A 124291-nucleotide genomic window follows, 5' to 3' on the forward strand; every position below is an offset into this window, starting at 1 on the left:
AGAGGATGCAGAAGCAGCTTCCTTCGAGCTGGATTCACAGCTGGATATGTAACAGGGCTGCACACGAGTAATACGTGCTCTCCAGTCAGGGAAGTCCAGGCATCCCGTGTTGAGAGACAGCTGCTTGTTCGAAATACAAATAAAAGGAAGTGCAATGAGGTCACTTCTTATGTATAAATAGTTTATGTTGCCGTACGTTTGAATCCCGGCATCCAAAACATAAACACCACTATACCGCCTAGTGTTTCACAGTAGATAATTTGTGTTTCCTCCAGGTTTTCCCGCTCTTTGTCATCACATTTGATACACTTTAGTTTATTTTTCTTTCTTCTTTTCAATTTGTTTTAGACTTTTAAAAAAAATTTGTTTTAAAGAAGATCTGGTTGCTGTTCTGTGCGGTTGTTTTGCTATTTGTACACACACACAATATAGGTTATTTGCACATGAAAGGAGCCCCACATGCACCATTTCTACAGTTTCAATATGAAAACGTCCCGGATGATTATGTGAGCATAAAGACACAACAAACTCCATATTGTGCAATATACGCGTGTCCTGCATTACAGCTCAGCTTCATTCCCCTGCAGCAGGCCGGACCAACAGGGGCCTCGTAAAGATGAGCTGTTTATTGCTTGCATCATTATTGATGGCGGATGGCTCCATAGCTCAGCCTTCCTCTTGGTTAATCGCCTGCGTTCCTGTAAACGTTGCTTTGTTCAGTTACATTCCCAATCACGAGCTGTTTCCGGATGCTGATCCTCAGCCACTTCCTGGAAACATCACGTTATCTGCCCTCAGAATGAAGTTCACTCCAACACAACCTGTTTTGGAGACTTCCTCCGGCGTGATCAGAAGTGTGATCTAATGACTGCTTTGTTCTTTGTGTGAGAACTCACTTAAAAATAAAACTCCAGCGTTACTCTTCTCATCCAGTTCTCAGAATCAGAGACTTATGTCACATATCGGCTTTATATGTGGAAACCTTTATGTATGGAAGTACCCGTGACCCCAACGTTTCACTCGTCACCTCGGTGTAGAATGTGCTTCAATCAGCCCATTTTCATCAGGCAGGTTATTACATCCATACGTCTGAATCATCTGGGATACGACAGTTGAAAAGTTGAAATGTAAGTGTTCAGACATAAATTGTTTCTAAATAAATAAAACACTCAATAGCCAGACAATAATAGCACCAAACAGATTACTTGACTGCTTGTTTTTATTGCCAAATAAAGAATAGTTACAGCATATTTTACAGAAACCCTCTCATGTGGCCTGATGGTGAAACACTTCCTGACCTCTCTGAAGCATCGGCGCTTATGTCTTCTCTGAAAAGGAAAACGTTACATCTCTTTGTCGTGTCAGGCGAATTCATGCACAACAAAAAAAGTATTAAAAACTGCTCATTTCAAAAGACGAGTGCATATGACATAATGAATGACAGTATTGATAAGTGATGAAGTCACTTTAAAAGGTTTTTTACCTCACTATAAAAAGGGGAATAAAGAAATCATACGGGGAAAATAATGTGTCATAAATTCCTTGTCTTTTCCGCTCTCTAGTTTGTTTAACACCCCAAATAGCTCTAAGAAATATATAAGAAACAATCCCTTCTGACCGCTATTATGAAACAGAAACCATTTAAAATGACACAGAGGTATTGTGGGACACAGAGGAAAAACATTTTGGCGGGGTGAGGGGGGGGGGGCTAGAAATTATGAAAATAGTACAATTACCAAGCGCCATAGCTTATACAACAATTATTCTTGTTACATTTCTTATTCAAAGAAAAAACACGTGAAGTCATAAACATTTTTTAAAAAGTCAATACAATGTTCTCAAAAATATAATTCCAGATAATTAAAAAGGTACTCGAGACATATATGCAGACGCGGAAGTGCTGAATTGGAGCAGGATGCTGCCTTAAAATACACGAGGTAATCATCACTCAACCGCCCCACGGCGAGAGGACCGCGGGACCCCGAACCGGGACGAGCGCTCTTCTTAAAGGACGTCCAATCATTCAGCGACAAAGGGAGTCTTTTTTTTTTTTTTTACACAGGAACTGTACAGGCAGATTATGTGAACAGAGGGTGAGAAATAGAATCATCATAACGTCCTCCATCACCGATCACGATATCGAATCAAAGAAAATAAAGAAACTGGACAGATCTCTTCAGTTCGGTGATGCTACGTCCATGTCCAACGTGACCAGGGACTCTGTGGAAGAACAACGATTAATATTAGTCATCCATTAGGTATGTCGATGTATCACGAATAAGATATTAAAAATGGAATATAATGGTCCATACAATAAAATGTTTTAAAAAATGCAACAATTTTGAATAAAGTCTGATCGATCATATCCAATTGAGATTGACCAAAAGGGGACCGACGCATCATCGATTGAGCACTTTTAACTGGTGTCCTTCTTGGTGTGTGTGTGTGTGTGTGTGTGTGTAACTGACTGACCCAAATGTGCTGAGTTAGCCTCCACTTCGTTGTGCATCAGCGAGTCGAGGGTGCGCGGCGACATGGGGAACAAGTCGCTGGTGTTTCCAGAGTTTGTGCTGTGGGAAAAAGCAAAAATAAAACAAGAGGAAGAATTGTGTGTTACACACCGAAATGCCCAATGATGGACGCACACGCACACACACACACACACACACACACACACACACACACACACAGAGAGAGAGTCCTGCTATACTGTTTGTGTTAGTCAAAAATACGTTCAATGTCGAGAACATCTCGCCCAGCTGACGGCTGATGTCCTCATCTCACTGACGAGTACATGGGCTCCGGTTCATCTGCATTGTTTCACAGGAACTCTACACTGAACATGGCTTGTAAAGATAAATATAACAAATAAATACAAGATATGCATCGACTCAATTGTTGTCGGCTATCGAAATAATGAATCGTACACTTGCGACTTGATGAACATCTTCAACGTGAAGGAATCCCAATTCAAGTGTGAACCTTTTAAGTGCAGCAACAAATTGTCTAAATTCCAGTTTATAATGCACATAGTATATAAACATTGACTTGAATAGATTGTCACCGACATCCCATCCAGCTATGTGAGTCAGTACTGGTGCAGCCCCAGTTCAACACGGAGGTTAATGAGCGAAAGGATCTCCAACTGGCTCATTATCGACCAATCATGTCCACACGGACACGATAATAACAGCTACAGGTATCACAGTTATTGGTTAGCTCATACAGGCCTTTACTCAGGCTCAACACATCACATTTCACATGCATTTATTTCATTGACGTGATCATTCATTTCTCTCAATATATGGGATTTCTGATGAATGGACTGTTGAATTCATACAAATGGATTTGGTTGAAATGGAGTGAGACCCGGACGGAGTGAGAAGCTGATGGACGGCGGGGGGATGCTCTGGTATTAGGACGCAGGACAAGTGGGCGGTGAGTTGGAAACAATAAAGAGGAGTTATGTGGGGACACCGCACTGAAAGCCCGCCCGACAAACACACAAACAAAAGTGGCGAGATGCACACACACAAAGCCCTCCCTACATGCCACTCCCCCCCCCCCCCCGAACGCCTACCCTGGGAATCCGTTCCCAAGCAGCTCACTGTCCATCAAGTCCATGAACACGGAGGGACACCTACGGAGACAGGTCAGGATCTCACTGAGCAGCCCTCACAACCCAGCAGCACAGCCCTCACGCTACCACACCCAGCTGCAGCTGAGCCTCGTCTCCCCCTCCTCCTTCACGGTTTGACTCATCTCAATAAATCCCAATGAAAAACACGTTTTGCATCTTAGGAAACGCCGTGATGGCGGGTGTGTGGACTGCAGTCTAACGTGAATCTACTCGGCCCGACAGTGATGACTCACAGAGTGAAAACAGTTTAGAAAAAGAAGTTCTGATTATGATCAGGAACATCGGTGACGAACATAAGTGGAGGTCACCAGGTGGCACGAGATCTTTCCATAAATAATAATGATTTTAAAAAAAAGAAAAGGGAAGTGACAAATACTTACGGCGTAACGCAGATGAACTTTGTCTTCAAGTACGGCTGAGTAGCTGCCAGGTAGAAGAAGACGCACGCATTACAACTAATAGTACTGAGCACAATACTAAATAAATAGCATACACACTAAGTAATATGTGTTGCTTCTCTTAAAGGAACCATGTGTATGTAAACTACTTATTAGTGAAACTTTCTCAAAACATCCGTTCACAAACTATTAAATAATCTGTGCAGTATAATAACAATCTCAATAATCCAGTCGTATGCTCAGGACTTCACAAACACATGCATCTGCACTGAAACTACACAATTCAAAACACTTATAGAAGTGAATAAAACAATTAAATAAGGGTTTAGTTGGAGTTGATTTCAGTAAAGTTTAAGGCTCGGATTGTGCTGCACCAGTTGTGTAAACAACGAAGCGAAGAGAAGGAGGCAGCGACTTACTATTCGAAGGGTCTCCTCCCGTCTCCGGCTCAGGGGCTGCTTCCGGCCTGCAGTATTTCCCAAAAGCTTCGTCTTTGGGGATATCGGGGTAGAGGTACACGAGAGGTGAAACCAGGATGTTGGTGGCGTCCATGATCTTGTAGCCCATGATGATGTCGGCGAAAGACATGCTGTTGAGCTGCTGCTTGGTGTAGGGCTCCACTGACTGCATCTGGGTCTTTCCTAGAAACAATACGAGGACGCTCAGGGCCAACGCAGAACATATAGTGTCGCCCGAGGACAATTATAGACATTCAAATAAACTCACCGCTGATGTCTTTCTCGACCCATGTGAATGTGATGCCGCCCTCCTTGCTGCTCTCACTGAAGCGCAGCAGAAAGGTTCCGGGGGGTTTTGGACTGAGAATGGCCCTCTCCCTCTCTTTACTGATGAAGCCCGTGATGTACCTGCAAGAAAAGCCACAGGAGGTCATAGAATTAGAGTTTAGAGTATATTTTGAAAATGTTGAAAACACTTTCTGCAATACGGAACGGGCAATCCCAGGGACTCGTAAATAACGGACGACCTCTCACCCTTCATTCCACAGGGCCAGGATGTACTTCTTCACCAGGTCAATGATGTTGTCCAGCCACACCCAAAAGGAGAAGCCTTTGCCAGCCATGTTTTCCTGTCGAGGAAGAAGAAGAAAAATAACTCACGCTGAAGCAATGCCGATGGCCGATTGAACCCGCGAGGTTGCTTTTTTAAAAAAGGTCAGTACCTTACAGAACTTGGCCCAGGTGATCTGACAGCCGGAGTAGTTGACACACGGCCCTGGAAGGACAATCACAGAATAGCATCACACGTTCATAAATGACACAGGTGTGAGGTTGAATGCTTTTTGGACTCCTCACCTAGTAATTTCTCAGCCAGTGTGGTGAGCTGCTCAATGGTCAGGCCTCGCTTGGTGGTGGAGGAGAACTGCCAGCTTAGCACCTCGGCCACCTGGTCCCACGTCCCCACTGGAGGCTTGGTGAAGAAGTTCACATTCTGTACGGAGACACCCGGGCCGTAAGCGTGTGTTGACGCCACGAACAGACATACAAGCGTGACGCGTAAACGTTCTCCTGCAGCGGAGTCCATCTTCTCTCCACCAGAGGGCGCTGGCTCACCTTTTGGTGGTTAGTGAGCATGTTGTACCACAGGATGGAGGCCCAGGCGTTCGGCATCTGGCAGATGTTGGAAATGACGACCACAGGCAGGGAATGAGTCTGCACAAATGGAGGAAACATGACCACATATGTTACACACTACTCTACAAGACACAGTTATTGAGGTTATTCCTTGCTGACATTTACGACTGCACAATGACGCGAAAATATGCCCCCGCTTTGATCGACCCGAGATCCGGGTCACGCTTGTGGGTATGATGCAATGATAATATGCCGAGGCGTCAGAAGACACATGTTCTAGTGCGCCAGCTAATCAGGCCCAGGGTTTAAGTCCCCGCTTAGTTTCTGACTCATACGAAACGAGAATAAAATCTAAATGAATAATCCCTCGCGGGTTCACATGACGTGTCTTCACGCGATATGCCAGACGGAGACAACGACTAAAAGGCCACAGATGCGGTCGCTCTGAGGCTCACGCCACTCGTTGTGTTTTTGTTTTAGCGCGGAAGCTGCGTGGCGCGGTGATGACGGTCTTGCCTTTCTCCCCCGGTCACTACATGTGGCTCGATGGAGGAGGTTTGACTTTGAGTAACAGCTCCTATAAAAGCAGAGCTGGTGACAGTCTCTGGAGGCGGACGACTTTGTGAATGACTCGTTTGCCAGGGGTACATCAAAGAACAACGCTGCCGTCAACGTACGGTACGCTTTAGAGTTTTGCCGACTTCTGGTGTGTGTGTGTGTGTGTGTGTACGTAAATGTCTCCAAGTTCACAGAGATGCTGACTGATACTGACCTCCAGATCGATCTTCAGGCCTTGATGATAGACTTCAGTCTCAAATGTGATGAGATGGAGCTCCTCTGTGACAATCAGAGAGGCCTGGAGAAGACAGATTGTTCAAACCTCTAGTGTAGAGCACACACAGTGTAGTGCATGGGCTGTTCATGTGTACCCAAGGTCACGAGCACAATGGCAACCTCAAAGAAATGCATTCAAATGTACAGTGGGTACGGAAAGTATTCAGACCCCTTTACATTTTTCACTCTTTGTTTCATTGCAGCCGTTTGCTAAAATCAAAAAAGTTCATTTTATTTCTCATTAATGTCGACTCATCACCCCATCTTGACAGAAAAAACCCGAAATGTAGACATTTTTGCAAATTTATTAAAAAAGAAAAACTGAAATATCACATGGTCATAAGTATTCAGAGTCTGACTACTTATGACCATGTGATATTTTCACAAAGAGTGAACATTTTAAAGGGGTCTGAATACTTTGCGTATCCACTGTATGTCCGATGCATCACTATCTATCTATGAGGTGAGTAACCTTTGCTCCCGAGAGATGGAACAAGAAGCAGCCTCAGGGAGCGGTGACATGAAGAGGGCTACAAGCTGCACACCTTCAGCTCCTCAGAGAGGTAACCAACTACTTTCACTTTGCCGTGTGCGGCCTAAAAATACGTCCTCACAGAAAGAAGAAAGAAGGGTATATTATTGCCAGAATTCATTATTAACCCTCCTGTTACCTTTAGGGTCAATTTGACCCCATTCGATGTTTAACGTCGGTGTTCTTTGGGGTCAATTTGACCCCAGGCTGTTTTTCACTGTGTCAAACATATAAGAAATATCAACTTTGTTATATATTTAAAGGGCTATTTAGGTAGTCAACAAACAAACATAAAGTACCTCACACTTAAACTTGGGAAACAATATGAATTCTAATAATTCTCTGGAGGTTTTAATTGCTGGGGTCAAATTGACCCCGAGGGTAAAATATGTTAGTAAATGTAAAGGTAACAGGAGGGTTAAAGCAACAATAATTAGTTTTGCTGCCTCTAGACTAGTGGGACCTGAAGTATTAGTAAATAGGGCGTCGCCAAATCAACCGGACTGAAATCTTAAAGATTGCCTCGCTATCTCACCCAGTGTCAAACAGTACTTACGTCGCTGTTGGTCCGGCCGCCGTTACCACACCTCTGTTCTCTCAGGGTCTGTAACAAACAGGAAGTTAGTGCTCCACAGCGGGCGTCTATCAGATAACTGTCAAGCAGTGAGCTCTGTGAGCTCGGTAACTCACCAAGTGTTTAAACTCTGCTGACAGACTGCCGTTGTTGGATTCTTCCATGTTCATAACTTTTGTGTTGGTGCCAAGGATGTTGAACTTCCGCGACCTAGAAAGAAAATCAAGGAACGGCATGAAGTGAGACTCTTTTTAAACACCCTAAGGTAAATGCTCAGGCTTTGAAAATAAAAGTGCTCTTAAAGTCGTACCCGCGAATCGCAGCCACATCCCCAGATTCCCTAAGAAAGAAACAGTTGGAATCAGTAAAGCAGTTTCTCATAAAGTCTTCCGTCACATCCGTGTTTTAGTGACTTCATGTAAACGTTCGAAGCTCCAGATACATTTTTAAAAACTCACTTGTCAATGCAAACTTTAATTTTCAGCTGGTAATTGAGTTCAGGAAACTTTACAAGTAACCTGGGGAAAGGAGAGAAAAAGGGATGAGGATATAAAATGTTGCCCCTTCAGACACATGGGACACATGCAATGCATACAAATGTGAATGTTGCTTCTGCAAGCCTTCATCTTACCTCACTTTATTCGTGAACTGCACTCCTGTTTTTATGACCAGAGGTCTGTCTGGATGCATGGGCATACAGGGCTGTCTTTCAACCACAAAGGAACTAGAGGACAGAGTGGATCATGTGTTAGCCAAGAAAGCTCCAGCACACAGCAACACATGGTGAAGTGAACCCAGGGTCTAAGGTTCCTTTCCTAATGATTTGCAGCTCCTAAGTGCATCTCACAGTCTTCCTGACTCCTGAGAATGGAGATGGCTCGCATGTCATCCCATTTGTTGAGCGACTGAAAGCTCTGCGTGGTTAGTTAGCGGGAGCTCAAACGCTCTCCACCACAGAGAGCTACTTTAGGTCAACAACCAATATTCATGCAATTATAATAACCGTGTAAAGAAAATAGCCCGGGCAGTCGTACGGTAAATATTTGTCCCATGCAGTACCTCTTCATCAGGTTTCTGAACAAGTCCACGATCTTCTCCTCCAGGGCGGGCCGGTGCTGGATGATGGGGTCTCCTTTGTAGGACACCTTCTGCTGAAGCTCCTCCAGCTTCTTGATCTGCTGGCGGATCTGGAGCTGGGACTCCGCCAGGGATGTGATCCTGGTGAGGACATCAGACGCGGTTCAAGAGAGACGACTGGATGGAACATGTCTCTAGTCCATCAAAATACATGTTCATTTGAGTCAAGGATTCAAATGTAGCCTGTAGGTCGTTCATTTAAACAAATGTAAACTAGAACGGGCACTCGGTAGAGCTCATACCTTCGCATATCACAAGATTGGGCATTAAATTATGAACATGTTGGCATTAGTTGCATGCCAATTGGATACAAATTGGCCGCGCTATGGAAAAAAGAAGATTTTGACCTTTTCATGACCTTGACCTTTGACCCGATCGATCCCAAAATGTAATCAAATGGTCCCCGGATAATAACCAATCATCCCACTAAATTTCATGCGATTCGGTTTAATACTTTTTGAGTTATGCGAGAAACACGCATACAAATAAATAAATAAATAAATACACGGCGATCAAAACATAACCTTCCGCATTTTCAATGCGAAGGTAGCAATGCAGGAAAGATGCTGGACAGGCAGCAATGTGGATGGAAGTTTGTTTATTCAATTGGATTAAAATGAATATATATTTTATTTAATGTACGATTCCAATACCTAACTTACCAGAGTTCTTCAATAATTACCACACGTTTAATTTGTATTACATTTTAAATATGAATTGATCATTAATGTGACTGACGCTATGTTTAAAATGTGCATCCGTGGTTACCAGGTCTCGAGGCGGTCCAGGCAGATGTTCGGTGGACCTCCGATACACGCAATTTGTTGCCTTCTCTTCCAGTCGGCGAGTTCCTCGTCAGTCAGGTTCTTCTGTACATAATCCATGGCGGTCAACAAGCCTCCCATCTCTGTCACAATTTGCTAAAAACAACAACAACAAGTACAGTGTTAATTAAGGATGATAAGTTATTATCAAATACCACAGTTCAATGTCACTGGTAGCTTGTCTCAAGCTGGGTGTGACCCTGAAGTCACACCCGATGCTTAAACTCACCTGTCAAACAAAACTGTTCTTTATGTTATTTTTTCTTTAAACCAAATTCATAATATGGTCAATTATTGACACCCACCCGCCTCAGCTGGTCCAGGGCGCTCAGCATCTGCTCGAGCTGAGCCATCTTCTGTCTGGTAGCAGCTGCTTGGCTATTCCCATTTAGGTCCTGGGACAACTCTGCACACAGGGTGATGTCATAGGTCAGCAAAACAATCTAATTCATTGAATCTATGTCAAAAAAGTTAGATTTGTTTAATAAATCATTTGAAACAGATTTAAAATGTGTCCAACTAATCAATATCACTGCTAAAGCTGAGAAAATACATATCCATTAGAATACCTCCTTGGCTTTTCAATGTCTTGTAATTGAAGTCAAAGTCATCCTGCAAGTTCTCGAGCATTTTCATCTTCTGTTCCATATCCTAAAAAAAAAGAAAAGAAAAGGAGGTTTTATATATTTACGAGAAGACACCGACTCATGTTGTCAAGTTAAACAGTGTTGAGGAATATTTGATTGTCTTAAAATACTTAATCAGCGAGTCCTCGGTGGGAAACCGACCTGCACTCGCTTCCTGATGTCTTGGAGGTTGTGCTCCAGAATCTGCTGCTTCTCCGTGACGACCGTCCCCGTGGGATGCGCTGCCTGGCCGTCCTGCGAGAGAATAAAAACAAACACCGCTGTACCGCCTGGAATCCACCAACTGAAGCTCTGCGATGTCGTGTGAATGCCAGGTTAGTGCCACTGGTCTCTACCTGCACGGCACTGGTGGCGGTCTGCAACAGCCTCTGCTCCTCCCACAGACAGCGGGCCACAATGCGAGCGATGTCCATGGGCTTCTCCAAGTACTTGCTCTGCAGATACTGCTTGATCCTGCGCAGGTTGTGCTGGTAGAGTACATTGTTCTCCTGCAGGAAACGGCTATACTGCTGGTCGATTTCTCCCAGGAGGTTGTGGAACACCAGTGTGGCATGTGACTCCTTATTGGCAGCGTAGGCCCTGATAAAAGGAGATTATAGGACATTGAGAACGCAGAGTTCCTTCTGAGAGCCGGTAAAAGGTCAAAGCACAGCTCACGTCACGAATGCTTTTTAAATGTCATCAAAATATCCTGTACCCCACATGAGGGAGACTACGAAGGGAAAATATTAGTGCTGTGAAAAATAACGCGTTAACTCAGTTAATTAAATTACAGGATTAATTAGTTTTTTTTTAACGCATTTAACGCATGCGCAGAATGAGCTTCCAATCCGTCTGTTGTTGGTCGTCTCTCCAGCAGCATGTCATTCTGTCTCTACGTGTCGCATTAACACGACTCCGATCTCCGTCTCGCGCGCCGCAGAGCTCGGATGCCGGCGTGTGCGCGCACATCGGGACGAAAACAAGTCACATTCCCCCCCCCCCCCGTCAACAACTCTTCTCGGAGCTCTTGCCTGTCTTGAGAGCCCTGTAAATGTATATATGTGATAAATCATGATTAATCCACAGAAACCTGTGATTAACCTGATTAAAAATTGTAATCGTTTCACAGCCCTAGAAAATATGCAATATTTCTTTTGTTATGATAGTTTAAAAATACAAATTGGACAGAAGAAAAAGAAAACGTTTGCAGGTGCTACTATTTGATTCGGGCTAAAAAAAGAGAAAGATCTGAAGAGAAAAGCTAAATCACTCTGAGATGCTCAGGTTTACCTTTGTGATGAGTAACAGCGTAGGAATGAAGGCTAAAACACAAAAGCTTTCTGTGGAAAGCTATCCAGGTGAATGGCCGACTGCCAACTGAAGAGTGAATTAATGCCACCTTTTGTTCGCAGACATAAGAAACAAAACGTGTTTTTCAAACAAGAGCCCAGGAATGCCAGTTACGTCTCACCAGTCCTGACTCTCGATCCAGGGGGCGAGGAACTGCCGCAGCTCCATGGGGAAGCTGTCGCTGTACAGGTGGTAGAGCTGCTCCAGATACCTGGGATCCAGCTGCTGCAACTGGTTCCACTGGGCCATCCTGACACACGCCTCCAAAAACCTACACACACACACACATATGGCGTCAACGACACAAATGAAACAAAGTGTCTGCGTTCGTTGTTATTGAAGCGTCGCACGTCGGACAGAGACGTGGCGAAACGTCTGGTTTCCTCTGAACATGTCACGAGGCCTCCTATTCGCAACCGTCACTTCCTGTTCAGTTGAAGGCTCCGCCTCCACCGAGACATATTGTCCGACATGAACATCTGTCGACTCCATAAGCAGACAGGAATACATTCCAGAGGAAGCCTCTCTTCCTGTTCTTAGCTACTGAAGAGCTACCGTATGGATTTGAAACTGGAGAGACATATTCTCTTGACACACAGCTGCTTGCAGACCGCGATTATCTATCAGATCCAAGCGGTCGGCCCGGCCAGCCTTCACATCTCAGCAGCAGCCGGCTACCCTTTCCCCCGGAGGGCTCTAGGCGGTGCACTCACAATAAGCAGACACAATCCAACAGGCGGTCGGCTCCTCTCGCCTCCATTTTAAATGGCCAACTGAGGCCTTTGTTTGAGCCTCACAGTCGCATTCGGCCTCCATCCAATGTCTGCCGAAGCTGTGGCGAGCAAACAGGACGACAGTCGAGAGACAAAAAACAGAAGTTCACCTTTGCCGTCGTTGGATGATGACTAAGATATGTTCTCACGGAGAAAATAGATTATGCTTTCGGTTTCCAGGAGCTAAGATATTGCTCTCGCTGACAGAAATAAAGATAGTGTTTGAAGTTTAAACAAGCATTCAACATCTGAGCATGTTTCTGTGCCTCCTGTACTTGATGGAGCCCGATGGTTACCAGTCTGGAGGCTTCATGTGTTTCCCACCCCCATACGTGAGGGGAAAGAGTTGTAGTCTTGTACAACCCAGTATAAATCCACTAACTACAGCCTCAACAACTAATATTCTACAGGTGTGTCTAATGAACTGGTAAGAGTGAGGTTCAATTGTCCAGTGTTTTTCTTTTTCTTTTTTAATTAGGGCAACGCAAAAAACAACAACATAGATGCTACATTTCATTTAAATGCCCAAAAGGGATCACAATAATTCATTTATGACGACAGCATATGGGTAAGGACTTTTTTAAAAATAGCATATTAGAGACAGAACCAAAATTGTCTATGAATGTGTTTCTCTGACATGTGAAACCCTGAAGAGAATCACATCAGAGCCGAGTCAACTCGAAACTAAGAATTAGTTTCATTTTTCATCACCTGGATTAGAGTTTCCTGCTTTTTTTGTTTGTTGGTGAATTTGGGTTGCAATTAGAAACGGTATCTCAGTCTACAGAGTTTACATAAACTCTCCACCTCTCTCCCTCAGTGAGGAATAGAGGTGATGCTTCATCCTCACTGGCTACTAGCTAACAACCAGTTTATAATGAATAATGAGAAGAGAAAGTCATGGGCAGTATGATATTAATAGATCCATATTGGTCTAATTATTTCAACATTTTGTCTGGGTCACACACACATTATAAATGATAAACTTGGGGTCCCTTTGTGAAAATGTGTTTTCCCCAAATATTGATACTTTTGCCTTCACACCATATCTTTTATATCTTTGTCTGAAGTTTTTATTCCAGTTTCACGCGTATGCAAGTATACTTTGCCAGAAATGTGCCAGGCCAGCCAGATGTGTGGTGTCCCTTCTCCAGTGCTCAGTAAACACGTGGCCCCAACTTTTAAAGCCCTGGGAGATGTGATTATGTATTTATCATGTCATCGTGATTCCAGGAAATACTTCCTTGAACAAATAAAAGAATCAGTGACCAGGGCAGTAGCCATGATATGGACCCTAAAAACACAGGTGAGAACAACAACACTATTGTGCAACGCCATGTGACTAGGTCAATAACTATTTCATGACAGATGTGGTTTGATTCTAGTAATATTGATTACACAATAGTGTAGTAGCCTCTGTGACACAATGCATCACTATGAACAAAATATTGTTTTTTTTATTAAAAATTAAACTCTTCACATGCATCTGAAAAATCAAGACTATGTGAAGATTTGGACAGATTACCTTCAAAAACAGAAACGGAATAATATAATAATTGACTGGCAGATGTGATGGCCTGCAGACAGATGGGCGTGCCAATGGAGGCTCACACAACAATGACCTGCATCTGACTGGGTCTGAATGCGAGGAAACAACTGACGTGTCGATGACCACGACCAGAACACACGAGCAGAACATTAACACAACTTATGACAACCAGCCCGGACTCGGTGTCTGCACTAGAGAGCCCCAAGGCGAGGAGCGAGACGCGATGGGAGCAGATACCGCGCACGAGCCACTTTAATAACTTATGTAACACCGTAGCGTCATCATGGCTTCTCCCGCATGAATAACGTTAGCGCATAACATAGACGCAACGTGTTGTGTCAAATAGACCGACCAGTGCATGAATGTGGTAACTGTAACAACACGTTGATTAATAGTTACTCAGTTATAAGAAACATGCCAAAAGCAGAAGTCGCTTACTTAGCTCGTTGTTACTCCTTTGTAAAGTTTCTCCGTAAAAAAAAAAAGTGTCCGACTTTCGATTTAAAAACACTGACGACGACAGTCAGTGACGACTTTCGTAAGACTTGAGCACACAAAAGCGAGAAACAACACGCAGAAAAAGATCGAAACTGTCTGGGTTTTCTTGCCAACACGGGAAACACTCCTCCAACATACGTAGAGAGCTTTTCGCCGAACCCACCTCCTGCTGCAGTGCTCCCAGCCAAACAAACCCTGCTCGCTGCTTGATTGACAGGCCTAACGGACAATAGGAGGCGGTTATTCTGTCGTAGCCAATCAGAACGTCGGAGAGGCGGGACTTCATGGCGCGGTAGGTTGAGAACGTCGTGTTTACTGCTGTCGCAACTGCGCTGTTCCTGCCTGCCGGCCCTCCCGCCGGGTGGACCATAGAGGAGGGCAGCGCGCGCGTTCGCTGGCGGAGGGAGGACGTGCAGTTCGACAGAGCAGCCGGCCTGGAAGTCATCTGAGTTACTGGCAGTGTTGACGTCATCTAGAGTTTAATATCGCCAGTAGTGTTGTGTTTTGGTATTGACCTCTCCTGATTCAGTGTCTGATTTAGCGTCCTAAAGTGGACTTATAGAATAAAACACACACAGAAACACAGAAACAGTGCATTCAGGTTCATAAGATGTTTATAAAATTCGAGAAAAATAAAATAAAAGGCAATATATATATAAATATTATCAGTAAGCTTTTATTAATATTGAAGTGGCAAAAGAGGCCTCAAACACACAATAAAAGGCAAGCTTCATCAATTGAGTATGCATCAATAACACCAAGAGCAATTCTTTCAATTCTTTCTTTTTAAATGACAACGTCTCTGTATAAACTAGACTCTGCTTATAGCTGTCGGTCAAGACAAAGGCAAAATACACATGGTGGCAAAAAAACTTATTTCTTTTTTCAAAGGGACTAATATCTTTCAAGTGTTATGATGTTCGATGTGCAAAACGATGCACGTGTTTTTATCAAAACAAATACCAAAAGGATATAATGGATGTACTGCATACTATTACAATACTTTTGGGATGTCACATGCCTGTAATTGTTTTATTTACCACTTGAAAGTGTGCATGGGACGCTGGTATAAACATGGAGATATAAGTGTGGTTATATGATATACACATACTTACTCTTCACGACGACACACACGCCTTTTCTCTGTTCTTCTTCCTGTTCTCTATCCCGCCCAGTGCTCTGAGGCAGCACTCTCCTTAATTGCATTCCCCCGCCCATTGATTATTTTAATGCTTCTCCATGCTCCACTATGGGCGTGCCTGCACCACATCAAGCACGCACACAGTCTCTGAGGACCAAAATGAAAGCCACATCCTTCTTCTGGAACCCTTTGTGCTTTCCTGATCAAAGGTGGCACTTATTGCCACTTTACTTCACTTTACTATCCAATTGTTGTAGCTTCCTCCAACTCTCAACACTCACCTTGTTGGTTTGCTTACAATCATGGTCAGACAGCTCTTTGCACCAGTATGGACATTCCTTCAACACATCAGAGGACGTACACAAGATTGCATCTCTGCAAATTCCCAATACTTGACTGTGTGTCGTCTCACAAAGAAGACATTCAGGATGACGCTGGCGTCTCCTCGTGTTACGTAGTCGGCCATTAAACTGTCCTCTTGCTCTTCAAACCACCTCTGGTCTGTGTGCCGGGGGCGTGCACGTGCACGTGCACCGTGATGAGCTGTGACCATGGCGACAGGGTGCAAGTTGGCGAGTACAGGACGTCCGGATGCAACACATGAAATCACGGCGAGTACACACCAACACATTCCAGTGAATGATGATGATCATGTTTGTGATGCATGCGTTGTAAAAAGATAGAAACGTCTCATTGATATCAGCTTTTAGTATTTCATTATAATATATAGCTGATATGTTAATGAGTGATCCAGAATCGGGCAGAGGTATCATAATCCACCATCTTTTAACCAAAGCCCAAAACATGTCGATAAAGGATCTGACTTTCAGCCGCGTCATGAAGAAGGTCAAACACGACGTCTTGAAGGGATCGTTCACAACAGTAACGTTTGCTGGTTATTGCTATGCTATCTGTGCATGTTTATAATTTGTCAGTGTTTTGATGTTCCCAATATAGTTTTTCAGACAGCACGTGTCTATTTTCAGTCATTTACATTATATTGATACATTTGGCACAGTGACTGAGTGATTGACAGTAAATAACCTTTATGCCATAGATATGTATTTCTTCAATAGGCCTCCCACTTTACCACTTACTTTTTCATTTTCTTTGTTTCACCCGAACATATTATATTACTAAAACCATCCAGCCAACAATTTGCCGTCACCATACCTATTAATGTGCATATCATACATGGCAAATATTAGATTATACATTACATCCTCAATAGCAAAGACTATTTATAACCTTTTTTAAATTTTATAGCCTCTCAATTGATCAAACCAACAACAAACGGACAATCGCCTTAACATAACCAGCGTGCAGCATGTTTCAAAAAGCTAGCTTTGTTTATGTTTTTCTTATTTGTGTGCTGAAGAGAAGAAAATATGAAAGTCATCCCGTGTTGGGTACAGTAAAAAGAGAAGAGAAAACAAATGTGATGTCATGGATTGTGATCACGTCTAGAAAGTTCCCGACGGCTCATAGTGTGTCCTTCTGATCCGACTCCGTTGCCCCCGCATCTCTGCCTCCACAGCCCCGTGGAGCTGACCCCTACTCGCTCTGGGCCTTCTTTAGATGGTCTGCCTCCACCCTGACCAGCTGACAGTCCTCGGTCACCTCCAACAGATCCTCCATCTCCGGGTCGTCTACGCTCACCAGCTCTCCTTCTTCCACCTCCACGTGCAGCCCCAGCCCGTTCTCCTCTCCGCCCGGCTGGCCCTCGTCCTCGGTCACCACCTCCACCTCCTCCATCTCCGTGCTCTGCAGCACCTCCACCTCCCCTTCTCGGATCTTCTTCACGTGGAAGGTGAAGGGGGGCACGCGGTACACGGTGGACTTGGAGCGAGCGTAGACGGTGTGGTCGGGAGAGAGGGACTTTGTGGCCTTCTCTTTGGAGCTCTTCATCTTCGCCCTGCGCTCAATGTTGGGGGTCATGCGGGTCCCCAGCTTGCCCATCTTCTTCCCCAGGCTGATCTTGGTTTTCTCCAGGTTGTCGCGGGTCCTTTGTCGTGTCTTCTCCAGATTGTCGCGGGTTTTCTGCCTGGTCTTCTCCAAATTCTCCTTTGTCTTCAATTTGGTCTTCTCCAAATTCTCCTTTGTCTTCAATTTGGTCTGCTCCATTTTCTCTTTGGAGAAGGCTTTCTTTATGTTGTCCACCTGCTGCTTGGTGGTGCGCTGGATCCGCTTAGTACGAGACTCTTCGATAATCTCCTCAATCTCCACCTCCGCATCTGAATTGAGATTGTCTGGGACTCCCTCTGGTCCCTCGGGTATCTGCTCAAGGCCCTCCACGGCTTGGCCTTCCACCACTGGCTCTGCTTCTTTGGTCTTCGGTGGCTTCGTTTTGTCCTGAGGGAGAAAAATAGTAGAAAAACAAAATACTATTAAGCCACAGAAGCATTGTGTTAAGGAAATGCAATGTGTGAATTCAATTGAATTATCTGACTGAAATGTAGATGGTTAGAATCGTTTACAAATTTATATTTACTTATTTATATATTTATATTTAAATTGATTAATATATTTATATTTAAATTGGTTCATATATTTATATTTAAATTGGTTTATATATTTATATTTACTCGTTTATATATTTATATTTAAATTGGTTTCCATATTTATATTTACTCGTTCATACATTTCTATTTAAATTAGTTTATATATTTATATTTAAATTGGTTTATATATTTATATTTACTCGTTTATAGATTTATATTTACTCGTTTATAGATTTATATTTAAATTGGTTTATAGATTTATATATTTGGTTATATATTTATATTTAAATTGGCAAAATATATATTTGAAAATACTCTGATTGCTCATAAGCACTTGAGAAAGTGAAGTTAATGGCCTTTGTATGAGAAATGAAATTGTAAATATGAGAACGATGCTTCACAGATTCATGATCTTCACATTGACTGCACACATTGTACTCCTTCTGGCTTGTGTAGAGTGCCATCTAGTGGTGCCCAACATATGTCAACAATCAAATGCCAACATGGCTGCATCCAGTGATTATATACTTCAAGTATTAATTTAATAACATTGTTTCGTTATTAAACCTTTATTTAAGCAGGTGAATCCCATTGAGATTAAACATCTCTTTTTCGAGGGCGACCTGGACAAGACAGGCAGCAACATATGAAACATATAGTAACAAACAAAACACACAGAACACAACAAAACACACAATAAAAAAATTGTCTGGTGTGGTCACACTATGAGGATTTAAATAAATAATCTGCATCTCCACAGTGATATTGAAACTTAAGCTACCAGGCTGCTGCATCTATAACCACAGGAGGGTTTCCTGCCACTTTAATATCATTTCTCTACAAATACTAAACTCACACACTTTCAATGTTGGGACTTCACAGCTTAATTTTCAATCAAATCTAACAGCAAACATATTTTATATATATAATATATTTAAAAAAAGGTTATGTATCATCCAATACATTATAGATGTCCTGGGTTCTATAATTTATGACGCTGCTTCTGCTTCACTGGACCGACTCGGTGGTTTGCAGCTTCAGTTTAGCTGTAGGATGTACGCAGCACAGCAGTGTATAGAGACCCACAATGCACTGGTGTCCCCTCGCACTTCAGCTGCCAATCATCAGCGCTGCAGAAACTGTATGTCCATGTTGTGTGTCGGCCTGGGAGCAGATATCCACACAAGGAGAAGCAGTATAGGCTCACAATGTTAACCCCTTGCAGAGGGATTAAAGATCCCCCCCTCAACAAACATGTACTCGTAGACGTGCTCGCGCTGAATTTGAGAAAATTAACAATATTTTCTCCTGCTCAGTTTTTTAGTCCTGACCTGGTGGTGAGATGAGGTCAAGAAATGTGTTTTTGGTCCGCCTGTTGCCACATTTAGACTGAATCTCCCACGGAAACAGCGGGGAGCAACACATGAGGAGGTGGCATTTGAGGGGTACTGGGGAGTGTGCAGAGGTATATTGGGACGCGTCTTGATTCGTCACTGTCGGTATCAGTGTGTTTTCAAGTAGACTAAAGGTTTGAAACGTCACACCTGAACCAGCAAATTGATACGCTGGGCTTCATAGAGGTATGTCACCGGTAACTTGAAATGTCTATATAATTGATATTTATATCAATGCACAACCTCTGAAAGACAAACACCTGTCAGGTCATGTGATCGGCACATCTCCCGGGGCATATTGCCATACGATCCCATCATAAAATGGCCATTGCCTGCTTATCTTGTGCCGTGTATGGTGTGGGCTCGGTCGACCTGCTCTGTATGGGGTTATTTTTGGCTGGCCTTTGCCTCCCTCTGGATTCAATCTATCGTTCTCTGGCTGCCGGCCAGCACAGCGTCCTACCGACACACACACACACACACACGCACACATAGATTCACACACAACAACGGCCTCTCCTGCATGGCAACAGATAAACACGGCGCTCTGTGGCCATGGCGACCACCTGCTCATGTGGTCTCTAGTGGGTGGTGAAGTTTAGCTCAATAAACAGCTGACATCTCGACCACAGTATACCAATACGAGTGTACGACAATTAAACTAACATATAAACTGCACCTGCTTGAAGACGCGCACAAAGAGCAGAGTGAGGCCGAGAAGCAATAAAACATTAGTGAGAGGCATTTCTCAATGAGCACATAACTCCCCCAAATATTTTTCCGGAAGGGGTAATTTGATAAGCAAAACTGGATTGGACAACCATTTGCTGAAATGTGAACAGAACTTCTTGAAATTTTAAAGATAAACCCACACAGTTAAAAGGTGTACTAGGAAAACAAAATCATTGAATAACTGTTTTAGAAGATGTTCAGGTGACCTCGCACAGCCCTGGGAAAAGTTGTTGACTGTGGAACGTTTGGTTGGCGGGTTCAAACTGAAAGCCAGAGTGTTGAGTTTACATATATATATTAGGGCTGTGAAACGATTAAAAATTTTAATCGGATTAATCACAGGTTTTTGTGGATTAATCATGATTAATCACATATTACCGATATTCTCGGTATATTTTGTGAGAACATAGAGATTTATGACAAAAGACGGATATATACATTTATACATTCTTCTATACAATGGTGCTGCAACTCAGCAGTTATTTAGCAGTTTCCTTCCATATGGAACATTAATACATCTTCATCCTAAACAGAATGTTTAACCCTCCTGTTACCTTTAGGGTCAATTTGACCCCATTCAATGTTTAATGTCGGTGTTCTTTTTCACTGTGTCAAACATATAAGAAATATCAACTTTTTTATATATTTAAAGGGCTATTTAGGTAGTCAACAAACAAACATAAAGTACCTCACACTTAAACTTGGGAAGCAATATTAATTCTAATAATTTTCTGGAGGTTTTAATTGCTGGGGTCAAATTGACCCCGAGGGTAAAATATGTTCGTAAATGTAAAGGTAACAGGAGGGTTAAACAGAACATTTTTCTCTTGTTCGTCAACCATTAACTCCACCATGATACAATCTAAAGGCCTCTAGTCTTCCTCTAGCAGCTGCTGAGGCAAACTGACTGTGTGGGTTTTCTTCATGAACTGGGCCGTGATGAAAGGGACGGCGGGGACACCGTTGCAAAGCTGAAACCTCACCGACACGGACACGGGGACAGGTTGACAAGTGACTTTGGCGCCAGACGGAGATCGATAAGTGTTAATGAAACGCGAAGAGACAGAAATGACATGCTGCTGTGGAGATACGATCAACAACAGACGTTTAGTTTAATAAAAGAACAAAGACGTGCTCTAGAGAACATGTCAGGGGGCGGGCCAATCTTTTTAATGTCATGCGATCTACCGACACTACGCCGCGATCGACTGGCAGGTCGCGATCGACGTGTTGAGACCCTGATCTAAAGTCGAAACAAGGTTTCCGGAGGTGAACCTGCAGAAGGATCATTACGATGAACAGACCGTCTGCATGAGAGCGGACAGAGTTCAGATTGAAGTGGTGTATTGGAAGCTCATTTTGCAAGTGACTTTTTTTTCGTCCCGACGACCAACAACAGACGGATTGGAAGCTCATTCTGCGCATGCGTTAAATGCGTAAAAAAAAAAATAACTAGTTAAACCTGTAATTGGATTAACTGAGTTAACGCGTTATTTTTCACAGCACTAATATATATATATATATATTTAATGTAGATTAAATAATATATATATATATATATCTTCTTTGTTCCTGCACTTATGTAAGACAACCTCTGTGTATAAATACACATACGAATACATATGCTCGAGTGTAAGTATTCATGCTGACACGTGTTCACCCACCCTCACACACAGATAGGCAGACACACTTTATTTTTTCCCGTGAAGTCAAACTGTGGACACTTTATTGTAAGAAGTTCTGACGCCTGAACACCAGATACACAGCAGTGCAAGGCATCGCAGGCCTGGGTCCAGACCCTTGGATCCAGGACCACCAAAAGGCCTCCTCCATTACTAAACCAAAGTAAAACAACTAAAACAAAGCATAATGTGACGGGTCGTCATTGATGAACCTGTCAAGATGTAATCTCGTGATCCGTGGATATTTCTTGCTATTACACACCGTTCCAGATGTATGGGCAATACGCTGATATCAGAATAGTTATTGGTCTAGCTCTACCGGTTGTATTTTAGTCAAATTATTTGAATGTCTAAATATATTTTATTAGACTTCTAAGGCTTGTGTGAACCCAAATGAATAAACAGAGGTTGCATGTTGGAGCAAACTGGACATTGTGATAACATCAGCAAACGCTGTTTGGGTTTCCCTGCCTGATTACAAAGAAGGGGCTTGAGGAAGAGGGAGGTCCATTAGTGCCTCTGCGTTACCTATCACTCTCCTCTCTCTTAGCAGCAATGGAAAAGTCGGCGCTGCGTGTGTGTATGTGTGTGTGTGTGTGTGTGTGTGTTTACTGACAGGTGCCAGGGGAATGGTAAGACCGAGTGTACGTGTGCTCTCCTCAACAAGAAGGAGGTCTGTTGCTAATGTGTAATTCCTCTTAAGAGTGGCTTGAATCATACCTCATGGAAAAGTTGGCGAGAAACGGGCCTCTCTCTCTCTCTCTCTCTCTCTCTTTCTCTGTGTGTGTGTGTGAGTGTTGAAAAGCCATCTGAGCCGTCTTTCAGAAAGAGACACAACAAGGGAAATGCAATTAAAACATCCCACTGTAGACTGAAGCTCTGCGGTGGTGAGCGGTGCCTCCTGCTTCGGTGAAAAGCAAATGTCTCATCCGGTTAGGGAAACATTTTTTTAATTCAAGGTGTTAACTTAACAACTGCAAAGCTTTTTCATTGTTTAAATATCATCATCAAAATGTTCTCTGTCTGACTCATACCGGGGCTCAGGGATAATTTAACTCCGGGCTGTTACCATGACGACAGAGCAAACAGTGCTTCAATCAGCACGCCACACAGACCACAGCAGCTGAAGCTGCATCGCCCTCTCTTGTCTCTCCAGCTGCTGTTAAAGACAAAAAATAATCCACCTGGTTCAATATTCCTGTTTAGTAATTTGAATATGTTGTCACCCTATATATAAATAAGACATATTGCCAGTTTAAAAAAAGAAAATCAATCAAACATCCACGCTATGAATTGCAAATTGGCTGCGTGGGTTCAGTTGAGATCAAAATGCATGTTATACATTAATGTAATCATGCATTATATTTCAAAACATAACTTCATAATCTAAAATCAATATTAAATCTAAAATAAATGTTCTGTATATTAGTATATTAATACAATAGGGATCCTAATCGTGACATGACTAGCATTTATCCAAAGAAATCCAAACAAGGAAAATACTCTATGACAAACATGATGACTTCCTTTTTAAAAATCAAGAGTATATATATATATTTAGATATATTTCCTTCTGAGTTGTTCGGTGGGCAGCACGATTGACTTTTGTTCACATTCACAATCCTGATCCACTTACATGCAACGCAGACTCCTAGCAACTTGCTCTCTTCTAGATAAACACACACACGCCATTCCTTGTGCGGGAGTGTGATGAAAGGCCGGTGAGTCACAGGAGCAGCTGTCACATCGTGTCCAATCGCTGCAGCTGTGCACTCAGCTTTCACAATGAGTGATACCACTGACCCGTTTGCCCCTGCATGATGGGGGGGGGCAAACTGAGAGATTGACATGAAACAGAGGTGCTGGTCGGTGTGTGAGAGAGCCCTGCAGAAAGAGGCCTGAATCGCAATGCGTTGATCCCTAAAGAGCGCTCTGCGGCTAAAATAAGGACGCTAATGTACTCCGGTCATTAATATTGATGCCTCCCACACTCTCCCAAATGAGGCGCACACAATTCACAGAGGACTGGTCCAGCAGCCTGCTACCCCAAGGCATTCTGGGAGTGACTCATAGGACTGAGGGCACAATGCAAATTCTGTTTCACAAGGCGCTCTTATACCTCTTAGAAAAACCCAGTGTCTTGTGGGTAATGGAAATATGAACAACCGATCCCACTCCGTCTTTTAGAGAAGAGAGGGGGCTCTGGAGACCACGGAGCCAACATGGCGATGTCATGCTCCAGTGCAGACCACAGGAAGGGAGTTCCTTGGTCTTTCTGCCATTTCACACACGGGGGGAAGCCCTTCTGCAGAGCTCGGCTCCCCACTGGAACAACAGGGTTAGGCCCATGCTACGATGGAAATGTATTCATCGTCTCTCTGCAAACTAGCCGCTACAGTGTTGGAATATATTCTATAACGATCCCTTTATATGTAATAGTGCCATCCACATCAAAAATAAAGCCTTAGTCAGCCAAATGTATCATCTCTTTAATTCTCACGTGTCATGCTTTGGAGGTTAAAGCCAGTTTAGGACTTTTTTTTAAATATATATATTTTTTCTCAGAATTTGGTGTTGTTTTGAGTTTGTACTGATGGATTGATGCACTTATTGTTAGTCGCTTTGGATACAATCGTCAGCTAAGTGACATGTAATGCAATATTTAGCACCTTTAATAGAAAGAAGGTGTTGCAATGATCCATTATTCACGTTTCCACTATTTTAGGATCATGTGACGTGTGAATCAAGCGAGGGCACGAATAAGCTGCCAGCATCAAGTCAGCGCTGGGCCCAGCTACAGGAAGCTATAACTGCTGAATTACATGAGGCCAAAATGACGAATAATGACAAATCCCTTTCTGGAAAATAAAACCTGGGGGTACGAGAGGGAAGGCAACCAGCCAATTACCCACAATGCTCTGGTTTGTCCTGTTGAGCTTTTGGTAGTGATACTGAATAATGCCACCGGGACATTGGACATAATCTAACATGAGCCACTGAGCTGTCTGAGCCCCTGCTTCACTACATGTCTTGTGGAATTTATCAAATATTAGCAGATATCCAAAACTCTGTGTGACTACTTTCCTACAAAATAGGGTATTTGCAGGAAAATAGGAAATATAATAGAATACTGCGGTGCACTGTTTCCCCTTCGTAGTTTGCCTTACAAGCTAATATCGTATTATGATTCCATTATTTAAACATAAATCCATGTTCATGCAACAACCTAATCCCAAGGGCAACCTGCACACGCTCGGTGACGATAACTCCCAGACTAGTGACAAGAACAGCGAGCTGCCACAGCAGCAGTGGGAAATACACCACCCGAGTGACCCGCCTGCTGCGCTGCATAGAGGAGGTCAGAGCACGCCAGCCTTCACACGCAACCTCTTATGTTACAGCAATAGCGGCTATATTAATAGTGAATTTATGGATGCTGCTTCAACAGCAACTTTTTATATTACGGCCACAATTCGCAGGTAAAGTTACATTTTTATTTGCAGAGGTTTTGATGTATCCGCCGCAAGTGCTGGTATTTATTATGGGACATATATTCAATAAATGGTGAGAAAGGAATAAGAAAAATACGCAAATTATTATTTTAAAGTAGCATTTAACGTGCAGTATGAAGTCATATTAAACACACATGCAAATTAATCCAAAATTATGCCCAACCATACACACATAAATATGTTCTAACTGATAATCAATCAGCCGGTGCTGCTGATTGATAACTTCAGACCACCTCGATGAAACAAGAGACCCGACACCTTTCCACTGCACTGCTGCCGGTTCAGCTATAATAAACAGCAACATACTGGAGCACTTTCCTTTAATAAACCAACTCAGACCATCTGGCCAATGCTTTATTTTGTCTTTGGCCTTGTAGGTGAAGGGTGTGTCTACACATCTTGGAATAAACAAGCTTCCACCGAGTTGTGATGAGGAGGTATGAGGACACATTTCTGTGAGGCGGCCGAGACCTGCTGCCTAGACCCCGGCCAAGACCCCTCGACTACAACAGTGGAGGGGTCTTGGTGTAACATGTCTGCTACCAAGGGACAGGGGATGTTGTGTGAGACAGTGAGGTAGCCGGGGCTACACACACACACACACACACACACATCTGGACTGCATTAAAGTGTAATGTTTGCCCGGATATGGATTTAAAAATATGTTTGGGGTTGTATTAAAACAGAAAGAAATGTGTCCGTAAATAACTCAACCACTACGTGTAGACATGGGTTGGAATAGCAGGGATCGTCTTTCTGCTGCACCAACTGTGCGGTATATCCTAATGACGAGGCCAGAGGAAACACTAGCAGCAAATACACCTCCTATAGGAGAGACACTCGCACACAGCGCAGTGTGATACCATCTGAGAGCACATGTATATTGTGTGAGTATATCAAGTTAAACGTCCACCCTAAGGCCTCACTGAGAGTGTGAGTAACACGGTCCACCTCTTCAACAAGCTTTACATTCTCTAAAGTACCAAATCAGCTTGAAAATACGTCTTTACGTAAATGAAGAAAACAACAAATAAGGTGACCGACAGCAGAGGATGCCGGCCGGTACACTCCTGTTTTCAACTTATGACATCAAAGACCAAATTTAAATGTTCTTGAACTTCACAGAGTATAAAAGAATTACGAGCCAAATGGAAAAGTATTGTTTCTGCTTATGGTCGAACTCTTTTCCCTGTGGCGCAGTTAATGTGTGTGTGTGAGAGAGAGAGAGAGAGAGTTACAACATTTGGCCAAACATGCCAAGAGAAACAGAGCCCTGGCTTTGAGACGTTTTTTGTCACTGCTAAAGCAAAGCGGTTGAGAGGAAGAGATAAACAGGATTATTAAAAGCTGGACTTTAGAGACATATTTGAACATTTGGGTAAATGTGCTAACCGCTATCTGCGCTTAGCTTAACACCGCGTATACCTCATTGGTTTATTCTGAACAAAAGAAAGTGTAAAAACGGGGGGGTCATCGGGTGCATCGACTTCCTTACGTGATGAATTCTGACAAATAAATAGCCTGTCAACGACAAACAGGACATGGCGTGTTGATTAGAGGTAATGAGGTTCACTGAGAGATGCTCCCGGGCAGACGTTGCTCCTTTTGGGCTCGCTGTTTCCAGAGTTTGTATATTGTATTGTATAGAGATATTTATCGTACAGACATGAGAGTAGTTTCAATAAAAACATCAAAGTATCAGAACGACATCTCGAAGGCTCCTGTTGATGAGATCTTCGGGGTGTCGTCAGGGTCTAAGTCACGCCGAGACAATACTGTATCTCATTAGTGTTCAACCTGAACCTCGTGCACTGGAGCTGCAAACCGGCTCGACTCGGCAGCTGACATGCAGCAGTGAAATGTGGAGCCCGCCAGATATCTTTCCACTCGAGGAGGGCAGCGGCACAAAGGGAACGAGAGAGGAGAGAGACCCGAAGAGAGCACAACAATTACTGAATGAGCTCGGCGCTGTATTAGACGTCTGAGTTGGAGTAGAAGATGATAGCGGGAGAGGAACTGAGGAAGAGGTAAGGGAACACGTGGGAATGTTGGCAGGAGAGGCTCAGAGATGCCAGCGGGATGAATCACAAGCCAACTTAAGAGCTGCTGGTCAAGTGCTCTCTGGTTGAGTTGTTGCTCTTGCCTCCAAGTGGTTGCCAAGCGCTTCAAAACTACTCTCTCTCTGTCATGAGATCCAATTTATGCCTGGAAACAAATATTCAGAAATCTGAAGTGGCCCAAAAAAAAAACCTTGGCTGGAAACACTTAGTCTGAAGTAAGTGGAATAGAGATATTACACAGCGGGGGGCAGGGCTGTGTCTGGGGGCATGTTGGCCGCGAGCTGAGCTGTGGAATGAGCCGACTGTAACTGAGAGGTGGTCCGTGATAGAGTCGACCACATGGCCATCGCAGCCAGACACACCCTGAGTCCAGACGCACTACTGTACCGTCTCACACTGACGGACGTATCGCATTGCACACGCTGGTATTAATCCACATCAGCATAATGATGTGCATTATGAAGCACACGCCATCTGATAGGCCAAGTTTGAAGTGTCTAATAAAAGCACGACATTCGCCCTCATCAAACGATCTATAAAGAGCAGTCGCATCAGGACTCGCATCACATGGAAACCATGTTGGTGTCCTTAGAATCGTGACATTTAAAGGCGAACTCTGTCAATTGTACACATCAAAGTCTGCTTCCAGGGTTTGGAAAGTAAATCTGCAAATGTGTGATACGTCGTGAGGGAGCCGCCTGAAACCTGACAGACGGACTTGAGTGGGCGTCGGTTGGGGCTGAAGACTACAAATCTTAAAATAAAATAAAAGGTCGAGGGGCGGAGCTCCACATCTCTGCTTAAGGCTAACGGCTCGAAGTTCCACTAGCTGCTACTCGCGTAACACACATGTTTCTCACCTAACCGTCGGTGGGCGAGTTGCATTGTGGGACATGTTTTAAGAAGGAAGAAGATTTTTTGTGCATGTTTTTTGATAATTTTTCTTCAACTGTACATCGCGAGTCAGAAGATATCGTCGGCTACATTGGTAAATCGTGAAAGTAATCTCTTAAATGTCATGACAAATAAAATATTGATTCAAATGCAATGCTTAAACAATAACAATGACGTTTCTGTTTTGCTACACAACTTTTATAGTATTTATTTTTCTTTTAAAATAATTTGCTGACTCCACTGATGGCAGAGCACTGACTGGTTTCCAGGGAATAGTTGCGTCATCTCTTATGAACTGGTTCACTTTGAGTCAAAAGAGAGCTAATGTTCAACAGGCACACGTTTGCTCCGTCCTCAATGAAGAGAATCAGCATGCAGCCTGTCCCATCATCCAAGGGATGGCTCTTTATCCATAGAGAGTGGGGTGGGACTACTGTCCCACAGCAGGAGGACACCCTCCTCCATATCAGTCTCCAACCGGGACACATGGGGGGCTCAGCTGAGATGAAGCTCGGGTCGTGTGAGGTTTTTAACCAGCAACAGCTCCAGTTGGCTGAAGCCAAGGCAGTTTCTGGACATATTTTAATCTGTCTGAGGATGAGCAGGAGGCTTAACGATTGGTCCAGGGCTTTACCTCTAGGGCAGCTGTCTGGTTTCTCCCATCAGGCAGCTGAGAAAATGGAAAATTCCGACTACAACTACACCTTTTTCCATAATTCACTCCATCTTTTGGTCATTTTTCAAAAAGTGTGTAACACAGGCGAACAGCTTTTGGACAAGCACAACTTTATGATTGGTGGAAAAACTATTTAATACAATATTTCTACAGAAACACAGTATAATCTCTCAACAGCTTGTTTCTTGCTTCATTTTCTGACAGATATTGCTGAAAGGAAATTGCTGAAGCACAACAGGATCTTAGACTCAAAGGCTTTGAAGTAACAAAGTTAAAAAGCCAGGCGATATGAGTGGAACAAGAAATCCACTTGGGATCGTTGAGAAATGGAAAGACAATTGTTCTATAAAGGACAGCATTATTATAAGCAAAAATCAGAGCAATGAAACATAGGGTTGGTGAAGGCAGGCCCCATTACATCACTGACCAGCTGTGACCCACAGAGCTCTGATGACAGAATGCTTATGCCGTGTGCAGTGGAGAGACCCTTAGCTGCTGCAAGGTCACTTTCTATGAGGGTTTGATATTTTAAAATGCCACAAAGATGTGGCCTAATGGGGAAGGAAATGTGCCCCTCACTTTTACATTAAAAATTATAAAGCCCCAACATGAAGGATCACAATTGTGTTTATTCTAAATATATTTTAATACCGAAATGGGCCAATCTGCACAATGAGTACTTTTACTTTTGTCATTTTAAGTATATTTTGATGCTAATATTTCTTTACTTTTACTTAAAGCTACTACAAGAAACTTTCATTTTGTGTTGATTTTGGCGGTCCCTGTGGACAAAAGTGCAAGACATTAACCAATCTTCTTGCTCATGCTCTTGTTTACTTATCTAGTATGTATCTTGTTTACTTATCTAGTAGCTGGTATCTGATTTTTGAAATTTCCCCACTGTGAGACGAATAAAGGAATATCATATCATCATCATCATCAGCATAGGTCATATAAGGTCATCGGTATTAAAATGAGACCGTTCAAAACTAGTTAAAAGTTCCTCAAATTAACTTAAAGCAAAATTCTGATGTATACATTTTAATTGTAAAATAGTGTTTTTACACTGTAGTACCTTTACTTAAGTAAACGATCAGAATACTCCTGCTGATATGCAATGTACTGTACATGTGGAAGAAATGTAATCCTGACCACACCCTGCCGTGGCCAGGGGAGCCTGCGTGCCATCACCATTGCAGGTTTAATTATAAAGCATCAGTGTCAAAGTATTTCCAGGCTAAACATCCCGAAGCATGCGGCTATTCGCAGACTGCAGAGAATAATGCTAAATGGACTGCACTCGCTTTCCTAATCTTCTGACTGCTCAAAGCGCCTCGACGCTACATGTCATCATTCATCCATTCACACCCATGAATGCTACGGGAGCAAGTCGGGGTTAAGTGCCTTGCCCAAGGACACATTAGCATGGACTAGCGGAGCCGGGGGTCGAGCCACTGATCCTCTGATGGAAGGAAGTTGCTGCTCTGCCACTGAGCCGCAGACGCCCTGTAATAACACTGCAGGTACAGTTAAGGCTGGTATCTGTTTCACAAAGCAGGTGACGGTAACGCTGCGGACGTGATACACTTGTCTCACTCAAATCCTGGCCTCACTCGACATTGACACTGCGGAATGGGCCCCACACACCTTGGTTTTACAATACGTGTGAGGACACTGCGCTTGCTTCCCATTCTTACACATTAACACACAAACGGTGGAAAGTGGTGAAATTGTTGTTGATTTGCAATGCTGCCAATATTATCTGACAAGCACATGTCATGTTAGACACACTGGACACGGTGCAGCCGTCGTTTGGCCAAAAATAGATCGCTGCAGCTTGGAACGTGGTCACAGATCCTGCAGCAGCTTTGAAACATGACTGTGACCAGTTTAGACAACGAGAAGAGCGTCGAGGTTTGGATAACGGCAACAGGAAATGACTTCAGAATGAAAAACAGTCAAAGCCTGAGCTTTGCAAAAATAGTGCCGGCTCCACGAATTCCACATCGGCTGACCTTTTATGCACAGTGTCCTGCACCGACAATCGCACACAGGCAGTGAAAGGGGTTCACAGTAGCCAACGCAGTGTCACTCACGGCAGGAGGCACCTGCTTTGCAGAGTAATTTATCAAGGACTAGTGTCTATGATTGGATTTCTGCAACATGCCACGAGTGTAACCCGCTCCCATAGTGTGCATCCCGGGAGGGGCAGGTGAAAAAGGTTGGCCTGCCACTACGGATCATGAAGTGAACTCTATTCACGGGAGGTTTGCAGCTCTCAGATCCGCTGCTGCGGATGTTTTTAGAGAACACATTCTCCCTTTTCCCGTGTGCACATTGTCTGAACTTCCTCCAGATGGAAGGCAAGATGAGATGCTCACCTTGTCTCAGATGCATAGCGTGGCATCCTTCATTCATATTGTTTTGTACTTAATGATTTCGAGATATCCATGGTCCCAAGCTCCGATATTAGAGTGAAGGTTTTTGCACCGTAGATGCCCGCATGTCAGAGCGTCCCACTTTTGAGAAATCGTAATCATAAAAACTAAATCCTCGTCTTCCATGCGAGCGCTCTGCCAACTATCTGTCCTCCGAGCACTCCGATGTGGGGCGTTCCCTCTTAAGTAGGCCTCCATGCCGTAGTTCATAGGCCTTTTCATTTACACCCGCTTGTCTTTATATAGTTTATTTGGGGAATCATGAAGTCCCGGAGAAGGAGAGCTCGCAATCGGCCTTCGTTTTTTTCTCCCATGGAAGCTACTCGTATTCCCTGACAGGAGCGAGAAGGAATCCGCCTCTCACCGAGCGTAAATACAAACTACACGACGGCTTCCAGATAGTGTCTGATTCTCCGTAAACATTACAGCTCATTTGTGTTTGAGGGAAAAAGTGATTCAGACGTTTACGTCACGGAAACCAGAGCCAGAGTGTTGGCCAGCATCCTCCAACCTGAGAAACTACAGAACACTCATTCCACTGCGCGAGGTCCACTGAAGCCACAGTGTGACTCTACCTCTCTCTCTACCTCTCTCTCTCTCTGGTGAGATGGTGTCAAATGATTGGTTTGATAGATTTTCAGTTGCATTTTCACACTGCGTCCCCTCACGACTTTCCTTTGCGGTGTGGGGAATGCGACACACCCCCTGTTAACTTGCACTCTGAGTGTGATCGTAACATCCACATGTCACGCAATGCCGCCACATTCTCAAACAAAGATGGTTTGCTATGACTTAGTCCACCATGGGATGAAAATTGCAAAAGAACAAGCTCTCTCACACACACACACACACCATGCCGCTGTCAGTGTTCACCTGGAAGATGAGGACTTTGATGTTGCGTCTCTTGAGCAGCTCGTTCTCGTTGCTCTCCAGCTTCTTGATCTGGCCCGCCTGCTTCTCCAGGCTGCTGCGCACCGTCTTCACGTTGACGCTGATCTTGCGTATCTTGTCCAGCATTTTGTTGACAGTGTTGGCCGTGCCCAGGTGGTTCTTGGACAACTTAGCCAGCTCCCCGTGGATGATTGACACGGACTTCTCCATGGACTCCTGCCGGGCCTCGAGCCCATTCTGGGTCTGTTGGATCTGGTCGACCACCCCGATGATCTTGTCCAGCAGAGACAGGACCATGACCCCGTTCATCTGCGCTTCACTCTTGCCTCCGGGGCCGGTGGCCAGCACCGGGTCCACCTCCTCAGCGGGCTCGTCGTCATCTACTGCCGGCTCCGTGGCAGCACCCACCAGAGCTACCTCGTCATCATCATAGGGCACTTCTTCTAAAGCTATGTGCTCCTTCTTGACACCTGTGCTCGCCATGGCTGTCGGCTCCAAATACAAACTGGCTGCACACCCACGACAGTTAAAAATACACGACTGAAGAACAACTCGCAGGAGCCACGCTGCACAGCACCCAGTCCCCGATTCTCTTTCTTTTTGTCTCTCCCGGAAAAATGTCTCGCCACCTTCTTTTCCTCTGCCTAGTCTACTTTACGTTCACACTTTCACTTCACCCTCAGTCTCACGCTCTCAGCCTTCTCAGTCTCTCTCTGCCTCTGCTCTGGGATGCCAGCCAGCCAAGGGGAGTAGGGCCTCTCACAGCTGAGGCACGTGTGCCTTGACTCAAATGCCTCTGCTCCCTGTAAAACCACCCAGTCAAAGGTTTTCCCTTCTTCCACCCGGTCCCCGCCCCCAGCTTCCCCTGCAGACGGGGCTCCGCCCAATTTTTCCCCAAGCTAAGGGGAGCATATCTCAACCAGACTCCACCTCGTGTAGGCTTTGTTTATAGCCGCGCGAGACTCTAAATGCGACCCACACACACAATATGTCACCATAAAAGCTGAGACTCCACAGCAACGACATACGTCTCATCACGTGAGAGCCAAAACGCACTGAACTAGCAGCCGGAGATGAGAAGGAAAAAAACCTGGTGATCAAAACTTGTGTTCATGGCATATCAACAGTGCTCATCCCTACGACATTGTATATGGATCATGCCTGAGTTGATTCTAGTCGTATGTTTTCATCTGCATCGGATGAACACCTCCAACTTCCACTAGCATCGAACTTCTGCTTTATATATACACGATCTATGTCTCCATCTGGTGGATGAATCAGGTCCCTGCACTCATTATGAAGGCATTGAGCTTGCACCTGCACATGAGCTTTCTTGAAATGGGAACATGTCTAAACGTCTGACTGATGGATTTTTTAAAACAATGCCACTAAGAGGGAATTGATACCAATAGCGAATTGCTTCACTTCTCTAAGTGACATAATGGTCAATTCTGCTGTTCTACTGGTCTAATTAACATATAAAGAGTTTAAATGAACGATGTACTGGAGCTTAGCCTGGCACCTTAAACACACAGCTTAATCTAAACATGTTTAAATACAATGAGCAGCAAGAGGGGCTGTACAACAGCTTCACCTTCTATTTAAAATGCACCCTTTTTTATGAGAGTTTTGAACTTGAGCTTTAGGACAAAGTCCAAAATAAATGTGGCTGTGACTGTTCCAGCACCGATATCCTTCTCCGACAGCAATGTAATGCAGCTGTCCACTGCAACCCAACAGGGAACATCTCCAGAATGTGTGTGGGCAATCAGGCTCTTGTGAGGAAGAGGAGCAGAGGGGTGACCAACACTCTACATACCATTTCACAAACCAACACCCATCTTTAATGCACGTTACCGCACAGGCTGTACTGTAAAGTGGCAAAGAACACACGAGAACACAATGCTGGGTATCTACTTCATCAGACTGCCAAATCAAATCAAAAGATATCATGATCATTTGTTAGATAATGAGAAGGTATCCCAAAATTAAATTAAATAATAATTGAAGGCTCAATACAAGGATGGGAAGGCCTTATCCAGAAAAGTGTTGAACCAAAACTTTTTATTGATAACATTAGGTTGTCAAGTTTATGAAAATATGTTGTGTTAAATAACAAATTATCGTCAGTTTAAACATTGCGATTGAAATTGACCCCCTGTGACGACGTGTGGCTACTGCATTCATCTAATACGTTAGCAACGGGCAACATTCACCTCGTGAGGCGTGGTTTATTATTCCAAATAAGTCTGAAAAGGAAAACCTGAAGAATGCTTCTTAATGTTGCCACCTTTTTCCTACTACCTATCAAAAGCTGATAATTGAAAGGGGGGGGGGGGGGTTCCTCATGGTTTCTATACTCTGCTTGCGCACCACTGCTAAGTTTGCTCAATGGCTGTGCCAGCGCCCCCTCCTGTCCATTAGTTTCCCCTGCGCCCTTGCCGTAGCCAAATAGCAAATATAAATTGCCAAATATCAAATGCAGAAAGTGCAATGCAGGAAATATGAGTACATGTTTAATTATATAATAATCATAATTATTATTATGATTATTAATAATAATAATACGAAGTACTTCTACTTAAGCATTGCCATTAGTTTCATATTTGTTCCTTTTCATAGTTATATTCCCATCAACAATTTCATCTTCACAGTTTTAAATGATAATTTTTCTTTTTCTTTTCAGGTTTAATGATGGTCTGATAATTATAGTATTGTAGTGAAATTATAATCGCTACCTCCACTAGGGGGCAGTAGCGAAGCGTTGAGGACGGCTGTGAACCCGCAAAGATGAAGCAGAAGAAGAAGAGGAGGAGGAGCTGTCAGCTGTGAAGAAGCGAACCAGTCCACAACACACAGCCTAGGGAACCAGGAAGGAAACCAGGAAGGAAACCAGGGAGCAGAGAGACTGAAGCTCCACTTTAACAGTAAGGACGCTGTTGTTTCTTCATATACGTATTATATAAATGACTTTTGTCATTATTGCGGGCTCAGTCCAATACTGAGCAACAGGTGCGCTAAATTAGCGCTAGCTCCCTTCGCCACTCACACACTTGACGCTGGGCGGTGACTGTAACGTAATGGAGGTAATGTTACCTAACGTGATATCAGAATAAACACATATTAACCCCGCTGCTGTTCGTTCTCTATTGGACAATGTCGGAGTATCCTGACCAATAAAGCGTCCTCTTTTAACCACCGCTCGCTAATCTGACTCGAGCCCCGTCAACTTGTTGCTGCTCCGGTTCATGACGTCCCCGCTCGCGCTAAGTAACGTAACTAACGCGAGTGTGTGGCTACGTTACGTTATTGCGTAATGCGGTGTTTATAGTTGTTGGATCGATGTCCTGCTCGCCCTGACAGCGTCGCGTTCATTCGGTTTATCCATTAACTGTGATACCTGTCGTCGGCGTTGACAGAGATGCAGAGACGCTGGTCGGGGAACTATACGAAGATACTTTATTAAAAGGTCAGATACGTAATTGTTCTCGGATGAGACGGATACGAATAGTCTGATCGTTTTAATCGATGTTTGCTGGTGTTAAACCCGTTAGTATGCTGCGCGTTGAGGCGAGGCTTAGTACCAGAGCTTCTGGTCACATGCTGCCTTGTAATCCACAGATAAAATCCGTGTGGTCTCTGTACAGGATGAAGTTCAATCAGTCACCTGTTTTAGGTGCTTAATGACAAATGTGACAGAAACTACATTCCAACTGGATCGAGTGTTAATCTTCAATCTGCATTCACAGTGGGAATTGTATATATATATATATATATCCAATGATATGTCACGTCAAAGTCCTCCTTAATTGCAACGGTGCAGGAACATTCCTTCACCTCAAGCTGATGTCTTTTATTTTATTTTTATATTCTCTTTTTGTCACATGTCTGCTTTTTGCACTTGTGCTAAACTAACACATCCTCGACCCCGGCGTGCCACGGCGGATGGACGTGTTGAATGCAGAACTCCTCCTGTGTCTTTTGCGCGTGACTAACTGTCCCAATGTCGACGTTCAGTTTTCCAAAGGTTCTGAGGCTGCGGATCGCTCCCGTCCTATAGCAACATGGGGGAACTCTTCAGAAGTGAAGAGATGACGCTGGCCCAGCTCTTCCTCCAGTCTGAAGCCGCCTACTGCTGCGTCAGTGAGCTGGGAGAGATTGGGATGGTGCAGTTTCGTGATGTAAGTCAACTGTTGGGCCGCCGTCCTCTGAACCGCGATTGGCTCGTCGCCCGTCTGCCATTTTCTTGCTCAATTCGTCCGCGGCATCGCCGTGCAAGTGCATGCCTTCAGCGTCTCGCTCATCATGTGCTCGCGGCTGACCCCGTTATTCCACGCATGAGCGAGCCCATTGCTGACGAGGACGGGCTGGAACAGAGGAGGTCTGTGCACCAACAGCGGCATCTTCACTATTTAGTCAGATTATGCCTCCTGCACCAGTTATAAAAACAATAACCTTTTCAAATGATGTCAAAAAAGGAGTTTAAACTTTATAAAAGATTATTTTATTGATAGGGTAGTCGAAGAATAACTACACAGAATATGAGCACATCATTTAACTAGAACGGGCACTCGGTAGAGCGCATACCTTCGCATATCACACGATTGGGCATTGAATTATGAACATTTTGGCATTAGTTACATGCCAATTGGATACAAATTGACCGTGCTATGGTAAAAAGAAGATTTTGAGCTTTTCATGAGCTTGACCTTTGACCCGATCAATCCCAAAATCTAATCAAATGGTCCCCGGATAATAACCAATCATCCCACCTAATTTCATGCGATTCGGTTTAATACTTTTTGAGTTATGCAAGTAACACGCATACAAATAAATAAATAAATACACGGCGATCAAAACATTACCTTCTGCATTTTCAATGCGAAGGTAAATATTGATATTGGAGCAGCTTAAGTTGCTGATGTAAGTGTGTGTTCTCGTTTTGCATCTATTCTTTTTTTTCCCGTGTCTCTGTAAGCATCGATGTGCTGGTGCTTGACCCTCACGTATACTTTTATTTGTCGGGGTGGTTTTTCAGCTCAATCCTGACGTGAATGTGTTCCAACGGAAGTTTGTCAATGAAGTACGTCGATGTGAGGAGATGGATCGCAAACTGAGTGAGTGAGCTCACAAATATTAAGCCAAAGCCGCCACTGCCGGTCCAGGAAATGAAAGCTTCACCACATTTAATTTCCACCCTGTACCCTTCCTTTTTATCCTTGTTACTTCCTTCTCGCAGGATTTGTGGACAAAGAAGTTCGGAAGGCCAAGATCCCAATCGTCGACACGGGAGAGAACCCTGAAGTCCCTTTCCCCAGGGACATGATCGACCTGGAGGTGACCGCTCTCTCCTCAAGGTAAACGGGGGCTCCCTGTGCGTCCTCCTGCTGACCCCTCTGCATGTCTCAACACAGGCCACATTTGAGAAGCTTGAGAACGAGATGAAGGAAATAAACACCAACCAAGAAGCCCTGAAGAAGAACTTCCTGGAGCTGACGGAGCTCAAGCACATCCTGCGTCGCACGCAGCAGTTTTTTGACGAGGTCAGCTTAACTTTGACATTCATTTCACTCACATTGTGGTGGCCGTGAAGAGAAGTTGGACTTTTATTTTTAGAGTTGTTACTCGCTTGGGTTATAACTTCACCTCCAAGCACGTCTTTGGGTGCAAAATGTGCTATTTAATATGTATTAAAGTATTTTAGTTGGTCTAAAGGCAGCCATTTCTGCTGAAAAGCTGTCTGCTCTAATCTCCACACACACACACACACCTACAAATACACACACACACACACACACACACACTCACACACTCTGGAGCGTTTATTGCTGCTTTATCTGTTCTAAGCTGCTTCACTCGTGATTGTTTATAGTGGCTCACATGGTCCCTGCTAATGACACTAGTCAGTCACGCGCTCTAACTACACAGGTGTATAATACTTGACACAGATTTAATGATATTAATTGGCCGTGGTAAAGCCACGCCGGTCCACCTTTGCCTAGCATCAGTTCCACTTCGTTTGCCCTTTCATGCAAAGCAGGAAGTCGTCTTTGACGAGTCAAAGTGGGCTTTAATGGAGGAGAATCATTGAGCCGGTACATAGCGACATGTTTATTCATTAACTGGAGGAAGTCTCTGTCGATGCTGGAAACAAACACTCAACGTTCATGTCAGAAGACTGAGATGTTTTCTCCCTGCAGTATGTGTTGATGGGAATGCAGTTCTAGCACTGATGTGAGCTAACAATGACGTGACTCGTGTGCAGATGGAGGATCCCAGTTTACTGGACGAGTCCAACATCCTCTTGGACCCCAACGAGCCCCAAAGAATGGCTCTCCGACTCGGGTGAGTCTGTTGGTGGTCTTCCGTCATTCAAAAGGGTTCCGCTCCACTGGGAGCGTTCTCGTCCGTGTTGTCACTGATCAGCTGTTCCTCCGTGACGCTGCTCTCGACGGTCTTCTCTCACTGAACGGCATTTGTGGCGGAGGTTTTGAATCCATTTTACATTGTCGAGCAAGTGCTTGATGTTCGTCATGATTCACATTCCAGATGTTTAACCCTCCTGTTACCTTTAGGGTCAATTTGACCCCATTCAATGTTTAATGTCGGTGTTCTTTGGGGTCAATTTGACCCCAGGCTGTTTTTCACTGTGTCAAACATATAAGATATATCAACTTTTAAATATATTTAAAGGGCTATTTAGGTAGTCAACAAACAAACATAAAGTACCTCACACTTAAACTTGGGAAACAATATTAATTCAAATAATTTTCTGAAGGTTTTAATTGCTGGGGTCAAATTGACCCCGAGGGTAAAATATGTTAGTAAATGTGAAGGTAACAGGAGGGTTAAGCAAAAGCAATGACTCGGGCTTTAAACAATCTGAAATGATCTATGTACGGACATAGCAGTTAGCATTTGAGCGTTATAACTTTTCTTTAATTCACTTTAAGCTTCTGTAGCTCATTACGTTTTATCCATAACAACAACAGCAGTGACAGAAGATTTCTATCTATTACAGATTTGTGGCCGGAGTCATTGGCAGGGAACGTATTCCCACATTTGAGCGGATGCTGTGGAGAGTTTGCAGAGGGAATGTGTTCCTGAGGCAGGCGGAGATCGAAGATCCTCTGGAGGACCCGGCCACGGTCAGTGCGGCCTGAGCACCGATCGCTCGTGCAGCTGGTCGGACGTTAATGCCGCTTTCAGTGTTTCATTGAGTCCTAACGGCATGATGTTTCCACAGAGCGACAAGGTCCACAAGTCGGTCTTCATCATCTTCTTCCAGGGAGACCAGCTCAAGAATCGAGTCAAGAAGATCTGTGAGGGGTACGTGCCTCCCCAACATTCAGGACAATATTTAGGAAGTGTTGTTCAACCGCAGATTCTTCTTCTTCTTCTTCTTTCCTTTTTTCCTTCTTCTTCTTTCCTCCTTTTTTCCTTCTTCTTCTTCTTTTTTCCTTTATTCCGTCTTCAGGTTCAGAGCGACCTTGTACCCGTGTCCAGAAACACCCCAGGAGAGGAAAGAGATGCTGGCGGGGGTGAACGCACGTATCGAGGACTTGCAAATGGTAAAAAACCCCGGTAACAGTGCACTTGAATCGGTTACTTCATTTTTAAATGTTTGCTTCACCAGCAAAAGATTTCATCAGAAACTCTCAGTAAAGTGTCAGTTGAGGAAATGTCACAAGGCGTCTAACACATTGACGCCGCAGGTTATTCTCAGCTTCCCGTCTCCAGGCCAGTTCAGAGGACGTATATTCTCATTAGGGTTGACGACTCACAGAATTCACACACACGATAAGATGTGGGCCGACTCTTTTAACCGTTGCTATGTCTTGTAAATTCGCGTTGCTAAAACTGCATTATTTTTTTAACACCGGCATGGCTTTAGAAAATCATCACATCCTCACAACAAAACGTGTTTTCATTTCATTGTTTATATGCTGGTGAAACTTCTGCTTCAGCACAGAGAAATGTCCTCCAGCAGGCACGTTGTTGTTGTTGTCGTTGTTGTGCCTCCGTCGTTGATTAGAATCCTCAGCGACTTGTTATCGAGCGCGAGGTAAAGCCCCGTGGACTCCCCACTCCCTTCAGCTTTGCAAATTAAATCCTCTTGTATGATTGTCACGCAATGATGATGAAATGATGATATGTCTGCCCGTATGGGTGTTGTACTACACACACAAACACACACACACACACCTGCCCTCATATCCCGTAGATCACATTTGTTATTCTCGCTGCAGTCTGAGAAGTGGATCTCTCGCATGTTACAGACCTTCAGGTACTTTGCTTCTAGAGAATCATTGACACACACACACACACACACACACACACACACACACTGCTCTCTCAGTGAGAGCGATACTTGAGGTTTGTCACGCGTCCCGTTTATCAAATCCTTTGATATCCTCTCACGGACCCTTTGCACATGCAGTGTTGTGCTGGTCGCTACGGGGGGGGGGGGGGGGGGCTGAATTACAAGCTGGCATGGATGATGAGGCATGTCGAGCTATTCGGACATCACCCGGCGGTGTGTGGGCGGGCAGTAGGCCCGCCGGCAGCAGGCGACACCGCCTCGATGCAGGCGGGGCACAGCTTAGATATCCGGCTGTCTGCTGATCACGGGCCTCTGTTTTAAATGTGAGTCATACAGCCGCATACTTTGGAATATCCTATATCTCTTTTGGGAAAACCTAATGTACTAGACAGCCTGTTGCTCTTTTAACACATGAGGTACCGCTCACTGATCCCACCCGTAAATGTAAACCGTGTATTGCAATTCAACGCTGCTAAATTTAGCAGCCTTTTTTTCCGACTGGCATTTTAATTCACACAGCTGTGACTTCGTATGGATGGATTTATGGATGACGGTGGCATTTCAGTGACAGACTTATTCGGTCGTGTCCCAATCATCTTTTTTTTGGTCATTTCTGATGAAGAGAATAATGGCAAATGCTTGCAGTTCATAGAAAAAGCTCAGGCTTCACCAACATGGCAGGAAAAGGTGTTTCTGGTTCATCAAGAAGACTTTTTTCTGGATATTTTTTGCCACCGACTGAACTTTCTTTTTTGTTCTTCACTATAAAATTCTCAATGAGACTCAAAATATATGTTTACATAGCAAGGAGAGGCAGACAAATGACAAATTACAGACCAATCATTTCATTTCCCACCAACTCCACTCCTGTCTCCCTCCGAAGGTGCTGAACCAGACCGATGACCACCGGCAGAGGGTCCTGCAGGCTGCCGCCAAGACGGTCAGGGTGTGGTTCATCAAGGTGAGGAAGATGAAGGCCATCTACCACACCCTCAACCTCTGCAACATCGACGTGACTCAGAAGTGTCTGATCGCCGAGGTGTGGTGTCCCGTCTCCGACATGGACTCCATCCAGTTTGCCCTGCGCAGGGGGACGGTGAGTAACCCGGGAACAGAGTCCCCGTGTCGGAGGTCACGCGAGGCCTCCCTCGCGGTCCGAGGAAGCGGTTCAGCCCTATGTGGAAAGTAGCAGAACCGGTTTGAAACGCAAAGCTATAAACTGCGTCAGACGCTTGAGTACACACCGGCTTTTTGTGTGTGTACTCAAATGCAATATGTTGACTGACAATGGTGTAAACCGAACTGGTCACGCACGCTCCACAAAACAAGTAAACGCTTCTCAAAACTATTCTCAGGTGAACCCCGTTGCAGCCAACAAAATCACGGTGGCGAGTTGCGATGAAGAGTTGAGCGAGTCGCCGGGCAAAACGGTTCCAATCACAAAACCCATGAACCGACGCTGCTCAACGCTGCTCTCGTGTCCTTTCCTCTGCTCGGCCGTCACGCTCAAAGTGATGCAAATCTGTAGCGCGCTCCTCTGGCCACACCCAGCATGACGCCTGGGGGATGCAGCCGCCGGCTTTTGAGAAGGATCGAGTGCTTGTGACTTGAAGAAAAGACGCTCGTTTTTCTTTTTAGTGCACGTGACGGGCCCGGCTGTCTCTATTCTGCTCGTCTTGAAACGCGAGGCCGTGGTGTCCTGTGTCGAGGCAGCTTCCAGCACTCTCTGCACGTCATCCTTTCTTTAAAAAAAAACAGATCAACGGGGATTTGTTTTCAACATCTCCAGGATGCGCCGGGATGGCTTCAATGTTCGTGACGTTCGGGTCGTGACGCTGTGGTCTGCGCTTTTCTAGGAGAAGAGCGGCTCCACCGTGCCGTCCATCCTCAACCGGATGCAGTGCAAGCAGACCCCGCCCACCTACAACAAGACCAACAAGTTCACCTCGGGCTTCCAGAACATCGTGGACGCCTATGGAATCGGCAGCTACCGCGAGATCAACCCAGGTAAGGAGCGCGCGTCCCTCAGCCTCGGGCCCTGTCGTCACATGTCGGTGTCGTCGTGCTCATCCGTTGAACGACTTGGAGAAGCCGCCCTGAGGTATCGAACGTAACGCAGAGGCACGCTGCCCCGTTGAGTGTGGTTCACCTGCCCCCCCCCCCACCCCCCATGTGACGCCTGCCTCCCTACCTCCTTGTCTCCAGCGCCATACACCATCATCACCTTCCCCTTCCTATTTGCCGTCATGTTCGGTGACATGGGCCACGGGGTGCTCATGACCTGTGCCGCCCTGTACCTCGTGTTGAGAGAGAGCAGGCTGATGGCCCAGAAGATCGACAATGAGGTATGGGACCCCCCCCCCCCCCACAGCATGGTCATCCCATCAGCCCCCCACCATCCTTACTCCATGTTCATAATTGGTAGGCGTGCAGCTCTTTTCACTTCTTTGTTTCCCGTTGATGGTTCCCGTGGCAGATGTTCAGCATGGTGTTTGCGGGGCGCTACATCATCCTGCTGATGGGCATCTTCTCCGTCTACACGGGGATCATCTACAACGACTGCTTCTCCAAGTCCCTCAACGTGTTCGGCTCCGGCTGGAGCGTGAGGCCCATGTTCGACGCTCGGCAGGGGGGCAACTGGACGTAAGTGGCGGCGGGCGAAATCTCCGACTCGAGCCGTAACCCCGCGGCTGCCGAAGCCGCGCGGTCAACCGGGGACTCCGAAGTGACCGGTGCTCTCTCGTCCCGGTCAGGTTTGACACGTTGCGAGACAACAAGGTGTTGCAGTTGGACCCGGTAGTGGACGGCGTCTTCAGAGGGCCGTACCCCATCGGCATCGACCCGGTGAACGTCTTTCTTTTGTAATCCGTCGGTTGTTGTTTTATGCTTTCAAGTTATTTTGGCAAATGAGTATATCAGTTATTTGAGTTTTTTTTTCTTTCTTTTTTTCGATCAGCTAAATATACAACCGCCAGTAAGGGTTTAGGCTGAAGCTATCTAGCTTATAAGTGCCCTAACCTATGATTGCTTAAAAAACTTGTTCCAGAGAACCTATATATATATATATGTATGTATATATATGTACTGTTTATATATGTGTGTATATGTATACATCTACAACAAATAATGGTACTAACATTGAATTGTTTAAGTTGTTTGTTTAAAGGAGAAAGTAAGTAAAGTGTATTTATATGACAAAGTGCTGGACAGGAGTGGAGAAAATAGCAAAAAAAGCCACTCCCAATGACAATATTGATTATTGACCATTTTGTCCATCAGATCTGGAACATTGCCACCAACAAGCTGACGTTCCTGAACTCGTTTAAGATGAAGATGTCTGTGATCCTGGGAGTCATCCACATGCTGTTTGGGATCTCTCTCGGTCTCTTCAACCACCTGTGAGACTTTTCCTCCCAACGTTTCCGCTTTTACAATTCTCGTCTTTCTTTTGTTATGCAAACCGCTCGTTCCTTTTGTGGTTCTCCAGGTATTTCAAGAAGCCGCTGAATATCTACTGGGGATTCATCCCGGAGATCGTCTTCATGGCCAGTCTGTTTGGCTACCTCGCCGTTCTGATCTTCTACAAGTGGCTCCGGTACGACGCGAGCATGTCCAAGGACGCTCCCAGTCTCCTCATTTCCTTCATCAACATGTTCCTCTTCAAATACAACGACCCCACCACCCCGCCGCTCTACCAAGGACAGGTCAGACACGCGTGATGGTCACATCCTTCCCTTTTTGTCCTGAAAATGACCCACAGCAAGTCACCTGTCCCCATGTCCTGCCCTCTCTCTCTCTCTCTCTCTCTCTCTCTCTCTCTCTCTCTCCCGTGTAGATGGTCATACAGTCCCTGTTGGTGGTGATCGCCTTGGCGTGCGTTCCCTGCATGTTAATAGTGAAAACTCTGGTCCTGCGGCGACAGTATTTGCGGCGGAAAAACCTGGTACGGGGATCAGTGGCGCGACCTGAAATAACACGCTGCTCCTCCAATAAGAATCACCGGTTTTAACGGCGTTTTCTCGCCCCGTCTTCTGTGTCAGGGTACGAATAACTTCGGAGGGATCCGGGTGGGCAACGGGCCCACCGACGACCAGGCTGAGATCATCCAGCACGACCAGCTCTCGCAGCACTCCGACGAGGAGCCGGAGGTAACGCGCTCTTCCAGCCCACGGCTTTCTCTCTCGCCCTCCATCTCCTCACACACCTGTTGCATAATTCAGCCGGGAACGGAAACCGACGCCTCGCGTTTCCACTCGTTAAATTATGGATGAAGCAATGCTATTGAGAGAGATTACAAGTTTATTTCTGCCACTTTTATTACGTTTAATATACAGACTAATTCCACTTTTTGTGAAAGTCCGACCAGTTGGGCTGTAAATCCTAAAGGGTCCCAACGCCACCAGCGTGTGGGTCTGAGTTGTTTCTGTGCACCTCTCCGGTTTAAAAGCTCTGGCTGCACATGTGTTGTCATCCTGAAAAGTTCACCCTCATTGTTTTTTCTCTCCTTCTCGTTTCTGAAGTGAGTAACCGAATTCTCCTGTCACTTTTTGTTTCTGTGGCACTGCCGTGCGTCTGTCTGCCCATCTGTGTGCGCGCTGTCGATAACCAAGCGTTGCCTTTTGTCACCTGCTGTCAAGGCCTGCGAGGAGGAAGAGGTAGGACAGGAGCTCATCTACCCCCCCCCCCCCCCCCGTCTAAGTGCATGTCTCGTGCTCGCGTCTCTTTCCGCCGCTCGCTTCGCCGCCCGCTGCTCTTAGCTGCGTCCGTGTTTGCAGGTGTTAGTCGTTAGTCGGTGTGTTCCACGAGTCACTTGTGGGCTGCAGGGCTTCCCCAAAGTGTTTCCTCCCGGTCTTGGTGATCTGCATGTGGTCCGTTGTGGCAGCTGATACTTTGGGTCCACAGGCTCCTGAGGCGACGGTGTTTCTCTCCTTCATTTAAGAGGCTTCGCTCCTCGCCGGTGGCACGTGGCTTTCCTCTCATTTCCCCCCGAACGGTCGCACAGCGAAGCGGACTCCTCCCGTCGTGGCGACGTTGCTCTCCAGATTGGGTTTGACGTTTCGTTTCCATCCCACAGTTTAACTTTGGGGATGTGGCGGTGCATCAGGCGATCCACACCATCGAGTACTGCCTGGGCTGCATCTCCAACACGGCCTCCTACCTGAGGCTCTGGGCCCTCAGTCTGGCTCACGCGCGTAAGGCAAAGCCCTCGAGGTTTACACACACACACACACACACACACACACACACACGCGTGTTAGAGGTCACCGCCGTGCTGATATTGGTGCCGTCTGTCCCACAGAGTTGTCGGAGGTGCTGTGGACCATGGTGATGCACATTGGCTTCTCCACCGCCGGCTTCGCAGGGCTCTTCATGGTGACCGTCGTCTTCCTCTTCTTCGCTGTCCTCACAGTGGCCATTCTCCTCGTCATGGAGGGCTTGTCGGCCTTCCTGCATGCGCTGCGGCTGCACTGGTGAGTTTGAGTTCTTGTATTCTTTTGTTCTCTATTCATTTTTGGTCAAATGAGCATTCATCTGAAGCCGAGTCCCCGAGTTCTGGACTTGGCGTTTTTAAAAAGAGGACTTTACTAAAGCCGATGAAGTACAGCTCGAGAGCGCCGCCTGCAGGTGGACAGAAGAACCTTCTTGTTCTTATTGTTCTTGATCTTTTTGTTCTTGTTCTTCTTCTTCTTCACCACAATTGAAACACGACATTATCAGACAGGCTAGATGGAAAATATAAAGGTCATCATCACTCAACTAAACACCAGATTCAGAGGATCCATACAGCGGCCAGCTTTACTTTAGACAGTTACACGGTTGAGACCAGCTCGGCGTTTTCACCTCTAGTGCCCGCCGCGTGTCATTACCCAAGCGGACCGCCAGCCCGCCATGTGCCCGTGTTATCGCGCGAGAGGCTTCCTGGTCTTTCTGTTAACCCTGTTCTTCTTTTCTTTACAGGGTGGAGTTCCAAAACAAGTTTTACGTGGGCCAGGGCTTCAAGTTCCTCCCCTTCACCTTCGGAAGTATCCTGGACGGGAGTCTCGAGGAATGAGATGGGACCACTCCTCTTCTTCAGTTGTCACTCATCTCTTGAGAATCTGCGTGCTGTTGAATAGATGTGTGTGTGTGTGTGAGATGCAGTTTCCATGAGTGACACCACAAATTTCAGTTAGTTCATGCATTCCTCAGAGAACTAGTGTTATGCGTTGTGTGTCTCGTCTTAGTGAAGTCATGTTGTTTTCACCTGTTATGTTATATTAATATTATTTATGCAAATCTTTCCTTTATGGAATCTGTATTTTCTTTCTGTCTTTGTGGCGGTGTCGTAGTTCCATCATAAATGAGGTGTTTGTGCAAGTGTCTTGACTGATTATGTTGATTAACACTTTTTCAGAGTAAAGTAACAGAAGTGTCACTGTAGTGGTTACCTCTCTCTCTCTCTTTTTTTTTTTTTTTTCACCTCACACACTGAGCTGTAAAGGTCCAAAGGGAATACCATTACACTTCCTTCAGGTGGAGAAGTTCTGATGTGTAATCCTGCGCTAACATTGCCCTGAAGGCCCTTTCTGTTCACTGATGTGTTCTCTGTAAATCTGTCGTGGAGAGAATGAAGAAACACTGCTGACTTTCACTTGTACGTCAACGTTTTATCGGTGCACTTAGATTGGAGTGAAAACATTAGGAACGTTCAAATAAAATACAATCCTTTCCCACATTCATTGTGCATCTCTGTGTTAATAAAATGGAAAGAGCTTGAATCGGTTGTGGTTTGATTTGTTCCCCTTTATGTCCTCTGATCAATATGTGGTAATACTACACAAGTTAAAGTACACACTCACAAGAAGTGCAGATACATGTGGAAGTACCTCACTGTTGTCCGTGGTCCAGTGACATGTCTTCGGCTTCAGTCCACATGGCTGCTTCAGGGACAGTGGGATTTCCCTGCGTCGGCCCTCCTCTTGGTGGTGCTGTTGAACAGGCTGTGTCGCATGAGAACCGAGTTGTGTTTTCCTCCCTGCACGTTAGAAGTTGTAATAGCAGCACCGACAATAGTCTGGAGGATGAATGTCTTTGGATTACCTGCTGAACTTTGTGCCTGAAATACGACCCCGGCCATTTATTTGGCAGGGGAAAAGGAAATGACCCATAAGGGCACTCGTAAGTAGATTTACAGTTATGTACTTTGTGCACAATGGGCCTTTTCTTTAACATGTCGCTTATCATTGTTTTATGGATTTGTTCAGTCTGGCCGTCGGCAGCCAATCATGTCCTAAAGAGTCTAAACACAAGAACCCCCCCCCCCCCCCCGCGGGGAGAGTGTAGAGTTTCTGAGGTTGGTCACAAAGCAGGAAACCTCACAACTTTCTGCTTGAAACCATTTTACATGTTCATATTCAGTAGTGGGGAAAGAAGTACTCAGGTATCAGTAAAAGTTGTAATACCACAGTGCAGAAATATTAAAATACAAGCAAGAGTACAAATAACTGGCATTAAAATAAACACCCAAAGTACCAAAAGTAACATATGTTTTATCATTATTAGTAGTAGTAGTAATGGTCACTTTAGTGTTGCGGCTTATAAAGGTGGAGCTTCTTGTCTCTGCTTTATATTCTGTACTCAAAAAAAAATTTAACTAATTAAAATAACAATTTAACTGTGGGCAGGTTTTCCATCAAATAATTAAATGTAATTCCAACTCAATTGTAGCACATCAGTGCAATGAAATGTAATTAAGATAGTCCAACTCATTATCAAATACAGCTCAAATAAAGTAACAATATTCATTAAATTTAATTTATTTGCGTTTGTCCAACTCAAAATATAAATTGGAAATTAATATATAATTAATTATTATATCATTTTAAAATGTAAACACACATTAAGATACATGAGACAACACACAGTTAAGGGTTTTATTGCAAATAATGAAATATGTTTGACATGGTCAAAACTGACGAGCGAAATCACGACTGCATTTAAAAACTATATATTTAACAAATAGAAAATAATAAACGGACTGATCAGGAAATCAGTGACAATGCATCTCAATTTAACTTCAATGCACAGAAGAAAGGTCTTGACATTTTTATTGTTTAAGAACATTTTCCTCATCAAATACCTGTAAACGGTTCTCCTGTAATAGTTCATGAGCTGGTGAAAAATAAACACCCAGCGAAGTCAAAGAAAGTAGAAACATGGCGGTGCACTTAGTCGCTGAGTTTTCACCTCACGCTAACAACGTGGTCTTCAGCTGCTGTGACTTAGATTTCATCTTGTGCCCATCTGAATGCAAAATGACCTTCTGGAGGAACTCAACGGTGGACTTGAAGGTGTCTGAAGTTTAGATCAAGGCCATAAATGAGCCCCAGCAGCCTGATGAACGCCACGATGACACCGTCAACGTCGGTCAGGACTTTAATGCCTCCATCACAACTCCACGTCCTCTGGTCCCAATCCCTTCGGATGATGTTAATCCCCATGACGTGTTTGCAATGTCCCTCTCTGCATCCTCAGGATCAGAGGCCTGAACAACAAAGACACCCAACACTTTGTGTTCAGGAAAACCATAAACTAAACCATAAACAAACATACAAAGTACAAAAGTAATAAAAAAGTACTAAAGTAATTAAAATACAAAAGTAATAACAAATACAAAAAGTACAAAAGTAATAAAAAAGTACAAAAGTAATAAAAAATACAAGAGTAATGAAAAGTACAAAAGTAATTAAAATACTAAAGTAATAAAAAGTACAAAAGTAATTAAAATACAAAAGTAATAAAAAAATACAAAAGTAATTAAAATACAAAAGTAATGAAAAAATACAAAAGTAATTAAAATACAAAAGTAATAAAAAGTACAAAAGTAATTAAAATACAAAAGTAATAAAAAAAGTAATGAAAAGTACAAATGTAATAAAAAGTACAAAAGTAATTAAAAGTACAAAAGTAATGAAAGTACAAAAGTAATGAAAACTACAAAAGTAATAAAAAATACAAAAGTAATAAAAAAGTACAAATCTAATAAAAAGTACAAAAGTAATGAAAAAGTACAAATGTAATAAAAAGTAGAAAAGTAATAAAGTACAAATGTAATGAAAAAAGTGCAAAAGTAATTAAAAGTAGAAAAGTAATAAAAAGTAGAAGAGTAATAAAAAAGTAAAAAGAGTAATAAAAAGTACAAAAGTAATACAAAGTACAAAAGTAAAAAAAAGTAATTACAAGTTAAAAAAAAGTAATAAAAAAGTAAAAAAGTAATATAAAGTAAAAAGTAATGAAAAGGTAAAAAAGTAATAAAAAAGTAATAAAAAAATACAAAAGTAATAAAAAGCACGAAAGTAATAATAAAGTTAAAAAGTAATTTAAAAAAAGGAAAAAATAATAAAAAGTAAAAAAGTCATAAATTCATATAAAGTCATAAAATCATAAAAAGAAGGAAAAAAAGTCATACAGTAGTATATATATATATATATATTAGTTTCATATTTAAGTAAAGTAAAGGGAAATGATCTTTCACCACTGGGATTCTGCATATGAGAAAATGTTTTCCTTGAGGTCTAAATCAGCGTCTTAATGACCCGTTGGGCGACCTCAACATTAAAACCTTGAGTCACTCTGGGATGAGGAACATCATGTTTTCTATCTGTCATATGTTCGAGGGGGTCGGAGGCTATTAGCTAACAACAGCCCAAAGTAATAACAAAACTCTTTATTTATCTAACAGTTTTTTTTGGGAGAAGCTCATTTCATTTGATATTTCCCAGCGTGTCACGTAGGACCAGCGGTGAGAGCGAGCTTTCATAACAGCCCACCAAATCCTGTCGTGTTTACACTTCCCGGGACTTTTACTCTGCAGTTTCAAAGCGCGGACCCCAACGAGACTCAGCGTATTATCTTGCTCCTTTATCGGAGGCAAACACTAAGTGCACTTTAGTTTAGCAGAAAACTCTCCCGAGGAATGTTGTGTTTCTCATAATGTTAAAGTAGACTTCTTTTCTTTGGGTAAACCGATGCTTTTGCAGCTGCTCTGGTGCCGTTGGCCTCAGTGTCCTCTTGAACAACATGGGTTTGGGTTGTTACCACGTTAGAAACAGCTAATTATCTAGAAATATCTTTATGCTGTGCCTTCTGCCTCTGTGGAATAATATTGATGTTCTTTTCCACCCACACACATATTTCATGAGAGGTGTTCGACTTCCAGACAAATGATTTTGAGCCGCTCACATCTCGTGCTACGGTAGCCTACTCCTGTTATGGAAGAAATCATTAATATTGTGTCACATAAAGTATTTTTTCAAGTGTTAATAATCACTAAATATGATATATCACCTTAAAGCATTCACAGGAATATGGAAAAGTTAATCAAATAAAGGTCAACCATGCTAATCCAGTTTTAAATGACTTTCCACAGTTAACCCAGTTTTTTATACACACACATCCCCCCCCCCTCACACACACACACACACAGGCATATGTGGATTATGAAAGCTATGTGACATTTTTTTAGTGGCTTACACGGACCTACTTAAAAGTAATGTCAACAATATTTTGATCTTCAAGAGACACATTTGACCTCAAAAACATAATTTCACTTTCAGAACACACATTAAATGTGTGACACACACAGAAGAGACTGTAAAGCTTCTCACAGCATTGAGCTACATGCTAACACTAGCATGCTAACATCCTCACAATAACAGCGCCACCGGTGTTCAAAAGCCAAACTGTTCTCCTGCTTTGAGCTCGTTCTTAGCACGCTAACATTTGCTTATTAGCACTGAACATGAAGTACGACCCAGGAAAATGAAATCAACTTTATTGGTTGTTTTTTTACACAATTAAATGTTGTTCTGATGATGGTGCGCAAGGAAAAGTCAAGTGATTGCTACTTTAAAAAAAGAAAGAACTTTATAACTCATTAAAGAAACCCATTCAGTGCAACGCCTCATTGTACCGCCATGTTGTTTGGTGGAAAGTTCCAGAAATAACTGTTTACATAAAACGCCAAGAGGCAAGTAAGGAGAGTTGTTGTTCTCGTACGCTAATCTGGGATCACGCGGACACCTGAGAGACGACAGACGTGCCAACTTTAAACCGATTGGAAGACGACTCGGCCGGCGAGCAAACGAAGCTCGGCTCGACGCTTGTGGGACGCTTGCATCACAACTTATTCAATACTTCATTAAATACGCTTCATTATAACCCTTTGGAAGATTTCTGAACACGACATGGTCCTCATTGTCAGCACCCGTTATCCTCCGGGGACCGTGCATGTCTGTGGGCATGCTCTGGGTCTTGAGCCCTCTTGGAAATAAAGAGGAATAAAGAGGAATTATTGTATCGACGTGACTGACAAGCAGGTCCAATCGGCTGCTAGGCGGCCCAGGTGAGTCCGGGCGAGCGGAAGCAAAGGGACCGTTCTACACTCCTGGGATGATATTAACAAATCTCCAGATTAACCTATTGTTCAGTTCAGTTTTCCACGACCTGTTTGACCTCTGGCTGTTGTTTCCAGGCGTCTTTTTTTGTCACACTTCGATTTGGCCGATTACGTCAGGAAGCGTCAGACAATATGAACATTTTACAGCCATGACAATGTTATACACACACACACACACACACACACACACACACACAGCTCCATAACACTCTGAATAGAGAGTTGCATAACACAAAATGAGAAGGAGAGAGGAAAAACAAGGAATATGTGACAGCTGAACTTTTCACTAATTAATTTGTTCCTGGCACCAAGAAACCGAGAAATATTCCTGGAGGCAAATTTGACTGAAAACTCCATGTTTACTTTCCTCTTTGTCCCAAAATCTTTCACCACTCTGACAGAATCAACACGCGGCGGCAGCTGGTACCGCCAAAATAAACCCAATAAAAGAATCCTTAAAAACACAGGTGCCTTTCAGACGGATACAATGAGACTCAAATATTTCAACAGCTGCTGGATTAGAAGCTACACAGATGTTCATGGTCCCCAGAGGATTAATCCTACTGACTTTGGTGACCCTTTCCTCTCGCGCCACCTTGAGGATCTTTGTGATATATTTAATGGATTGACTTGATGTGTATGAGTTGTTATGTAACCACCTCCACATATCGGTTTTATTCGACCTTATCTTTTCTTTATTCTCTCGTCCCGCCTGATTGAAATAACATTTCATCTCGCGCTCCTCCTCATCACTCCTGTTATGTTCGTTTCTTACATACAACCGTGATGTTCCCGGGTCAATAGGACCGGTTAATGTTGAATCACTCAAAAGTGGTCAGAAAGTTTAGTACCTCATCACCAATGTCCTTACTAACATTTCAATCAGTTTATAGTGGAATTGAGTTATTCCCCCCTTCAAATATCAGAGCTCAATCAGGAGAACTCACTCGTTTTAATGAAAAATACATGTTCAAACTATTTTTTAGGTACATTGAAACAAATCTAAATCAAAATTAGATTAGTATACAATAACATGTATTTTATTCTCAATTTTATTTGCATTTTGTAAGTTTTTCTTTTCATGGGGTGATGTCGATAAATAGAGATGAGACACCTGTGTGGTGTTCAGGGTCATATTGACCCACTCACTCAAAATCAAGCCAAATGAGTTATAAGGATTTGTATTGAAAGTAAACTTAAGTTTATGTTTATTTATTGTGTTCAGTCAACATTTCAATCAGTCCAATTGGCCTACTTTGGTTTATGATGTGTAACACATCAGTTTCAGGTCTACGTTGTGATTAGTGTGAACTGGCAGTTGTTTGTTTTGCTTACATGCAACATGTTTGACATGGAAAATATTTTGACACCTGCTAAACACATTTTTGGATGTTGTTGCCATCTTAAATTCAATTTATTCTGCTTTAATCAACTAATCTAAACCAACTGTGTTAAGCTAATATTATAGTTCATGGCGTCATATCACGTCCACCCACGTACATACATAACTGTTTGTAATAAAATAAAAATGTATTTAATTGGTTTTACGTTTAGGGCCAATGTCATTGAGCCTTTTGCAGTAAGTCACCACTTCCATCTTAACTTTTAAAACCAGATCATGTCCAAACATTTGCTGAAAAACAAGAGATTTCCACTAAAAAACACCTTCAATAAAGCGGCCCTTTGTCATGGGTGGAGGAGCTGAGTCATGGCAGCAGGCTCCATCACACAGATACAGAAACAGAAGCTGCACAGACATTCATGCTTGATAAAAAAAGAGTCTGTTCTTCATCAAGAAATAGTTTAGCTGACATGTAATTAAGTCTAAAACCACACATGTTTTTCCATTTCTGTTGTCAGAGCTCTGGAGGTGCTTGAGCCCGGGTTCATGAATCTGTCATGTACCTCCGTCATGTGCTCACGCTTAAAGTCAACTGTGGGCGTGTTTGTGCTCGATCTCTTGCCCTCTGTCACTGCCGGGTCAGCGCTTTTTGAAAACAACAAGGTTGTGCACACAGTTGCTGAACCTTTGCACACGGCACGCTATACTTATACTGTGAGACACAATCAAAGAACTCAGGGTCGAGTTCACCTGCCATATGGCAAAGTAGAACAACACATCAAATACAAATATTTAATGATGTAATGAAACGAAAGTAATCAAATTGTGTAACATATCTGGACTAGACTATTGTACCTCATATATACTATATATATATATATGTATATACATATATATACTGTATATATATATTTATATATATATATATATAAATGTATGGCTATTTTCTTCTTCTTAAGCACACACTTTGAGCATGCATTAATAATACCACTGTTGTATGCACGCTTTATCTCTCATACACGTCTGCTGGGAGTGTGTGTGTGTTCGCAACCTTCAGCCAGTTGGTCGCCGTGGTTTTCACAAGATGAGGAACAGATCAAACATTTGATGCAGGTGGCAGGCGGACATGTTGAAGGACGCAGCGACATGATGATTCATGCAGACGTCACAATGGCTCTGACCTTATAAATGATGTCCAGGGACGGCCTGTCAGAGGCACAGGCGCTGCCGCCTATTTCTATCTCTGTCGTGGAGAATGTTCTGGCGGAGTAAAATCTCCACCAACTCACAAGTTCCCATCAAGATGGGGACCGTGCACCGGCCTGCAGAGGCACCTATGTCGCTCGAGACTTCTTTCCTTTCCCAAAACGACAACCGCAGTCCTCTTGTTGGCAAAATACTGTCCATCAACTCTTCAACTCACCCGAGGCACCAGCACACGGCGGTGTGGTCCACGCTGCAGGACTTTCCCCCGGGCCTGAGGTCCACTTTATTCAGGGAGAACAAGGTCACTCTTGGCGGGTTGGGTGTAGTGGCCGCTGCCCTGAGGGAAGGACTCAGACTCAGGGATTCTATTGTCTGTTTATCTCACCACTGAAGCTACTTCACCTGGTCCAAGATCAACTTCCTGTCTTTGGGCAAATGGCAAGAGCACACGTTTTAGATGAAGGAGTCAGAGGGACACTTCACCTCTACAGTTGAGATGTTCGGCCCAAATCCGGGGTTCCCCTGGTTGAATCCAGAACATTTTGGAACAGCACCAGCTGATTTGATAGTGAAGCTCAACTGTGACCCAGTCGCCGCAGTGCAGCGTTCTGGAAACCGGACCCGAGAAGCTCTTGACAGCTGCAGGTCCAACCGTGACGATGAGCCGAAGACGAGCGGCTCCGTCGGAGGGATGTCGCGTGTCCTCGTGCTCGCCACCGGAGAAAACCATTTTACACAGAGAAGATTTTGATCTACAGTCTTGACCATCTCTTCTGTGGACAGGGAAAACGTGACGGACGTCATGAGTCGGCAACAATTTTTTGGTTTTTGCTAAACACCAAATGCAACTTAATACAACAACAACAACAACAACAACAACAAATATTGAAAGAGAAAGCATTAAGGAAGTGGAACTGGCATGAGTGATGGAGTATCATCTAAACGTATCCCAAAAGCATGTGTCTGAATCCTGGATGGAGGTCTTGTGTGTGTGTGTGTGTGTGTGTGTGTGTGTGTGTGTGCTCCAAACAACTCCTTAATCCAGTCCCATAGTAAACAAGCAGGGCGCTGTGGGTCCAAAATCAAGCAGTCGAAAACATCCAGACCGCCAGAATCTGTTCCCTGTCAGTCTGAAACAAAAACCCGGACTCCCTCCCGAGCTGGTCGCCAGTCAGCGGACAGAGTTCAGCGTGGGTGCTCTGGCGAGTGTGTGTGTGTGTGTGTGTGTGTGAACGTCAATCTAAGTGCACATTCGTGTGTGCACCGCGTCCTGCGAACCCAAACAGAACTGGCAGTGTGTTTTTGTTTCTTTCCATGATCGTATACTCACCGCATTGAAATGAAACCTCTTTTTTTTTGAAGGATGAACTTAGCAACGTCCCCTTTGCTTCTGGCCTCCTTCACGCGGCGTTGGAGTTGAGAAGTTCCCTCCGAGCTGAGCGGGCCTATTGTGCGGCGCGTTGAGTGCGATGTGTGTGCCGGCGGGCGCCCCGAAGTTGAGGGAAGATGCAGAGCCGCCGCAGACGGAGGAAAACAGGCCGCGGCATCAGGTCGCGCTGCTCTTTGTTGAGAACGCTTTTGTTGTTTTCTTCGTCCGTTTCCAGGGACAGAATAAATAGCTGCGCTTAACCAAAGGCATTCGCCTCCCTCGCCGTATGAACGCACCACCATGAGAAACACATTACCGGCGGTTTCCAGTGTTTGTGGAAATGCTCTCCCCCTCCCTTTCTGTTTTTTTTTCTTCCAAGCATTGCTTGGACACGTGAAAGAAGATAAATCTCCATTGTTTGTCCCGGTCAACATGTAGTTGACTTTTGGCCACGGCCTCGGGTCCGTCACGGTTAGTCGTACCATCGCCGTAGCAACGTGGGGCTCGGAGACAGAATCCCAGCTGTGAGGATCCATTTCCACCAGCCGCCGATATCCATCGGCACCGAGAGGCCGAAGCTCTTTGCGCTTATTGCTCGGCTCCATGTGGATCTCAAAGGTCTTCAAGGTCAACGCTGGAATGGAGCAGGAGTGAACTGATGTGGAGCGAGGGACGGAGAGGAAATGCCAACTGAGCAGGAACCCCAAAAAGATGAAATAAAAATGGTTTTATTGGCGGTGCGTAGTGCCATCGAGATCTGGCTGCAATGAAAAAGCGAGCCATTACACAAATGTGTAATGGGTTGGACTGAAGTGAGACTAAAGGTGTGAATGATAAATACTGTGTGCTGAAATAACAGGCGACCCAGATGGGGGGGGGGGGGGGGGGCATTTCTGACCCCAGTGGACAAAAGGTGTAGTCAATGTGGAGGACTTTACGTTGATCAAATAACAAGGGAGAGGAAAGACGGATGGGTTCCAGCTCACGCGTCACGGACGGCTCGGACTATTTGTCCTTTGTCATAAATGTGCGTGTTCCCTCCGTCCACTCAGACGTATCGCAAATAAATATTTGACGAAGAAAAAGTGTTTTCCATAAACAAACGTTTGATGACGGTCACAGGACCGTTTCCCGTGGCACGTAGATGGGAAAAGCCGCAGAGGAAAATGTCCCGCTGCTGTCAAACAAGCTTGGGTTATGTAACTGATGCTTCTGACCAACACCGCGTGGACTGCAGCCCGTCCAGCTTCCCAAGAGGTGGACATTTCAAAATCCCAGCTCTGGATTTTCACAAACCTCCGGGGATGAATGCGTCGCGGCCCGGAGGCGCTGACGGACCGGCCGGCGGTCGGCGAGCAGGAGATGAAACAGCCCAGCAGACTTAAGACGTCCAGGTTGTCTATAAAGTGCACGGAGATGTTATCAGCTTGGACTGTTGTGACAGCCTCAAGGGAGACTAATGGACTTCACCAAGTCATGCGCCTCACCGGGTGTTTAAGAGCAGGACCGGTTGCCCGATAACCCTCAGAAACCATTAAGCAGCCCCTCAGCTCCCAATCCGCGGAGATGGTGGACAGCAGGTTATCTGGATGTCACGGTCAGCCTTCTGACGACTCGTATTTATTTGGATGTGTAGGAGGCAAACCGCTCCACATCTGGCTCAGATCGTCCTCTAATGGTCACCTTCAAGATCAAAGTCGCATCGACAGACCCTGAGAGTCCTTCTGAGAAACAGGCACTCGATATCAACACTTCAATAACCTGGTGTGTATCTGTGTGTGTGTGTGTGTGTGTGTGTGTTGGGAAACAATACCACCTCCCTCTGAGAAAACAAAGTCCATAAGAAAGGGAAGAGAGGCATAAAGGACGAGGTCTGAAAAAAGGAAGGAGGCCAGTTGTGGACATTTCTGGCATTCCGCAGCAGCAGCGGCAGGATTTTGGTCCGAGAGCCACCTTCTCCTCATCGACCGGGCTCGGAGAGGAAGAGCACATTAAAGCAAGAATTCAGGGTATTGGCGGGCGGGGATATTGTGTTACCTGACACGAGTAAACAAGAAAGAGACTTGACGACAGCGGAAAGCTCGACTCGTGTGTTCCTCTTCTCAGGATGCTGGCGTTTCCTGTTCAGAGGCTCTGCTGGATATTTATGGAGGACTTGTCCTTGAGAAGGACTTTTATTTTCTTTATGAGGCTCTGTTTCTCTGAGGGGAAAAGCAGATGCCTCACACGTCATCTGGTCCACACCGGGCTTTTTGTATGAGATCTGCTCTTTTTAAAAAGATAAGCAGGTGAACTATCAATAATAACAGAAACACTGACGGCAACGTGTCAGCAAAAAAAAGATAATACAAAACAATGTTTGCATCAATATGAAGGGTCACATGATTTCAATTTTCTCTTATGTGGCTTTTTATCATAAAATACTGAAGTTTAACCAAGTAAAGCATCTAAAAACTTAAATGAAGCAATTAAAGCATTGAATATTGATCTTTGGTTGAATTATTTATGCTTCCTTAGATAATTGCAACGTGTGATGGAGGGTTTGAAAAAACACTTTTAAAGATCTAAAAAATGTGGGAACCCCTAAAGAAAACCAGGAAGTACAATTAAAGTACATTCTGTACTGAAATCCATCAGAACTCCACAGATAATTCTGACATGCTAAATAAAAAAGTGTCAGAATTGGCTCCATGAGGACATTTATTTATATCTTTACCATTTGGATTTGTGAAAAAAAGGCACATTTGTATTTGTAATTGTTAAATACATTTCTCTCGGACTTTGCACGAAACTCTGCATTAAAAACATTTTGGCGGGCCATTTCTCATCTCTGTAATTCACTATTTTCTATCCATAAAGCGGCGAAGGATATTGCTGTAACAAGGGCCCAATCTCAATGTCCTCACTCGTACTTTAAGGCTCCCACTACAGGGCCGAGGGTTCAGGGTCGGCCATTAAAGCTGTGACGTGGAGGATCTGTCAGCGTCTAGCGGAGACGTTGCAACCGACCGAAACTTCTTCTTTGTGCCAAGCGTGCAGGAGAAGTACAGCGGCCGGCTCAAAAACACTGAAAATGCCATTTTCTGGTTTTGCATGACAATAAAAATAATCATTGTGATTTGGGAGTGAAAAGTAAAAAAATATTCCATTCATGCAATATCAATACAATGTTGGAATGGGAGTAAATAGCAGGCGAATCGTAAGAAGCCAGGAACACAACAAATGGGAAGTGCAGTTGATTCAGCAAAGCACAAAGAACAAGAGAAAGGAAATAAACAAAAAAGAAAGCACATTAAAGGTGTATAATGTGTAGGATCTGTCAGCGTCTAGCGGAGAGGTTGCAACCAACCAAAACTTCTTCTTTGTGCTAAGCGAGCAGGAGAACAGCGGCCGGCTCAAAAACACTAAAAAAAAGGCTGTGGAAGGCCCTCTCTAGAGCCAGTGTTTGGTTTGTCCCTTCTGGGCTACTGTAGAAACATGGCAGCCAGCTCTGTAAAGAGCATTCTGTCCATATGAAGGTATCAGAGGCTCCTTCTATGCCAACACACACACAACCACACTCGCCAGCAGCTTTGAAACTGTCGTTTGGCAGATTTGATATTTGGAAGGATGAGAGGAAAAGACATCGGAGACATCTGTAAAATGTCATGACAACCCATCAACTGTTGAGATATTTTAATAAATGGTAGACCAATATCATCATCCCTCTAGTTAAAGTATCTGTTGTTTTCTAAATCTAGAATCATTAAGTGTCACTTTTGCTGTCTGGATGCAACTAATTCCTTAAATATAAAATAAAAATGATTGAGGCGAGTAAACTGCTTACATATATTTTATGCTGCACATTTTAAATGTATTTTTGCTCCAATAATCACACACACTCAAGCATCAGAGTTCGATACAAAATGCATCTGTATGTTTATTCACACGTACATTTATTCATCTCAACAAAGCGTCCACGAGGAGAAGTGCAAACCTGCCTGACAACAGGAATAAGTAAAAGTTTATGTACAAAATGAGAAATGATATTATGATGTTAACATTCAAATGTAAAGAAAGACAATTGTACAGATTAATCTTAATACTAACTCACAATATACATTTCAGTACTTTTGAGAAATTCCTACCGATTTCTCTGCTCCCGAGCATTTGAAGGCAAACATCACATATTTATACAAATCTTCATCACAATTTCAGCCCCTCGTTCCAAGATCGATGTTATCGCAACTTTTGAAGAGCCTGAAATATTGTGGCGACCTCGCAGTGAAGTACAGGAAAAATAAAACAACGTGTGCAACTTGTGAAATAGCCAACAAAACAATACAAATGCAAAATTGTAATATTAACACAGAAGTGAGGGTTTAAAAAAGAAAAAGCGTGGCACTTTGTGAATGAAGGTACGCGACAAAAACAGTAGATTGTGGAAAATAGTTTATATGTACAGTACATCGCGTGACAGCTGACTGTGCTCGACTAGCCTTTGGTTTCTTACTCCAACACGTCCAATAACAAAATAAAAAGTGCTTCAAATTGTCCTTAAAAAAAAAAAAAGATTGCTACTATTTCCAAACCCAGGCTTTGATGTGGCTTCGCGTCTCTTTCAGGGGGGGAAGTGACACGACGAACGCACATGAATAAACATAAAACAGTGGAGCGGTCCTTCGCTTTCATTCTCTAGTTAACGACGACCATGTGTTTAAAACCCTTTAAATCCTTCAACAAAACTCATACCAGAAGGCATGTCTGGGTCAGTCGAAGCATAACGTGTTTTGATGAGAGCACACGGTGAGTGAAGTCATCTCCCGAGGCCTCCTCCTCCTCTTCCTCCTCATCCTTGCTGGAGCTCAGTTCAAGAGGCTAATTGGGTAAAAAGAGAAACCAGTGTGCGTGCAGGGGGTGAACGAGCCACAGTGTTAATAAACCGAGCCCCGTCACTTTAAAAAGGCAGCGGCGCAATCCTTTGTCTCCCCCCCCCCCCCCCCCCGCATCTCTATTCCTCTCACAGGCCGGACACTCATGGATCAGCGCAGGGAGAGGCGAGTATGACTCAGAGGCATGAAGGTGACACACGGAGCCCGGCTCACAGACATCACAGCAGTAGAAGCGGCGGCTAACGGGCGTACAGCATCCGTGTCGCGCGGCCCCGAGTCGGAGCGAGGCCGAGAAGCTGCAGCAGCGCCGCCTGGTTTTCAGCGTCCGCTCCGGCGAAAGTCGACTTTTTCTCTCTCTCTCTCTCTCCCTCTCTCTCTCTCCATCTCTCTACCTGCGAAACGGCGTTCAGCAGATCAGCTCCTGCTTTATCTCCGGCCGCTTGGGGAAGAGGGGCTCGCTGAAGGAGAAGGCGTCGCGGCCCGTCTTCAGCCCACCTTGGCCCGGGCACGACCGGTAGGACCCGATCGGGTCCGGCTCGGGGCACGGAGCCGGGCTCTCGGGCTCGGACTCCGACTGGCTCGTCTCCGGCTCGTCGGCGGCGGAGGAGGAGGAGGCCGACCTGGCGTGGAGGTGCGGGTGGGGGTGGGCGAGCGAGTTCAGCCAGGGGTGGTTGAGGCATTCCTCGGCCGTGGCTCTCTTCCTGTGCACACAAACACAAGAACACCGCGGATGAGTTGCAATTTCCCGAAGAGTTTACATAAGCGACGGATTGCCGGGACGCTCCGATTCACTCGATCCGCTCTCTCTCTCGCAGACGTCGGCCATATTCCTTTTTCAACATTCGGCCTGGAAAACCACAAGGAAAAGCTCTTTTTTTGCTCTCACGTTCCCCCCCCCACATCCCGCCTCCATCTCCCACCGATTACTCAAACACTGAGGAATCTTCCACTTTTTCCAACGCCACCCGGTAATCCACTTCAATGGAGACTACGGCTCTGGATGCTGCAGCTACTTTTCATCAACAAATTGTGGCAACAAAAAATAATAAAAGTGTATCGGCTCAGTGTCGCAGCCCTCAATCAGTATTAGGGTTAAAGTATGTTAACACAGCTTCCCTTGACACATCCTCTTAGAAGCTACTCTTTGGTTCACATGTTGACACATCGGTGCAACGTCAAAACTAAGAGACAGCGGCCTAAAAAGTTTTCTTTTTTACGTTTTTTTTAAAAATGCGGTGAGTTTAAGGAAACTACAAAGTGACGCAAATCGAGTTAGCACACACTCATTCCAACGCGGATGTCCGGTGTGAACCCGACTCACATCCTCAGTGACGCCGATGGAAACCGTTCAGCTTCAGCTTCAGCCAGAACACCTGATCGTATCTTGGAGTGGCTCACCTGGGGTTCTTAACCAACAAGGCGCCGATGAAGTCCACAGCCAGGGAGGAGATGCCCTCGAAGGTGTCCTGCGAGTAGTCCACGTTGACCTGGGAGATGTTGAGGAACGTCTCCTGCTTGTCGTCGCCCAGGAAGGGCGACTCGCCCGTCAGCATGACGTAGGTCAGGACCCCGATGCTCCTGGCAGATGGGAAGGGGAGGACGTCAAGAGGCCGTTTGTCATGTCGATGGTGACAGAATCGGCTCCGGGACTCATTTGTCTTCCGCTGTGTCATTAATTTACTGCAATGTCGAAGGAAGCGAAGACGATCTCGTGGTCAAAGGTCTCGGCTTGTTTATTGCACATCAGGGGGGTGATGTCAACGTCTTTAATAAGTCGTTATTCTCGGACGTGAAGCTGACCAGAGGGGTCGACACGAGTGGAAATAGTCGCATTAACCACAGCAGCACACTTACCACATGTCTGTCGCAGTGCTAATGGGTTCATAGTTCAGGATCTCTGGCGCTGCAAGAGAAACACACGACCCCGATTAGTCTCGATAAATGCCACTCGCATACAACATTTTTTTTTTTTTAATCACACAGGGGATTCTGGGTATTTTAAGACTTTGAAAGCAGGACTCACCAACATACTCGGGGGTGCCCAGGATCTCCCTGACCTCTGTGATGTTGTCCATGCGTCGGGACAAGCCAAAGTCCACAATGCGAATGTCCCCCAGAGGCCTGGCGCTGGTCAGCAAGATGTTCTGGGGCTGGAGGGGCGGACGCACACACACACACACACACCAGTTTAGACCGAGGTATGTCACATGATGACGTCTGAGGTCATCAGCTCCATCGCTGCGAATGAGTCAAAGCGGTCGAGTCAACTGGTTCCATGAGGACTTGTTTTATTTGGGCTCGCCAATCAGATTGAGGTAGGAAACCAGTGCCAACCACTGGTATGGCTCCATGGTTTGAGAGAGCACTGGACTGTATACGTGTGACTGTTTTCCAATTCTGGCTTTTTTAAAAAGGAGTCGTATAACATGTAACGAGAAACCAGACACAAGATGCGACGTAGAAAGAAAACCTCAAAGACGGCCGCCTTTAAATAAAACACGACAGCTGCGTCGGGTTTCTTTCCCCGACCGATTCCTCGTGGGAACGGGGTTGCGGTTGCGTAACAGCCATCGTATCTCCTTCAGGCTTCCACCCGGGGGGATGGACTGCCCTATATTGTCACGCAATCTTTCGGTGCGCTCACTTTCAGATCCAGATGCACCACATTGTTCCGATGCAGGAAGGCCACGCCCGCCAGGATCTGCTTGGCCAGCCGGATCACATCGTTCTCCGTGAAGGCCTCGTCGTTGTCGGCTACACATTGGTCGAAGATTTCGCCGCCGGCGGCGCTGGAAGGAAAGCACAGGAAGGGGAAAACTGAGTAAACAAAACAAGGAGAGGATGGGAAGAAAAAAGGAGCTGTGCAGCCACCCAGTGGAGTTTAGTTTGGCTTACTTTCAGTTTGGATGATTCACTCTAACCTGTGAGAATACAATCGCACCTTAAACTGAACACACAAAGCCATTCCCTGAGTCCCAGAAGCTCACAATAGCACAATCCAACTCATCCCATTAGTTTTGATTTACGGTATACAGCTTCTTTGCACTCTCTGATCAGATGTAAAACTACCCGCCGTTGCCCCAGTGCCTGTACTCTGTGCAACTACAATAAAGTCAAAGCTGAATCTAGTACAATTTTAGAAAACAAACCCAAAGTCATTTAGTTTTTTTACGCAACAGCCCATCAGTGTACTTTAACTCGGAGGAGCGAAGTCCGTGCACATCCACGCGCTGCATGAGAGTCCAACGTGAATCAATATCATTTCAGAGTCCCGACATGTACCTTGGCATTAGTAGGAATGTTCCTTTAGATAAGAACGGTCATATCGGGTTACTGCCGATGCAGATAAGACCGACATACTCGAGGTTAACTTACCAAATCAAACCAGCAGAAACAGAAGCAAACGCTGGATAACTGAACACAGCTATGAGAAAGAAATCTTCAGCTTTACGTTAACCACACAGGTCGGTAACTGGATACCGCGTCAGCCTGCATCGCTTAGCGCCGTTCAAAACTAAATTGCATGCGAGGAATTAGCCCTTTCCTTTGTTTGTTGGTGGTGGTGTGCATGTGTGTGTGTGTGGGGGGGGGGGGGGGGGATTCAGTAATTAAACAACCCAATAGTCAACTTCTCACATCGTTGTGGAAGGTATCGTGAGAGTCCTGCCTGGTGTTGTGCAACCAAGTAAAGTGGAGACGTGGTGGATTGACGGCGGGTGCTCCATCAGTCGGATCCATGCCTGAAGCCGACAGCTCACCCACAACAACCAGGACCATGTGTGGAGGATTTAGATGGCACACATGCTTTTTTTTTTTATGACCGGGCCCTGGGCACGACTGTTACATAACCGGCCCCCCTCTCCTACTATCCTCAGCTGGGAAAATAGCACTCGTGTTTTTGGAGGATTTTAAGGATATCCGTCATTAGTCCATATAATCTCCCTTTTTTCAGCTTTTTTGTTGTTGCTCCCAGCACAGATTACTTGACCTGCCACCCCTCCCACTTGTCGCAAAGATGAGAGCAGAGGAGACCGACACGTGTAAATTAAACACAAGCAAGTCTGGTAGTGTTTTCCTTGAGGAGAGGAAATGAGGACATGAAAAAACAATCATGTCTCTAGGCGTCATATTGAACCTTTCAACTCAACGTGGACATTGAACTACCCGTCTGACCAATTCATTGCTTGACATGATAAAGTGTTTTAAGAACTTCGTTGAGCTTTCAACAGGGCGCCCGAGAGGATTTGAAATCTCTATAATGGCCAATTTGTTTAAATTCAACATACTGCACACATTCTGGCCAAGCACTTAGGAATGATCGGATACTTCCCCCGAAGTCGGAACACCGTCTACGCGCTCGCCCCTCCTTCCCAGAGAGTTAATGTACACACTGCTTCATGCAAAGGGAGACGGCCGGCTGCCAACACGAGCGAGGACACGGAGGACATGAACAACCAGATGAAGCATTTCTCTTTCTCAAATTCAAAAACCCTTCTTGGTTGGCGATTTTATTACAGAACACCGTCCTTTCATAAAAAAAGCAGGAAACTAAAGACTGTGCTTTCTGGGTCACGGTGATGAATTCTCCAGAAGAGCATGGCTACTGTGCACAAAATAAATTGCGATGCACCTTCATTTTTCATCAAAGTGACCATCTGTCTAACTAGTCATTACGCTGGGGTTTTCTCGGGTGCTGACGCACACTGGAGCGCCGCTCGATGATTAGAATTCAACTTCGAGCTTCCATTTCTCTGACATTACCAAGGATGTGGTTGTGGCTACAAAAAGAGTGCATGTGTGTGTGTGTGTGTGCATAATAATACTTTATACCCGAGCGGTGGTGTGTGCTACTTTTGGGAGCCTCTGCGTGCTCGTTACATTTGAACCCACGAGAAATGGAAAATGGTTTGCAATTCTTGAAACTCATATTGAGGTCAGACAGTTTGAAGATGCAGCTTTTTTTCTCTCCGGCGGCCGACGGTCTCGCTGTGGAGCGTCGCTGCAGCTTTTTAGGACAAACGCTCAGTGCGATAGAGAAGAGACAGGAAAAAAAGCACGAGTTGACGTTTATAAAAAGGGAGCTCTTTAAAGTTATAAAATATTGTGCATGCGATATGCTCAAAGGAAGCTGTGGCCCAGTGCCGACTGACCCCCTGCTGTGTTTTCACTGCAGGGGTGAACTGTGGTGCTACTTCCCCTTTCACACTTCAGTCAGAGGTCAAACACATCCCTCCCCTCCCCCCCCACAGAGAGGCCTTTGTTCTGAGGAGGAATTCCATGTCTGGGAATGGGATGACTACCGAGGACCGGGGCGAGGGAGGGCTTCCAGCCGGAGCGGCGAGCGGTTCGGGATCGGGGTCAGGGGGACGGGGGTCCAGGCGTGATCGCCCCGCGTCGTCGTCTCCCCGTAATGAGGCGAGCCGGGTAATTAGGAAGCCAAGTGTCCTCTTCAAATCCGAGTTAGAGGGCCGTCATTAGAGCGAGAGCACTCACTGGGTGTGTCATCGTGTCAGTCAACACCCGGCCACAAGGGCCCGGAGCCAGACAGCCGCGCTGACCTTTCCGGATCACCGAACCGTCTCTGAACTTCACCGGCGTGTCGAGTCCAGAGGGCCGAGCAGCGCGTTCTGCACCGGACTCAATTGTATTTCGACGGCGAATTAGTTCTGCCACATTGGTATTTAGCGCGTCGGTTCCCGACAGCCAGTTCGCATATAAAAGAAACCGGGGTGACGACGAGACGAGCGACTCACCACAGAGAGAGAGAGAATTTCCATTCAAGGCCGGAGACATGTCACAGGAGTGAGCGCTATGCATTTCACACACGTGCGTGCGTGGGTTTTGAGTTTTTTTCTCTTTGAGGTGAGAATGTCTTGCAGCTGTGCCCTCAGCAACCAGCACATAACTCAAAAGCGAGAGAGTTTTTTTCTTCTCTTCTCTTTCTCACAGAGCAGAAAGATTGAGATCAAAGCTGTCGATTCTTATGAAAACACCAGAGCGGTGACGAGGCAGGCGGGAAGGTTTCGTCGAATGCCGGTTCAGAAGAGATGAATAAAAATGTTTGGGATTTTTTTTTTCCTGAGAGAAGCGAGTTTGGTGGCCTCAGAAAGTGCTCAGGCATGTTGTTGAAGAGCGGGATGATTAAAAAAAAAAAAAACTTTCATGGCCCCGTCCTGTTTTACGAGGCACGGCTCAAAGTTTAAAAAAGATCATTAAAATCAGCGGCGCAAACTTTGGAGTGACTTGTGCGCGGATCACGTAATGCCTCACCACTCCAGGACGAGGATGATCTCGGCGTTGGTCTCGTAGACCTCGTGCAGCGCCACCACGTACGGGTTGGCCATGGCCGACTCCAGCATGGCGATCTCGTTCAGGATGTCCATGCGGCAGTCCTCGCCCTTCCGCCGCTTTCGGAGGAACTTGGCGGCGCACTGCTTCCCCGTCGCCTTCTCGATGCACTTCTTCACCACCGCAAACTTTCCCCTGGGGAGGGGCGAGAGAGAGAAAGAGTGAGTCAAGAGGCGGAATAAATCGCAACCACTTTACTTTGGCTTTTTCAAATAAATTGGGTTTAGAGATTCTGTTCCCCCCCCACCAAGTAGCCAACGGGACCGCTGGATTAAATTTAGGTTATTGAAACTGCAGCGTATGAAAGGCTAACATTACTGGACATGCTCGTGACAGTTAAACTGCCGTGGGGTGGAACCGAGATTACAGTGCGAGGGACGAGGCGAAGACCCGCCAGGCGGCCACGAGTGCAGCGCTGGAGGCGGGGTTAAAGAGCGGCTCCCAGATAAAACGGTTCACAGGCATCATTTGAAATGGAGCTACGCTGTGGATGGAGACATGAGAGGTTTCAGAGTTTCTCCTCCTCCTCCTCCTCCTCTTCGAGCCTCAGGAGGGTCTGACAGGAGGCAGATAAGGCCGCGATGAGGCTCGGGGTCAAAGCAAAGAGATAAAACTGCCCGCTTGCTGGGCGCGATAGGCGTGCGTGTACATTGATGGATGCGTCGGGGGTGTAGAGGGGTCAGCCGTGGGTGTGGGGCAGGATGTCCGATGTGTGCAGAATTGCCTCGCGCCCACCTCAATCGCCAGCCGTCCCTCCCGGGCTGATAATGAGGCCTTGTCTACTTCCCTTTCTTCACAGCTGACAGCAGCGGGGACAAATGGGATTGTGTTGACACCTCCGCCCAGACCCTCGGCCGGAGCCTGCTACTCCTTTGACAACCTCACAAAAGCTGACCAGTCGGCTGATACAGCAGTCCCCACCCCCCCCCTCAAAGACAAGGACCACCCACCAGACCGCTGCTGGGTCGGTGTGTGTGTGTGTGTGTGTGTGTGTGGGGGGGGGGGGGGTCACTGCTGCTACAGTCAGGCTGGGCAGCAGGCTAAGATGGACACCGGGGACCTCGGCGTCCATGGCCAACGAACATCTCATCGTTTCCTCTGCACGTTACACACACGCTGCCGAGGGCCTCGGAGAAGATGGCTGGAGGGAATCTCAACCGAGTGGCCCGGTTAGCGTGGAGCCGGCCATTTTCCCACACAGCGGGACGCCAAGCCCACTGTGCCGCTGCCGGCTAAAGACGGCAACTGTTCTGGCCAGAGGCCTGGTTGGGTTTTGGCTCCCGCCCCGGCTGCTGTGAGGCCTGTCCCCCCCCCCTCCCCTCCCTCCCTCCCCCACCTCCGTCCCACCGCAGTCTTGCAGAATTTGCGACGACTCATTGTTCGGAGTGAAAAGGCAAAACTCGTCGGAGGCTTTTCCTCCTTAATTAGCCAAGTTCAGAGCAGCTCTCGGTGGGCTGGGAACCACATATGGAGTGAAAAGGAATGACGGCTGGCCACGGAAAAGGAGCAACAGGAGGCCTTTTCAAGAGGTCAGAGGTTACTGAACACGGCCATCTTTCAGCCGGCTACGTTTTCACCCTCTGCCACGTCACTGGGCAGATGCACTGACTCATATCACAGAGCTTTCATGTCACACTCTGCACATCCAGCTTCATTTCTGTGAGCGCATTAAATAACAGTTACAGTAGAACGCCTTGTTCTCAAACGCCCCGTCTGACTCCACGGGGGTTGTCGTCTGGAGAAGTCGGAAACCAGTCTGTCCTCAATCATCATCTTTACTGCGCCACATTCAACCGACTCTGGAGAGGGTGATAATTTGATTGAGAAGTTGGTTTCCTGCGGAGTCTGCGTTTTGTCTCCCTCAGCGGGCCGTTGACTCATGTCTGCAGCGCGGTGGGAAACGACAGCTCTCGTTTGCCGGTTTCACTGACTGACTGACACGCAACATGAGATCCTCTTTCCGCTTTCCAGTTGGCCGCCGCAGTTTCTTTTTGTGTGTTGCACACAGTTCTGCAGGGGACCACAAGTCACAATGCAGAGCTCGACGATGAAGAGGTCTAGGAGACGCGGAGAAACAATTCCAGCTCCGTCACCTCGCCGCTCCAATACGGTCAACACCCCCTCAGAATGTACAGACTGACCTGCCAGCATACATTCCTGCACTTAATGCGATTATGAGAGCTGATCCCAGGATGTTGTTGGGTCGGACTCATGGGAAGAGGAGGATGAAGGGGTGAGGGGAAGAAGAGGGGGCGTTTAGAGGCTGCAGCTTCAAGTCACCCCCCCCCCCCCCCCGTAGGTCCTGGCTGCTGTCCCAGGATGTCCCAGGGTGTCGGACAAGGGAAGCTGGCTACCAACTGACTCTTTATCTAGAGGCTGTCCCACCGCTCAACTTACAGTGAACATTTGAGTTGGAGAGACGAATGCAGAAATTACACAAACCCAATAACTCTGAATGCTTTCTGAGGAAAGTCATTATCGTCTGGCACATCGGGGATTTCCCACTTAAACGCTGCTAGAATGTGCACTTCTGTTACTGGGATCATTGAGTGACCCACAACATGCTGAAGAGAGACACATGCTATATTTCATGTTGAGGGGGAGAACAAAGCTATCGGGTCCAACACAATGTCTGATTTACACTAAGAATGCATACACAATGTCTTGCCACTTTACCCTCATGACCTCTACTGTAATATGCCTCTAAATTGATAGTTCAGCTCATGGCATTTGAGAATGATACTTTTTTCCACCACCACACACTAGAAAACTATAGACTACACAAGTTTCAAAACAACTCAGAGTGAAATGTCATGATGTCCGACAGAAGAAATGGGTCTTCAAACTCGTCTAACAGAACTTCGTTTGGCTCAATTATTGCCCCATTATTATTTAAATCTGAATTGTCCCCAAGTCCAAAACAGTCCACACAAGACGCATTGCCATTGCGCGTGCCAAAGCGCGTCGCCATCCTGCGCTGTTACCCGGGGATGGAATGCGGGATTGGAAATGTCCAACTAACGCACTTCCCATTAAACCCGCACAGGGAGCACATCTAATCTAATAATTACCAGCTTTGCGTAAACGCATTAAAGACAGTGCAGCATATGTTCCAGGAGCGCACGAGCAAAGTCGGCACGCGGATCGGCGTCTCATCAGTGAGTGCTGCATGGGGGACAACACACGCACACACACACACACACACACGCACACACACACACGCTCACCTGCCCAGCTCTCTGCCGACCAGCTCGTACGCGGCTGTGAACGGGTCCACTCGTATCCTCGTGCGGATCTGCGTCAGCATTCCGTTCTTGCTCATCTTCGCTGGATCTGGCATCGAAGTCGCGCTGAATTGATTGGAAACAGTCTTCATCCACCAAATAAATTACACACGACGATGACGGGGTTCCTTCAAGTGAGCACTGTCATGGTACGAGTGGCTTTTGGAGAGCCACCAGCAGCTGTGTCAAACAACCAGGAGAGATAATCCAGTGCGCGCGCGGTTCCCCACCTCCCACCCCTAAAAGAAAAACAAGAGGATGATGCCCTATGGGGAGTGCGGCACAGTCGGTGCGGCAAATTAGTTTGAGTGCCACTACACATTCCTGACAATAAACTGCTCCTCGGGGCCCGGCCCCCCTCGCGCCGACGCCGCGCGGTGGAAAGCCAATGAACGCGCTGGAGAGGAGGTGCGAGTCAGCTGGCAAGTGGTGCGTTCAAGTGACAGGAGCTTAAACGCGCAGGCACACGAACATAAACAAATACTTTTACCATTAGTTTCAGTACAACGGTTCTCGCGTCGACTAAAACTAACACAAACGTGGCAGTCATTGAACATGGCACACGCGCACGCGCACACGCACACACACATTAATCATAAGAATGTCAACATAAAGGAGGTCAACATATTTGTCGGCCTATTCCCATTTATAATGTACTGCACCTTTAGATGTGTGAGCCTTACAGTTATTGTACTTAATAAAGTAGGAAAGTAGTTCACAGCTTATTAATAATTCATACAAATGAACCCCTTTACTGCCTTTACAGTTAACCCCATATTGTACCCACTGACACCCCCTCCCCCCCTCCAATTGTACTCCTAAAAGAAACGCAAAGGCCAAAGAAAAGTCATCATGTTCAAATTCAAACACTGACACAAGCACACATTTCAGGCGTGTTTGTCATCGTTGACGTTGAGTTTCCGTGCCGCTTGTGTCTGGGCTCGGCTGCTCCGCGTGAGACTTCTTCTCACACTCGGGCCCGCTTGCCGGGAAGAGGGTGTGTGAAGCCGCCCCTGGAGGCATGAGAGCGCTGTGGGAGGGTTGTTGATCGTCCCGTTGAGCATGCGTGTCATTAAGGAAGAATTCTAAACATGTCATTAGACAGCTCGTCGGCGTGCGTGGCACTTTGTGACGGTTTGGAAGAGAGAGAGTGTATACGTGGTGGTCATGTGCACGTGACTATGGGGGGGGCGAGATTTATTATCATTTTATTGCATTTCACATTCAATTCAAACAAAGAACTCTCGTCATCACAAGTCCCTCTGTAGCCAGGACAGAGAACATAAAGAGTGAGGAGCGGGGTTTTGGTATTTATGGCCCGCGGAGCTGCAGGTGACCTGGACTCCACGAGAAATGTGTCACCTAAGCTCCAGAGGCTTGCTGATGCTGAAGCGGGTCGAGAGACGAGGCCGACTGAGCGAAATAGAGCGCCGCACACACTGCGGACCGATAAAGGGCCTGGGCCTCTGCCTCGGTTTACGCCCGGCGTGAAGGAGACCATGTGAGACGGCGCGAGGCCTCTGCCTCCTTTGAAAGCACTTGTTGTACCCTGTGGCGACGGGAAAAGAAGTCAGACTCAAGCTGGACATCAGTCGTTTGCCGTCTAGTCTTACAGCGCTCGGTTGTTTTTATTAGAACACACACAATAAGATGACTCCTGTTATAAAAAAAAAAGCTTCGTACAGGGTCAACTCATTGTTTCGGCACTCTTGCCATCTTGGCCACATGCTTTTCCTGAAGGAGGGAGAGACCCACACCACGCCTGTACTCTTCATGTTTCTAAATGAGGACATGAGTGTGTGGGCTGCCTCGAGGGAAGGGAAGGAGTGAAGAACAAGGAGCGATGACAGGTCCCTCTGTACTGCTTTCACGGCCCGTGCTGATCACATTGCGAGTAGCATGTCACATGCCCTACATAGCCGCTATCCACACAGCCGGATTTGTCCAATCTTACCATAGTAAAGCTAATTTTAACAGCGACTGATGCAAAAGAGACCTATTGAGAGGGGGAGGGGGGGGGGGCATTCCTCGGGCCCCTCAGAGTCACGAGGGTCCAGCGGCAAGGTGACATAACCTGTTTCGCCTCCGCAAATTGTTGCCTTAAGTCTCAGCGATCCCACTCCGAGGCCTTGACCCTCTTTCTCTGCCTTCCCATTAAAGCCGGGGTCAGAGTTCAGAGGAGCCACGTTAGTGAGGGAGCTCGACTCGGCCCCCGGAGACCTAATGAAAACACATACCAGCGAATTAGCCTGTCGCAGTTAAGCTAACATAAATATGAGAAGTTCAGCCGTGACCCGGGGAACGCAAACAGTCCGAGACGCCGGGACCAATAGGTCTCGTCGTGACTCGGTCAGGAGAGACAGCTCTCCCTCCAAAAAAGTGTCCCAGATATGGATCTGATTGATGTGAAAGAGGGATTTCGATGGCTTTAACTAGGCTACAGAGGCGTGAGAGTTAATGTCCGGCTGGGTTTTGTATTTATGATTGTGAAGTGCATGAGACGTTCATAAGCCCTCGGTGATAAAGGAGAGGCCAGAATGTACACTATTAAGCTCTCTTACGACTCCCTGAGGTAAAGGTGAGAGACAGACGGTCTTTTGTACACATTTTTCAAGGATATCCTTTCTTTCCTTGTCGCCCTGTGTGAAAAGAGAGAGGGGGGGTCTCATTATGTAAGTGTCTTCCCTGTGACAGTGTGCTGTTAAATGAGGTGCTGGTCCTTTATGAGTCTGCCTGGAGGCCCGTGCAGTTATGTTAAGATGTCCTACTCTGATAACATCCCAGACTGTTCCTTTCTGCTCCGAGGACCACAACGACCTGCTTCCACCCCTCACTGAGAGCACGGAGGAGGTATGATTGAGGAGGCACGCCGTCATCCGGCACCAGCAAGCCACTGACTGATGAGTTGTGTCCCTGTCCGGTGATGTTTTGAGGGGAAACGGCTCTCCCCGACGACATATTTTCGAGTCCCTTTTTCGTTGCCTCCTCTGCCGAGTTTCCCTCGTCTGCAGCGAACAGAGCAACGTTCCTTGAGAATGAAAAAAAGCCACTGTTTAAATTCTCTGTTTATGGTTCTTAGTTGTAAACGATTGTTTATGCAGAAAGAGGATTCCGGGTAATGAACGGGTTGAGACTCAGAAGGCTACTCGGTAATCTCACCTCAGTCGATAAGTGTTCCCTGTCTTCTTTGGTTGTGCAATTTGTAATTAATAAGCAACTGTTGCTTTGGCGAAAGAAGGATCCATGTCTCTGCTGTGGAAGGCCCTAATTTGCTTGCGCAGGTGGCGTGTATGTCACCACTTACGGGGTTAGCGAAGGCTGACAGTCAGCCGAGGTAACGCATGATGTCATGCTTTCATGATCTCCATAAATCATTTGTGTGGTGGCGAGCCCAGGTCACACACCGGTGCGATGTTTAATCTGTTTGCGGTGACCTCAGTGTAAGGCAGCCTGAATGGAACGGCAAAGGTCTGGCATCTCATAAAACTAAACAGCCCAATAGCTCCGCTTGATTTAAACGCTTAACACACCACCCACATCTCCGTGCTTTCTCTCGCCTCCACGCTGCTGCTGCTGCTGGCATCGTCTGCAGACAAAGAAGGACAAACATCTCCTCCGTGGCTGACGGAGGGGCTCCCAAAAAGTCATTCACCTCCGGATGACGTGCAGGGCTGACGCTCGAGCGGTATTTAGGGATAAGTTACCTAATCCTTCTGGCAGCAGAGAAAAACACCAAAGGAGGGATAAAAATAAGACATGAGAATAGGTTTAAGATTTCATTGCCTTGTTTGTAATCTAAAGACAACACTTGGCAAACAGGCCGGGAGAGGGGAAGCGCTGTGAGGCCCCCCTGGAATCCTCAATTTGGATTTCAGTTATCGCTGTATTTTTTGTTGGCTTTAGAGTCAGAGGTTCTGATAGATGATGTTTTAGCTGATGGTTATTTATGATGAATAAAGATAGGATCAAACGAGTGGCATTAGTCATTTTTCTTTCGTAAATTTCATCTTGAGTAACTTAACTGTGGGTCAAATGAAAGAAAAAAAAGAAGCTTAAGTAATGAGAGACCAGATGGCGAGGAGGTAGCCGAGCAGCAACAATGCAAACTGACCAAAGACACGGGGAGCATGTGAAACTAAGGCCCAGTGTCCCCCCTAAGGCCTTAAACCCTGAACCCTCAGGGACTTACCGACGTCATCTGTTCAGCAGTGGAGTGTGAGAGGCTGTGAGGAAACGGTGTAAACACAAATGGGACATTGCTGCAACGTATCGCGTTACCAAGACAACGTTGAATTACACGAAGTACAATTGTGGATGTTCATTCTGATACATAGTCCCTGATTTGAACGTCTTCCAGGCTTTTTCCTCCCTAGATCAATTTACTTGTTTTTGTCAAAAACAGCTTCAATAATAATAATAAATGTTTGATGAGTAAATAAATAAATATTCTCTCATTTCATTTATTTGATGTCCCATCTTTAATCATTGATGTTTCTGAGTACATGTAATATACATCTTTGTTTCCCTTTCTTTTTTTTTACGTCTCCATGCTACTGGTTACCCCAGTGTTTCACGTCACATTGCAATAAATTGTGAGAAAAATCCACATCTAATGCTGATTTATGGAAAGTATTCATAAAGGGCTCAACATGTCTGCCAGAGAGCCCTCAAACACTCAACATCTGACACGGGAGAGAACCAAACCCTCACGGACTTTGTGGGTTGATTGTGATTGGTCCTCCACGCATAGGTGACATCCGGGGCTAACGAGTAACAGGTGAAACTCATCAGGACAATCACACAGGCGGTAAACACACAGGGGAGGCGAGTATTTTAACCAAGAGGACGTGACCTTCAGAGCAGATCACGACAGTGAAGTTGTTTGTTTTAACTCCAAATGTCAATCAAATGTGAGAAGCTGGTTTTGCTCCATTTTTCCTGACCAGAAAACCCAACGGGGGGAAAAAGTGACACGGCGAGTTGGGAGCGCTTGAGTTCAGTGAACCGTGCTGATTGCAGTGGAAATATCGAGTGTGAACTGCACATCGTTCTTATGCCCACAAATATGAAATGTGCTTTTCCTCTACCCCCACCCCTCCGGGTTGTAGCAACCGATTAGTTTTTTAGGGTTGTTGCAGCACAGGAAGAGAGCAGAGAAGAAAGCCGCAGCTCTCAGGTGGAGGCAGCAGCCGAGGAGACGCGTTGCCACATCCTGCCTCGACTTTTGGCAACGTGACCTCCCAGCCCGGAGGAATTCACAACCTCAACAGAGCACACACGCTGTGCATGGGAGGGCAGAGGCACTGTGGGTAATAAGTGCTTATTTTCTAAAGGGAAAAAAAACCCCAACAACAACAACCAAATGAACATGTTCAACACCGCCGGGTGAATTAGTAAAGCTTGTGCAAGTTCCGCTACAGCCGTGCAGCGCTGTGTGTCCACATGGGACTTTAAAAATAAAGTATGATGTCATCTTTTCATCTCCACAAAGTAGAGAATATAGACGCAGCACGCCGTTGAGCTCCGTCTCGATGTCTCCGTCTCGATGACTCCGCGGGCAGGAACTCGCCACGTCACCAGAGCATGTCTAGATTGGCCAAAATAGCTGCATGCAGATTTAGAGACTGCACCACCCTAAATGCCTTTGGGGTGTGGGCATTAACAGATGCAGCCAGGCTTAACCACAGACAGACAGACCAACTTAGAAACTGAAAGGGCTTTCTCAGCTGTTGCCTCCGTCTCCGGTCTCCATCCCTCCCTCACAGCCACATCATTGTCTCATTAATCCGACAGCATGAAGCCTTTCACGGCTCATTCCACTGTACAGGCTTCACGCCGACGCAGCGCCGGCAGCATTCAGATCATATCCGACGGGATTAAACACAACTTTGGAAAGTTTTTTAAAAATCTGACACCGACTTGAACCAGATGGAAAAAGTACCGGCCGATACGGTCGCGCACCCGTGGCCATCCATCAAAAGCTTATCTGTTGGGGTTGGTTGCCAAAACAAATGACTTGTTGTCTCAGTTGGCGCTTGATGACACGGGGAAATAAAGTAGGATAAATAAATAAATAGAAATTGCAGCCTGATGGTAATAAACATGAGTTCCCAGTAATCCCAGATGAAAATGATGGGGTCGGAGGGGGTTGGCTTTTCGCTCCTTTCGGAGATGGTCAGATAAACCAAAACTAGCCCCGGGTGGAAGAATATAACGTGTATGGCACAAATGGGAAGGAGGGTAACAGAAGAAGATGAAATGCCAGTGGGTAGAAGGAGGAGGAGAGAATGAAAAAGAGGAAATGGGGAAGCAGAGAAATCCTTTTGGAATGTCTGACTCAGGAGAGAAATGGAAACCAAAAAATGTGTTTTAATTGGCAGCTGAGGAGGTTGAATGGTATTAAGAAACCGGGCCGTGTTAGTCCGGCAGACGGATACACCAGTGAGAAAAGAACAAATTGAAAAGGGCGAGGTAGACGACAGAAAAACCAGCGCACACAAGAAGAATGCCCGACTCTCATTTGTTGTGGCAGGTTCTCGCCGAGGGAATTTCCTTGTTATCTTTTTAAAAGTGGGTTTGATCCATGAAAGGAAATATTCCCCCGCACAGATATCGGAGAAGGCGCACAGACACACGATACCTCTGGGGAAACAAAATGTTGACAGATTATAAATTAGGTGTGCTCCACCTGAGAGATAAAGTTGAGCTCTTAAACCTGCTCCTTCTGTTCACGCATTAGCATCACACTGGCTCCCACAGCCCAGCGGCTCCAGCAACAGCAGGTAGACGCCGCCGTATGCCATCTGAGGCATGGCGGGGGTCAAAGGTCGGCTCCCCGCTATTGATTACCTGCCTAAGCGTGCCCGCTTCGGTTTGTTTCGCGTCGCCGTGGTGACAGTGCGACGGGCTGCGTTATCAACCCACGCCAGCGTCATCGTCGACCGGCCGCGAGCCCAGGAATACGTACGGTGTTTAATATGGAGCTGTATGAAATCCACCATCAAATAAAAATGACTTTGTGACGTTAATTCATATGAATATTTTTTGAGAAACAATATGTGTGGCTTGAGACCATAGCCAAGTCGATCTTTGAAGAGGCTCCTCGGCCTTTGATCTGTCCCGCCACAAGGCCATCGGGGGGAGCTTTGTGCTTTTGTGGTTTCGGGGAAGGTCTCAACTTAAAATTAGTTTAAAAATCCCAACAGGCTTCATGAAGAAATGCAGAAACAGTCAAGATGTTGTGAGGTCCATGAGCTGAAAGGTCTACATGAGATATCCCGCTGTGAGTTCATCGAGGCTAATGGTACCAGTTCACTTAGTGGCGGAGTGTGCGTCTGCAAGTGTGTGATTTGTGTTTGCCGGTCCCTGTGTATGTTGCCGCTGGTGTTTTGTGTTGGCAGCTTGCTCCGTCACCGCGTGGCCCCTTTGTGACTCGCATGAGAAATGAGCTGAGGGGAGGTTTGGGGTCAAAGGTCACACAAGGGGGGGGGGGGGGATAACCTTCTCTTTTTTGCTGCAACTGTCACACTTCGTGGCCACTCTTTTATTCACGCTGTGAACAGGTGCACCACGTAATAATGCCTTTTTGTCTCCGTGCTTCAGAGAATAGTTTGACATTTGGTTAAAATGCTCTTTTCGGACCAGAGAGTTAGATAAGAAGATTGCTCCACCCTCCCATCTGTCCGCTACAGCCAGAAGCCGATTAGCTTAGCTTAGCACAAACGTTGCACACAGCCTGCCATCTGCTCAGAGGACATAACACTGATAATTGTCATTATTATGAAGTTAGTGCATTTCTTAATTATCTGATATCCTGCTGTTTCCCCTTGTTTCTAGACTGAAGCTGCTCTGGCTCAATAGGATCCCGTTTTTTAAATATGTGTAGGCCTATGTATATAAAAAGGGTTGCGACTGTTGCAGCTTTGCATAGCTGCAGCGATGAATGGTTTCGATGTGAGCCCGGACCAGTATTTAGCATTTTCCGTGTCATTTATTGTCCACGCCCTGCTGTGTAAAGGCCTCCATTGAGCCTCTTATCTGTTTAGAGATCTTAAAGGCGGTTCACCAAAAAAGCGAACAGCACACCGACAATGAATGCGTCGAGTACATTTTCACAGCACATTTGATAGAGCAATATATTATGCATGAGACGTATCTTCTGTTTCATGGTGGTAGAGGAAATGTGAGGCGGTCCCCAAAATCACCCTGTGAATAAAGAATAAGTAGGAATACAAAAAGCCGTGACGTTTTGATGTGCCTGGAGACCAAAGTGCTGATCAGGGGGGGAAACGGTGTCCTGTGTTCTCTTCCCATGAACACAAACAGCCTCAGTAAATCAAGAGGCCACCTCGAGCGCCCCACCATGAAATTAAACGAGGATCCGGCGACTCGTCCGCCGCCATCATTTCAGATTCTGTTCAGTCTTTAGTTCTTTTTGCTTTTAGCCCGCCGAGACCTCCCAAGGAGACACCTAGACTTAAGTGTGCACTCCTGTGTGTGTGTTCCCACTGGCCTGGCACTCGAGGACTCAACGGCTATGACTTATAGCTCACGCTGACACGCAGTTATTCATGCTTCCCTCCAGGCCCTCTTCATCGCAGCCCCCCAGCTCTTCAGCTGATCCCACCACAAATCAGACGAGCCGCCGATGAATCAAACGTTGCTTCGCTCGAATTTTCCGCAGGAGGGAATTAGTTTCGCTGCACTTTTTCACAGAAGTGCCGCGCTCCCGTCTGCTCCCCTGCGATATGGACTGGTGATAACAGAACATGTGTGAGTAAAAATGACTTTATCTTTGGATGATAAAGAGATGGAGGGGGTCTGCGGCTCTCTCCTCAGGCTGAACGGGAACATAATACATCCTCCATAGCCGTGTGTCCACGCTTTGGTGGGACACCCGCCCGACACGGGCCCTCCTCTAAATCTAAACCCTTAAACCCCACTCATGAAGTCAAGGGTTGCCACCATCTGTCGGGTTTTAACTTCTCCTCGATGAATCCCAACTGTTTGTCTGAGAGTCAGATCGGTGGGTGATACGTGTCGGGTTTACGATCCCACGTCTTTGTCTTCGTTGATCGTGTTTATTATAGTCAGGGCTTCTTGTGTGAACACACACTGATGCGATTGGCTCTTTTTAGTCTCTCGTGCGTTGAAGAGCGGCCCTTTGTCACTGTGGGACGAGGTCATTGGCTCGGCCGGCGTGTTTCTCACACCCCTCGCTCCAGCTGGGGGGACAGGAAGCGACTCCGTCGAGATGGCGATGCACGTGGGGACGGCAGGAATGCAGCACCCAGATGCCGGACCTCGAAAGGAATCCCCCCCGGCGGACGCAGAGGCAGGCCGGAGGAATCTGCTGCCACGTCCACGTTAAAACCTCGACGAGACGCAGACGCAGACGCCAGCAATGAAGACGGATGAATCATTTTGAGACTACAGATCTCTTCATTGTCTAAATAAAGACCGGCCTCCGGGCCTTTTCTTTTCACATGAAGAAAAGTGAACAGAAGCCTTACAGACATGTCAGGATGTCACATGCTTTCATTATATCCCCAACAAAAAATGCTGGTCTAAATAAGGCTCTCGTTCATTTGACTCAATTATTTGAGGATTTTTCTCAGCAAATGGTTGTGGAAAGATGATTTTTTTTCAATCACACGAGGGAAACGAGCACATCTCCCACGCAAAGGAGAATACCTCCAATCTAGTCTGAGGTCTCTCTCATGGAAGAGTGTTTCCAGCACCTTTGATGTCGCTTCACCTTTTGTCTGGTTCCCGTTAATGAGGAGAGAGCAGCACACGTCCACCGCAGTCTGGGACCCAGGGCCCTGATCAAAGAGCCCGGAGACAGGTCACGTGACCCGAGTCCACTGTGAGACTCAGACGGCCGAGACGGTTTGTGAATTAAATCAATTCAAAGTTCTCAATGATGAGGCCCCGAGGCGCTTTTCTTGTCGCTATTATATGCCAGAAATAGTTCATCTTTTTCTCGGCTTTAAATGATGCTGTGACAGAAAGAAACAGTGTTTGTCGGTGCAAGTGTTAGATCCTGGTTCCATCAGCTGAAGTAGGTCGTGTCAAGTCTTGGGTGGATTTTGCATTATAATGTTTACGTTTCTTATGTGTATGAAGCATCTTTTTATGGTAGATTTGTGTCAATTTGCAATTTCTTTGTGTTTTTTTTTAGCCATTTTGTGTCTCTTTGTGGTTGTTTTGCAACTGTTATTACATCTTATAACTGTACATTTTACAAAGTGAGATAAACACAAATTAGTATGCATTATAAGACAGTAATTTGTAACTTTTTTGGTTTGCGACCCCGAACACAAAAGCTCTGTCTGGCTCTCTGTGGTTTTTATAGCACTTCAACCAGTTTTTCCTCTTTCCTTTTCCATTATTCATCACATAACCTCAAAAGTATCTTGTGACCTTTTAGAGGGGTCAGACCCCTTTAGGTTGGGAACCCCTGGGTTGAACCACTTAACTGTATTTAAAGTAGGGCAACACATCTGCATCAGGAGCAGCTGCAGCATTAACATGCTGCTCATGCAGGCCGACTACTTATTTTACATATTTCACTTTACATAACTTTTTACTGCAGAAAAGGAAGGTGCTGAAGCAGCACACACCCAGACGTTAAGTGGCCAAACCGTCGAGCCTCTGTGATGGATTACTTATCTAAAAAAGACGATACGCCTTTAGTCATAACTTGAAATTATAATTTACAATAGTCCACGACATGACATGACAAATTACATTACGAACCAAAAACAAGAGTGTTCTTCTGACTGTCTCAGTTTACTGTAAGTGGAAGGGCGTGGCGGGCATGAACGTCTCATGTGTTCAGACACACTAATCCCGTCACCTCTCTGAAATGAGCCGTAAACAAGGCAGGAATGTGAAGGTGAGTTCCTCACAGCTCGATGAGCGGAAACAAAAAAGGAGCCGGAATGCTCTTGAGAGCCCGACTTGCCCATCTGCTCTGCATCGTGCCCATGCGAGGCTGTAATGCCGTGGCATTCCCCCCCGATGACCGTCATGGAGACCGCCATGCACGTCACACTCCCAGAGTTCTTGGTTTCGGAGAGAAAGTCACGGAAAAAAAACTTATATAACCAGCAGCTAATAATCGTGCGTTTTGGGCTTCTTCTTCCTTCTTTTTTTCCTACACCAACGTTATCTGCCGCCACCACAGAACGTCTCCCTCAACCCAAATTATAGGCCCAAAAAAACGTTCTGGTATAATAATGACTAAGCCGCTGCAGGATCGTGCAGCGCAGCACGTTTTCCCGGAGCTTTCCATCGACCTTCGGCCCCCGTCGGCTCATAAACGCAGGACGGATAAATCCGCCAGCGTGTCAGTCGCTGCGACCCGTTGTATCTCTGAGGATAGAGCTCGGGCAGATTATTGGCACGAGAGGAGGAAGAGAGATCTACATGAGCGATACAACGAAGGGCCGCTGACGTGATGTGTGATTAGCACGTAGCGCCGTTTACGAGCACACTTTAAGGACTTGGCTCCTGGTCGTGGTCATTTTAATGCGAAGGAAATGATGTCGAGAGGCGATAAGACCCAGACGGTCCCTCGGAATGTTTTCTATCTGCAGCCGTGGCTTGTTTCAGGAAGCTGGTGTCGGAGGGAAAAAAATGACATTCACATAATCCACTGTTTATTTTGAATAAAAAGTCCTGATAATAAATAAAGTCTCTCTGGTGAGAAAGGAGCCAAGAAGTGTTTTCGATTTTAAGAGGCATGTTATTCTTCCCTATAATTTGATATTTTTATGGGAATTAATGGTATTTTACTCAAACTTGCACTCACTCTTTCATGTGGCACGACATTATTTTATACGTCGTTATTTTTCAAGCGTCGAGGCCAAAAAGCGAAATGGAAATTTGAAGTTCTCTCAAAGTGACGGAGACACGGAGGTGACCTCAAAGCACCAGGGTGGAGTCAAGATGTCAATCATCCAGCTCCAGATAAAAGAAGAAGAGACATGACACATATTATACACATTGAACTACATAAACATTGTCATGTATGTCAACAATGTCCTTTCGCCAGACACTAATTAAAATAACGGGAATTACAGCGGCAGTCGAGCCCGCATGTTACCCTCCTACATAAGTCACACAGGTGCGTAGAGTATCAGATTCAAGGTGGAGTTTTATCTTTGTAGTTTTTGGCACGCCATGGCAATCTCTGTTTTCGCTGCACCGTTTTTTTTCTTCTTCAACTTTTCATACGGCGTCAACAGAAACCGCCGAGGCGTCGACCAATGAGAACGCGAGCGCGAAAAAACTAAACAATGACAACCATCAGTTATGCAGACGGGTGACATTTCTCTCTGTTCAGCCGTGTGGGAGAAGTGCCCGAGTAATAACAAGGATTAGCTCTCAACTGTTGGGGGGGGTTGAGAGTTGACTGCACCGGCAGAGAGGCGGCGGTCAGGTGTCACACGTGATGTCATCGGGCTCTTGGCTCCTGGGAACTGAAAGAAGAGGCGTTGGAGAAACGGGTGGCGCTCTCCTTTATTCTGGAGGTGGCGTCTGCCAACGACTCGCTGCGGCTTCCCTTGGCGCTTACGCAAGCGAATAAAAGAGGCGACACGTGAAAACAGCAACAATGCAGCCGCCGAGACAAATTATTTGATCGAGACTTTGTCATTGTTGTTCTTCAGGTCTGAGAAATACACAATGCCGCCGCAGTGCAGCTCAGTCTGAGAGACGGGGAGGTGGTTGGCTGTGAGCACAAAAAGAGCTCCAGCAACAGAGAGGATGGACCCAAAGAAATGCACCTTTTTTTGTTGTTGGTGTGTGTCATGTGTTGTGTGTGTGTGTGTGTGTGTGTGTGTGGGGGGGAAGGCCTGGAGAGGAAGCCTTGTCCCTTACATGCTCACACAATGCCGACACAATGTTATGTCTACACACTTTAGTGACAGTGTGCCAAGGCCCAGATGTAAACACACGGTATCCACGGTGACCAGGTGGTGGGTGCTGATTGCAGTGTCTGTCGGAGGGCAAGAAGGTTCACTGGGAAAGATGTTATTGGCAGAAAAAAAGAAAAGAAAAGAGAGAGCGCTCGTGGTGATACAGAGAGATACAAGAAGGGGGCGGGGCATTAGGCGTGAGAACTGTGCACAGTGCGAGTGGAACAGCACGCCTGCACTGACCGACCGGGACTTGTTTTAATGTAAATACCAGCATGCCCGAGTCACTCGCCGTGCCCCGACGCACCACCCATCCCTTCATTTCACCACATCACAGGCGAGCCACTGATGCGTGGAGCAGCTCCACCTGCTGCGCCCAGAGCCGCCAGACGGAAAAACAGAAGACAACAAATATATATATATCTGTATAATACAGCCACCTTTATGAGATTTATTTTTAGATAACGTCTAGACTCAGATCACGTCCCTCACCATTCACATAAACCGTTGAGCCCCCCGGGGCAACCAGACTCGCTTGCCGCTCTATTCTCTCAGCCAGAAGCAGGGATTTGACCCAGCAACCCCTCTGCTGATGAGAACTGCACTTTGACAACCGGGACGCTTTCCTGCACGTTCTCGCAACCAGCAGGATCTTGCAGCGCAACAGGCCTCCGATACATATCTCAGATACGTCTCTCAGATACGTCTCTCAGATACGCTTGTGGCCCCGAACAAAAGCCACCACCACACGGTGCAGCTGCCGGGGGACCTGTCCCGCGTTGACCTCCAGGCTTAAACCGCGAGGATGACGTCATCGCTTTGGGTTAAATACGGGTCAGTCGATCGTCTCCGGAACAGAATCGAGTGCGCCGAAGGTCGAGAAAAGAGCAGGAACAGGATGTCCCCGATCTAGCGGAGAGAAAGAATGCCCCGAGCGGTGGACTGAAGACGGAGGGGCCGTTTCCCATGACACAATCCTCGCTACTTCCTGTAGCGCTGGAGGTTCCTGTACACAAACTGGTCCTGTGGTATGCAAACCCGGCAGGCCCAGGCAGTGCAACCCGAGGGTTACAGCTGACGTAGAGCTGCAGGAAACCATAAACCTCGCATCCCATAATATCAACAACCTCTAGGGAAATACACATGTATCAAACACGGTGCTCTGATCCCCTCTCATGCCACCACCGGAGTGACCTTTGACCTCTGGGTAAATGTTTGACCCGGACCCCCTCCCTTTTGGCCCACAGCAAGACTTTAATGTTCTTGCACTTGAAATATTGACGACTATGCAGTTATTTATTTCCTCTCTGTCTTCGTGGAGCCCTCCACATGATGGTCCTGCAGCCTTTACTCATGAGTTATAACTCCAGACAGATTTCTCTCTGTGAGAATATAACTTGCATGTGAGTACAATTCTAGAATGATCCAGTAGGAATGATAATGATCAGGTTATAGCTCCTTAATATTAAAGTGGGAATTATATTCTATATGCTCGACATTTGAGACCTGCTGGTTCTGCCCCTGTCCCCGTGTGCTCATACTTTCCACACGTCCTATCCCGTGATGATTTTACCATCCTGCTCCCTCCATGCTGCCTTTCTCAGGCCTTTAAAAAACAGAAGTAAAGCTGCCATTCGCCGTCAGAGCAGTCGGAGCCGCATCTCTCATCAGGCGGCGGTTCATGAGGACCTTAAGTTACAGCTGCTTGGTTCGGGTCTTTTTCATCCTCAATGAAATTCTCAGCGGAGGGAATTCTTTCGACCTCCCGCTCCAGTCCCAGCAGTCCTGGAGGCCGGATAGGTTTCCGCAGAACTTCATATCCCTGCAACATCTGATATAAGAATGCTATATCCAGCTGTCACGTACACAGAGGAATATCTTCACAGTTTACTTTGGACGGTTACCATCGCGAGCAAAGAGCTGCACACATGCACTCATACGACAGAGCAATAGAAGAATGTCTGGAGAGACCCCGAAATAACACGTCTGCAGACAAAACAGCAGCGAGAAAGCAAAAGAGTCGACAGGCTGCAGAGTTTGATGAACTGTTGCACTCGAAAAGAAGGATATTAAATTAATCTAATGTGTGTTTTTGGAAGAGAGGTGAGAAAAGGTCACAGACAGATGCAGACGCATAATTATGATTCATGAAACCTATTAAGTCCAGAACAAAGAAGTTAAACGGAGGTTTGAACAAAGCAGAACCAAACCTCTCAGACAGGTAGAGGAAGGAAGTTGAGCATGTGAACAACGCTGTGGTTTGAGCTCAATCCAAAGCGTACATGTCTGTCATCTATATCCTTGTTGTTATCTGCAGAATTAAAAATCTTTAACTTTGAACTATTCAAACCATTACTTTTATTATTTTCTTAATGTATGAATCTAAGCTACTATTTTGCACACATTCTTAGTTAAGAGGCTGAAAATATGGACTTATTTGTTGAATCAAATTGTCTTTAACAAATTTCCCCCTGGGGATGAATAAAGTGTAAATCTAATCTAATCTAATCAAATTTACCGCCTGGAAACTACAGAATTAAATCAGTGAGTTCGAGTTTACTAGAACCCGTGTCTCACGTTTGTACTTCAACAACACATGTGAAGTATACACTCCCGTTCAAAAGTTTGGGGTCACTTAGAAATGTCTTTATTTTTCAAAGAAAAGCACTGTTTTTTCAAGAAAGATAACATTAATCAAAAATACACACTATACATTGTTAATGTGGTAAATGACTATTCTAGGTGGAAACGTCTGGTTTCTAATGAAATATCTCCATAGGTGTATAGAGGCCCATTTCCATCAACGATCACTCCAGTGTTCTGATGGTACATTGTGTTTGCTAATCGCCTTAGAAGACTAATGTCTGATTAGAAAACCCTTGTGCAATTATGTTAGCACAGCTGAAAACGGTTATGCTGGTGATATAAGATATACAACTGGCCTTCCTTTGAGCTTGAAGTTTGAAGAACAAAATTAATATTTCAAATATTAATCATTATTTCTAACCTTGTCAATGTCTTGACTATATTTTCGATTCAATTTTCAATTCATGGAAGACACGTAATTGTCTGGATGACCCCAAACTTTTGAACGGTAGTGTATACATGCAGTACCTCGCAGTAAATACTTCTTGTTTTGCTCCGGATGCGATATTTAATGTATGTTATGTCAAAAAGAGGCTTTATTCCCTGTACACGGTCCTCATCAAAGGAAGCCCTGTCTCCTCTCAGGCGGATGTAGATCCAACCTCAGTTGGTTCTGTCCTGGCTGATAACAAGAAGAACAGACCTCTTTTTAGATAAGGAACAAGTTATTAGCAGCTTCAAACGGCCGATTAGCTGTTTCATCTCGTTCCTGAAAAGTGAAGCAGCATCTCTGAGAAGGGATCTGCATTATTCCGCGTGGCCTTAAACGCCCCCTCGGTACACGATGGCCTAATTTGACTCTGTTGCCATGGGTACAGCGAAATCCATTTCAGCTCCGCCACATCCACCGCCACACGTCTGTTTCACTTCTGCTCGTCACTCACACACACGCAGGGGGGGGGGGGGGGGCTTCCTGTCGAGCACCCCGTGCACCTCACCCCGTGCACCTCACCCCGTGCACCTCACCCCGTGCACCTCACCCCGTGCGGTTACCCTGGAATGGCGCGGCCCGATGTGAATCCCACGACCCGGTGAGCACACGAGGGAGCTGACGCGCTGCCATGAAGCGGGAGCCTCGTCCGCCCTCGGCTGCTTCTGTCTCGTGTACGTTTGCACAACTTCCAACAAAACACTTTTCTCCCACAGAAAGTGACACACAGCTGCGCATGTGGGATGTCAGGCCTTCAGAAGTCTGTTTACGTTTGGGTTATGTGGGGCAATCTTGTCCAGGAGGTGTTTTTAAAAGCTTTTCCAGACCACTGTGCACCTCCCTTGGATCTTCCCTGGGTAATTACTGGGCCTCGGCGAGACGATGGCCACATGTAGCAGCAAGCTCCCGACTGCCCTCGACCGTGAACCCTCCACTGCACCGTCCATTACAGCCGGGATGAATGCACAGGCAACTAATGGAGGAGGTGAAGCCTGTATATACTTCTACGGGTCTGCCTGGTTGACAGAGAGGACATACGATGAGGTTCTTCTCTTCTTTTAAAAGAACAGTAACAAACACATGCATGTACAAGTTTCATGAACCTAAAGACATTTTTTTGTGAAAATAGCAAAGGGGTGGAGACAGGATGCAATGCAGCTACAACTCAGTGAATGTCTGAGGTCAGGAGGTCCAAGAGTTTGAATAATGCTTGGGAGTCGTAGATATTTGAGAGAGGTTCAAGGCCCCGCTGTTATCGGTCCCACAGACTCTGGGACAGCAGCCAAGCCGATGCGATCTCCAGAGGAGGAACGCAGCGAAATGGCAGGAAATTCCTCCTCGGTTTGCTCCCATCAGCAGGAGAAATTCTTTCAAGTCAAGCAGCTGAAATGTTGCACAAATATGCAAGTTATTTTGACTGGTGAGAAGCACAGCCGTGGGAGTGTATATGCACATGGGACGGAAAGCAGTTTAGATGCAGAAACAAGGCAACAAGGCACAAAAGAGGAAGAAGAATGTCACGTTTCATGTTCGTCTTCTCCACTTTGGAGAATAAATATCACTTTTTTACCTAAAGAACTCATCCAAACCAGCACAATGTGCAGGGTTTCTTGACTTCTTGAGTCAGTGCAAGGTTCTGAGCTCTGATGAGTGCTTCGTCCCTGAGGAGTTGGCGCCACCTAGTGGCTACGGCGTATAATGGCATCTTGTTGTTTGGGAAATTTATTGTCCAGTTCCTGCTCAGAGTTTGCATGCTGGATTAATGTTGAATAAAAGACACTTGTGGACCTTGCCTTGAGTCGTAATGTCTGAAATGGGTCATGTTTCCTCCACTGTCTGCTGTAATTGAACCCAAGAATTACACAAAATGCTTAATAAGCATACCACACAACCTCTTTACAGTTAGTCACTGTAATTTGCATAGCATTAACATTACATCATGATATTCCTTCTGGATTTCTAATCCTCCTAAAAGGGGAAGAAAGGGGCAGAAAGTAGTCCATCAACACTTGACCCTGAGGTCAGTGAGTCTGCCTGAACCCTACTTTACCTTTTTAAGGCCTCCGTTCGAAATAACATACTATAACTAAAAAGGTTGCATCTCTGCAACCACAAGGGCTATTTAAATAATTATAATATATTTTTTTATATAATAAAGGCAATATATTGTGAGCTTTTGTTCACATGTGTAAATATCAGTATATGTGTTACTGGTTAATAGTAAATAATGATAAAACACAGCAACAATTTAAGTTTGAGGTTAAGAACAAAAATCACTTTCAGGATGTTTATCTGTTTGGTTTGATGCAGCTGAAAGATCTAAACATACATTGATATCTACAAATACAGCAGTTTTGGGATTTATTTTGAGAAAAATAAATATATATATTTTCCGAAACAAAAGACAACCACACAAATGAACTGAATGTTGAAACCAAATGGTTCATATCTCGGTGATCGTTGGCGCGGAGGGGTTTTGGTAGATGTGTGTGTAATCTGTGTTGAATCGTCTTGCTTTTTGCTATCTGGCTTTTTCTGATAGCACCGAGCTACCGGTTGCTATTTCCATAAACGTACCGAGTGGGCTGACTCCTACATGAAGGAATTAGGAATATGAGATTTTAATAATTATTATAGTTGGTGTTTGAGTTGTGTTGAAATGGATGAATTATTGTAGCCCAGGTTTCGTTGTTTAATGTGATGAGTAACATCAATACATTTGCTCATGATTATTTGAATGTTTTACCCAGTGTAACCATAATGTGTCATAATGTGTCAATATCCTCCTCGGAGTTTGTAAAGTGAATACCTGAAAAATACGTCATTTAAAAAACCTTTAGTTGCTACTCGCCCCTTCCTATTGGTCTAGATGACATCTTGAGCTGGGAAGTTGACAAAAGCCAACTATCAGTGCTTTTTAAATAAAATGCCTCACAGGGACTGATTAGCAACGCTCTAGGTTAACTCCATTTTACACATTTGAGCATGGACACTCATAATTAATCTTAAGAACAGGGTGTAAGAGCGAAAAAATCGAAAAAAGCTCCACAGCTTATTCAGAGCTTTCATCGTCTGACGAAAACCACGAGATGTGGTCAAAAGCTCCGAATGTGACGTCTGAAATGAAATTACTTCGTCAGAAACTAAGAAGGCGAATGACAGCTCACCGTAAGACGATATAACAACAGTTTATTTCACACACCCGGGAAAAGGATAACATTTCTCTGAGAACTGCACCCAGCGATTTCCCTCCGCGACCTCCTGAACTCAAACCCATTGTTCTCAGCTCATTGTGTGAGAGGTGGTCAGCGAGCAGCCCGGCCAGAGGCCAGTGGACCAACATGATGATGCTTTGGTACATTCGTGTGCTGCAGGTTCGACACCTACAACACATTTACTATACATCACACCATCGGGCGTTTATACAACGCTGGGAGGATGTACAAGCACCCCCACAAAGACACTCCTGTTTCCCATGCGTCTCAATGGGAAAACAAAATCTACTCCACCAACAAGGGCGTGTGAAAAGATGGGAGGACTCCAGGTGGCCGATACCGTGTTTGGGGTTAACCGGCCTTGTGATAGAGAAATATGTGAAAACACTGAGAAGAAGCGCTTTCACATGCCTCCATGTTACCCGCTGGGCTCCAGCTGCTCCCTCCTGAAGCAGACAGTCGGTGGCTCCATGGACAAGAAGGTGGTGCTGATCACAGGCTGCTCCTCGGGCATCGGCCTCAGCCTGGCCGTCCGGTTGGCCTCCGACCCCGACAAAACATTCAAAGGTAACCGCTACTGTCTTTTATTGCAGTTCTCGTGTTAGGAAATAATAATAATAATACATAACATTTCTATAGCGCTTTTCATATGACTCAAAGACGGTTAAATGTTGCTGTTAAAGACCTTCTGAGGCAGGGGTGTCAAACTAATGTTCACCGTGGGCCACATGGGCGTCACGGCTGCCTCTTAAAGGGCCGGTTGCAACTGAAGCTCTGTATGAACATGTTGTTAAATAACTCTCTTTGCATTTGATTATTGTTTATTCGAGAGTAGAAATGTTGTCCACGAGAACATTTCTCTAATATTATAACACAAATCCATTTAATTTGAAACCTTCAAAATAAAAGCACAGGATATACAGGTGATCTTATGTCTTTCAAGCCGTCATCGGCCACATAAAATGACGTGGTGGGCCGCATTCGGCCCGCGGGCCTTGTGTTTGACAACTGTGTTCGAAGGAGACATTGTAAAGAGGGACATGTGGTGCTTTGAGTTCTTCTGAAACATGTACACTACCGTTCAAAAGTTTGGGAACACTTAGAAATGACTTTATTTTTCAAAGAAAAGCACTGTTTTTTCAATAAAGATAACATTAAATTAATCAGAAATACACTCTCTACATTGTTAATGTGGTAAATGACTATTCTAGGTGGAAGTGTCTGGTTTCTAATGAAATATCTCCATAGGTGTGTAGAGGCCCATTTCCATCAACTATCACTCCAGTGTTCTAATGGTACATTGTGTTTGCTAATCGCCTTAGAAGACTAATATCTGATTAGAAAACCCTTGTGCAATTATGTTAGCACAGCTGAAAAAGAATATACACTTTTATTAATCCCCAAGGGGAAATTAGTTCTCTGCATTTAACCCATCCTTAGTTATTAAGGAGCAGTGGGCTGCGGTGAAGCGCCCGGGAAGCAACTGGGGGTTCAGTGCCTTGCTCAAGGACACTTCGACTTGCAACTAATGGGGAGAGCGGGGATCGAACCCACAACCCTGCGGTTGCAGGACGGCCCTCTTACCCCACTGAGCTAAAGCCGAAAACAGTTATGCTGGTGATATAAGCTAAACAACTGGCCTTCCTTTGAGCTTTAAGTTTGTAGAACAAAATTAATATTTCAAATATTAATCATTATTTCTAACCTTGTCAATGTCTTGACTATATCTTATATTCATTTGATAAATAAAAGTGTGATTTTTCATGGAAGACACGAAATTGTCTGGGTGATCCCAAACTTTTGAACGGTTGTGTATGTCATCTGTCTAGAAAGCAAAATGAGAAGGTCAAATCTGTGTGAAGACGTGCCGCTACATGTTTCCTGTTTAGTGTACGCCACCATGAGAAACCTGGCCAAGAAGGAGCGTCTCCTGGAGTGTGTGAAAAGCCTGCACAAGGACACCTTGGACATCCTCCAAATGGACGTGACCGTCCGGCAGTCCATCCTGGACGCGAGGGACAGGGTGGCCGAGAAACGAGTGGACATCCTGGGTATGCTCTCGCGCCGCCGAGATTGTCGTTTTTTTGTGTCCGCTCGCGTGCGTTTCACGGCCTCTCGTCCTCGTGGACTCGCAGTGTGTAACGCCGGAGTGGGTTTGACGGGCCCGCTGGAGGTGCAGTCCCTGGACTCCATGAGGAAGATCCTGGAGGTCAACCTCTTCGGGACCATCCAGACCATCCAGGCTTTCCTGCCCGGCATGAAGGCTCAGGGCCAAGGCCGCATCCTGGTCACCGGCAGCACCGGAGGGCTTCACGGTGAGTTGGGCTCGTTTTCTGCCGTGTGTGCAAATTGCCCAAATAAGCCATCTTCCTGCTTCTCTCGCAGGGCTGCCCTTTAATGAGGTGTACTGCGCCAGTAAATTTGCGATCGAGGGAGCGTGCGAGAGCTTGGCGGTCCTCCTGCAACACTTCAACATCCAGTGAGTCGGACGTGTCGGTTTCATGCAGCTTCTCTTCCTCCGTCTGGAGGCGGGTCGCTGTGAGCGTGGACTGTGCTTCATCCCCGCAGCGTGACTCTCATCGAGTGCGGGCCGGTCAACACCGACTTCCTGGTCAACCTGCAGAGGGCGGAGCTCGGGGACGCGTCCCTGCAGCAGGTCGACGCCCTCACCCTCAGCCTCTACGAAAAGTACCTGCGGCACTGCGGCGACGTTTTCCAGAACGCAGCCCAGGACACTGAGGACATCGTGAAGGTGTGTGGAGACAGATCTATCAATACGAAGAGGGCAGGATTCAATAAACACACAGCCAGCATGCACACAAACACATAAACGAGGTTCACGGGAAGGCTCGTTAGTGGGCGACTGGGTCAGTGGTGAGCAGGTCTGTCTTTCAATGAGGGGGTTGCCGGGTCAATCCCCGCCCTAGTCAATGTGTCCTTGAGCAAGACAATTATTACCTTCGCATTGAAAATGCGGAAGGTAATGTTTTGATCGCCGTGTATTTGTATGCGTGCGTGTTATTCGCATAAGTCAAAAAGTATTAAACCGAATCGCATGAAATTTGGTGGGATGATTTGTTATTATCCGGGGACCATTTGATTAGATTTTGGGATCGATCGGGTCAAAGTTCAAGGTCAAGGTCATGAAAAAGGTCAAACTTCTTGAATCGCATACAATTTGGTGGGATGATTGGTTATTATCCGGGGACCATTTGATTAGATTTTGGGATTGATCGGGTCAAAGGTCAAGGTCATGAAAAAGTCAACATCTTCTTTTTATCTTCTTTTTATCCAATTGGCATGCAAATAATGCCAACATGTTCATAATTCAATGCCAAATCTTGTGATATGTAAAGTGTCTTTGAGTACCGTAAAAGGCGCTATATAAATGGATTATTATCAGTTGATCATATCTCAAATTGCTTGTCCGCTGGTCTAGATCAGTGGTTCTCCAATGGGGGTACTCGTACCCCTGAGGGTACGTGTAGGCGCTGCAGAGGGTACGTGGGAATTTTTAAAAAACATACAGAAATCCTTCAAACATAGTTATTCAATAAATATTCAATAAAATAGAAGTGTATGTTCATGAACTGAATTTTTTGAATTAAATCAGCGCTGTGTACTACAACCAAAAATGCTTTGCGCTGTTTAAGGGGTACTTGGCTGAAACATCACTGAAAAAAGGTTGAGAACCACTGATCTAGATCATAACTGCCTCATATTTCATATAAGCTTGTCAGAACTGTTTTTTTAAAATTCTGACATCACCTTGATGGAAAACTTCTCCTTTTCATTCTGACAGTGAAGTTCAATTTGTAATAATATACATTGACGTGTAATTGTGTAATTGGCTCTGGCTACTTTTCCTTTAGTGCAGGATGAGAAGAGAGTTTGAGTTCATCACAGTCGTGTCAACGTCGTCCCCGTGATGTCATCCTGCGTGTGTTTTGGTGTCCAGGTGTTCCTGGAGGCCATCCAGGAGGCCAGCCCTGCGTTCAGATACTTCACCGGCGGTGGAGTGCCACCTCTCATCAAACTGAAGATCACAGATCCCGACGGCTCACGCTACATCAGAGCGTTGAGCAAAATCATGTTCTCAGCTGAGGATCAATAATGTTCATCACCTGCTCGTCTTCTCGCAGGTCAAACTTTCTGCTCTGTTGGTTTTGATTTCCAAAGAATGAAGTTGACTCACCGTGACTCACTGGTTGCTTTAAGGGCGTTGTGTTCGTTCACATGGAGCGACTCCAAGCTTCTATTTCTCAAAAGTTATATTCCTGATTATATAAAAATAGATAATGTTCTGGTTGGTGGAGATATATTATGTGTTGAATGCGTTTCTCCTGTCTTTTTATATTTTTCCCGCCACACTGGTTGGCATATTTTCAAACGACTCGCCGAGTTTCTCGACATTACCACTCTATGAAAGTAAAACACTTGTGCCATGTTTGATCGGCTCTCTTAAGCAACGTGAACAACTTCCTCGTTCTCAAGCGTGGAATGAAGAAATGTTTCATTTCTTTTTGTGTGTTTGTTCAATGGCTTTAATGTCTCTTGAGGGAAGAATCAATAAAGTACTTAAACTCAACTGGAATTCATTTGGATGGTATCTGTTATTACACTCACAGCAGACTGGAGGTGACCTTCATAATAAAGGTCAAGTGTCACAAGGAGGGACACGGGAAATACTGATCAAATTCTGCATTATTTTGTTAAAGTGTAAAAATCCCTTTTATTGAAATAAAAAGAGAAGAAGAGTAGAAAACACTGTTTGTCACGGCTAGCTTAGTCTGAACATATAAGTACACCTACAAATGGATTGTCACTTTGTCCTCTGTATATAATCTCTCATGGAAACAGACGGAGTCAGATATATTCTGTGGTAGTTCACTTTCTTACAATCTAAAAGGACGCCAGCTTGTACATTTTCTACTCTGAGCGACATGCAGACACACAGAAGAGCTCTTCGGCTGGTTGAATGACAGCCTGTTAAGAAATAAGATATAATTGTTTATGATAAATGCAAAATCAGTGACATCACTGCAGTGACTCCCATGTGTAGTCGTGAGAAAACAAATTGCATAAACAGAAGACAATTATCTTATTACTGCGAGTCCTTTATTGTTTTTCTATTTCAATACAAATTTAGTAAAAGAGGTCATTAAAAAACTATGAAAAAGGTAATAAATGTCTTCCTGAGTTGTTTTAAGTGAATTGTAAAGAGGAAGTTTAGCTGCCTGTGGTGGGCTTTTGAGTCCCTGAACTGCATGTATAACACTGAAAGAGGGCCAACAGTAGCATATCTCACCAGCCTGAGGCTCACAGTATGACCTCTAACCTGAAGCTTGTCTCCACGGCTACGCATTACGTCTCTTAGATGCAGGGATGGATTAACAAACGGGCCTACCGGGCCCAGGGGCCCATGAGCTCAGGGGGCCCCTGGGCCTGAGCCTCCGCGCGTGACGTCGCTGTGATTAACATTGTATTGATATGAATATGATGATATGACACGATGCACCGTATGCCGGTATCTGCTGGGCTTAAGTCATTCATGTCAGTAACAAGGCCCCAATAGTTCTACTGAGGGATGGATTACCCGATGGGCCCATGAGCCCAGGGGCCCATGAGCTCAGGGGGCCCCTAAGCCAGAGCCTCCGCGCGTGACGTCGCTGTGATTAACATTGTATTGATATGAATATGATGATATGACACGATGCGCCGTAGCCGGTATATGCTGGGCTTAAGTCATTCATGTCAGTAACAAGGCCCCAATAGTCCTACTGAGGGATGGATTACCGAACGAGCCTACCGGCACCAGGGGCCCGTGAGCTCAGGGGCCCATGAGCTCAGGGGCCCTCAGGGGCCCCGGGCTGAGCCTCCTCGCGTGACGCCGCTGTTATTAACATTGTATTGATATGAATATGATGATATGACACGATGCCGCCCGCGGGTATTATATAGGGCTTAAGTCATTCATGGTCATGTCATATATAATTATATGTTGTCTGCTCAGCTCCGGTATCGTTGTTCCATACGGACTGTTTTGTTAGCGATGTGTTTTTTTAATTTTTTTTTTAATTTTGCGGGTGGGGGGGGCACTTGACACGTCCAGGCCCAGGGGCCCGTGGTTTCTTAATCCGTCCATGCTTAGATGGCATGAGGTTCTTAAAGCTTGCAGAATAATAATGAGTTATACGGGCTGGTGCATTAACATTACAAGTAGTTTACTATCGTACTGCTATCAAACTTGGCTTCAAACATTTCATTTGAATGGACATGATGCAGCACCAAAGTCCAGGAAAGTGTTGCGCACAGTATTTGCTTTGCTTGGTCACCTTCGGGTCGCCTCTCAAAACCTCTCAAAATCTCTCAGAACCCTGTGAACCCAGGAGTCAGATATGTTCAGCGATTCAATCACAAATGCGTCATATGTGACAAACCGTTCGACAGTACCACAACAAATATGCATTTCCTTATCTATTTGGGGTGACAAGAATAAAAGTGTCAGGCTAAATGTATATAGATATATACATATATATATATATATATATACATATATATATATACATGCCATTATAACAATTCTACTTCTGATACTTTTTCTAAATCATGGAACCTTTCAAGTCACAACATGTTTTAGAAAAAGACATAAAACCTGAAAAGGACAAACTAAAGTGTGTGTCTGTCTAACTTCATTCCAGCTAAACTTCAAGTGACACATATGGACAGGGCAGTGGCGGCTGGTGAATTTTTTTTGGGGGGGGGCGCAGTTGGGCGACGCGGTTTAAATAGCACTCAACAATGAGAAGAAAAGAGGTTTTGAGTAGAATATTGTAAAAACCAAAGCTTTATTTCAAGAACACAGCGTGCTCAACACTGTCCAATAACAACTATCAACACACTGTAACTTTGGGCATGAGAGGTTCAGAGCAGAATTCTTTAAGAAACATTGGGTTGGGTTTTAGAGGTTTGCAAAATAAAAGAGTTTCACCCTCACATGGAAGAGGTTCAGAGCAGATGTTACAGATGTGGAACGGGCATGGAAGAAGTCGGCTCAGATGGTGGATTTTCCCAGCACTTATTTATTCTGCAGAAGACAACAGAACACACACATTTGCCTTCTGATCTGTCTCTGCACTTCCACTTCCCTCAGCAAAATAAAACCATTGTCCATGGAAGACAGGACCACATTAAATCTAAATAATAACAATTCTCATCAAAAACCATGGCTGTGTCTACTACCGCGCACTTGAGCACTTCGAGCACTGACTTTCAGTGTTCGAAGTGCGCCACTGAAAAATCCAGCAGAATTCAGTGCACTGAAAGTACCCGGATGGTGCACTGCAAACGGGCAAAAAATGTAGTGTAAAACGATGGACACTACTCGCACTAAGCGGCCGCCATCTTGGCGACGTAGCGGAAGAGGAGGAGCCCTTTCGCCAGCTTTTCATTTTATTTCTAAAACAATGGCGGACAGCACAAGCGGTAGACCACGAAGCTACAGACCGTAAATGTAAGTATCAGCGGTTATTACACATTGTACTGGTATTACAATGTACTACTAACATGCCATTCTCAGATTAGTGAGCATACCTAGGTAGCATTAGATGCCATTGGATCTGCATGGCAGTTATGATAAGCTAGCTGGGTAATCCACCACCCGGCCAGTCCGACGAAGGTGCACTTTTATCGGACACTTTTCGCTTGACGAGCCGGGGCAGGTGGCTCCAGGCGCTTGCTCCAGCGGCAAGTCCGACGACAGATAGCTATGTCAGTCATCGGACAGTGTTAAACAACGGCTGTTCTGTTAACCAATCGAAATAGCAATTTTAATAATGGATTAACAATGGATATGCTCAGTTTAATAACGGGTTAACATGACACCGCGAGCGTTTGCACACACGCCGCCCGATAATTAATACCGTTACGATAGCTATCTAAGCTTGTCCTTCTAGAAATAATTGTAGCTTTCAATCATCGTGTGTTGTTTTTTTAATGTCGTGTATGTATTAATTTAAATGTAATCGTGGTCTGGGACAGAGCACTGAATGGCTATCCTATTTCTGTTTCCTGCCCCAGAGACTTTCCTGGAGGTGCTGGTGCTGGTCCTCTGCTGCCCTCCCGACATCTGCATCTGGCTCCAATGACCTCTGGCACCTCACATCCACCTCCAGGGCCTTTAAGAAGATGGACCGCCATCGCATCTTCAGTATCCCGAAGGACCTCTCCACAACACACCTCGCCTTTGACAGGCAGCAGTTGTAGCTTGGAGGTGGTTGCGGACAGGCTGCCTGAAGGGGGTCATGAGGCAGATGGGTTGGGACAGGCAGGGGGAGCCACCATCCCCAAGGATACAGTATCCTGGTGGAGGGGATGACTGCTCATAGAAGATGGGGCTGTTATTCAGGACCCTGGCATCATGCACTGAGCCCGGGGCCTGTCGAAGGCCCTGGCCACCACCCGATAGGAGGTGGCGCTGGCAAGCCAAAAAATAAAAACTAGACAGGAGATCTCGGGCCCCAACCGTGGTCAGTCAGTGCCCAGCACAGCCATGAGGGCGTTGAATGACTCGGGTGAGCCTGAAGTCCACCCTCATGTCACTGTGGCCATCACAATACAACGCCAGCAGTGGCATTGCAACATTGATACGGCAGCACCGCCTGGGACTGGGTGGCTGCTGTAGAGTGTGGGGAGTGGAGGGGAAGGGAAGATTATATTAATATGTAAGTCATTTTATCAATAAAATGTTGTCATTGAGGTTTTGTAGTCTTTTATTGCATTTTCTGATTTATATTAGAATTGATGCATGTTTGTAACAACAAATTAATATGCCTGTGTGTTCAATTGCTAATTGATTCCTGTATCAGGGTGAACTTCACTACAACAGAGATGTGTATAAAAGTACAGTCAGTCAAAGTAGGCCTATTACTGTGTGAATTCAAGCAGATGATGACTATCATTTCAGTGGATAATTCTTAAAACTAATTGGAATCTAGGGACAAACATGTACAGATTTGTCATGTTTTATTTCCATATGGTGTGTATGTGGATTGCAAAGAAGAAGGCTACTTCTGACAAAGATAATTGAGAATTTAGCATACCTAGCGAGGAGAATTTAATTGCAACTACTACATGAAGCTATGCTGTGAAGGTAAGGCAAAATCACACAATTAAATTTACATATACCATCTCGACTTCAGCCAGAAGGCGGAGGCTCCTGCCGCGATTGTGGAGGTATCGCAGTTTCCACATGGGGTGGAGAAAGGTAAACAAGGGGCAACAAGAGGGCAAGAAGTGCATTCATTTGGTCACTTTAAGGGTTAGGGTATCGCAAGCAGATTTGCATACGTCACTCCCGGCTTAATTTCGCGGGTGCCGTGAACAGATTTGCGTCCGTCACTTCCGCCAAGTGGTGAACGGTTAAGTGTTCCATTTGAGACAGCACTTCATCAGCGACGCAGTACACTGCAATGCAGTGCACTGAATTGCAGTGTACTTCGTTAAGTGCGCGGTAGTAGACACAGCCCATGACATGTAACATACAAGGGGAAAACAGAGACCCCTAATGGACAAAATAAATAACTACATGAGCTAGAGTCATTTCAGCAGAAACAGAGAAAATTCTAACTTTGAACAAAAGGGAAACACATACCTGCAGAAGACAACAGAACACACACATTTGCCTTCTGATCTGTCTCTGCACTTCCACTTCCTAGACACGCAAAACACAATTTACACAAGGAAAATATACGTCGGGGCGACCGGATGTAGCTAAACAAACGGTGCCAAAGTGGCTCAATGAGACCGCCACCAAACGTATATGTTGACGGTCTAAATGACACGACAGCTGGACGCCGTGATCGTATGAGCGACCATTACTGTATGTAACATAAACGGTTAATTTTTATAAAAGAATATAGCCAAAATAGTGCAACATCGTTTTTCACTCAACTCACCATCAGCAATATAAAACCATTGTGAGCAGGGTTGCCAGGTCTGTGTGACAAAACCAGCCCAATGGCCAATCAAAACCAGCCCAAAAACCAGCCCAATATCAGAACTCAAAATATGCCCGTGCCAAACCATATACACTGCTTTTAAAGTCCAACAGCATTGCTATCATTGCCAAATGTATTGTAATATCTACAAAGTAACAACATATGTTTAGTTTGCCAGCATTAAAAGCAGTTTTCCCTCAAGTTATTTCACCTAGGTCCTAAAATGGCCTTGTGTAATTATACAGTATATTATCATAAATAAAATGTGTACGTGCTGATCTTGAGTCAGTTTGGTAGGATTTGGGTATGAATTAATTATTTCATTTAAAATATGGATTTTTATTTAAAGATATTCATGTAATTTGCATGCAAAATAGGTCTACCCGAACCAAGGACAAAAAATTCAACCCGCGCAACACTTCAGTGGCCCGATTCCGCAGGAAAACCGCGGACCTGGCAACACTGCTCTATGGGCTGAGGAACATACGGGTCTCTGATCTGCCGAATAATCAATCGCGTGCGCACATTGTGCGCACCAAGATTCAGTTTCATCCGCCAATGTGAAGCCGGTCATTGCCAAAACGACTGAAATGTTGTATCGATGCCGTACACACACATTAGAACAGCGCCTCGAAAAAGGGGAGGGGCTTCTCTCCGTGATAATGGCGATATATTATATTTTTTCACATTAACTTAAGTGGTTGTTGACAGGGGCTTACGGTCTCCCACACACATTTAGCGCGTCAACACGGTATATTTACTATTTAAATGATTTGGCATATAATGTTTTTTGACAGATTTTTTTTTTTTTTTTTTTCCATCTCCAAATTTTAAGAGGGGCGGCGCACTAGCGCCCCTTATGGACGAACCGCCACTGGGACAGGGGCGGCCCTAGCACATTTGGCGCCCTAGACGAGCTTCACTCGTGGCGCCCCCCCCCTCCCCCCCCAAATAAATAAAATAAAAAAGATTCTGCACGAAAACGGAATTTCAACTTTCAAACGCTATTTTGCCCTGCAAGACTGAATTTCTTTCAAATAAACAGAACAACGACCGCAACAATGAACAAACATTAAATAAAGAACAAAATCCCTGAGAAAATGTCAGGTCTGTGCTGAACTACGCTCCGGCTACCCCCCCCCTGATCAACGGTGCACATTCACTCCCTCGTCGTGCCCAAAAAAATGTGACCGCCTACGGCTGCCTATAATCCAGCATGATCTATAGCTCAGCATGATGAGTGTTTGACTGGACACCTGGAGATGTGTGATCGATTCCAAGACAAGACAGCTTTTTTCATCATTTTTTTTTTTACATTGAATTTACATGACGTGGTGTATACTTCACGTAGGGACACATGATGCACGAATATGTTCACAGACTCAAAGCGCCACCACTGGCTCAACTGGACTTTGTCGAATCTGCCCCAAACTTCTCGTGCTCGTTACAAGTCACGGCCCGAGTCAAGTCCGACCGGCGTGCCTGCGTCCTCGGTCCTCACTCATCTGCGCCGGTCGGGGGGTGCCGGCGTCTCCCCGACCGGCGCAGATGAGCGAGGACCAGTTCGACGCTGCTTGCAGCTTTAATGTTTTTTTTGTTTTCTGTTCTGTTAATGGCTGGCATTGCCGTCAAAATATTGCTTGGAGATATAGATGGGGCTGCAAAAAAAAACTGCCCTGCAAAAAAAAAAAAATTTATATATATATTTTTTTACTAGGCGCATTTTTTTGCGCCCCCCTCTGAATGGTGCCCTAGGCGGCCGCCTATACCGCCTGTAGGAAAAACCGCCCCTGGCTGGGAGTGTCCCAACTCTTATCAGAAAGATTTTCCGAGCGTGACTTTGTTGTTTTGCACAATGTCCTGCGGAGTATAAAAGGCGTCTGACAGAGGAAGACTGCACAGAGACGGAGCTCTCAAAACCACGAGGATGAAGAAGATTGCGGTCCTGATTCTGGCGTTCAGCTGCTGCGTATGTGAAGTACCGGTCAATGAAAACGATGCCAACGGCCGCCGGTGCCCCGGGTCCAGCGGCTGCAGCGACATCTGCTCCCTCACCTCCATGAGTCAAACCCTGGGGGCGGTGGGACAGAAGGTCGCCCACATGGCGGAGCAAATAGCCCTCCTGGAGGCCAAGTTGCTCGACACTAAGAGTGAAGTCCTGGAGCTGCGCAGCCTGACCGCGGGTAAGCTAACGAAGAGAAAATCAGTTTTACGGGATGTAATAATCACGTGTCATAAGTCTTCCCTTTTTTAAACTCTTATTCTGTGGTCATTTGATGCTCTCAGGCAAACCTCAGGTGGCCTTTTCTGCGGCTCTCATGGAGTCCGGCTCCGGAGAAGTTGGACCTTTCACCATCAATACGCCGCTTAAGTATAAGAAGGTCTTCTCCAACATTGGGAGCAGCTACAATCCTTCAACAGGTATGTGTGTGTGTCAGAGAGAGAGAGAGAGATAAAGAGGAGGGACGAGTGAGGGCTCATGAAAGCGATCTCTTTATTTCCATCAGGTATCTTCACAGCTCTGGTGGGCGGGACGTACTTCTTCCGATTCTCGATGTTCAACAACCTCAGTCCGACCCCCAACTCCGTCGTGAGCCTCATGAAGAACGACGAGGTCCTGGTGTCCGTCACGGACACTGTCGGCACCGACAGCAACGACATGGGAAGCAACGCCGTGGTCATCGCCCTGCAGCCGGGAGACAACGTGTACGTGGACCTGCATGCCAACAAGAGGGTCTACGACGACGGCCCTTCGCACTACAACACCTTCGGAGGCTTCCTGCTCTTCGCGGCGTGATCTGCGCGGGTCTTCAGAGGGTCACCGGAAAACCAAATTGAGGGATTTGTGCTGAGTCAACAGGGAAATTGGGAAATGCGACAGCAATTTGTTCAAGATATTGCATTAATAAAGAAATAGGAAGCTTTGTTGGCACCAGGCCTGCGTCTCTATTTTCAACTTGTGATGTTCATTATTTGAACAACAGTGTGCTTATTTGTATTGATGGTAAAAAAAAAAATACAATGAATTACCGTAGAGTCGACCATCTTGTGACATGAACACACAAGTTCCAACATCTAGTCAGACCAGGGGTGTACATTTGGGCGACAATGGCCCCATTCACAACTCCCTGCTCGAGGATTTGCTCTGCATTACATTACATATCATTACATAACATGTCATTTAGCAGACACTTTTATTCAAACAGACTTACAATAAGTTTATCAACCAAGAGTACAAACTCAGAACAACAAGAATCCAGAAAGTTACATTCCTTCAAGAAAGTCAAACTACAAAAGTAGGCTACCATAAGTAAGAGCCATTTAAGAGCCACTGAGATGCTAATCTGTGTTTTAATCCAGATATAGTCGGAAGAGATGTGTTTTTAGTTTCCGGTAGAAGATGTCATCATAAAGACATGCACCGCAGCCTCACCCCGGTTCGTATGGATGTGAATGAATGTTGGTGGTGGTCGGAGGGGCCGTAGGCGCTGATTGGCTGCCACGCTTCCGTCAGTCTGCTCCAGGGCAGCTGTGGCTACTGATCAGTGGCGGTTCGTCCATAGGGGGCGCTAGGGCGCCGCCCCTCTTAAAATGTGTAGATGAAGAAGAAAAAAAGAAGAAGAAAAAAAAAAAAACATCCTGTCAAAAAACATTATGTGCCAAATCATTTAAATAGTAAATATACCGTGTTGACGCGCTAAATGTGTGTGGGAGACCGTCAGCCTGTCAACAACCACTTAAGTTAATGTGAAAAAATATAATATATCGCCATTATCACGGAGAGAAGCCCTCCCTTTTGGAGGCGATCTAACGTGTGTACGCATCGAGAAAATATTTCAGTCGTTTCGGCAAGGACCGGCTTCTCATTGGCGGATGAAACGTGAATCTTGGGTCGCAAAAATGTGCGCTCGTTGGCCAATGACATCGTTTTATTATGAACCGTGATTGGACTACACGGCAGATCAGAGATGTTCCCTCAGCCAGAGAGCTCCACGGAGCTACGGGAGCAGGTTGCTAACGGAGCTGTCAGCTGGAGGCTCAGTGAGTAATGCGCTGTTTAATTTCCCCTGTCTGTTGTTCCAAAGGGACTGAAACTCTCTGGACTACAACGGGGTGAGGGATCAAAAGAGCTTCAGACAAGTGTAAAGCATGAATCTTGCCGCAGTTATCTAGCTAACAGCATGAAGCTAACAGCCTGAAGCTAACCCTGTTTACAGTCAGCAGAAGGAGACCGAACTGGCATCGAAACACAACGAAGAAGTTCTGAAAAACAGACACATTCCCTCAAGAATAATGGAAACAGGCTGGTTACAGACATGATGACTTTAACCAGAGAGTAAAGTGACCACTTTAAAGAGAAGAGGCTACTTTTCTTTACAGTAGTGGGTCTGCTCTGTCACCCAATGTAACATGTGATCTCTTTCTGACTATTCTGCTCTGAACCTCTTTCATGTGAGGTTGAAACTCTTTTATTTAGCAAACCTCTGAAACCCAGCCCCATGTTTCTTAAAGCTGCTCTGAACCTCTCATGCCCAAAGTTACAGTGTGTTGATAGTTGTTATTGGACAGTGTTGAGCACAGTGTGTTCTTGAAATAAAGCTTTGTTTTTGACAATATTCTACTCAAAACCTCTTTTTCTTCTCATTGTTGAGTGATATTTAAACTGCGCCCCCCCCCCCCCAAATAAATTCACCAGCCGCCACTGCTACTGATGTAGCTTACCACCACCGGGATGACTGTGTGTGTATGACTACTGGACTCTGGACTCTGTAAAGCGACTTCGGGTGCCTTGAGAAGCGCTATATAAAATAAATGATGATTATTATTATTATTATTATGTAGAGACGTTCTGCTGTCCTGATGTCAGTGGGGAGCTCGTTCCACCAATGAGGAGCCAGGACAGCAAACATTTTGTCGAGTGATTAGCTCGAAGTGACAAGTCGATTGCTTGTTGCCGAGCGGAGTGAACGTGCCGGGGTGTAAGGGTTGAACATATCCCGGATGTAAACGGGACCCGATCCGTTCGCAGCACGGTACGCAAGTGTTGAAGCGGATGCTGCAGCCACCGGTAATTACACACCTGTGTCGTTGACTCGTTTCACATTTAATGAACAACAAGCCACGGACTCCAAACCTCTGTGCTGGTTCCTGTAGTTCCTGTCCAGTTCGCTGCTGCTAATAACAACACTGACGGTTATTGTTTGGATGCATAAAGATCAGATGTGTATTGACACCCCTTTGTGTGTACACTACACACGCCTGTGTACCTTTCAGAAAAGAAGGATATATCCTCATGTGAACCACTCCATATTAAACCATGTGCTGTATGGCCATGTATACATGCGTCATTGCCCTTATAGACGTTCTTTAAATATATTACATTTGATAAAACCTCAATACACACATGGACAAGTGGCACTGCGTTGGTCTTACATGCCTGGCAACACAATGACGATACGGTTTTCACATTGTCCGAGAATTGTTGAGATTACATTACATTACATGTCATTTAGCAGACGCTTTTATCCAAAGCGACTTACAATAAGTGCATTTCAACCTAGAGTACAAACTAAGAACAACAAGAATACAGGAAGTAACATTTCCTCAACATAGTCGAACTACAAAAGTACCATAAGTAAGTGCTATCTAAGTGCCACTGAAGTGCTAATCTGTGTTTTAATCCAGATATAGTCGGAAAAGGTGTGTTTTCAGTCTCCGACGGAAGATGTAGAGACTTTCTGCTGTCCTGATGTCAGTGGGGAGCTCGTTCCACCACTGAGGAGCCAGGACAGCAAACAGTCTGGATGTAGAGTGATTAGCTCGAGGTGCAGTAGTCACAAGTCGATTGGCTGTTGCAGAGCGGAGCGAACGTGCCGGGGTGTACGGTGTGACCATATCCCGGATGTAGACGGGCCCGATCCGTCTAGAGCACGGTACGCCAGGACCAGTGTTTTGAAGCGGATGCGAGCAGCCACCGGTAACCAGTGGAGAGGCGGAGAGGCGGAGTGGTGTGGGTGAATTTCGGGAGGCTGAAGACCAGTCGAGCTGCTGCATTCTGGATGAGCTGCAGAGGTCGGATGGCCTTAGCGGTAGACCAGCCAGGAGGAGTTGCAGTAGTCGAGGCGTGAAATGACCAGAGCCTGGATCAGAACCTGCCGCCTTCTGAGTAAGAAGAGGCGTATTCTCCTGATGTTGTGCAGCATGTACCTACAGGAACGCGTCGTCGCAGCGATGTTGGCCGTCAGGAGAGTTGACTGTCGAGTGTCACCCGAGGTTCCTGGCAGTCCGGGTAGGGGCCAACACAGAGCTGTTGAAGGTGATAGTCAGGTCGTGGGTGGGGAGCCTTTCCTGGAAGGAATAGTAGCTCAGTCTTGTCAGGGTTGATCTTCAGGTGGTGAGCAGACATCCACTGAGAGATGTCAGTCAGACAGGCAGAGATTCGTGCCGCCACCTGTGTTTCGGACGGTGGAAACGAGAAGATCAGTTGGGTGTCATCAGCATAGCTATGGTAGGAGAAGCCATGCGAGCGAATGACAGAGCCGAGAGAATTTGTGTACAGAGAGAAGAGGAGGGACCCAGGACGGAGCCTTGAGGAACCCCAGTAGTGAGAGGACAAGGATCAGACACAGATCCTCTCCAAGTTACCCGGTAGGTGCGGTCTTTAAGGTAGGAAGAGAAAGAGCGAGTGCAGTGCCTGAGATCCCCAGGTCCTGAAGAGAAGAGATCAGGATCTGGTGGTTCACGGTGTCAAATGCTGCAGAAAGGTCGAGAAGGATAAGGACAGAGGAGAGAGGCTGCTCTAGCAGTGTGAAGCTGCTCAGAGACAGCAAGGAGGGCCGTCTCTGTCGAGTGGCCGGCCTTGAATCCAGACTGGTGAGGGTCAAGAAGGTTGTTACTGTGGAGATAGGAGGACACTTGGCTCAAGATAGCTCGCTCCAGAGTTTTGGAGAGAAAAGGAAGAAGAGAGACCGGTCTGTAGTTGCTGACTTCAGACGGGTCGAGCGTGGGTTTCTTCAGGAGAGGGTTGACTCGCCTCCTTCAGAGAGTTAGGAAACAGCCAGTTGAGAGGGAGCTGTTAATAAGATGGGTGAGGAAGGTCAGAAGGTCAGGAGCAATAGCCTGGAGAATGGGAGACGGGACGGGGTCAAGGGCGCAGGTGGTCGGTCGGGCGGAGGTCACCAAGCTAAGAACTTGATTGGGAGACAAGGGGGTGAAAGAGGAAAGAGAGGGGGATGAAGAAGTTAGTGTTGGTGAGGTGATAGAAGATGGATTTGTAAAGATAATTAAATTTTCAATGTCAATTATCCGTTTTGACGAGATACATGGTTCACTTTGTGGAAACATGACGCGGCGATGACCCGTTTACTCACAGGCAGTCCGATGAACAACCGGCTTTCCCTCTTGTGCACTAGAGCTGCAAATGGACTAAATCAAGTTTTTTGCTTGTTGGAACTTTTAAAACTACATTTTTAAATGCAAAGTCAAAAAATCGTTGTCAAGGTGAGAGATCAGAGCAGTTTTTAATGTTAAACACGGCCTTATCATGCACTTTTGGGCTTACATCTTTCATGCTGTTTTCCTGTGTGTGAACACATTCATAGTGAACAGGTCACAAATAAATCAAAAGCTTTAACTGCTTTAAAATCACTGAAAAAAGGTTGAGAACCACTGATCTAGATCATAACTGCCTCATATTTCATATACGCTTGTCAGAACTGTTTTTTTTAAATTCTGACATCACCTTGATGGAAAACTTCTCCTTTTCATTCTGACAGTGAAGTTCAATTTGTAATAATATACGTTGACGTGTAATTGTGTAATTGGCTCTGGCTACTTTTCCTTTAGTGCAGGATGAGAAGAGAGTTTGAGTTCATCACAGTCGTGTCAACGTCGTCCCCGTGATGTCATCCTGCGTGTGTTTTGGTGTCCAGGTGTTCCTGGAGGCCATCCAGGAGGCCAGCCCTGCGTTCAGATACTTCACCGGCGGTGGAGTGCCACCTCTCACCAAACTGAAGATCACAGATCCCGACGGCTCACGCTACATCAGAGCGTTGAGCAAAATCATGTTCTCAGCTGAGGATCAATAATGTTCATCACCTGCTCGTCTTCTCGCAGGTCAAACTTTCTGGTTTTGATTTCCAAAGAATGAAGTTGACTCACCGTGACTCACTGGTTGCTTTAAGGGCGTTGTGTTCGTTCACATGGAGCGACTCCAAGCTTCTATTTCTCTATGTCCCCATCAAAAGTTATATTCCTGATTATATAAAAATAGATAATGTTCTGGTTGGTGGAGATATATTATGTGTTGAATGCGTTTCTCCTGTCTTTTTATATTTTTCCCGACACACTGGTTGGCATATTTTCAAATGACTCGCCGAGTTTCTCGACATTACCACTCTACTAAAGTAAAACACGTTTGTTTGATCGGCTCTCTTAAGCAACGTGAACAACTTCCTCATTCTCAAGCGTGGAATGAAGAAATGTTTCATTTCTTTTCGTGTGTTTGTTCAATGGCTTTAATGTCTCTTGAGGGAAGAATCAATAAAGTACTTTAACTCAACTGGAATTCATTTGGATGGTATCTGTTATTACACTCACAGCAGACTGGAGGTGACCTTCATAATAAAGGTCAAGTGTCACAAGGAGGGACACGGGAAATACTGATCAAATTCTGCATTATTTTGTTAAAGTGTAAAAATCCCTTTTATTGAAATAAAAAGAGAAGAAGAGTAGAAAACACTTTGTCACGGCTAGTTTAGTCTGAACATATAAGTACACCTACAAATGGATTGTCACTTTGTCCTCTGTATATAATCTCTCATGGAAACAGACGGAGTCAGATATATTCTGTGGTAGTTCACTTTCTTACAATCTAAAAGGACGCCAGCTTGTACATTTTCTACTGTGAGCGACATGCAGACACACAGAAGAGCTCTTCGGCTGGTTGAATGACAGCCTGTTAAGAAATAATATATAATTGTTAATGACAAATGCAAAATCAGTGACATCACTGCAGTGACTCCCATGTGTAGTCGTGAGAAAACAAATTGCATAAACAGAAGACAATTATCTTATTACTGCGAGTCCTTTATTGTTTTTCTATTTCAATACAAATTTAGTAAAAGAGGTCATTCAAAAACTATGAAAAAGGTAATAAATGTCTTCCTGAGTTGTTTTAAGTGAATTGTAAAGAGGAAGTTCAGCTGCCTGCGTTGGGCTTTTGAGTCCCTGAACTGCATGTATAACACTGAAAGAGGGCCAACAGTAGCATATCTCACCAGCCTGAGGCTCACAGTATGACCTCTAACCTGAAGCTTGTCTCCACGGCTACGCATTACGTCTCTTAGATGGCATGAGGTTCTTAAGGCTTGCAGAATAATAATGAGTTATACGGGCTGGTGCATTAACATTACAAGTAGTTTACTATCGTACTGCTATCAAACTTGGCTTCATACATTTCATTTTATTGGACATGATGCAGCACCAAAGTCCAGGAAAGTGTTGCGCACAGTATTTGCTTTGCTTGGTCACCTTCGGGTCGCCTGTCGAAACCTCTCAAAACCTCTCAGAACCCTGTGAACCCAGGAGTCAGATATGTTCAGCGATTCAATCACAAATGCGTCATATGTGACAAACCGTTCGACAGTACAACAATAAATATGCATTTCCTTATCTATTTTGGGGTGACAAGAATAAAAGTGTCAGGCTAAATGTATATATATAAATATATATACATATATATACATATATATATATACATATATATATATATACATGCCATTATAACAATTCTACTTCTGATACTTTTTCTAAATCATGGAACCTTTCAAGTCACAACATGTTTTAGAAAAAGACATAAAACCTGAAAAGGACAAACTAAAGTGTGTGTCTATCTAACTTCATTCCAGCTCTACTTCAAGTGACACATATGGATCAATTACGCTTTAAAACTTGACCGGGCTCTCTGATTGGCCAGCGCCTCCTGCTACGTCACCGCTTTCTGCATCGGCCTGGAGCGGCTCACCAAGTGGGAACAAAGCCGGGCTGCTGCTGCTGCCGCCGGGGTGCGAGTGCCGACGTCTCCCCTGAGAACTGGTGTCAGTCTTCAGCCGTGAACTCCCTCCATGACGAGCAGGGCGACCCCGGTGCTCCTCAGGCGGCTGCTGGAGCTGTGCGGAGCCCACTCCTCTCGAGCGGCGGCGCGAGGACACGGGAGAAGAGCGGAGCGCAGGTGAGTGACAACGGGACTTCCCGGAGAGACGGAGCGTGACGTGGGTGAATTTCCCTTTCCCTGAAGGAATAGTAGCTCAGTCTTGTCAGGTTGATCTTCAGGTGGTGAGCAGACATCCACTGAGAGATGTCAGTCAGACAGGCAGAGATTCGTGCCGCCACCTGTGTTTCGGACGGTGAAACGAGAAGATCAGTTGGTGTCATCAGCATAGCTATGGTAGGAGAAGCCATGCAACGAATGACAGAGCCGAGAGAATTTGTGTACAGAGAGAAGAGGAGGGACCCAGGACGGAGCCTTGAGGAACCCCAGTAGTGAGAGGACAAGGATCAGACAGATCCTCTCCAAGTTACCCGGTAGGTGCGGTCTTAAGGTAGGAAGAGAAGAGCGAGTGCAGTGCCTGAGATCCCAGGTCCTGGAAGAGAAGAGATCAGGATTTGTGGTCCACGGTGTCAAATGCTGCAGAAAGGTCGAGAAGGATAAGGACAGAGGAGAGAGAGGCTGCTCTAGCAGTGGGCTGCTCAGAGACAGCAAGGAGGGCCGCTCTGTCGAGTGGCCGGCCTTGAATCCAGACTGGTGAGGGTCAAGGTTGTTACTGTGGAGATAGGAGGACACTTGGCTCAAGATAGCTCGCCCAGAGTTTTGAGAGAAAAGGAAGAAGAGAGACCGGTCTGTAGTTGCTGACTTCAGACGGGTCGAGCGTGGGTTTCTTCAGGAGAGGGTTGACTCGCCTCCTTCAGAGAGTTAGGGCAACAGCCAGTTGAGAGGGAGCTGTTAATAAGATGGGTGAGGAAGGTCAGAAGGTCAGGAGCAATAGCCTGGAGAATGGGAGACGGACGGGTCAGGGCGCAGGTGGTCGGTCGGGCGGAGGTCACCAAGCTAAGAACTTGATTGGGAGACAAGGGGTGAAAGAGGAAAGATAGGGGCATGAAGAAGTTAGTGTTGGTCAGGTGCTAGAAGATGGATTTGTAAAGATAATTAAATTTTCAATGTCAATTATCCGTTTTGACGAGATACATGGTTCACTTTGTGGAAACATGACGCCGATGACCCGTTTACTCACAGGCAGTCCGATGAACAACCGGCTTTCCCTCTTGTGCACTAGAGCTGCAAAAGAACTAAATCAAGTTTTTTGCTTGTTGGAACTTTTAAAACTACATTTTTAAATGCAAAGTCAAAAAATCGTTGTCAAGGTGAGAGATCAGAGCAGTTTTTAATGTTAAACACGGCCTTATCATGCACTTTTGGGCTTACATCTTTCATGCTGTTTTCCTGTGTGTGAACACATTCATAGTGAACAGGTCACAAATAAATCAAAAGCTTTAACTGCTTTAAAATCACTGAAAAAAGGTTGAGAACCACTGATCTAGATCATAACTGCCTCATATTTCATATACGCTTGTCAGAACTGTTTTTTAAAAATTCTGACATCACCTTGATGGAAAACTTCTCCTTTTCATTCTGACAGTGAAGTTCAATTTGTAATAATATACGTTGACGTGTAATTGTGTAATTGGCTCTGGCTACTTTTTCCTTTAGTGCAGGATGAGAAGAGAGTTTGAGTTCATCACAGTCGTGTCAACGCCGTCCCGTGATGTCATCCTGCGTGTGTTTTGGTGTCCAGGTGTTCCTGGAGGCCATCCAGGAGGCCAGCCCCGTTCAGATACTTCACCGCGGTGGAGTGCCACCTCACCAAACTGAAGATCACAGATCCCGACGCTCACGCCACATCAGAGCGCTGAGCAAAATCATGTTCTCAGCTGAGGATCAATAATGTTCATCACCTGCTCGTCTTCTCGCAGGTCAAACTTTCTGGTTTTGATTTCAAAGAATGAAGTTGACTCACCGTGACTCACTGGTTGCTTTAAGGGCGTTGTGTTCGTTCACATGGAGCGACCCAAGCTTCTATTTCTATGTCCCCATCAAAAGTTATATTCCTGATTATATAAAATAGATAATGTTCTGGTTGGTGGAGATATATTATGTGTTGAATGCTGCTCTCCTGTCTTTTATATTTTTCCCGACACACTGGTTGGCATATTTTCAAATGACTCGCCGAAGCTCAACATTACCACTCTACTAAAGTAAAACACGTTTGTTTGATCGGCTCTCTTAAGCAACGTGAACAACTTCCTCATTCTCAAGCGTGGAATGAAGAAATGTTTCATTTCTTTTCGTGTGTTTGTTCAATGGCTTTAATGTCTCTTGAGGGAAGAATCAATAAAGTACTTAAACTCAACTGGAATTCATTTGGATGGTATCTGTTATTACACTCACAGCAGACTGGAGGTGACCTTCATAATAAAGGTCAAGTGTCACAAGGAGGGACACGGAAATACTGATCAAATTCTGCATTATTTTGTTAAAGTGTAAAAATCCCTTTTATTGAAATAAAAAGAGAAGAAGAGTAGAAAACACTTTGTCACGGCTAGTTTAGTCTGAACATATAAGTACACCTACAAATGGATTGTCACTTTGTCCTCTGTATATAATCTCTCATGGAAACAGACGGAGTCAGATATATTCTGTGGTAGTTCACTTTCTTACAATCTAAAAGGACGCCAGCTTGTACATTTTCTACTGTGAGCGACATGCAGACACACAGAAGAGCTCTTCGGCTGGTTGAATGACAGCCTGTTAAGAAATAATATATAATTGTTAATGACAAATGCAAAATCAGTGACATCACTGCAGTGACTCCCATGTGTAGTCGTGAGAAAACAAATTGCATAAACAGAAGACAATTATCTTATTACTGCGAGTCCTTTATTGTTTTTCTATTTCAATACAAATTTAGTAAAAGAGGTCATTCAAAAACTATGAAAAAGGTAATAAATGTCTTCCTGAGTTGTTTTAAGTGAATTGTAAAGAGGAAGTTCAGCTGCCTGCGTTGGGCTTTTGAGTCCCTGAACTGCATGTATAACACTGAAAGAGGGCCAACAGTAGCATATCTCACCAGCCTGAGGCTCACAGTATGACCTCTAACCTGAAGCTTGTCTCCACGGCTACGCATTACGTCTCTTAGATGGCATGAGGTTCTTAAGGCTTGCAGAATAATAATGAGTTATACGGGCTGGTGCATTAACATTACAAGTAGTTTACTATCGTACTGCTATCAAACTTGGCTTCATACATTTCATTTTATTGGACATGATGCAGCACCAAAGTCCAGGAAAGTGTTGCGCACAGTATTTGCTTTGCTTGGTCACCTTCGGGTCGCCTGTCGAAACCTCTCAAAACCTCTCAGAACCCTGTGAACGCAGGAGTCAGATATGTTCAGCGATTCAATCACAAATGCGTCATATGTGACAAACCGTTCGACAGTACAACAATAAATATGCATTTCCTTATCTATTTTGGGGTGACAAGAATAAAAGTGTCAGGCTAAATGTATATATATAAATATATATACATATATATATATATATATATATATATACATATATATATATATACATGCCATTATAACAATTCTACTTCTGATACTTTTTCTAAATCATGGAACCTTTCAAGTCACAACATGTTTTAGAAAAAGACATAAAACCTGAAAAGGACAAACTAAAGTGTGTGTCTATCTAACTTAATTCCAGCTCTACTTCAAGTGACACATATGGATCAATTACACTTTAAAACTTGACCGGGCTCTCTGATTGGCCAGCGCCTCCTGCTACGTCACCGCTTTCTGCATCGGCCTGGAGCGGCTCACCAAGTGGGAACAAAGCCGGGCTGCTGCTGCTGCCGCCGGGGTGCGAGTGCCGACGTCTCCCCTGAGAACTGGTGTCAGTCTTCAGCCGTGAACTCCCTCCATGACGAGCAGGGCGACCCCGGTGCTCCTCAGGCGGCTGCTGGAGCTGTGCCGAGCCCACTCCTCTCGAGCGGCGGCGCGAGGACACGGGAGAAGAGCGGAGCGCAGGTGAGTGACAACGGGACTTCCCGGAGAGACGGAGCGTGACGTGGGAGGAGGGCGACGTACTGAACACGGTTCCGACTGAACGGCATCAGTCAGACGTCTCTCGAAATGTGGCAGTTTGTGTGAATTATGAGTTGTTAAACTCGCGACTGCTCCGGAGCTAAGTTGTACTTTCCACCTGCATGAATTGGACAGTGTGTGAGTGTGCGCATGCGTGCGTGTGTGAGAGAAGCGCACTTGGCGGACTAACCTGTGGTTAAGTCTCGTGCATTCAACAAGCTGCACGCAGGTCATCACAGGGAATAATTAATGGAGGGTTTCTTCAATTTTTTTCCCTTGAAAGGTTTTTTTCAATTTGTTGTTATTATTTATTTATCTTTTTTTGGGGGGGAGTTTTTCCTGATCCGATGTGAGGTCCTGGGACAGGGATGTCGTATGTGTACATATTGTAAAGCCCTCTGAGGCAAATTTGTCATGGAATTGTAAAATGTTTTCCTGTAAAAGTCTTGGAAAAAAATAAAACCCCCAAAGTTTTGGAAAAGTAACGCACGTTTGTTATATGCATATGTTAATTCACGAGGTATATATACTACTGTATGCTTCGGAATTGTCATTGTTAGTTTAAATACTACATCTTCTCACTTTTTCATGGCTACACTGAGTTTCAACAAAATGTTTGGTCATGAAAATTTTGTTTAAAGTCCTGGAAAGGTCATGGAACGGTCCTGGAAATCAATTGGTCAACATGTGTATGGACCCAGATTTTAATCCAGTCTGTTTTGTGGCGAAAAGGATTTTGGATTGTTGTTGTATATAATCCCAAAAACTCATGTATGTCTTACCCTTCAGGCACTTGTGGGGCTCCTGTGGGGTCCTGGCAGTGAGAGGGGCCGGCCTGCCTCTCCGCCCCCCCTTCCCAGTCAGCACACCCAGCTGCAGCTTCATCAACCTGGCCTCCCCCGCCCGCACGCGCAGGATGGAGTACACCGAGTGCCGGACACTAGGGTGAGGCGCCCCAAAGGATAAAGACGATAAAGACCACTGAAGTACCAACACGACAGCCCCTGATCTAAACCTTGGTTAGGAATAGATGTATGGAGTAGTTGACAATCAGAAAATGAAGATGCAAATATTTTGACAAAGAAAAAATGGTCTATATTCTATATTAATTTCACGAAAAAAGTACTGAAAATAAAACTTAGAAATTGAATAAAATACACCCCAAAAAAATGATGTTGAAATGGGGGATCTCGATGCAACTGTGTGTTCAGGTTTTCTCCTGAGCAGATGTACAAAGTGGTGGCCGATATGGACCAGTACCGCCACTTTGTTCCCTGGTGCAAGAAGTCTCGGGTCACGAAGGGACGAAACGGCAGCATCCGGGTGGACCTGGAGATCGGTTTCCCCCCCATCGTGGAGCGCTACACCTCTGAGGTCACCGTCGTCCCAAACCACCAAGTCAGGGTCAGTCCCAGTCCTAGTAGCTCCAGAATAAAACCACGACATGTATTCTTTTCTCAAACAATATACTTTGACCCCGCCTCTTGTCTTTTGACAGTCAATTAGAATGAAAGAGTATTTTCTTTTGCAACAGGCCGTGTGTACCGACGGATCCCTCTTCAGCCATCTTGAAACCATATGGAGGTTCGCCCCTGCAGACCTGCCGGCCTCCTGCAGAGTGGATTTCTCTGTAAGTGTGTGAGAGGACATGAGTCATGAGTCTCTGACCCTGAGGGTCGTGAGCAAATACGTCTTTTTTGCAGCATTCACAGCAATTGGAAGTAGAATTCTGCAATGAAAATATAATAATGTAAATAATGAAAGGAGTCCAATACCAGTGGCATTATTATAACATACAAACATCAGATCGCATGCTTAAAGAGAGAGCAGGTCTTGTACTATTGTGAATGGATTACTAGATTAAAATAGGGGTAAAATCTCGTTATGCTCTTAAATTTGCTCATGAGTAGCGAGCTGGTGTCCCAGGAGGCCTGAAATAACTTTTTTAAATTTATTTATTTTTTATTCGCACAATAAAAGAAAAACAGTTCAAATGTAACATTATTAAAAGAAACAGAAATGAGTGCAGGTGAGAAAAGAAACCCAAAGGGCTGATGCAAGGTCCTCACCTCAAGTAATAAACAAGAATAAAGTGTAATGGGGTAAATCATTCATAAGACACGATAAACAAGTACTTTGTTCTCTGGTCTTGAAATAACCATCAGGAACAGAGCTGAATGACCTAAATGTTGACTCAGATGACCTCAAGGTCAGCCAGGAAGTAGTTGCACTTCAGTGGAACATGTTCAGTAAGATTGACATTTCAAGGAAGTAAAAGTCCTGACAGTAAATCGGGACCTTGAACTCGTCCTTGGCTGTGATCGTAGAGTAAACTCACCAACACTTCCCCCCCGCCTGTGTCCTCTGCAGGTTTCATTTGAGTTCAAGTCTCTTCTGCACTCTCAGCTCGCCAGCGTCTTCTTTGACGAGGTGGTCAAACAGATGGTCAACGCCTTCGAGTCTCGAGCTGCGGCGCTTTATAGGAACCAGCAGGAGGCGCCGCTGAGGAGGCGGTCAACATGAGGCCTCCAACCAAACCCTGTCAACACTTGTCCTACACAGGAAGCTGGTTCTTCTTTTTCCACATGTCTATATCTTACACTCGAGTCGACATGTACATTTAACATACTTACTGTTTATTTATAATCCACAAGCTAATTTATTCATTTCTTGTATATATTTAGATGTCAGGCATAAGTACATGGTTTCTTTGTAAGATTGGGGGTTCCACACTGCAACATGAAGAAGTGTTCAGAGCTTTTTGGATTTTGCTGGCATTAAACAAATCTTTTATTTTGGTAAATCTATGTCCAAGTGTCATTTTTCTGCATCTATATTCTTTAAAGGCTGCATGTTTTTTTTTTTTAAGTGTGCGATGGACCTCAGTGACGAGGCAAGAACAGACGGTTCAAAGATCCAATGTGAGAAATATATTACATGGTGGACAACTTATGTCAAGATACTGTTGAAGAAAAGGTTCAATTCTTTGGGTCAGATGAGTTCATAACAAAGCTTATAGGACTAGAGGTGATGGAGGAGTGACCTCTTACAGGACTAGAGGTGATGGAGGAGTGACCTCTTACAGGACTAGAGGAGATGGAGGAGTGACCTCTACAGGACTAGAGGAGATGGAGGAGTGACCTCTACAGGACTAGAGGAGATGGAGGAGTGACCTCTTACAGGACTAGAGGTGATGGAGGAGTGACCTCTTACAGGACTAGAGGTGATGGAGGAGTGACCTCTACAGGACTAGAGGAGATGGAGGAGTGACCTCTACAGGACTAGAGGAGATGGAGGAGTGACCTATTACAGGACTAGAGGAGATGGAGGAGTGACCTCTACAGGACTAGAGGAGATGGAGGAGTGACCTCTACAGGACTAGAGGAGATGGAGGAGTGACCTCTTACAGGACTAGAGGTGATGGAGGAGTGACCTCTTACAGGACTAGAGGTGATGGAGTGACCTCTTACAGGACTAGAGGAGATGGAGGAGTGACCTCTTACAGGACTAGAGGTGATGGAGGAGTGACCTCTTACAGGACTAGAGGTGATGGAGGAGTGACCTCTTACAGGACTAGAGGTGATGGAGCAGTGGCGGTTGAAAACTTTTTGGGGGCAGTTGAGCGACGCAGTTTAAATACCAACAATGCAGCGAAAAGAGGGTTTTGAGTTATAAAATTGTAAAAACAAAGTTTTATTTCGAAAAATTTAAAAACAAAACTGTCCAACAGACAACTGTCAACACACTCAACTTTTGGGCATGAGAGGTTCAGAGCAGTTTTAACCCTCCTGTTACCTTTTGGGCAATTTGACCCCAGGCCTGTTTTTCTTTTACAACATATAAGAAATATCAACTTTTATATATTTAAAGGGCTAAGAAGGCTCAACAAACACAAACAAAACAAGGGCACTCTAGGGTTGTTGGGAAACAATATAATTAATAATAATCTTCTGAGTTTTTTAATTGTTGGGGTCATTTTCTGATTTAGGTAAATATGTTAGTAAAAAATAAAGGGGTTAGAGGAAGCAGAAAGGGTGGCTCAGAGGAGAGGTTTGCAAAATAAAAGAGTTCAGGTTCAGAAAGAGGTTCAGTTTAGAATAGAAGCAGAGAAAGAGAGCATATACTGCATGAAGTGTAGAGACACCACTACGCAAAGACAAGTAGCCTCTCTACTTTGAGGCACACTTAGCCTCACAGGAGGACTCTCTGGTTAAAGTCAATCATGTCTGTAACCAGCCTGTTTCCATTATTCTGGAGGGAATGTGTCTGTTTTTCTGAACTTCTTCGTTGTGTTTTCGATGCCAGTTCGGTCTCCTTCTGCTGCTCTGCTCTGCAAACAGGGTTAGCTTCATGCTGTTAGCTCGAGTTAGCTCCATGCTGTTAGCTAGATAACTGCGGCAAGATTCGTGCTTTACACTTGTCTGCAGCTCTTTAGATCCCTCCCCCCGTTGTAGTCCAGAGAGTTTCAGTCCCAGGACTTTGGAACGACAGACAGGGGAAACTAAACAGCGCATTACTCACTGAGCCTCCAGCTGACAGCTCCAGCAACCTGCTCCCGTAGCTCCGTGGAGCTCTCTGGCTGAGGGAACGATCCCGGTCTCTAATTTGCCGAATAGTCCAGTCACGTGACATAAGAAACGATGTCATTGGCCAGGGCGCACATTTTTGCGCCCCAAGATTCACGTTTCATCCGCCAATGAGAAGCCATCCTTGCCGAAACGACCGTGAAATGTTTGCTCGCTGCCGCACACGTTAATCAAGTAGCGCCCCTGAAAATGGGCGGGCTTCTCTCTGTGAAGATGAGTGGCGATATATTATTTATGTCACATTTAACTTAAGTGGTTGTTGACAGGGGCTTACGGTCTCCCACACACATTTAGCGCGTCAACACGGTATATTTATTATTTAAATGATTTGGTATATAATGTTTTTTGACAGGATATATGATATTTTTTTCTTCTTCTTTTTTTTTTTCATCTCAAAATTTTAAGAGGGGCAGCGCCCTAGCGCCCTCTATGGACGCACCGCCACTGTGATGGAGGAGTGACCTCTTACAGGATGAGAGGTGATGGAGGAGTGACCTCTTACAGGACTAGAGGAGATGGAGGAGTGACCTCTTACAGCACTAGAGATGGAGGAGTGACCTCTTACAGGACTAGAGGAGATGGAGGAGTGACCTCTTACAGGACTAGAGGTGATGGAGGAGTGACCTCTTACAGGACTAGAGGAGATGGAGGAGTGACCTATTACAGGACTAGAGGAGATGGAGGAGTGACCTCTTACAGGACTAGAGGTGATGGAGGAGTGACCTCTGACAGGACTAGAGGTGATGGAGTGACCTCTTACAGGACTAGAGGTGATGGAGGAGTGACCTCTACAGCACTAGAGGAGATGGAGGAGTGACCTCTTACAGGACTAGAGGGGATGGAGGAGTGACCTCTTACAGGACTAGAGGTGATGGAGGAGTGACCTCTGACAGGACTAGAGGTGATGGAGGAGTGACCTCTTACAGCACTAGAGGAGATGGAGGAGTGACCTATTACAGGACTAGAGGTGATGGAGGAGTGACCTCTTACAGGACTAGAGGAGATGGAGGTGACCTCTTACAGGACTAGAGGTGATGGAGGAGTGACCTCTTACAGGACTAGAGGAGATGGAGGAGTGACCTCTTACAGCACTAGAGGAGATGGAGGAGTGACCTATTACAGGACTAGAGGAGATGGAGGAGTGACCTCTTACAGGACTAGAGGTGGAGGAGTGACCTCTTACAGGACTAGAGGTGATGGAGGAGTGACCTCTTACAGGACTAGAGGTGGAGGAGTGACCTCTTACAGGACTAGAGGTGATGGAGGAGTGACCTATTACAGGACTAGAGGTGATGGAGGAGTGACCTCTTACAGGACTAGAGGAGATGGAGGAGTGACCTCTTACAGGACTAGAGGTGATGGAGGAGTGACCTCTTACAGGACTAGAGGAGATGGAGGAGTGACCTCTTACAGGACTAGAGGAGATGGAGGAGTGACCTCTTACAGGACTAGAGGTGATGGAGGAGTGACCTCTTACAGGACTAGAGGAGATGGAGGAGTGACCTCTTACAGGACTAGAGGAGATGGAGGAGTGACCTCTTACAGGACTAGAGGTGGAGGAGTGACCTCTTACAGGACTAGAGGTGATGGAGGAGTGACCTCTTACAGGACTAGAGGTGATGGAGGAGTGACCTCTTACAGGACTAGAGGTGATGGAGGAGTGACCTATTACAGGACTAGAGGTGATGGAGGAGTGACCTCTTACAGGACTAGAGGAGATGGAGGAGTGACCTCTTACAGGACTAGAGGTGATGGAGGAGTGACCTCTTACAGGACTAGAGGAGATGGAGGAGTGACCTCTTACAGGACTAGAGGAGATGGAGGAGTGACCTCTTACAGGACTAGAGGTGATGGAGGAGTGACCTCTTACAGGACTAGAGGAGATGGAGGAGTGACCTCTTGCAGGACTAGAGGAGATGGAGGAGTGACCTCTTACAGGACTAGAGGAGATGGAGGAGTGACCTCTTACAGGACTAGAGGTGATGGAGGAGTGACCTCTTACAGGACTAGAGGTGATGGAGGAGTGACCTCTTACAGGACTAGAGGAGATGGAGGAGTGACCTCTTACAGGACTAGAGGTGATGGAGGAGTGACCTCTTACAGGACTAGAGGAGATGGAGGAGTGACCTCTTACAGGACTAGAGGGGATGGAGGAGTGACCTATTACAGGACTAGAGGTGATGGAGGAGTGACCTCTTACAGGACTAGAGGAGATGGAGGAGTGACCTCTTGCAGGACTAGAGGAGATGGAGGAGTGACCTCTTACAGGACTAGAGGAGATGGAGGAGTGACCTCTTACAGGACTAGAGGTGATGGAGGAGTGACCTATTACAGGACTAGAGGAGATGGAGGAGTGACCTCTTACAGGACTAGAGGAGATGGAGGCGTGACCTCTTACAGGACTAGAGGTGATGGAGGAGTGACCTATTACAGGACTAGAGGAGATGGAGGAGTGACCTCTTACAGGACTAGAGGAGATGGAGGCGTGACCTCTTACAGGACTAGAGGTGATGGAGGAGTGACCTCTTACAGGACTAGAGTGACTATTAATTTGATCAAGATGGTGTTTCTTTGGTTTCTATTCTCTTTGGGTTTGATGGACAATATTTTATAACTTCCTGATGGGAAAGCACTTTAGAACTTCCTGTACCGTGGTGTTTATCAGCTTTTAGTTCCTGGGAGTGTCCCAACTCTTATCAGAAATATTTTCCGAGCGTGACTTTGTTGTTTTGCACAATGTCCTGCGACGTATAAAAGGCGTCTGACAGAGGAAGACTTCACAGAGACGGAACTCTCAAAACAACGAGGATGAAGACGATTGCGGTCCTGATTCTGGCGTTCAGCTGCTGCGTATGTGAAGTACCGGTCAATGAAAACGATGCCAACGGCCGCCGGTGCCCCGGGTCCAGCGGCTGCAGCGACATCTGCTCCCTCACCTCCATGAGTCAAACCCTGGGGGCGGTGGAACAGAAGGTCGCCCACATGGCGGAGCAAATAGCCCTCCTGGAGGCCAAGTTGCTCGACACTAAGAGTGAAGTCTTGGAGCTGCGCAGCCTGACCGCGGGTAAGCTAACGAAGAGAAAATCAGTTTTACGGGATGTAATAATCACGTGTCATAAGTCTTCCCTTTTTTAAACTCTTACTTTGTGGCCATTTGATGCTCTCAGGCAAACCTCAGGTGGCCTTTTCTGCGACTCTCATGGAGTCCGGCTCCAGAGAAGTTGGACCTTTTACCATCAATACGCCGCTTAAGTATAAGAAGGTCTTCTCCAACATTGGGAGGAGCTACAATCCTTCAACAGGTATGTGTGTGTGTCAGAGAGAGAGAGAGAGAGATAAAGAGGAGGGACGAGTGAGGGCTCATGAAAGCGATCTCTTTATTTCCATCAGGTATCTTCACAGCTCTGGTGGGCGGGACGCACTTCTTCCGATTCTCGATGTTCAACAACCTCAGTCCGACCCCCAACTCCGTCGTGAGCCTCATGAAGAACGACGAGCGCCTGGTGTCCGTCTGGGACACTTCCGGCACCGACAGCAACGACATGGGCAGCAACGCCGTGGTCGTGGCCCTGCAGCCGGGAGACAACGTGTACGTGGACCTCCAAGCCAACAGGAGGGTCTACGACGACGGCATGAACTACAACACCTTCGGAGGCTTCCTGCTCTTCGCGGCGTGATCTGCGCGGGTCTTCAGAGGGTCACCGGAAAACCAAATTGAGAGATTTGTGCTGAGTCAACAGGGAAATTGGGAAATGCGACAGCAATTTGTTCGAGATATTGCATTAATAAAGAAATATCAAGCTTTGTTGGCACCAGGCCTGCGTCTCTATTTTCATCTTGGGTTGTTTTGATTTCATCCTTTGAAGAACAGTGCTTATACATTTGTATTGATGGTAAAAAAATTAAAATACAATAAATTACCGTAGAGTCGACCATCTTGTGACAGGAACACACACGTTCCAACATCTAGTCAGATCAGGCGTGTACATTTGGGCGACAATGGCCCCATTCACAACTCCCTGCTCGTGGATTTGCTCTGCATTACATTACATGACATAACATGTCATTTAGCAGACACTTTTATTAAAACAGACTTACAACTAGAACGGGCACTCGGTAGAGCGCACACCTTCGCATATCACAAGATTGGGCATTGAATTATGAACATTTTGGCATTAGTTGCATGCCAATAGGATAAAAATTGACCGCGCTATAGGTAAAAAGAAGATGTTGATCTTTTCATGACCTTGACCTTGACATTTGACCCGATCGATCCCAAAATCTAATCAAATGGTCCCCGGATAATATCCAATCATCCCACCAAATTTCATGCAATTCGGTTTAATACTTTTTGAGTTATGCGAGTAACACGCATACAAATAAATAAATTAATAAATACACGGCGATCAAAACATAACCTTCCGCATTTTCAATGCGAAGGTAATAAGTTTATCAACCAAGAGTACAAACTCAGAACAAGAATCCAGAAAGTTACATTCCTTCAAGAAAGTCAAACTACAAAAGTACCATAAGTAAGAGCCATTTAAGAGCCACTGAAGTGCTAATCTGTGTTTTAATCCAGATATAGTTGGAAGAGATGTGTTTCCGGTAGAAGATGTAGAGACGTTCTGCTGTCCTGATGTCGGTGGGGAGCTCGTTCCACCTCTGAGGAGCCAGGACAGCAAACATTTTGTCGAGTGATTAGCTCGAAGTGACAAGTCGATTGGTTGATGAACCTCTTACACATCTGTGTCATTTCACATTTAATGAACAACAAGCCACGGACTCCAAACCTCTGTGCTGGTTCCTATAGTTCCTGTCCAGTTCGCTGCTGCTAATAACAACACTGAAGGTTATTGTTTGGATGCATAAAGATCAGATGTGTATTGACACCCCTTTGTGTGTACACTACACACGCCTGTGTACTTTTCAGAAAAGGAGGGCGCTGCAGCTATCCTCATGTGAACCACTCCATATTAAACCATGTGCTGTATGGCCATGTATACATGCGTCATTGCCCTTATAGACGTTCCTTAAATATATTACATTTGATAAAACCTCAATACACACATGGACAAGTGGCACTGCGTTGGTCTTACATGCCTGGCAACACAATGACGATACGGTTTTCACATTGTCCGAGAATTGTTGAGATAATTCAATTTTCAATGTCAATTATCCGTTTTGACGAGATACATGGTTCACTTTGTGGAAACATGACGCGGCGATGACCCGTTTACTCACAGGCAGTCCTAGAGTGCTGTCCTAGGCAGCACTAGAGCTGCAAAAGAACTAAATCAAGTTTTTTGCTTGGAACTTTTAAAACTACATTTTTGAAAGCAGTCATAAAATCGTTGTCAAGGTGAGAGATCAGAGCAGTTTTTAATGTTAAACACTGCCTTATCATGCACTTTTGGGCTTACATCTTTCATGCTGTTTTCCTGTGTGAACACATTCATAGTGAACAGGTCACAAATAAATCAAAAGCTTTAACTGCACAATTTAATGTACAGATGTTTTTTTGCATTGACAAATAAACATTTGTCTGAAAGAAATACTCAAATCAATAAAAATATATATATATATCATATCTTAAGAAATTATTTACCTTGAACATTGTGATGCATTCTAAACAAATAAAGGACAAGCACAATTTCTTTCTTCAATTAAGGAAAAAGCCAACTAGCAGAAGGAAGATCCAGATACACTTGAGGAACATCTCACCCATGCATTGCACGGTCAAGTTAACGATATTCTTATCTCATAGCTGTACAAAAGTACTTTTTCCGTTTTTATGTCACGCAACAAAAGCTACACCTGAAATCCAGATCTCTAAGCATCCGCTTAGGCCGGTTTTCTCA

The 124291-nt window shown here is 45.4% G+C and overlaps 8 protein-coding genes and 1 long non-coding RNA gene across 11 annotated transcripts; 6 read left to right on the forward strand and 3 right to left on the reverse strand.

The window, feature by feature from the left end:
• Window positions 1-1182: 1182 nt before the first annotated feature.
• Window positions 1183-14477, reverse strand: stat3 (signal transducer and activator of transcription 3 (acute-phase response factor)). 2 transcript variants are annotated; one of them, XM_056406484.1, is made up of 24 exons: window positions 14271-14477; window positions 11632-11781; window positions 10514-10757; window positions 10320-10412; window positions 10101-10182; window positions 9837-9937; window positions 9476-9627; window positions 8630-8788; window positions 8202-8294; window positions 8029-8088; window positions 7881-7910; window positions 7687-7780; window positions 7553-7600; window positions 6403-6486; window positions 5610-5708; window positions 5352-5487; window positions 5219-5271; window positions 5031-5125; window positions 4765-4904; window positions 4458-4679; window positions 4021-4063; window positions 3581-3640; window positions 2473-2570; window positions 1183-2220 (listed from the first exon to the last, which is right to left on the reverse strand). In XM_056406484.1, exons 2-24 carry the CDS (start codon window positions 11757-11759, stop codon window positions 2177-2179), a joined length of 2358 nt encoding a protein of 785 aa, XP_056262459.1. In that variant the 5' UTR covers window positions 11760-11781; window positions 14271-14477; the 3' UTR covers window positions 1183-2176. The 2 variants fall into 2 exon arrangements, with proteins under 2 accessions (XP_056262459.1, XP_056262460.1); XM_056406485.1 differs by lacking the exon at window positions 3581-3640.
• A 449-nt stretch (window positions 14478-14926) lies between these two features.
• On the reverse strand, window positions 14927-33051 carry cavin1a (caveolae associated protein 1a). The gene is made up of 2 exons (XM_056406489.1): window positions 32234-33051; window positions 14927-17823 (listed from the first exon to the last, which is right to left on the reverse strand). Exons 1-2 carry the CDS (start codon window positions 32732-32734, stop codon window positions 17026-17028), a joined length of 1299 nt encoding a protein of 432 aa, XP_056262464.1. The 5' UTR covers window positions 32735-33051; the 3' UTR covers window positions 14927-17025.
• A 2042-nt stretch (window positions 33052-35093) lies between these two features.
• On the forward strand, window positions 35094-47332 carry atp6v0a1a (ATPase H+ transporting V0 subunit a1a). 2 transcript variants are annotated; one of them, XM_056406479.1, is made up of 22 exons: window positions 35094-35178; window positions 36269-36432; window positions 37290-37368; window positions 37491-37588; window positions 37666-37794; window positions 38517-38596; window positions 39273-39399; window positions 39498-39580; window positions 39729-39822; window positions 41458-41670; window positions 42431-42581; window positions 42780-42919; window positions 43051-43217; window positions 43328-43418; window positions 43854-43972; window positions 44062-44278; window positions 44410-44517; window positions 44615-44722; window positions 45185-45229; window positions 45649-45766; window positions 45874-46045; window positions 46533-47332. In XM_056406479.1, exons 2-22 carry the CDS (start codon window positions 36316-36318, stop codon window positions 46624-46626), a joined length of 2550 nt encoding a protein of 849 aa, XP_056262454.1. In that variant the 5' UTR covers window positions 35094-35178; window positions 36269-36315; the 3' UTR covers window positions 46627-47332. The 2 variants fall into 2 exon arrangements, with proteins under 2 accessions (XP_056262454.1, XP_056262455.1); XM_056406480.1 differs by lacking the exon at window positions 45185-45229.
• A 12484-nt stretch (window positions 47333-59816) lies between these two features.
• On the reverse strand, window positions 59817-70750 carry stk17al (serine/threonine kinase 17a like). The gene is made up of 7 exons (XM_056406490.1): window positions 70375-70750; window positions 67070-67282; window positions 63444-63588; window positions 62823-62949; window positions 62654-62702; window positions 62198-62377; window positions 59817-61500 (listed from the first exon to the last, which is right to left on the reverse strand). Exons 1-7 carry the CDS (start codon window positions 70521-70523, stop codon window positions 61206-61208), a joined length of 1158 nt encoding a protein of 385 aa, XP_056262465.1. The 5' UTR covers window positions 70524-70750; the 3' UTR covers window positions 59817-61205.
• Window positions 70751-90118: 19368 nt separating this feature from the next.
• Window positions 90119-94242, forward strand: hsd17b1 (hydroxysteroid (17-beta) dehydrogenase 1). Its single transcript, XM_056406491.1, has 6 exons — window positions 90119-90215; window positions 91538-91699; window positions 91784-91963; window positions 92034-92127; window positions 92217-92400; window positions 93607-94242. The coding sequence occupies exons 1-6, from the start codon at window positions 90119-90121 to the stop codon at window positions 93760-93762; spliced, it is 873 nt and encodes a 290-aa protein (XP_056262466.1). The 3' UTR covers window positions 93763-94242.
• A 2160-nt stretch (window positions 94243-96402) lies between these two features.
• On the forward strand, window positions 96403-98405 carry LOC130188253 (uncharacterized). The gene is made up of 2 exons (XR_008830591.1): window positions 96403-97161; window positions 97728-98405. It is a non-coding gene; the product is annotated as an uncharacterized LOC130188253 (long non-coding RNA).
• Window positions 98406-101526: 3121 nt separating this feature from the next.
• Window positions 101527-102571, forward strand: LOC130188249 (complement C1q-like protein 3). Its single transcript, XM_056406493.1, has 3 exons — window positions 101527-101829; window positions 101933-102067; window positions 102154-102571. Exons 1-3 carry the CDS (start codon window positions 101574-101576, stop codon window positions 102441-102443), a joined length of 681 nt encoding a protein of 226 aa, XP_056262468.1. The 5' UTR covers window positions 101527-101573; the 3' UTR covers window positions 102444-102571.
• Window positions 102572-113581: 11010 nt separating this feature from the next.
• Window positions 113582-116641, forward strand: si:ch73-141c7.1 (coenzyme Q-binding protein COQ10 homolog, mitochondrial). Its single transcript, XM_056406492.1, has 5 exons — window positions 113582-113787; window positions 114634-114789; window positions 115056-115248; window positions 115379-115474; window positions 116215-116641. Exons 1-5 carry the CDS (start codon window positions 113681-113683, stop codon window positions 116365-116367), a joined length of 705 nt encoding a protein of 234 aa, XP_056262467.1. The 5' UTR covers window positions 113582-113680; the 3' UTR covers window positions 116368-116641.
• A 4586-nt stretch (window positions 116642-121227) lies between these two features.
• On the forward strand, window positions 121228-122235 carry LOC130188251 (complement C1q-like protein 3). Its single transcript, XM_056406494.1, has 3 exons — window positions 121228-121494; window positions 121598-121732; window positions 121821-122235. Exons 1-3 carry the CDS (start codon window positions 121239-121241, stop codon window positions 122105-122107), a joined length of 678 nt encoding a protein of 225 aa, XP_056262469.1. The 5' UTR covers window positions 121228-121238; the 3' UTR covers window positions 122108-122235.
• The last annotated feature ends 2056 nt before the right edge of the window (window positions 122236-124291 follow it).

The sequence above is a fragment of the Pseudoliparis swirei genome, chromosome 23, assembly GCF_029220125.1.
Source record: "Pseudoliparis swirei isolate HS2019 ecotype Mariana Trench chromosome 23, NWPU_hadal_v1, whole genome shotgun sequence".
Lineage (NCBI taxonomy): Eukaryota > Metazoa > Chordata > Actinopteri > Perciformes > Liparidae > Pseudoliparis > Pseudoliparis swirei.

Coding starts and splice junctions, on each gene's coding strand:
- stat3 (XM_056406484.1), bottom strand. CDS start 11,759: ATGGCCCAGTGGAACCAGTTGCAGCAGCTGGATCCCAGGTATCTGGAG. Junction 8,295..8,629: donor TTCAGAAACCTGATGAAGAG/GTACTGCATGGG, acceptor TCTGTCCTCTAG/TTCCTTTGTGGTTGAAAGAC. Junction 7,781..7,880: donor GATGTGGCTGCGATTCGCGG/GTACGACTTTAA, acceptor TTTTCTTTCTAG/GTCGCGGAAGTTCAACATCC.
- cavin1a (XM_056406489.1), bottom strand. CDS start 32,734: ATGGCGAGCACAGGTGTCAAGAAGGAGCACATAGCTTTAGAAGAAGTG. Junction 17,824..32,233: donor TCAAAGTCCTCATCTTCCAG/GTGAACACTGAC, acceptor TTTCTCCCTCAG/GACAAAACGAAGCCACCGAA.
- atp6v0a1a (XM_056406479.1), top strand. CDS start 36,316: ATGGGGGAACTCTTCAGAAGTGAAGAGATGACGCTGGCCCAGCTCTTC. Junction 44,723..45,184: donor ACTCCGACGAGGAGCCGGAG/GTAACGCGCTCT, acceptor TCGATAACCAAG/CGTTGCCTTTTGTCACCTGC. Junction 46,046..46,532: donor CATGCGCTGCGGCTGCACTG/GTGAGTTTGAGT, acceptor TTTTCTTTACAG/GGTGGAGTTCCAAAACAAGT.
- stk17al (XM_056406490.1), bottom strand. CDS start 70,523: ATGAAGACTGTTTCCAATCAATTCAGCGCGACTTCGATGCCAGATCCA. Junction 67,283..70,374: donor GTCGGCAGAGAGCTGGGCAG/GTGAGCGTGTGT, acceptor GCCCCTCCCCAG/GGGAAAGTTTGCGGTGGTGA. Junction 62,950..63,443: donor TGGTGCATCTGGATCTGAAA/GTGAGCGCACCG, acceptor CCGCCCCTCCAG/CCCCAGAACATCTTGCTGAC.
- hsd17b1 (XM_056406491.1), top strand. CDS start 90,119: ATGGACAAGAAGGTGGTGCTGATCACAGGCTGCTCCTCGGGCATCGGC. Junction 90,216..91,537: donor CCCCGACAAAACATTCAAAG/GTAACCGCTACT, acceptor TTTCCTGTTTAG/TGTACGCCACCATGAGAAAC. Junction 91,964..92,033: donor CAGCACCGGAGGGCTTCACG/GTGAGTTGGGCT, acceptor CTTCTCTCGCAG/GGCTGCCCTTTAATGAGGTG.
- LOC130188249 (XM_056406493.1), top strand. CDS start 101,574: ATGAAGAAGATTGCGGTCCTGATTCTGGCGTTCAGCTGCTGCGTATGT. Junction 101,830..101,932: donor GCTGCGCAGCCTGACCGCGG/GTAAGCTAACGA, acceptor TGATGCTCTCAG/GCAAACCTCAGGTGGCCTTT. Junction 102,068..102,153: donor CAGCTACAATCCTTCAACAG/GTATGTGTGTGT, acceptor TATTTCCATCAG/GTATCTTCACAGCTCTGGTG.
- si:ch73-141c7.1 (XM_056406492.1), top strand. CDS start 113,681: ATGACGAGCAGGGCGACCCCGGTGCTCCTCAGGCGGCTGCTGGAGCTG. Junction 114,790..115,055: donor ACCGAGTGCCGGACACTAGG/GTGAGGCGCCCC, acceptor CTGTGTGTTCAG/GTTTTCTCCTGAGCAGATGT. Junction 115,475..116,214: donor CCTGCAGAGTGGATTTCTCT/GTAAGTGTGTGA, acceptor TGTCCTCTGCAG/GTTTCATTTGAGTTCAAGTC.
- LOC130188251 (XM_056406494.1), top strand. CDS start 121,239: ATGAAGACGATTGCGGTCCTGATTCTGGCGTTCAGCTGCTGCGTATGT. Junction 121,495..121,597: donor GCTGCGCAGCCTGACCGCGG/GTAAGCTAACGA, acceptor TGATGCTCTCAG/GCAAACCTCAGGTGGCCTTT. Junction 121,733..121,820: donor GAGCTACAATCCTTCAACAG/GTATGTGTGTGT, acceptor TATTTCCATCAG/GTATCTTCACAGCTCTGGTG.